The sequence below is a fragment of the Lutjanus erythropterus genome, chromosome 17 (assembly GCF_056507025.1).
Source record: "Lutjanus erythropterus isolate fLutEry1 chromosome 17, fLutEry1.hap2, whole genome shotgun sequence".
NCBI lineage: Eukaryota > Metazoa > Chordata > Actinopteri > Lutjaniformes > Lutjanidae > Lutjanus > Lutjanus erythropterus.
Window position 1 is genome coordinate 21,451,068 of NC_139333.1, and position 103,438 is coordinate 21,554,505.

Sequence of the window (103,438 nt, forward strand, 5' to 3'; positions counted from 1 at the left end):
ATTTCTTTGGTCACATCATTTGACAGAAACGTCCCATAATTCAAACAGATAAACACCAATAATTACCATCTGTTACTGATGAAAGACTGATAAAAAGAAAACTAGCAAAATATTTTTTTTACTCTTTTACTCCTGTTTCAGGGTTAGCTGTTGACTTGAAAGTTGTTATGAATCTTCTCTTTGCATTTACATCATTTCAGAGATAGAGGGCAGCAGAAATCAATGAATCCCCCTGTGCCTCTTCCCACTTTTCTCCACCTCTGCCACCCTTTATTTGAGCTTAATCTTTGGATTTTAAACATCAACTAAATATATTTTGTGCACATTTCTTAGCTTGTTTTTCATTATTTTAGAAAATCAATAGTAAGTAGGCTAATTAAATAACAAAAGACAGATAAAAATGGCTGTATTTTTAAATCCATCCTTTAAAATAACAAGAAGAGCAACCTCATCTCATCTTTTTATTTACATTCACTTGTTTAATGCAAACTTGTTTCAGACACAAAAAATGTTATTTGTTTTTTTGTATAGTTGTTGATGTATTGAAGACTTAAAGATGCAGGTGATATGTGTCATTTCTCTATGAAAAATAGATCAGTTTTTATCATAATTATTTTTTTAATTATTTTTGCACAAAATAAATAGATTTCTAACAATGTTAGTTCAAAATCAGAAAGATATACAGTAAAAGAAAATTGATTTACACACTAATAAATGTAGCAGCAAAAAAAAATTACAATACAATGAAATAACCTCAAGTCAAATCAGATGAAGACACTCAAATGAGACAACTTGTTGTTCGTAGTGTAAAGACATTCAAAACATACAGAAGTATCAGGGTCAGACAAAAGGAAAAAATGAGTGCAGAAGATTTTTTGTTTTGAATTACGATATTAAAGTTGAAATGTCAAGAATAAAGTTGTATGGTCTAAAATGAAGTCAACACATTAAGAATAATGTCAAAACGTTGAGAATAACATTGAAATGCCAAGAAGTGGAATTGTTGAGAACAAGATCAACATTTTAATATTATTCTCATGATACAAAATTTAACAAATGTTCCTCCTCTGATTTATTTTTTCTTCTTTTGCCTGGGACTAATACTGAAAGTTTGACTTTATTCTCGACATTTTTACTTTATTCTCAACATAATTAATTTCTTGAAAAGCATTTTTTTAGTTGCTCAGTGTGGCCCCAATACTCTGTTTTATTAAACATAATATTGTGATATTTTATGTACAAGTGTATAATCTTATTATAATATGTTAAACAAGCTGTAAATCCATATTTTTACTGTACATACATCTGTCATTTCTGTCTGTAATTCTCCATTTAAATTGCTCATCAAGACTTTCTCAATGAGCAATCAGTCACTGAAAACTCACTCACTCTACAGGCCTTTAATACATCATTATCTCCTTCGGTGCGTCCTCGGTCGGTCTCTGCTGTTCCCTCCTTTGTGTGTAGGCTGCGTGGTCGTACAAGTAGATCAAAAGAATGGCGACAAGAGAGAGCACCGTGTACGGGATGACGAGGTAGTATCCGAGCTGCATCTCCGCAGACTTTCCCCTCATGTCCACTGCAATACTGTTGGCGAAGTTCACCACAATGTCCTCCGCCATGTTGGTCACATTGATGTTCACCGCGAATAGGATGAGGACCAGAACAGACAAACATGCTGCAGGAGAAAGAGTGACATGAAGTACTGTCCCAAACAAAATTACATCCCAGCCACTATTTAAAGGTCCACTGTGTAAGATATTGTAGAAACAACATGGCCGCCTCCATGTAAGATATACACTCTGCAAATATAGACATTCTTGATGTAGATATTCTAATGCTGTGTTGCAGTCAAAGTCAGAGGTCAGAATTTCCCAGTTGAAATTTCCAACTTCCGACCTCAAATCGTTCCAGGTGCACAGTGCCAAACATAAATAAAAAAAACATGCCTGACCGTGGCAAACATGTCTTTGGCAGACATATACACATTTGAACTGTCAGCAGCAGCCTGCAAACCACACAGAGGAGGAAAAACGATGCATGAGGCAACAGATGACATTGTATTTTTTATTTTACGGCACATATAAGGAAATTTTGGCGCTTGGCATGTGGATGTCTTGTCCATGATGATGGTAAATGTAGCAAATTGAAGCAATAAATTCCTAAGGGTGAGCTATATTGCCCATGAAAACTGAGCTCTCTTGTGGCAAAATCTGTTCTTCCTGCATTCAGTGATGTCACAATGATGTCACGGGATGCAGGAAGGACTACAGGTTATTTCAGCTTGGATTTCCAGTCTTTCCTTCAGGTTAGCCAGATGAGTATTTTTGTCACTTAACACTCAGCTCTCTCAGTCAATATAGGACTCACTGAGAAATTATTGCTTTAAATCACAACATTTACTATCAACACTGACTGAACATCCACATGAAAAGTGCCAAATTTCCCTTAAATAACACTAATGGCAAATTTGGACATCAATTTACATGCAGAACAGAGTTCACTATATGATAGTATGTTGCATTCCTGTCATATTCAGCCATTCAATCCATATAATTCTTACACACCGGACCTTTAAATGTTTTCCTTTTCATCATTAATTTCACTCCTAGTTGCTTAGTGCTTTAACATATGATTCACTTACTGCTGAGCGAGCTGCAGACATAGATGCCAATAGGACCCATGTAGGTCTCATAAGGGTTACTGACACTGTTGTAGAGGGATATCAGGATGCTGCCAGCAGAACACACCAGAGACAGGACCAACAGGCACAAAGCCAAAGCGTGCAGGATTATTGGGGTACCTCCTGTTTCCACCAACTTAGGAAGGACTACACACACACACACACACACACACACACACACACAGCCACACACAGACAGTACAAGAATATTGTGGTTATGTAATTTAGTACAGCTAACATGCATTACACTCTGCTGTAGTCTGATCTGCGTCTGAGATCTCTCTGTGAAGAGTTTTCTTTTGAACTGCTGACAGTTCCTTGGTTTAACCAGAACTAGCACAGTGCTCATTCAGGGAATGATCCCTCCAACTGGGCCCATTGTTTTGCCCATGGAAGTCCTGCTTGCAGTGTTGTCAAAAACCAATGTAAGGCTGCTTGCAGCGTTCTCGAGAACCAGTCATCTGATCGAATTCACACTCTGAACCAGTTGCAGTGGACGGCTGCTCACCACAGAGTCTAGTTTCGTGTTTTCTGCCTCTTACAAGGAAGTATTTCCTCACCACTGTCACCTTAGTGTTTGCTCTTGGTGGGAACTATTGGGTCTCTGAAAAGTGTCCTGTTATGACTGGGCGCTATATTAATAAAATTGACTTATCTTGACATAGCACTCCCTTGGGTCTTCGGCAGCACACTTGCTAAGTATAAAGTTGCTCAGATGAATATTTCTCAAGATATGCAAAAGACAGACAGAGATTCCTTCCTTCATTGTTATATGATGCTTAGATGATGCCTGTTAGGCAGTTGGCACCGTATTTGTCATGGTCACTCAGACATTATATTTTGTATTATAAGCCCTGCAAGATGCATTTGGGCAATCTTTTGGGGTTACGGCAAAACCGTATGGAGCATCAAAAATCTGATCCAGCCTGATCCAGAGATCGAGATCTGCTGTTCCTTATTTGGTAACTATTGCGGAAAATTTGTAGTAGCTTAAGTGAAAAACAGATCAGTCAGTTTATCTTGACCCACTGAATCCAGGAGCAACTTGAATCCAAGACTTATGGTCCATAAGTTACAGGCCAAAACATGTGAACTTGTTTTACAGCACCATCCTCTGGTCAAATTGACCACCACCACTAAACTCTCTTTGGTCCTCAGCAATACACCCGCCAAGTGTAAAATTGATTGGATGAACAGGTGTCGAGAAAATAGAAGGACAAACATATATGCATGCATACAAACAGAGAGACTCCTTTCTTTATAGTCAGATAACCAAATCAGGGACACTGATTCTGGAAAGACATGACTGAAATTTAGTTTTAAAGTGTTATTGTTTGGAGATATGAATCTCAGAGATGCATATATTAAGACCTGGGAAAATAAAACCAAAACAATAAATTATGACTTGATTCTAGAGGCGTGAAAGTGAGAAAATATCTTAATTTGAGTGAACTGGCCCTTTGAAAGCCTTGGTAAGTTACCGTTAAATGTCACATCTCCTCCAAAGGTGGGGCAAAAGGTTCTTTCCAGAAGACCACCAAAAAGCTCCACAGTGATGGTAGCAGTTCCATTGAAGAAGTCAGTTTCACCTCTTGAGCACTCTAGGGAGATCTTAGCCCACACTGATGACATGCCAAAGCCCAACAGCCCAACAGATATGGCAGTAACCAGCGCACTGGACATGAAATGTAGAGTCTTCTTAGTGGAAGGCATTATCGCTGTATTCCAGTTGTTCCTCTAGTTTAATCTAAATCCCAGTGTCTCTTTTTTAAAGCTGTGATGAAGCCTCAGAAGCAGATTAAGACCCTCTGATCCTCTAAAGATTCAGTGTATGAGTTACCTTCATGGGTGGAGTGAAATGTGGACTGCTGGTTGTAAAACCTCTCGATTATGGCTGTGACCTTTGGTTTGAAGGGAAAACATGGAGCTGGTTGTCATGGTGGAGACACCAGTTTCACCAGCAGTTTAAACATGACAGCTGTGCCGTGTCTGCTCTCAGATATCTGTTGTCTAACTGTGCAGTGAGGGTTGTGAAATATTTTCAGATTTATATTGAGCTCAGCTGAACAAAGCGACTTCAGGGCATCTAAAAACCCTTTTAGAAAGAATCTTTTAATAATTTCAATTGTTCAGTATCTACACACACACACACACTTTGAAGGAAACACCTTCACTATGTGGGATTCAAAGTCCTGTTCTTGAAATTGTAGTGTCATAAAACATAATGCAGTTTAATTATTTACCTGTCTGACTCAAGAAAAGTTACTGGAAGAGGACTATAAACGTCATCAAAGAGGCACTAAAGCCATAATAGGGGCTGGTATCATTTCACGTATGTTTGGTGATACGTTTGGTTCATGATTAGAGATGTTGTCAGTGATTTCCACATAACATTTGATTTTAAATAATAAAATTCACATTCCTCTGATGTTTAACTGTGAATTTACAAGTTACAGTTGGTGTCATTGATTTATAGCACAAAATGATACATAGATTATCCATGGAGCAACAGTGTAAAGCTTCAGGACTTGCTGGTAATGAGGCGATCAAGATGCTTCTGAAAAATGTTTTTCCCAATCCTCTTATCTCTGGGAGTAATTCAATTAGCGACAAGCTCATAATTTCATCAACAGGCTCATATTTAGTTCTGTTATACAGAAAATGTTTAAAGAGTCATTTCACCCACAAAACAAAAATTCAAACTTTCCTTCTTACTCATAGTGCGAGCTATCCATCTAGATCAGTGGTGCCCAACCCTGGTCATCAGGGCCCACTGTCCTGCATGTTTTAGATGTTTCCCTGCTCCAACACACCTGATTCAAATGATCAGCTCATCATCAAGCCTCTGCAGAAGCCTGACAACAACCTGATCATGTGAATCAGGTGTGTTGGAGCAGGGAAACATCTAAAACATGCAGGACAGAGGTCCCTGAGGACCAGAGTTGGGCACCACTGATCTAGATTGTTTCATAGAGATGTCTGCCTTTTCTCTGATATAATGGAACTGGATGGTGCTCAGTTTTTGGTCCTCAAACATGGGGGAAAAAAATGAAAAACTCAACAGCAGTGTCTTTTTCCAGAAATCATGATCTGATTATTCAGGATAATCCACAGACCTTGTTGCGAGCACTTTCATGTTGGGGCTTTTTTCTTTCTGAGTTTTCCAAAAGTATTTCTGAGGGGCTTTGAGCACCACAAGCTGAGTGCCTTCTTGTTCCATTATACTTGAATGTGAAGGAGCAGTATCACAGCATGTAGCATTTATATATATTAGATAAAAGTTTGAGACTGTCCCAGTAAGTGTTGTATCACAGAATTTACACGCTGCTGTGTGTTTTACAGAAGAACTCTTCATGGTTTAGATCTGGCTGATATCTCCTCCCAGACAGCCACAGCTTCTCTTCCTGTCTCGTCCAGTTACTTTCTCGGAGTGAGTGTGAAGGAGGGTTGGGACAGGTGGTGGTTATATACTGTAATAAAAATCTAAAATTAGAAACGAGTGAAGCCGCGTGTGAAGCAGGAAGTTTTACATCCAGTCACAGTAATTGTGTTAACAAATAAATCAGACAGTGTGCACAGGCAATGATATCCCTGCAGTTGTGGTTGACCGGTCTTGAAGTAAAACCCAGAATCCTCTTTGTCTAAGACTGAGAAAAGACACATAAAGACACTGCTGTTTCAAGACAAGACCAACTCCAAACAATAACCAAAATAATTTAGATGGATCTAGATGGATTTTGAAGTGAACTGTCCCCAATAAAAAAGAATTTAACCACTATATTATATAATTTTTCAGTGTCATAACCTACAAACTTTTTATGCCTCTGCACCAGCAATAGCCATGGCCAGACGCTTTATGGTTTGTCCGTCCATCTGTCTCGTTATGGTGAACGCAATAAAAGATCAAGATCAATGTGATCTCATGTCTGGCCCGTGACAGCTCAGGAACACCTTGATCAGTTGCTCCAAATTTGATACAAACATCGATTTGGACTCGAGGATGAACTGAATCAGAAAAGAATTTTGAAGTCATAGGTGAAGGTCACGGTGACCTCACAAAACACACTTTTGGCCACAACTCAGGAAATCATATGCTAATTCTACTTTCTTTCTGCAGTAGAATCTACATAACTACTTTCTTTGTACTAAAAAGAAACTGCTCACAACAAGGTCTGTGGATTATCTTGAGTTACCAGGTCATGATTTGTAGAAGGAGTCATTGGTTTTGATTTTTTCAAATGTAATTTTTTTGTTGCTTTGAACATCACAAGCTGATTGCCATTCAATCCCATTATATTGGACAGAAAGTAGGCATCTGTAAGGCTGATAACTCCAAAACATGGCGACTCACATCAAAAAAAAAAAAAAAAAAAAAAAATCTACATGGATAAATAGCTCTACAAGCCAGAGGAAAAATATGTGTTTTTCATTTGAGGGTGAACTGTCCCTTTAATGCATTTTGTTAAATATATTCAGAGTTGTCACTACAGATATTATGAGTCTGGACAGACGTGGATGTAAGCTGCAACTTGATTGGCTGACGGAGAAATAATTCTATTTTGACATTGTATTATTTTTTATTATTTGGAAGATTTCAGATGGGTTTTTTTTCTTATTTTCTAAGGATTTATGACCAATAACAACCCAAATTTTTATTCCAACTGAGCTCAAATGAAAGAATAATAAAAACAAACATTTACTGAAGGCGCTTGAGGACAAACTGGTCTTATTATCGGGGGGGCGGGGGGCACACATGTTGTAATAAAGCTTGTGGCCAGACTGTGTCTCCCTCTCTTCGCTGAACAGGGACAGGATCCTGTGTGCCCGCTGACAGCAGCTCTGTTATGTTGGAGTAAACACAAACTCCTCCTTCCCGGTGACAGGCGGCAACGCTGAAGCATCGCCTCGCCTTTTCCAACACAATCTGCGCTCAGGACTTAAACGCTGACGCCATCAAGGTGAGTGAAAAGATTACTTTATTTCAGTACGCAGTCCTCTGCGTGTTGACATTTAATTAGCGCGCAGAAAACGTCAAATTTTCAGTCATTTTTCAGTCACAGACGCTACACCGCCGCGTTGTTACCTGTCCGTTACGCACAGCGGAGCGGCGCACGGTGGGTTTTTTTTTTCACGCGAACCGTCCATTTCAGGTGTGCGTTCGGCTTTAACGTGGCAGTGAACACAACCCTCGATGCTTATCGTGTGATTAAAATCAGAGCTCTGTGTTTGTCAACCTGCAGCGACTCCACAGTCAGCCCGGTGCGTCAATGTGGGTTAATGGAACAGGAGGCGCTCGGAGTTTCTGTCCTGATCTCCCCTCTTGGTTTTTGTTTCACCTCGTTTATCTTTTCTGGTTGTCATTTGAATTCATCACACTGAAGATGATGGTTGTTTTTCTTTATATTCGGTAGCTGCCTGCTTGTCTCTGTGGGCTGCAGTTGAGCCAGTTTCAACATGTCGCTGAACAGAGGCTGTACTGGTCTGCTAAGACTTGTTACTGTGTGTAGGGGGACTCTTCTCCAGGATTTTCAGTCATGTCTTGAGATTTTGACTCTTGTTTGATATTAGTTTGAATGCATTTTAATGTCCTATCGCTTTTCTATGCAGTAATCACTGGACATAAAGTAATCTCTATAGGGAAAGTGTCTCTCCAGCGGAGGTCAGAGGTCAGGGTCAGCAACAGATCAGCATCCCTGGAGCAGATTGTCTATAGCAGGGTGCTGCTGGGTGAAGAGAAGGGGAGATAAACTGCTGGACCCTGTCTGACATTTGTTTAATCAGACTGTGGAAATGAAAAGTTAAATGAACCAAGACACCATCAAGACTGTGCTCCACTGACCATTAACAAGAAAATGGACTTTGACAGCCTCCACTGCTGAAAAGACTTTAATTAGACATCATTCTGCAGGGTGTCTCTAAAAAATCTAAAATTAGGCCTTAAAATGTAATAAAATATCTTAAATAGGATTTTGACAAGATATTTATTTTTCTGTCATAGATGAGTAAAGAAACTAGAAAATATTCACATCTTAGACACTGAAATCAGAGAATTTGGACATCATTTCTTGCAAAAGGACTCCTGCACACTGTCTCACGTGCAATATAACATTTATTTGTGGTGTTTCAGTACTGGACCTTCATCAGGCAAAGGTCTACTCATCTAATAGATGTGTGAAGTCTTCCCTTTGTTCTAGGACATTATTTCCTAACAAATGACTCAAAACAATTTCAGAATACTTGGCAATTAGTTTGATAGTTGACAACTAGTCAGTTAATTGTTTCAGCTTTAAAACAAACCAAGACGCCATCAAGATAGTTCTCCACTGACCATTAACAGGAAAATAGACTTTGACAACCGACACTTCTGAAACAGAAAACACATTCATAGTGACGATAGTTTTGCAGACAGTCACAATGTTTTAATCACTTGGTATTTATCAGTGCTGTACCTGTACCACTGAGGTCCTTGATGATTAAACACAACAGTTAACTTTACTTTTTGTTGTTATTTGTTTGTGCAGGGGCAAGTAAAAATTGACTTCAGGCTAGTAGATTTCTTATCCTAATGTTATCCTAACATGGCAGGATAATATTCTTGGTATTTGCCAAGTTTTCTTAGCTCATGAAAAGTTATTGTTTGGGAAACACATGTTTTTTGCAGGAAAGAGACATGTTGAGAAATAAAATGCACAGTGAATAAAACTGTACAGCTAAAGGAATAAATAAAATGTTTTTAATAATCTAAATCATAAGAAAAAAATAGGGACTTAGTTAATGGTTTCTGGTCAGATTTTTCAGGTGATGGTGGACTTGGACTCGGGGCCTCAGTGTTTCTAAAATCCTGGCTACAGCTCTGGTCCTTGTCGGAGCTGTAAGCCAGATTCAGATTGAGCCGTTATTGTATTTTGAGCCATAATGTGGCAACATGGCTGGACTATGAGCTGAGTTAATTAATGTCAAAGAGAGGCTGCTAAATTGCATCTAATAAATCTCCTAATAAGTCTGTCTGACAGGGTCAGGTACTGCAGACTGAGCAGCCACGAGGATCAATATATGAGGGGGGAAAAAAGCCCATTGGGAAAGTTTAACTTCTGAAAATAATAAATTATTCTTTCTTTCATTTCGTATTGAGTGCTGCTGAGAATATCCAGACAGAAACTAAAAACACGGTCTCTGTCTGTACAGTACCATTGATCCATTCTGCTCTTTTCCATTTAAAAAAAGAGACGCCCGACTTCTCTTCAGTTTAACTTAAATACTTTGAACAAGTTGAGCCAAGTGAGGAGAGGTCGCCCTGTGTTTTTCCTGGGTCCAAGTCCGTTCTGTCCAAACAGATGCAGAAGCATTTTCCGGATTTATCACAACACACCTGGCTGCATTAAACCAATCTTTTAGTTTTATATTGTAGCAGCCATGTGACCTTGATGTTGCCTTTACTTTCCCTTTGGTCTCATGCGAACGCAGCCCGTGTCTGTCTGTGATATTTCACTGTGAGTTCCATCTCAATTACACAGCATGGACGCCGGGATGAATGGCAATTGCTGTGGCAGAAGAAGCTAATGAGGATGCAATGAAATAAACAAATAGTCAGTGGTGCTCGCCAAGACAAATGAGACTGTGTAAGGATGCAGGAAGAAATAACATTTGACTGCTGAGTGCTGTCGGCTGATTGATTTGGCTTTCATCGCATTAACTATTCATGCTTGTTTTTGAAAGCTGCACTCAAAAGACACCTGGTTAAAAGTCCAGTGCTTGAGATTTAGGGGGAATTACTGGCAGAATATGGCAGGGATGGAATATTATCTTCATCAGTTTGTTTTCATTAGTGTATAATCACCTGAAAATAATAAATGATGTGTTGTCATTACCTTAGACGGAGGTTGTCATGTTGAATCACCATGTTTGCAGTAGCCCAGAATGGACAAACCAAACACTGGCTCTAGGCAGGGTCTTTTGAGTTTTTCGCGACTTTTGCAGGCAGTGAAGTATCTCCCACACACTTGGAAGAGAAGGGTGAGACAAGTTGTAATCATTTCGCTGCAATCTACAACCTTGAAGCCATAAAATGTCACTACGCACTTGTCCTTTAAATGTTTAAGTTGGTATCTTTTTTTAAATGGACTCTACGTCCCCATGTTTTTGTGTGCAAGTGGCTACTGGGGACAACAATTGTTGAAATCAGTCCAGCGTTGAGTGAAACTGAGCTACAACTTTTTTTTGCCACTGACAGGTTCAGGATGTTGTTCTAAGTGTCTGACAACATTATGAAAAGGATCCCTACAGAGACCGATCCGTTTTTGTTTAACCAGAAACAGCTGTTTAATTGCTATCACCAGACTCCCTTTGCAAAACTGTAATTTTGACATTGTCATTTTTATTATTTTATTTTCTTGGCTTGTCTTTCCAATGTTTCGACAATCGCCGACCCCGGTTTGGTCGAAATGAATCCTCAATTCACAGAGTTGGATGTGAAAATATCAGGAGAGCTTGGACATCAGAGAAGCAGCAGGTAGAAACAGAATATTTTCACATCCACTACAGTGAATTAAAGACTTATTTTGACAACCAGAGTTGGTGATTGTTGGAGCAGTGGAAAGACGAGCCCAGACGGTTTTGGTGAATTTAATTTAGTTTCTGTCAAGAGAATGAAGCGTGTTTTACGATTATAAAAATACAGCTTTGCAAATGGAGCCTGGTGACTTTGGCGAGCGCAGTGAATCAGCTGTTTGTGGTTAAACAAAAATCTTTCTCTTTCAAAAAGGTCTCTCCCTGTAGGCATCATTACCAAAAAGTTGTCACACTTAGAATAACAATCTGAGCCCATCAGTGACAAAAACACGCACTTATAGCAGACTTGCTTTTATAGTACCAGTTGCCTGGAGGGAATTGTGTTGCAGCTCAGTTTTGCTTCAAAACTTGTTGTCCATGTTAGTTACTTAGACACAGAAACAAAGAAAAATAGGGTCCAGGTTGAAAAAAATAATAGTTAGCCTTAAAGTTTAGGTCTCTGGCATGATCAACATGTAAAGAATATCAACTGTACATCATGTGCAATGATAAATTTCTCTGGGAGAAGAGATTATTAAAGGAAAAAAGGTGAGAATGTAGGTTGTGTGTACTCTTGTCTTAAAAATGGTGCAAATACTCAACAGGTTTGTAATTGCAGCAGCTATTTTCAATCTACCTTTAATTGCTGTTTAACACACCGCCAAGTGTGTTAAACAGCAGTTTAGTGTTTTGCTATAGTTAGACCTGTAAAATGGCATTTTGGAAGGCTTGTGAAGTGCATGTTATTGGAGCGTGGGTGTGCTGTGCGTACAACGAACAGATGTGGTGATTAATGAAATCCACAGCGACGTGGAGAGAGGAACGAGCTGTGCATACCTAAAGTTTCTAACAGCTTGCTGGTATAAACCTTAAATTGCTGGCCTGGAGTTAATCCCTGCAGCTCGCCCACCCTCTCTGTCTATCCGCCACCTCTCTTTGGAAACACTCAGAGTCTAACTTTGAGCTGCCACGGCGAGACTGCACGCTGTGCTGCGCTCTCTCTGAGGCTGCAGCCGCATTAACTACACTCTGCTTGAAGGTACGCTTTTTTTCCCCTCAAATAGGCGGAGAAGGAACTAATTGGTATAAAGTCTCGACAATTAGGGATGAGCCCGGCCTGACCCAGAAGTTGTCAGATCTTTGCCGCCAGAAAACGGTTTTAGCCGGCCTGGGAGAACGGCTCATGAATTAGGCAGGGGGAATGTCAGAGTGAGATCTTCCTTTTGATACAAACAGCATTTGTATCCAACCTGTTATTTTTCCTCTTGCTGTAGTGGGAGCTTGCTAAAGCACATTAAGCTGCAGCATGTTGCAACCGTAGGCTTGTTTGTGCTTGCGGCTAGTGCTTCAGAATGCAAGGCCTGCAGTCTGCCTTTGGATTTTGGCATCATGCTTAAATGATTTAGTAATGATAAAACATATTATAAGTCATGCAGGGTGAGGAGATAAAAATGTAACCCTCACTTCGCGGGGAAATTGGATTGAAAGCGAAGTAATGAACAAATAGGATGGGGGGTTGTTTGGGGCTGTTGTGCAGCTTGTATTACATGTGACATTGTGTTTAAAGGTAGAATGTGCAGCTACTGTTTGAATACACACAAAGATTGATGGATCTCATTCCCAGCAGGGTTTGGCCGATGGATGTGATTGTACTTAAACGATTAATTGTTTTTCATCAAAATGTTTTTACCACTTGCCCAGTCAAGCACGCAGGTTGCCAAATTTACTTGCCTGACATGGCATTTCACTTGCCATGGCATGCAGGCAATCCTTATTGTTGAGCTCTTTGTTAGTTGTCCACTCGTAAATTAATTGGTAACTATTTTGATAATTGATTCACCTGTTTTCGGTTGTTGTTTAAGAAAAAAAACCCATCAAAATTCTCTGATTTCAGCTCTTTAAATGTGAATATGACAGTAAACAGAATATCTCTGGTTTGTGGACAAAATAAGACACTTGAGGGCATCACCTTGGGCTTTGGTAAACAGAGACCAACATCACTGTTTTCTTACATTTTATGGACCAAACAACTAATCGAATCACAGAGAAAATAATCAATATATTAATCTGCAATGAAAGTAATTGTTAGTTTCAGCCCTATAAGAAGATACAGATAGAAGTCACACACTTGGAGTGTTTCAAAAGTGGGAGGGATTATTTTTATGAGTCTATACATTGTTTTTTAAGGAAAATCCTACGTAGTGTCCCTTTAAACACAAAGAAAAATGTGATTGTTGAAAGTACCAGAACAGCAACAGTGAGAGCAAAATCAGGGAAAGCAGAAACAGAGCATGTGAGCGGTGTGCTGCTTCCTGCTCAGAGGACTTTGCTTGGATCCGGAAAGCCCCGAAGCTTCTTGGTGACACAGAGAGGGTGTGTCTCCATCAGAGGAGGCTCTATTAAACACAGGGCTGCAGTGAGGACAGGCTACAGCTGTGCAAACTGCTACCTGCAGCCCCTCTGACATCTCTCCTGTGTTACAGCCAGAGCCAGCGCTGCTGCTGCTGCTGCTGCTGCTGCTGCTGGGGCGTGTGATTGATATATGTACAAACTCAAACTGTGCAGATTTGTGTTTGTTTGCCATCAGCTGTGTTTAAGTCTCAGCTTTGCGTTGGAACAGCTGGACAGAGATCAAGGTTCTCCCTTTTCAGATGCGTCACATCTCACCCACCATCTGTTCAAAGGAGGCATTGTGAGTTGCTCCTCTGAGATAACAGTGAGGTCGAGCACATGAGGCACAAGAGAGAGAGATAATCTTTTCAAGAGAAGTTAAAATGAAATCAATGTTATTGCAAAATAGTGCCGCAACCTCTACAAAACATTTTAGCAGCTCTCTGTTCTGATATTTGTTATATTGACTGAGGAGTCAAATAGAGCAAGAGAAGGCCAAACATTAGGTCAAATGTGAGAATCTGTTCATTTTCTTGGTCTTACATTATAGTCGGTGGAATATTTTGGGGTTTGGACTGTTGCCTGGGAAAAAAACTAGACATTTGATGATGCTGTGAGGAGCCTTTTTCATGCAGAATGCAGCAGAACCACTGCTTGATGAGTAAGTTAAGTGTTTAATTAATTTTTCATAATTTTCTTAAGTCAGCATTGTCTCTATATAGTCAGGGGACAGTTAACTTATTTGTAGCTCTGAAGAGCGCCACGTTTTCCTTCCAAACCTCATCCTTTTTGAGGATAACGCTTTAAAAAGGGCACTGCGGATCATATCCGATGTGCCGCTTCTCAGCCTCATTAATTAGTGTCTCGCCTTCCCTGCTGACTGCTTTGTGGAAAGAAAACAGAAACATCAAGGATGTCAGCATCAATTCTGACCAAAGAAAATAGTTTGGCGGTGAAGCAGGTGTGAGGACCCTCGGAAGAATAGGGTGAGAGATTTTTCAAACAAGCCATTGTCATAGGGAGAAACCGAAATAATCCGATGTTAGCATCACCTCTAGTTAGGAAGTGATGTTAAAGTCAAGTATTGCTCATCATCGCAATATTGGAATTGGAGTTGGAAATAGAGTGTAGTCTGTGTGTAAAATTAAATCCAGGCAATGACGAGGAAAGGAAATGCTTGTGACCCCTTAAAAATTAAACAATGTCTACTTGTGACCCCTCATCAGAGGTTATGACCTTAACCTGGCCCTGGATCGTGAGCAGTTCAACCAAAGAGATGTTTTTTGTCTCTGCAACCAGCAATTATTGTCACAGTTAATTGATCTGTCACTTCTTTTTACGATTAACTGATTAGCTGTTCAATGTCAGAAAATGATTTTAAAAAAAAATGCAGATCAAAATTTCCAAAAAGACAAAAATGGCATCCTCAAATTTCTTTTTTTTTTTCAACAGCCCAATAATATTCAGAAGAGCATTTTGACTTTTTACCTCCTACTTAAACTGAATAATTGATTATCAAAATGGTTGAATAGCTGACTAATCGATTAAGCTTTAGTTGAGTGTCTAGTCAAAGCAATTAAACATAACTTTGTGCAACAAAAATATTTCTTTGTGCCTGTAATCATCTTGTGGCCTCTCAAATTTACCTTGGGACCCCCTGGAGGCTCTCAAACCCCAGGCTGGGAACCTCCAGGTTATGCCCTTCTGGTTTGAATAAGAGAATATGGCCCTGGGAAATACTGAAGTACTGCATGATGTCACTCCACAACAGCTGCCCAGTAGTAATATGGGTGTATTCCCTCCTCCAGGCTACACATAGTTTCTCTATTGTATTTCTGTCAGTCTCAACATGAGTGCATTGCAAAGTACACCGCAGAGCTCTTAAAAGACACGCTTTGGGAGATTGAGCTGTGACCTTGCACTTGTTTTATGAGTCTCCAAAGAAGGAAGAAAAACACATTGTTTAAAACTTTGAAGATCTGTGTGTTTTTGTCTGCATTTTAGCAGTAAAAATAGCAAAAAAAAACCCATCAGGCTGCCAAAATGGATTTGTTTTAATCACACAATCCCATACTTAACATCGTCTATTTGCTGGGACTGCAATGTTGACAGATGTGATCTTAACATGATAATATTGAATTCAGCTACTTTTTTTTTTCTTTTTTAGGCTGAAATATGGCAACCTAATTTGGTGACCTGCTCAGGGAGAGCAGGGTGGAGCAGAGGAGATTAACTCCCTGTGCAGTGTGGCCTGATTTAACTGAAGTGAAAGCAAACACCAGCTCTGGCTTTAAACATGTTTCAGTCCACTTTATTTTATCGGAATGAATGACTAGGAAAAGCAAATATTAGGTTTTCTCTGGGAAACAAAAGGGCAGGCCACAGGCTGAGAACGTGGTTAATATCACTGTGACAACCAGGAAGAAGAAAGATCCAGCAGGAGTGGATTTCTTTGAAAGCTGGTCGATTGATCACAGTGTGAATCTGAGATTCGCCCATCTTATATGCGCATAAGATGTCACACCCACACATTCATAGACAGCTTGATCTTTATGATAATGTATGACGTCTTTGAAGTTAATAGATGATGCAAATAGTGTGAAACTGAAGCTGACTACTGCACGTGTTCACGACATTACTGTTTCTTAATCGTTGTCTGCATTTATTTTGTTATTTAAATGGACAGTTTGGATGATTTGAAGTGGGGTTGTATGAGGCAGTCAGTGTATTATGGTGGCTGACATGCCTGCACTTTGGAGAAACAGCAGGAGCAGTGGTGTAGAAAGCTACACAATGTACTGCTGTGGGCATCCAACAACAACAAAAAAACCCCACCACATTTTCACCGCTTTACCTTGGCATCAGACAGCCTTTTCCAATTAGAAAGGGCTGTTATATAAGCGAGATATCACTCTCTCTGGCTCAACCAGACTTCATTGGCAAAATCAGTAAGTAAGTAAATCAATTAGTGTTATTGTGTGAGTTTGGTGTTCTAAAAGCTTAGTTCGGATTCACTGAAGTCACACAATAAGCAAACAAACATGTAGATTGAGGCAGCAGTAGACCAGCAACTCCTCTGTTCTGCAAGGTAAAATGACTGATTTTGACAATGGAGTCTGGTGGCTTTGGAGAGAGTGATATTTAGCTTATATAACGGTGGTTTTTCTGTCAGAAAGGCTGTTTGACACCTAGGTAAAGCTGTGAAAATATTCTAAATACAGTGTACACTTAAACTGATTGTGACTGATTGTTGTTTTTTTAAGTGGCCAAAGTATGTTTTTACTGCTGACCCACAGCAGTTCATTGCTTAGCTCTTCAGACTGGGGACGTGCCGAACACCATCTAACATAGGTAATACAATGACTATCGATAAATACCTCATACAACCCCGCTTCAAATAATCTGAACTCTCCTTTCTAAAATATTTCTGTTGAATTTCAGTGTTCTTGTGCTGACGCAAACATGTAAAACAGCTTTTAATTGATTCCAGAAGCAGCAGGCGGGTGGCTGTGTCTCACATGGCGATGGTGCATATAGAAAGAGTGATTATCTCACCTCATAAAATCTGAAGCCTGGCTGGAGATGCATCAAGGTCTCAGTCGGTCTTGTGACTTATGTTGTCAGTCTCTGCATGTGATGTCAGATTTTTTTTTTGCTCGTGCAGTATATCAGCAGGTGCAATGATTTTTCTCTTGCACCTCATAAAACGCCAGGACGATCGGCCGCAGCTCAGCCTTCCATCTTTACAGAAACCTTAATGTTGGATCATATTCTTTTAACAGTCTGACATCAAATACAGTTGGATTATAAAATGTTTTGTTGGATGTTTCAGAGTTTACAGACGTTTAAGGAGTTGGCTGCTGATCGTGTGCGAGATAAAAGAGAAAGAGAGAAGTAAAGAGTGAAAGAGAGAAAGAGGAAATAATGGTTTGGCTGTGTCACCACTGAGGTTGTTGATATGGAGGAGTACAGTGCTTGATGAATAATGGATGCTTACTAAAGCAGCCCATTTCCTATTCATTCTTTCAAGGCTGCTACACAAGGAGTTGTGTGTGATCATCATGTCAGCCCTACAATATTTTAATTGTGCTTGCAGCAACATGATGCAGTTTGAAAGCACTGGAATAACTCCAATAAACATTTTCACACAAGTACAATGGGCTGATTCAGCAGGGCTGCTTATTTTATTTGATCGTCGTGTCAGATGAATACAGAGCAACAATTTTAACACACCACCACTCATTTGTGTAGAAGAAGTCAATTCTGCTGTTTTATTAATTCAAAGTCTCATCTGCTCCGTTTCCTTTTAACCAGCGTTGAGAGGGTTACTTTAAAAATTTATTCCAATATAGTTAGCAGTCAAAAAATGTAGTGACTGGCCTAATGCAAGTAGCACAGTATAAAAGTAACGTAACGTGATTACTGTCCATTACTTTGGATTACCTCAGTACCAAATATGGACAAATTGTTTAGTTTAATATAATGTTTGTTTGTAGTTTTAATTGCTTGTCCAAATATTCCCTACTTTGTTATGTGTGCATTTTTAGATAAATAGTTATACACATTTAAATGTACTTTGTTAAGTCGTGTTTTGCTGGCACTTCTCTTTTTTACCCTCACACCATCCTGGTCACAAGCATCCCAACATATTTTTCTTTCATTAGTGGAAGTTTCAACATGTTAGCTAGGTAACTGGATTTCTGTGTAGCTAACATTAGCAGTTGTTCTGTGTAGCTAATGTTAGCGGTTGTTCTGCATAGCTAATGTTAGCGGTTGTTCTGTGTAGCTAACATTAGCAGTTGGTCTGCATAGCTAATGTTGCCAGTTGTTCTGTATAGCTAATATTAGCGGTTGTTCTGTGTAGCTAATGTTAGCAGTTGTTCTGTATAGCTAATATTAGCAGTTGTTCTGCGTAGCTAATGTTAGCAGTTGTTCTGCATAGCTAATGTTAGTGGTTGTTCTGTGTAGCTAACATTAGCAGTTGGTCTGCATAGCTAATGTTGCCGGTTGTTCTGTATAGCTAATATTAGCAGTTGTTCTGTGTAGCTAATGTTAGCGATTGTTCTGTTTTGCTAATGTTAGAGGTCGTTCTGTATAGCTAATGTAAGTGATTGGTCTGTGTACTTAATGTTAGTGGTTGATCTGTGTAGCTAATATTAGCGTTGTTCTGTGTGCCTAACATTAGCGCTTGGTCTGTGTACCATAGCGGTTCCCAAACTGGGGGGCAGGCGCCCCTGGCGGTAAAACATATAGAAATACAGAGTGAAACAAAGTCACATTAATATGATAGGGGAATAAAATATTATTAATTATAGGGGAAATCAACAAGAGAACTTTTTTCGGCTTCTGAAGGGCATAATGCACCACAAGTGTTGGAGATATAGTGCTAGCAACATATGGCGATGATAATTGAGCAACATGTGCTTACATCCGCCCATTCGTCCTCTGTTAGCAGTAGTCTGTGTAGGTAATGTCAGTGGTTGATCTGTGTAGCTAATATTCACGGTGATCATGGTGTAGCTATATCAGCAGTTGGTCTTGTGTGTAAATGTTTCTTTAAATTATATGCTGAGTTATTAGATGATGTTTTTTTCACAGCTGAAGGCAGAACTCTCACTTTACTGTTGTTCCTGTTTTCTAATTTAAAAACTATGTTGAAACTTCCACCCAGTGAAGCATTTTTTCATTATGGGCCATGATAATGCATTAACTGTAAGACTAGCTGGTGTCAGTGAGACCAGAGTGGTGTTAAGTATTTTAATGTGTTCTCTGTGCACATGGTCCTATAGCGTTCTTTATTTTAAAATGCATTCAAAAATTGAAATCCTGTTAATAATCCTCATTTTACTAAACGTGTCTGTAATCTTAATGTCTTTTTTTCTTTAACTGAAATACACCTTGGTTATTTTGTATCCTAATTATGTAACCATGTTATAATCCATTACTGCCCTGTCCTGCTTTTAACACCAGAACTCCTGAGACTTGTAATTATGAAAAGTGTGCTGATCACGTCACAAAGGCCTGCAGTGACAGCAACAAGCATTAATTTAGTGTCTGCGTCGTCACTTTTTGTGTTCAGCTAAAAAGGATGTGGCATGGCGACTAGCCAGTTCAGATGTGTTTGATAAAGAAAACCACCTTTTTTTTAACATCTGACTCTTTGGGAAGCTTTATAGTGTTGATGCCTTTTTTTGACTGTGATGAATTCGCGTGTCTAAATGAGCACCGTTAGATGCGGCGGTGAGACCACAGTCAGGGGTTAGCTGACATGCTCTGCATGCTGATGATAGGCATGTGAGGCTCAGACGAGCAGCAGAAAGCGCTAATGTATGGGATGGTAATCAGAGCTGTCCTGGATGATATAAATGAGCAAGGTTAAAGGCAATCTGGATCATGCAGTATGTTGGAAATAAGATGGGGGGTATGAACCTTGAACATGCTTTATCTTATTGGATTCCTGTCAGTGTTTAAGGATGTAATTTCAGCTGCTGGTATGTGATGGTACTGCACAAATATCTGTGTTATTAAAAAAAGAAGAGAGGATATGGTTTCGGGGAAAAAAACACACAGAAAGCAGAAATGTCACGTGTTTATGACTGTTAGTGCACATTGATGCAAGACTTGTAGACTTTTACATACGGCATTTGGCCTTCTCAGATTTCTGATGTTGATTGGAAAGAATTAATAATGATGAAACCCAAAAGTAAAAAAAAAATACAGGATTAAGTAGAGCCCAGTAGATCAGTAGATGATTTTGAGGTATCCTAATAAAGTTGATCACCAATCTCTCGCACCACCACAAGAATGACATTGGAGGTTTTGACTGAAATGTCTCCACAACTATTTGATAAATGGTCATAATATTTGTTAGACATTCATGTTCCACTGGGGATGAATTTTAATAATCAAATGTTCCCTCAACTTGTAAAATAGCACCCTCCTCAGTTCAAATTTAAATTTGTCCAATACTTTGGATTGTGACCAAATACCTGCAAAACACAAGCCTCAGCAGCACTTTGGGTGCGTTCCAATACTCGTACTACCCTTCTATTTAGTGTAATATATCAAATGCCATATGCCAAAAATATCTCGCTGCATATTCTACTGCGCCCGGTAGCATTTTGCAGGATACAAGCCAGCATGATTTTCTGGCTGTTCTGACCCACAATCCTCTGTGCTGTGGGAGATTATGTCACGTTGACTGAGCCGCTGAGAGAACACATACAAATGACAGCACATTAGCTGCGTTCCAAATTGCATACTTTCTTTATACTTCATATTTTGTGCTATGGACTGCAGTGGATGTATGAGCAGAAGGATCAAGGTTAAAGGCACAATGTTATGACTTCCCATGTCCCTATTGTTTGCTGCATGCATAAACAGTACACCTGCTAAACATCAGCATGTTAACATTGTCATTGTGAGCATGTTAGCACACATGGGAGCAGTTAACCTTCAGGGCTGTCTGCCAGAAAGCCATTACTGGCAGGAGTCTTGCTCTTTTAACCCAAAACATGTTTTTTTTTCCTCCTAAACCTAACCAAGGATGGCCTCGCAGAAAGCCTTGAGGGCTAACTTCTCCCACCAACACATGTAGCCAGAAGCACCGCTGTGCCTCAGTACAGTCTCACAGAGCAGCTCGCTTGCTCTATTTTGATCGACAAACTCAAAGGGTCTAGTTTTTGTGTGCACAGGCTGTTTTGGTTCATGTGCAGCAACACAAACTGCAAACCGCATGGGTGTATGTGAATACAGCTCAGATGGTGTGGTGATTAATAAATACACACTCATCTAGCCACATTGCTGGCCTCATCTAACAGAAGCTCAACAACTGAAGAACTGTCCTTTTCCAGAATATCTTATAGTTGTCTGGAAGGTGAGCAGAGGCATGATGTAAGCTCACATCACCACCAGAGCTCAACTGTAAGGACTAAGTAAAATTGCACTTTGCAAAGTATATCTAGCAGCTCACTAAAAAAAGAATTAAACCATTCTGATAATAGATCAATTGCTCTATTGATCAAAGTAATTTTTCATGCAAAAATGGCAGAAATGCTGTTTTCATGGTTTATTATGATATTAAACTGAATATCTTTGGGTTTTTTGGGACAGACAAAACGAGACATTTCAAGACAACACCCTGGACTTTGAAAAACTGGGATGGACATTTTTCACTATTTTTATATTTTATAGAGAGCCCTAGATTAAACATGACCATTAACTTTAGTCTTTGTTGTTATTTGATCACCACTAAATATGTAACAACTAATCTAAACTAAAAAAGAACAAAAAAACAACTTGCACAGGGGAAAGTTAAACTTTGGGCCAGTAGATTTCTGCAAAAAACATTAAACCCTGACCAGAAATCTTCAGCCAGAGCCAGATGTTTTGTTTTTCAACAGTTAATTAGTGCAATGATGATAGAAATAAATAATAAAAAATCATTTGGTGAAGCAGTTTAAGATGAACTCAACTATGTGAAGCTATTTCAGTCAGCCTGCAAAATATTTATGGACTTCACTGCTAGAATGTCTGCCAACATGACTGTATCTGTGATAAGCCAAATTTCAGCGGTCTCCTAACAGAAACTTCTAACTTTGATGTCTTCTCTGAATACCCAAATATTAAATCTTTACCTATGAAGACTTTTCTGTAATTGGCTGCCATTGCTGCTATTTATCCACTTTGCAGAGGGCAGATTTTTACAGCTGCTGTCACGACACTGTTTGATTAACGGGGCGTTCCATTTTCGTAATACCGATCAAACATATTGTTGTGATGTCAACTCTCCATTAAAATCCTCATATCTCATAACTGAAAAGTCCTTGGCATGTGATTAACATTATTATGCTCTTCAAACAAGTCATATGGTCGCTTCTGGCCTGTTTATTGTATCATCACGTAAGATACTTTCCATCAGAAAACCAATCACCTGCAGTCATCAATAATAATATTGAGTAGATAATATAATAGGGCTCCTGGTCCTCTTGGGGAGATTGGATTGATTCATCCATGTAAGAAAATACACGCCACAGCATGACTTTGTCACGCTGACCTTCAGCTCTGGAGATCTGATCTATACTGTAAGTACTGTGAAACATTTTCACTTTGCAGCAGGGTGTTAAGTATGAAACTGCAGGTCTGGACACCACATTCATGCCCTCTTTCTTTCTTTTTTTTTATGTGTGAGCTTTTCAACTAAACCATGCTGTATGTTGCTAATCTTTGCAACATTTGGTCATACAATATGTTTTCCCACTGGGAAAGCACACTGTTGACAATAACACTCTTCTAAACACTGCCAAAGCCTTTTTGTGCTCAGCCACAGACAATGCCAGATCCACACCATTCACTTACTGTGATGGGATATTTGTTTGTCATAATTAGAGTCTGCTTTGATGCCAGCAGAGATTCAACCATGAAGAGCTATTTGGTGTTTCTACAGAAGTGAGAGCTGGTAATTGGATGACAATGCCATATATGTAGGGCTCATTATTTTCAGTTATTATTCCAAAATAATAGTATTCCTAATGCCCAAAGCATCATCTTCAAATGAGGGATATGTGTTTATGTATATTCTGTATGTTCTGTATAAAGAAAATTGTGTGATATAGTCATATTAAATTTTTTACTCTGTAATATCGGTATCTGCGTCGTCCCCAAAAATCCTCTGTAATAGTACATTTTAGTTTAAAAGTAGAACACATTCTCTTTGTTATCTCCGCCAAGGACCTTACATTCTTGGTTTTGTTTGCTTGTTTGTCTGTGTGTCTGCAGAATTATGAAAAAAAAATTAAAGTGAATGGTGTGCTATGACTAAACATAACTGTTTTTTTTTTGGGCTAAGTTATAAAGAAATAAGCAATGTCTAAATCATCTCTGCTGTTTTTTTCAAATGGTAGCGTTTGTGAATTTGCATATCATAGATGACCGGACTCTAATTGCCCTTAAATTTTTTTACTGAGCTTGCTCTTTGTTCTGAGGAAAATCTGTTGACTTGGTGCAACAAGTAAGAGGAAGTAAAAGAAGAGCATCCCGCTGAAATGAGCATCACATCGTTAAAAAAAAGTGGTATCCAGATCCACAAACTTGGATGTAAAAGAAGTGGTTGTGATTTACACTGCTACTGAAAAACTCTTTCATTAATGCACCACAAGTCTTGGAGATATAGTGCTAGCAACATATGGTGATGGTAATTGAGCAACATGTGCTTACATCCGCCCACTCGTCCTCTGGGCCTCCCCGTTTCACAGCACCTCGTACAGTGAAGCCGTTGTGTGTTGGATAAGAAGGAGCAGCGATTACGGCCCGCCGTTGAAAAGACCCTGAGTGTTTTCTCTGCTGCTCCTATAGAACCAAGACATGGAGGCAAATGAGGTTAGAGATCACGGAAATCATAATAATGATGTGTCCCAGGGCTGAATATCACACTGTTTCTCTGTGTAGGCCCGGCCTCGTCAGTGGGTGGCTCTTCACACAAGCGTCTATTTTTCTGCTGCTGAACTACGAATTGTTCGAATCCTCTTCCTCGCCGCTTTCACTCTCTCCGCATCTGGAGCGTCAACAGAAGACAAACATACATTATGGGAGAAGTATTTTTAACGCTGGGAGTGTGCGTCCCCTGTGGGTCTCCTCCATGTGGTGTGCTCTCTCTCTGCACACTGACTAATTTGTTATCCTCGCAGAAATTACACGGCCGCTTTAGAAAACAGCCACACTGGATGGCCTCATTTGTGTATCCGTGTTGTTTTTATTTATAAATCACACCAGTTCCCGCTCAGCTGTCATTTCTTTGTAGGTTAAAGAGATAGTTTGCATTATTTGAAGTGCAGTTGTGTTATTTGTACTCAGTGTATTACCTACAGTTGACGGTGGTTGCCACGCCCCCCAGTTTGTAGAAGGAGAGAGGAGTACCAGCATGGACATTATGCAATGTGCTGCCATACTTTACAACCCTCCCAACTTTACTGGGTGAAAAGCCTAACCAACATGCAGAAATAAACTGAAAAAACATTGGTAAAATATCTATTTTCAGTGTTATTGTACTTAAATTAGACTAGGCGAGGTTAAATGCTGTTCTTCAGCTAATTATTGTCAGTTATAGGTCATCTGCAGGCATCTGTTTGCAAAAACAAAAACATGTTTAGTCATATTTTGTTCTTTTCATCATTTAAAAGTCACCAGAATGCAGGAAACAAAGTCAGTCTTTTTTTTTCCTGTAGAGGACCTTCAGATCCCCTGTTTTGGTTTCAAAATCTTCCCTTTTTTTGAGGTCTCATGGTTGGGGAGTATGGGGTCAGCAGCAAAACATATTTTAGCCACCTAAGAAAAATCTATATAATTTTAAGTGTGTATTTTCACTGCTTTACCTTGCCTTAAGACAGCCTTTTGCAACAGGAAACCACTGCTCTATAAGCCAGATATCCCTCTCTCCAAAGCCACCAGACTCCTTTGACAAAAACAGTATTTTACTTCGCAAAACCTGAGAGTTGCTGGTCTGCCGCTGCCATGATTGTTAGTTAGATGTTTTTCCTGAAGGAGTCCGGTTGATTTGGAGAAAGCGATATTTGGCTCACATAAAGGCAGTTTCCCACCACAAAAGTCTGTCTGACGGCAAGGCAAAAAATATTATAAATATGGCATGCACTTAAACTGATGATTTTCTTTTGTTTTTTATGTTTTGATGCTGATCCTGTCCACAGCAGCACATTGCCTGCACTGCTGCTGCTTCTCCAAACTGAGCTTGTGCAGACCGAACTGAAATGAATAAACCCACAATAGTTAAGTATTTCATCTAACCCTACTTGAAATAATCCAGGCTGTTCCTGTAAATAATGTATTTAAAGAGGTAAAATGCATTTTATTTACCTGGTTATGGTCTACTACTGTATCAGTTATTTGGCGTTGCTGCTCAGACTGAGGTTTCCTAACGTGTTATGTGTGTATATATGGAATTTGCCTGTAATTAGTTCTACATTTCCTTGTTTACCTTTCTGGCTTGTGCAGTCTCTCTGGGCTGCACATATGTAGGCCTTTTATCGAAACTTGTGGGCAGCGGAGTGTGACACATGGCTGACATGAGAGACTGAAAATAAGATACCCCTTCTGTTTGCAGCGGAGAGGGGCTCAACAAGGAGACAGGAAAGGATCTGATCATCAGATCTGTCCTCCCTGGAGAGGGAAAACGCCTTGCTCTCTGAACACACACTGAAGACACTCCCTCATTTGCAGTCTTTTATGACTGCCTGGGATGAACTAGTGTAAGATGAGGAGGCAGACAGTAGATGCAAGCATTGCTGGCTTTGTTTGAAGCGCTGCATGCTGGGATTTTGGCTCCTAACAGGGACCTGTTTGTTGTTTATTTGCTGTGTTGTATTTGATTTGAAACAAATGTTGTGTCTGTTGCGTCCTCGGCTGCTTTTTAAACCAAATCCGACACGTGGACACAGAGCGCTGAGCCATCAGTGATGCCTGTCCGACTTGGCTGGGCTACAACAGGAAATAAATAAAAGGCTCTGGTAGTGCTATCAATTCATTACTGTACTATCACATCCAGCAGCTGGGTCACAGCAGGGGACTAGTTAGCCGCTTAGTTAGCCTGGGAGATGCCTTCAGTCTCAAGGCAAAAACTCATTAGTGCAGACTAGTTGGAGTCCATTTTCATCACGTTCACCTCGAGCTGCACGCTGTGTCTCATGTGTGGCTGCACCAGCGAGCAGTTGGTCCTTCAGCGCTGTGCACTTTTGTCCTGAAAACAGCCCGAACTCCCGCGGCTCCGCTTGATTGTTTTCATTAGTCTGCCGGCGGTAGCTTGATACCACTCTCCGCCACTATGGCTGTCATATTCCATGATCTCCAAAAATATGGGAGGGTGAAACAGAGGGTTGTTTTTATAGTATCCCCACCCATGTTGTTACTGTCATATCAGTGAGGAGGCTGATATAAACCTACATGCTCCAGGCCACACATTTCACTCTGCATTCCTGCGCCTGTAATTGGTTATTGTGGAGATACGTAGAGGGGGGTTGGGTGTAAGCTGCGGAGGGGAAATGAAAAGAAAGACGGAAGAGGGGGAGAAAATAGGGGGTGGATGTATATTTCACTTCAAACTACAACCACAAGCACAACAGGGAGAGATGAGATGCGGTTGCTGGTGCCAAAATACATCCCCCCGTGATGAAGAGGAATTTTTAACACATCTTTCATTTGCATGTGTTCAATTAGGTCTCCTTCAGGTCCCGCTGTGGCGGTGGTGGCAGGGGAGCCTGATTCTGGGATCCCCTCTGTTAAATCACACAGTGTTTGCCAGAGATGACATGGGTGGGCCAGCATGGTTACATCTGGGTTCTGAGCTAATTTGTTTGGGTTTATTTTGTGTATGATGTGATGTAGAGGAGGGGAAATCCAATATAAGCTCCCTGTCCTTATCTCTTGTTTGAAACATTTACCCTTGAGCTGATTAATCATAGTGCAAATTATAGTAATGTTTAAATAATTAGCAGATCGTCATTTATCAAGTAAATATACAAAATGCTGCCTGCTGCTAACAATGTGAGGATTTGCAGCTTGTAATCTCTACTGGTTTGGACTATTAGTCAGACAAAACAAGCAATTTGAAGACATCATGCTGGGCTCTGGGACGTTTATACAAAAAATAAGAATAGAAAGAACTGTACCAAGTATCACAGTGATGTTTAAGTGGAATAGGCCTGAAACACTTCAGGGCTGTTGGTCTGTCACTTTGCATCCTCCTAGCTGTAGTTAAAACGGGTCCATTAAGGAGGCCTCGATGGTAACGGCCGCCATTTTCAGAAATTGGCAACCAATCAGTGACAGAGATTTTTTTTTTTACAGATAAAACATAAGAACAGCAAACAGTGAAATGTGGACCTCAAAATAAATTATATTTAATTAATATTAATGTCATTTGTGATGTTTAAATATTGTTCTCACAATCAGAATTTGAACCAGACATTGCTGCATGTGCATTGTAGCTTCATCACAATATGATATTATATTGATATTTTTGACAACAACACAATATTTCAACAGTATGATATCACAGAGTCTGTCATGATACAATTAGGGGGTAATATCAGAATAAATAATTTATTCAAATAAACAATTTAATCAAATGTTCAAATGTGCGTTTGACCCGTATTTCCTGTCAATCAAGTGCAGTGTAATAATACAATAATCTGTGTTAGTTTACAGCTTAACGCTGTGGTGGGAATTGCATATAATTATTTGTTTCTCTGACTGATACATTACTGGCAAACTGACCACTTCTCCTCCCCGCGAGCACAGAACTTGTGGCGGTGCATTAATTAACAACCGTTTGTTACGTTTGTCAGATAATCAGTAACCCTGTTTCTGGCATCAGAAATGAACTGAGGTAGACGTGATGCATTTGTGTCGCTCCAGACTGGATTCAGAAGTAAGAGATTTTATATTTAATTTCAAGTGGAGGATTTTTGATAAAGTAAACAACCTATTTTAGTGCCATAGCGTTGATAGAGTATCTCTTGAGGCCGTTGTCTATGTTTTATCAATAGAATGAGTATCTGTCTACTTTGTGACACAAATATATTATTAAACAAGACCTTCAAATCATGGTTCTGGAACAGTAGGTGGGTTTATTAGCAGCAGTCTGCTTTTGACCTTTGGACGCTCACCAGATTTGAAATGATTTTCTGTCAACATTTTCCAGTGTATGATGCCACGAGAAGATATGCCTCTCCTGTTTTCAAAACAAAAACAAAAACTGGGAGTTTGTTTGACCATCTTGATTTGAAATTCACTTACACATATTTAAACTTTTAGCACACAACCTTTGGGTTAGGGTTAGAAATGTTACAAGTCTTAAGATTTAATGGCAACATTAAGTTACTGATTTCAGACAGTAAAGTTCAAAATGAAACTAAACTGACTGTTTCCCTGTTTGCTAAGTTATTGTTGTTATGCCTGTTATAGTGATTCATACAAATTCCTTGAAATCCTGGATCCCTGATTTCAGATAGAAGTAAACAATAGCTGGCTTCTCATTTCTAGTCCGTGACCACAAATGTTGTCAGTTGAAATGAGTCACTGCTTGTAGATTTTATCAGGCTGTGGCTATCTGGCTAATTAAGCTCATGTATTTTTTGTTTGTTTGTTTTTATCTTTATTGAGCACATAAGAAATACAAAAAATAAGACACATTTTCATGTCTCCTCCATCAAAGATCTCACACATAAACACAGGGCTTATCTCAAATTAACTTAAACATATCTATTAATGAGAACAACCTAAGAGTTCCCTTATCTGTCTTCACTGTCAAGGGTGACAAGTCAGTCTGCTTGTACTTTAGCCAGCTTTGCAAGTCGCTAATTAAGCTAACATTAGCACGGTGAGTTGTCTTCAGTCAACTTTCATGTTTAAATGCTTTCAGTGTTCTTAATTGTGCCTTTGATGGTTACATACAAACAGTACATTTCAGTTTTAACATCATAAAACGTGTTTGGCAAATATGTCAGGGAGTGTGTTAAAGATAAGATCTACAGTAGCCCACACACATAACTTTGCAAAATAATGTCATCAGCCAATGATACGCCTTCAGAGTAATGGCTTGTTAGCTGGACGGGCTAACGTGTGAAGCTGACGTTAGAACAGATAAACACACTTTTCTCTTGTATTTGAAAAAATCTAAAAAAAATACCACACCCTCCAGACTTTATACATAGAAATCCATTATGGTTGCTAAGCTCAATTGTACAATTGCTGTTCGGGGAAGGGGTCCACTGAGTGGTCAACTGGAATCCTGTTTGATTCCTCATATTTAATTTAGACGAGTGCAGTCCATAGATCCACCATGTTGTCTGCTCTAATGACGAGGAGTGATTCAGCTCAATAAGGCCATGATGAGATTGTTGGCTTTGAAATGGGAGTCAATGATATCGCCTGTAGCTCTGCCGCCGGTAATGGTTTATGCCTTGTCACCAAAGATGCATCTAATTAAGTTGATTAAAGCCCGCCATGTCAACCCCAGTAATTGCTTTTAAATTTGTCCCTCTAAATTGATTCCCTCTAATATGTCCTGAATTGAATTAAACTGAGGTGTCTGGTAGAATCACTTTACATGAAGAAAAAAAGGTTTCTTCAGCGATCAGAGCAGGTTACACTGCAGAATACACGCTAAAGGTGCCGGCTACAACCGTAAAAGGTTCTCTGGCTTGTCCCAATCCATTTTTGGTTCCTGGTAGAACCTTTTATAAAGCATTCACTTTGAACCGGAGAGTCATACCTAGAATCCAGCATGAAGGGTTATACCTAGAACCATCTGTGAAAGGTTTCTTTCAGAGCCCATTATGAGAGGTTCTCAAGAGAACACTTCTATGTTTTAATAGTTCCACCCAGAACCCTCTCTTGGAGTCCTTTCCACCTTCTAAGGGTGCTAACAAGAACCCACCTAGGGGGTTCTAGCGAGAACCCTTTTATATTCCAAGGGTTTTACTTAGAACACACCCAGGTGGGTTCTACTAGGAACCCCTTTATATTCCATGGGTTTTTATGTAGAACCCACCAAGGGGGTTCTACCGACAACTCCGTAATATTCCATGGGTTTTATCTAGAACCCACCTGGGGAGTTTTGCCAAGAAACCAAGCCAGGGGGTTCTACCAAGAATGTTTTTGTATTCAAAGGGTTTTATCTACAACCCACGCACAGGGTTCTACTGAGAACCCTTTTATATTTTAAGGCTTTTACCTTGATCTCACCTGGGGAGTTCTGTCAAGAACCCTTTTTATACTCCAAGGGTGTTACCTAGAACCCACCCATGGGGCTCAAGAACCGAAGATTTCAGTAATGATAAGTGTTCTTGATGTCTTACTGAGATCCCTTGACGAACCCTTAGGGTTCATAAGAAGCAAATGGGTAGGACTTTATCCCTTCGGGAAGAACCATTTTGGAACCCTTTTTTGTTCCAAGAGTGTATAGTCTATGTTTTCTACTGCAACACTGAGTGAGATTTCACTAATCCACGGTGTGATTGCAGCGAGCAGATTTCTCTTTTTGATGGGGTTATGGCGGAGTGTCAGAAAAAAGCTGGAGAGAATTCTAACGGCCTCGCTCTGAGTCACGTCAGCTGATTGGCAGCTACTCTGAAGTCATTTGTTTTTGTGGGGCAAGGACAGGTCACGCTGCCTGATCCCTCTTTCTTTCTCTTTCTCTCTCTCTCTTCTCCCCGCCGCCCCCTCAGTCTTCAGATTTTCCTGTCTTCATGTCTTGTGTATAGCAACTCCCACTGATCCTCTCTCTCTACTTTGTGTCTTTCTTAGGAGTTTCCTCCCTGTTCTTCCTTTGAAATAACAACTACGCCTTTTATTGTGGATGAGAGAATGCTAAGGAAACCCAAGATATTAGAATATCTGTTTCTTTAATCTCGTAAGATGAATTATAACGCCTGAAATACTACAATTCCCTTCTGTTCAGATTCTTTTTGAAGCCGTAAGAAAGCAAAATAGGTACTGCTTATCTCAACACGCTGCAGGTTTTTCCATTTATCACTGTTTAAGACTTTCTTAAAGATTGCAGGAGGCCAGTATGTCATTTACACCCAACAAAAATATAAACACAACACTTGTTTTTGCTCCCATTTTTCATGACTTGGAGTAAAAAAAATTTAAGACTTTCCTCTATGCACACAAAAGTTTATTTCTATCAAATTTTGTTCTCAAATTTGTTCTGCATTAGTGAGAACTGGTCTTTGCCAGGATAATCCGTCCACCAGAGAGGCGTGGCATGTAGAGCTGCGTGATTATTGATTATTGTGTGGCTTGGACTGGTAACAAGAAAAGGCCACTCTAAAATGTACAAATGAAGGAAATTTATTGGGCACCGAATTATGGCATTTTCACATAGTGCTACAAATACTTTTCTTTTTCTCAGGAGGGCAAAGTGATGACCTCCTTACTCTGCTTCTGATTGGCCAGTACTCGTCGCCTTCATTGGTTGAGTTGATCATCATCACTGTTTCCCAAAGCCCAGGATGACATCCTCAAATGTCTTGTTTTTTTACCACAACTCAAACATATTCAATTAACTGTCAGAGGGGACTAAAGAAAAAAAATCACTTTAATTCAGCAGTTGATTAATAATCAATTAATCATTGAACTTCTACTAAAAACCATAACGTCAGGAGAAGAAGAGGAGAAAATAGCGACATCAGATAGAGTAGGGTAGAGCAGGCGGAGCATCAAGGCCATTGTGACGCAGAGCAGATTATTTTTCGAGGGACACAAGGCCAAACTGAGGGGGCACGGCGGCCATGTCTGTCGTGGCCGCTGTGACACTCCTTCCCTGGTGATATCAATACTACACTAATCTGCTTTATATGGTATGTTTTCCAAGGTTTATAAGACTCAGTCTTGGACTTTCTTGTGGGGGGGCTCGTAAATAATACATCAAAAGCACAACGGCAATAATGGGATAGGCTGCATGCAAAGATGTCTAGACAGTCGGGTGCCATTTGTTTATCACAGTAAAAAGCTACTCGTAACTCTGATGTGTCCTGCAAAGATTTATTCTGTTAATGCCGACTGTTTTTTTCTACAGGCCCCTATCATAATTGAATATCTTTTAAAAGTCGTAGCCCAGAGACTTTATTGCTGTTTTAACCCTGTTTTACAACATTTAACTACACTAATAGGCTAATTGGAGTTGGTGAGGTTGTAATCTGACAAATCCAGTCTGATTCTGGGGGATTCTGGGGGATCTCGGGCCTCTCAATGGGCTTCCAGGCCTGCCGCTTGTCTAATCACTCCTGACCCTATTAGAAATGAGTCCTCCTTTGTTACTGTGCGGTACTGTCAGTTCTGGGGGAACAAAAAGTGCCATTGTCTTCCTTTGCTGCGGCTGGGATAGAAGTAATCTGTGGCTGTAGAGCTGCCTCAGGATTGCTATAATCCAGATTCGGTATTAATGACAGTCTAATCCGCACATTTTTGACCCTCAGGAGAGGCTGACATGGCATCTCTGTTTGTGTAATGTCACTGATTCTAAAAATGAAGGGGGGTTGCTTACGGCTTATGTCATGAGGGATGCAATATCCTGTTCAGATTTTGTCTGCCATGTATGCCAAGATGCTGCACTTGTCTGATACGAGCGCAGACAATGCGGGGCTGTCATGTTGCGGGATTTGTCAGATATACCCACGGATTCACACTGAATTCAACCAGCTTACTAACAGCAAATGAGAATTGTTTTTTTTTTTTTTTTTTGTATATTTGTTTTCCCTCCATTCCTGAACAGATTCATTGTTCAACACAAAGTGATGCAGAGGTAGACGAGTAGATGCGTGTGAAATCCATCACACAGCTGCTAGCTTGGCACAGTGATCAGTAACCCCCCTCCTCCTCCACCACCAGAAGAACCCCTCCTACACCTTCTTATCTCCTCTCCTCAGAGCCGTGCACATGGGCCTTTTGTTTACAGCTCTTTCCAATGATCCACACCGGTAATCTCCGTGACAGGTAGCAAGACTCGCTGACAAAACGCCCAACCTTTCATCCCTTCAGTGATGGCCGAGACTGATACGGGCTGGACTTGATCAAGCACCAAGACCGCGCCTACACTAAGCCAACTGTGTGTTCGCGCTATTGTTGAATTCATAAAGATGTCCTTCCACACATAACCATCTAAATGACAGGAGAATGACTAAATCTCTTCTTCTTCCTCTTTCACTCAGCAAACAACAAAACTGTTCATCACTGCCAACATCTGTTAGGGAGTGGAACAGACAGTCTGGTTGCTCTATCGAGTCTCTCTCCTACTCTCCATCGTGTCTTATTGTGTGTTTTAATCTGACATAAATAATGATTTACTTGTTCTCATTTACATGTTTTTGGTTGTCAGAGAACTATGAAGAGGAAGTAGTAATTTGAGGCCAATTCTTACATACTTACTCTGTGCCACAAAAGTTTAATAATGACGAGGTTTCAATTCAATTGGATGTTCTGAAAAATGGAAACCAAACCCATTTTTATAAATCATGCACTCCAATAAACAGATGGCAGGTGTGGTTAACCATCCAAACCACCCAGGGTAATCCAAAAGCAGTCAACAACTCAATAAAGTACAGAGAAAAAGGAACATGGAGAAAAATGGCAATACAAAAGCCATACAGCAAAATATCAAACGTATATCTTAAATATAAACAGCATATCAGATTCATCATCCTATTTGTCAGAGTCTGTATCACCTACCTTCAAAGATAGTGCATGAAATTGGAAGAAAAAGAGAAGAAATTTTAAATTAATGTATAGAAATTGGGTCTTTACACTCCTGTATTTATAAAATTTAATATTTGTTCGGGTCTAGAAAATATACAGATATGTCGCATACCATATAATTAGATCAAACAGGACTAAAGCAGACCAGTTGTTGTATGTCGAACACTTGTCTCTTCCCATGTTTCCTTTCTATATCTCTACTGTTTTTAGCCAAATGCCAAACAGTAACTTTTATAAATTCATAATAAAATGCCTCACAAATAAATAAATGCAACTATTTAACTGCCCTTCATTAAGACGTCAGTCAAATCCCTGTTTTTTCTTTGTGAAGTTGTCTGACCAAACCAATACAAACACTGTTTAATGATGTTATCTATGCTGTGTAAACGGCTTTATTGACAAATCAGTGAGGTACAAAGAAAGTGCTTGTCGGATCATCGAACAGCATCTGTAAACCCCCTCCCAACGCCAGCGCTGGGAACTTCGTGACGTTCCTAAACAGACAGAGAGTCTGGGAGACTTTTAGTTCTCTCTCTCGGTTTCTTTTTTTTAATTCTCCATGCAACTACTTCTCAGTGTTCGTTAAGACAATTTCATTTCCAGTAAACAGCCATACAGCCCGCAACCTAAGTCTGTCTAAGTGGAGTCAGTTTTATTTATTTAATTATATTAATATAGTTTTATCTATATAGTTTCCACCAAGATAAAGCACTAAGGTGACAGTGGAGAGGAGAAACTTCCCTTTAACAGGCAGAAACCTCAAACAGAACCAGACAGTATGGTGGGTGGCCATCCACTGTGGCCAGATGTATGTCATTGTTTCCCACATCTGCTCTGAAAGGTTAGGCTGGCGCTTTTGGGTTTTTTCAGGCTTTCAAAAAAAAAAAATCAGGTTTTAAAAATGAGAAGCTTGAGTTAGGATGTGAAAAGCAACAGCTTAGTGTGGACTGAAGGTCAAAACAGAAAGAAGAAGAAGAAGGAGTGACTTAGTCTAAACTTTCAACAGTAAATAGATAAAAGGTTACAGAATATCACTTGTGATATTTACAGTAGCTCAAGTTTGATTTACAGACAAGGGTGAGAAGAGCGCTGATGTTGCGGATCAATGGAGGCTAACAACAAAATCACAAAGTGCCTCAGTTTATATCATGACGATGAAGTGTGATGTTGTAAATATTGTGAAATGTCATTAAATGACACTGCAGTTCAGTGGATGTACAGTGTTTGACAGTTATATGTTTATTACAACAAGGGCAACATTTAAGTTCCTGCTCAGGAAAACCGGCGTTATATGATGGCTGGCGTTTCTATTTGTCCCTAAAAGCCCAATACTGCAACAGAAATTATAAACTATAAATAATGTACATCATCCAGACAAATAAATCAATTCCCCGGAAATAAATCTCAGCTGTCAATGTCGCCTCAGCTCATTTATCAGTTTCATTGGCTGAATTTATCACCACAGTATCACAGCAAAGCCTTTTAAAATTGTAACATTATCTTGAATCAGCAGTCTTGGGTTGTATATGTAGAAAATCAATGGCGTCGCAGCTCGAGTGTGACTCGCCATCCATCAGTCCGTCGGCTGACTGGAGCAGCTACTGTAGATGATGTGCTGAATGGCCAATTTCCTGTTACCTGTTAAAGATGGAGTACAACATCAGGACTCCTCTCTCATCGTGATTTCCCTCTGGTCGCTGTAACTGCGAGGAAATAGATTAAAATAACACACTGGTATTTGCATCTGCAATCCAAGAAGAAATCCTGTTTTTTATATTGTTTGAAGTGTGGCAGACAGTAATGCTATACTCAGAAGAACGGGGATGAATTCTCCTGGGTCTGCTCGAGAAATGTCTGCAGCAAGAGATGTAATTCCATCATAAGTTTCTGTTTTAGAAATATCGAAAAATTTGCGGTCAGTGCTTTGCAAACCCGATCCTTTTGCCCCCCAGAGCTGCAGCCAGTGGCCTCCAGTATGTTTCACGTTACATGTCACACTATAATTCAGCAGAGTATTTACGCAGCTACTTCCTGGAAGGAGGCTAGGGTGGGGGTGGAAGTTCTCCTCTATCTGATGACTAGATTACAGTATTTACTCACACATGCACAGCCCTGCTTGTATATCAACCGAAGTGATGCCTTTGAAGAAAAACATACAAAGAGGGTTGAGGACCTTATATGAGGCGTGGCCGGTCGCTGCTCCCGAGCGCTGTGGATGTTACCCTGTAAATCATCCATATCCTGTTGATTTAAGTTTACAGGGCGTTCTTCCTATGAGCTCTTACTTCCTGTCGCGGGCAAAACTTTCTCCATGACAGTATAGGGGTGTCCAGCTGTAGCAGTGAGCTCACAGTTCTGTATGACTTCTGTGATGTGATGACTTAGTGTGACATACCTCTCCACTGACCGAGCACAGCAGGACATAACAATCACATGACTGTTCGTAGCCTGTGTGTTGAAGGGTGGTTCATGATGACAAACCCACTGAAAATTTTACGTTCCGTCAGAGCGCGTCCCTTGTTTTCTGGTCCGCAACTCTGCTGTGATTCGAACATGGGAGAATTGGGCCTTCGGGGCTTTCTGTCAGAAACCTTTTTGTCAGAAAGCCCAGAGAGATCGACTTGACTTGAGATTGACTCCTGAATTAAATGAATTGCTGGGTTATTATATTCAGGCCTAGTTGACTAATTATGTTGAGGTTTTACAATTGTTTTCAGTTCTCTGTCACAGTTTTGATCGGTGTATGCAACAAAACTATGTGGTTCAAGAATCTAAAAGAATTAAGCGTTTCCTCAGTTTGTTTCTGCTGAGCAGAAATGGACAAAAATATCTGCTTTTGTAGATTTAAACATTCATTCCCTAGCCCATTTAAAACTGATAATAATAACATCAACATCAAGAAATTAGGAATTAGAATGAATAAATTATAAGGGCAGGTCAGAAGATCTGTCCGTCTGCACAACATTTTAGTCCACAGTGAAATATCTCATCTCTTAATGGGTTGTTGATTCCCTAGATTCACCACTCCAAATTTTCCACATTTTATGACACCGTGCCCCACAGTTTTCTCTCCATATTTCTCATCTAATATTTTGCTCCTGTGTAATAGCAACGGACCTTTTTTTGCCACTGGTTTAAGTAAGCCGTGATTTGTTTTTTGTTTTACAATATTTATTATAGAATGAGTCATTTTAAGCAAACTTCGTCTTGGCATATGGGTGTGAGACCCACCCACGATAAATGTTCTAGGTCATAGCTCACAAATATGCAGTTTTAGTGTGCTGCTTCCTTCTCTAATCTGGCTTAATATGCCACACAACTGAGCCAGCGTTGAGCAAACGATGACATCTGTGTTAGTGCAGCCAGAATTGTCACACTTGACAGGAAGAGAGCTGTTCCACTTATGGCTCCAGCTCTTTCTCTCTCTCCTGCAGCCTTTTGTCTTTCTTTTTTATGTGCTCGGAGGGCTGAGTCTCGGCCTGTCCTTTCGCTCTCTATCTCTTTCTAGTTCTCACAGTCCGGCTAATTTTACACCCCCCTGTGTCTGGCTGTAAACCACGGCTCACACACAGGATATGATCTAAACTGTTTCTCTTCCTGCTTGTGGACAGCGAGTCGTCTGAGTCAGTTTCATACAATCACACAGACGTGAGAGTTCCTCTGACCAGGAGCCAAAGATGTTGCATTCACATGAGGGACAGTGGGGTTATTTTGTATTTTGTTATTCATATAGCCTACAGCAGGAGTAGCAGGTTCGTCCAGAGCCAAACTAAAATGAAAAATGCCGTTTTAGATCACATCCTCAGTCATATTGTAAAAAAAAATCTATTACTTTGTATTGTTATATAAAATCATGGGAAATTACAAAAACCCTTCAAACCTTTTACTGGTGCAGAGCTTAGGCTAAAGTTTATTACTTAGCTAGCTAGCAACAGTATGGTACATCGGTGTTCCAAGATGTTTGCCATATCAAACCTTGTTATGCTTCACCAAAGTACTGTGCCAAAAATTCTGGCCAGCAGTGTGTGTACAAAGTTTTGTTTGTGACAGTAGATTATGTGCAAGGCATTTGATAGTGGACTGCTTCAGCAACAAGCTAATGTTAGCGAGATGTGCATACAATGGGCTGGTGGCCGGGTCTCTCTGATTAATGTTAAGCTGTATAATTTAACATACAACGTAACATGACTTTATTCAGTAATTTGGGTGATACTGGATCATATTTTATGGAGAAAATGCTTTCTGTTTTTCCCTCAGATGCCCTCTGACTGCTCAGCTTCAAATCTGGGTAACAGTTTCTGCTAACTTCGCTACCGTTAGCAGGCAGGTCCTGAAGAAAGCCTCTGAGAGGGACAGGAAATACAGTACTGAGGTCATTTACCAAGTTTCTTGATGCTTTCCTGAGCATCCTCATAGCTTTACTTGTTGCTAAAGTAGCTAACTGCTAACTTCTGCTAGCTTAGTTCGTCACACAGCTATTGCTAGTGTTAGCTGACTGAGCCCTGTGCTGCAAAGAGCCAGTCTCGGCTAGAAAACCACCTCTGTACTGTATTCCCAGTTGTCAAACATCCATCAGTGCTGGAGGCGGTGTTCAGCCCTAGTCTCACCATGTTTACTGGGAGCTCCCAGTCCAGGAAGAGTCTGCCAGGTTACCACGCTGTGTTAACATTCATTCAGCACTACTGGCTACTGAGAAGTCCCTCCCTAACTCCCTGTTTTTATAGGAAGCACGTCAAAGCACGGAAGCAAATACCCAAATAGCACTCTTACTTCAATTTCATGGCTTTAAAATAATTCTCACCACGTATTTTTATTGATGTATGTGTTAATCATCCAATAGAAAGCCTGGCCTTTCTGTCTCGATGATCTGAAATGGATAAATGAACCCATTCCTGAAAAAAGAGCATTGTTGCATATTGCTTAACAGCTACATTTATGTTTTGATTTCTCACTCTGGCTCCTACTTTTGGCAGTTCTCTGTGAAAGAAGTGGAGGCGTTCGTGGCACTCTCTCCAACGTGTGAAACATCTCCGTTCCCAGACAAGGTTGTGCAGACAGACAAGACATGTAGCCTTGGGCTGTAGCCAGATATACACACAGATAGCTTGAGAAATCCACTGGGCTTTTTTTTCCCCTTTTGTGTGGGTGTGCATGTTTCTTACATGGCCATTAATGTCAGTCTATATGTGTGTTTGTGTCTTTTTGTGTGTATTAGAGGATGGTTTGTAACTGTCTGTGTGTGGAGATGTGTTCATTTCTCCCTCGTCGTCGTGGAATCCCACTGTTTCTCGGTCATGAATATTTACCAGGTGGGTTCATGGAGTTTAAGTGTTGCAGGGAATCTTCGGCTGGGGACTTGTTTAATCCTAACCCCGTTCTGTCTGAGTCGATCCCAGGAGCCTGGGAGCAGAAGCTTTGGGAAAGGATGTGAGAGGAGGAAGAGAAGAGAGACACCACCGCTGAGGCGAAGTGTATCGGATTGTGGGATAGAAAGCTGAATAATGTCTGTTTTTACATGCTGCAGTTAAAATGAACTGAGGATTTTCTTTAAGGCCTCTGGCCAACTGTAAGTCATGTCTGGGTCAGAACTGGACTGACGGACTGTTTTTATTGTTGTTCAACCAAAATATTATATAAGCTAATGCAAATCAATAAGGCAGGTGCGTAGGAGAATGGAATATAATGAAAACACGGTGGACTCCCACACACTGTCGGCATGTTATTTGATTAAAGAAACTACATTTCACAGACCTTAATCAGACATTAAACAAGCAAAACAGTAAACAGCATCCTTATACTACAGCCACAAAGTTTAAAATCACCTGAGACTGGACTGGACAGTCAATCAAATGTAAATATGTAGAGATGCACCAAGTTGTTCACCTTGTTGACTGCAGTCGGCCGAAAAAATAACAACAAAAGCAAGATAAACAACCACATTGGCATCAGTGTTCACCAAACTGATATTTTAAACATCGCTATAGGCCCAAAATTTCACAATCGGTGCATGACATAGCTATTTAAGTCAAAATACAGTGAGCAAGGTGCTAATGCCGGCATGCTTAGAATGGGCAGGCTAGTTTACTGATGTTTAGAAGACATAAAGGTAATTATAATCACCATCTTACTTTAGCGTTCTAGCATTCAAACGTTGGTAATTAGCCCCAAACAAATTAGAACCAGTTACCCATTGTGAATGTCATTTAGTTTGTTGGTCATAAACCAGATTATTGGCCTTCAAATGGAACCCTAAAGCTTGTGGTTACAACCTCTGAAGTCATGTACACGATATGCTTGGCGTTCAAGTGGTAAAGTCATGAGAGCACAGCTGTGAGGCAATGGCAACATGGAGGACAAAAATGTCGGCATCTAGAAGCTACAGAGGTTAACACTTAAGCAAACTAGTGAGTAATGTAATGTCAGAAATACAAAGGCATGATGAAAAGATGAGGGCACTGGGAATATCAACATATTACATTTTAAATAATAAAAAAAATATAGACATCTATGGTTTCTGTCATTTCTGAAAACATCAGAAAACATGTCACAGGTCCTGAACTCAACTACGGAGGTCATGAATACCACAAGAGGACGGGACTCGTTACCATGGGAAACACAACCCCAACTTTTAGGCAGTGTTATGACAGTTCATCCTGAGGGGGGCATGCATGTCTGCAACACGTTTCACTGCAATTCATCCAACAGATGTTAAGACTTTTGACTTGAAATCACAAATGCTGGCACTGGAGGAAAAGTCATCAGAGTAATTGGGAATCATTGAATGTGCGAACAAAATTCTGTTCCAATCCATTTTCAGATGTTCCGATAATTTGTCAAGATAAGTAAAAATGTTGACCAGCTGTTGGCCCGTGATCAAAAGTCAGTTGATCACCAAGGTCAGAAAGAATTCATCCTCTGGGGATCACCAATGTCTGCACCAAATTTAATGTCAATCTGTCCCATAGTTGTTGACATTTTTCAGTCTGAACAAAAGCGATGGATCGACTGATGGACTGACTGGTTAAACAGTGAGAAGAAATGTTAGAGGGAAAGGAGAGCGGCGCTGCTTCTGTCTGCTATCATAACAATACACAAGAAAAAAGAGAAGCTCCACTCTAATAATGTTAACATGAAATATGATGCTCATGAGAGCTTTTAAATATATTTTAAAACCACCTGGGAGTCATTGCAGCTGGCCTCAGCAGCGGCTGCTCACTTATATTCTTGATGGGCTTTGGACATTTCCTACATTTCAGAGTCTTATTCTATCACTTTATTGGTTATTGATCTGAGAGAGCCACAGGTGAGTATTAAATCAGGGTTCTCATTTAGCTACCCACTAAATGAATACTACTATTGATGTGGTCCATCACATCCGCAGTCTGTCTGTAAATGATCTAGTCCTGCCAGAGCCCTTTAGGAAATTTCCAGATATTTGATTATAACCGCGATTGCCAAGTTTAGAAGAGCAGCTATATGATATTATCACACTCACATCCTGCTTGCTTTGGCGATGAGCCACTCTGCGGTGCTCAGCAGACCTGGATGCCAGGCTACAACCGCTGTGTTTGAAAGTGAGGCGGACAGGCGAGGGAGTCTCGCTAACGAAATCACACTCCTTGTTGCCGCCTGTCCTCTCGCTCCGGAACATTAAGCTTGCAATGTGTGGACAGCTCATCAGGGACACGGCTCTATTCACATGTGATCATAGGGGCGTAAAGTCCACACACATGCATTTCTCTCCTGCAGTGCCATTTATTATAATTTCTGCTGCGGCAGTTTTCATCTTGAGGCTGATTTTGTCCCTTTCAGGTTCCCCTGTAAACACCATAAATCACAAGAAAGCCTCTCCACTTCTCTCACTTTTACATCTCTCTAACAGTGATGTGTTGAAGCAGGTGCTAGACTGCTGCTGCTCTATTCTAATTAAACCTTCCTCATTAAATATTCAACACCACCTTATTACTGTACATCTTTTTATTTTCCATTATGCAGCATTTGGAAAATAGCCTCATTTTTTTCTGTTGTCTAAAGCCCCTTTTTAACTGGACAAAACATCTAACATCTGGCTTTTGTCTTCAGTGTGAAAGGCCTCAATCAGCATTCAGTCCTGGGTCAAATGACTCTGCAGACCACAGGTATTTATCAGCTCCAGCTTCGATTGGCGGTGATGTAAACATGACACCTGATTGAGCACACTAATTTTCACCCCGTTTTACATCTAAAGATATCTGAGTGAAAATGGGTTCTGTGGGCACCAGAGAGTCTCCCCTTTACAGACATGACCACTTTATATAAATCCCCTGCAGTTGTGTACAAATGCAAGCAGTTTTTGTATGTGTTATTTTTACATATTCTGCATTTCTGCATAGTGGGGTCCCTAAACAGTTTTGGAATTGCATAAATTGGGTCTGACTGGATTCAATGAATCCACTTGCAGTCATATGTGATGATTTTAGTCCCCATAGTAACCATTTCATTGTAGTGAGACTTTTTTTTTTTTTTTGGAAAATGTCCTGTGACCTCTAGGATAATCCCAGCCTTATCAAACTCCACAACAACGAGAGGCCTGAGGCACTCAGAGGATGTATGGCCTTCCTATGTATGTTAACAATAAGGGGGTCTATGAACAAACCCCAGAGCAGAAGTGCTCGCCATCCAATCGCTGGAAAATGCAGTTCTTACTAAATTCTCCAAAAACGTTACAAGATTTTGATATGAACCATAGCATGATTTTTTTTTCTGTGGTGTCCCTCAAGATCTTTTGGAGGGACCAGATTTGGATCATTTTTATGAGTTCTGGAGGGGTAAAAATTGTTAAATTGTGCATTAAATCTGTGTAATAAACATTATCAACACCAAAACTGCTTTAACAAGTTATGAGACACGATAGAACAATATTATTGAAGTACATGATGGCTATTCCCGTGCTCTAAGTCATTGTAAACTTTCAAAATGTGAATAGATGCCTCACTAAAACACAATTTCTGACTAGGAGAACTTGACACACAGTGCTGGGCTGCATCTCAAATAATCTTCAGGTTCCCAGCTTTCAGATGTTGTATACCACTTCCATGTGGCTTTTACTGTTGAACTACTACTACCTCCTCTCTAAGATCTCCTGTTCACTGCCTAAAAATGACAAAAAAATGAGTGTTTGAAACTAATTTTTGTCCGAGTCCCTATCCTGTTCATCATCTCTTGAACCCTGAGATTTATCTTCTGACCCACTGGAGAGGTCCTGATCCGTGTACGGAGGCTTAGTGTTTATGGGAGTGACACTGTAGGAGGTCAAAGCTGACCCCTGTAAACACAGTGTTGTGCTGGACTGATGCTGGAGCCCGATAGCGACTTGGATGGCTCCTCAGTGGGTGAAGTGACATCTCTCTCTCTCTCTTTCTCTCTCTCTGGCTGTGTGTGTGGTGTGTGTGTATGCGTGTGGCTGTGTGTTTCCCTCCAAGCTTATCTCTATAAATGGATTTGTGTCCGTGCACTCGGAGATCTCGGTATGATGCTCTAATCTGATTGACCACAACCCCGGAGAGGTGGGTGAGTCAAAGAGGCCAAGTGTGTGTGTCTCTGTGTGTATGCATATAGGTGTACAAGGTGTCCGTCTGTCTTTGAGCTGGTATTTGTCACCTTGGTTTGATGTGTTTTCAGCTGAGGTTAGGATCTTGTCAGGGGAAATAACAGCCGTGTGAGAGTTTTGGTGAAACTGTGTCTTTGAGTCTGCAGCTGTAAATCTTGGACCTGCAAAAGTCCACATGTTGGACAGCCTATTACAGCCTCAGCTGAAGCACGGAGAGGTTATATACAGAAAATAAAACATTCTTTGAAGTTACTGCGCACACACACACACACACACACACAGAGACTTAACATCTGGCCTTCCAGAGAGCAGAGATCTGAGACAGTGCCAAAGATGATTTGTCATTTCTGGGTGCTGCCTGTTTGTGTTATGTTGCTGTGAAAACTCACAGAATGTGATGTCTCACCTCATGTTGTTCATGCTAATTTGAGTGCAAAAGTGTTTCTGCACTCCCTGTTTATTAGCACAAACATCTAGCAGTCTAATATTAAGCAGTGTTTTCATCCAAAGTACCTGGAACTTTTAGTCCTGAGAGCTACTTCTCAAGAAACAAATGCAAATGAGTCCGCTGACATATGAAAGCAACAGATGTTTTTACATGCAACTACATGACAATGACATTGGTTATTCATCATCTGTCCATCTGTTGTATGCACATACTTACCAGCCTTCACGATTTTACCAGAAGACTCCTGTTTATTTCCCTCTCCCAGTTTCAGGTCACAATTCTCCCGTACTGCTCCTGATTTATGACAAATTTCCAGACCTTGTTTTTTTATATTGTCACAACCTGTTTCTGGTAATCAACAGTGTGTCTAAGCCCTATGACTCTAAAAGTCTCCTGTTTCCACCCAGACAACAATACGGCTGCATGTGACACGGAAGACAGTTTCTTGGGCCCATGTATCCAGTTCTTCGTAACACACTCATGCTACTTTCCAGCTAACAAGTGTCAGTTATGGGTCACCTGCAAAAATGTGTGCTTATTATTTTGATATTCTCAGTCTTTAAAAGTCACCAAAATGCAGGACACAAAGTCTAAAAAACTCTTTCTGTGGGTTAGAACCCCCAGAGCCCCTACTTTGATTTTGAAATCCTCCTTAGTTTTGACATCTCAAGGTTGGTGCGCGCAAACACACTGAAGAAAAAACTAACAGGTTTGCAGCTGCATATTCTTGAAAATGGTGGCTGAAATAAAATGCTGCAGTACTCGGACAACAAGAGGGGACTTTTTGGGGGTAAAATAATATCCCCAGAACTTAATTTAGACCCTGGTCCCTGTGGTGTAAACACGGCTGTAGCAACTGTTATAGCAGCTGTCTTTAAAAATGCCCTGTACTTTCTTTTATCTACCTTTAGTTTTTCCTTCTCTTGACTCTGTACATTCATGGAGTCATGCAATTTTCAGATATTATAGATAAACTCACTTACTAACTCACTCACTTCCTTGTTCGTTAGTGGACAATTCAAATCCAAGATGACTCTTGTATGAGTAACACCCATATTCTTTCAATGTTTATCACATGCACTGAGGTAATCAGTGTATGACTGTGAGTGACACACTAACCACAGAGGGCTGTCACCTGTGGGCTGCCTTGTGACCTCTAAAATAAACATTACACACACACACACACATATATATATATATATATATATATATATATATATATATATATATATATATATATGTATGTATATATATATATATATATATATATATATATATATATATATATATATATATGTATGTATGTATGTATGTATGTATGTATGTATGTATATGTATGTATATAATTGTATATAATTGTATATAATTGTATCTTAGAAAAGATAAGGAACTTAGTTGGATTTCTTTTTTCAAATAAAGATAAGGAAAGGTGTTGCAGTGAGTGTTCTTGTTTCATTTAGTCAGTTCACCTTTAGGGTGCAGCCTGGGGAAGTTGGCAGGTAAAAAACGATTACTCTCGGTTATTTTTCTTTTCTTACCTTTTCCAAGAGTCTAGTACGTGCTGTCTTGGCGGGGCTGTCGCTGCAGCAGCACTGCCCAGTCGATGCTGTTGGAGGGCGCGCATGATGACCCTGTTCAGATGGACTAAAGCTTCCACATCCGCACACAGACAGGGCATAACAAGATTTCAGACACACAGATGGTATTCTGCATTCAGTTGCTTTCACAGGTTGCTGTGTTTTCCTCTGATGTTGTCGAGTCGAGCCTGATGCTCTGCATCCGATTGCATTACAGGGAGGTTCTTCTATTATTCAATAGTTTGCTTGATCTGATTCCACACTGTCGGACCTCATATTATTTATTTATAAACTTTGAGATGATATGTGATTGGAAATACTCCTTTGCAGGGCTTTCCAGGGACTTAGGTGTGAATTTAAAACTATATTACGCAGGATTAATGATACCTTTATTTGATATGGCCTCTATTCCACTCTATCTTGCCTTCTGAGCACAAACTCCTCAGCTGGTGCCATTATTTTGCTGTCATGGAAATCCTCAAGCATGACACCTCATTTTCCAGGATGTCATAGAGCAAATGTTGACTGCCTGTTTTCATTGAGCTGCAGAGGAAGGAGGGGTGGAGGAGATGTGTCCATTCATTTATCGTTACAGCCTAGAAAAAGAGAAACAGGGAGAGAGAGAGAATCCCCCTTCACACCTCCCCTCGGCTCGGCTAGACGAGAACGTTGCCATAGCAACCAATCGGCATGCTCCCCGCTGCTGGCAGGTGAAAACCTTGTATCTCTAAAACGTGAAAGTTGCAGTAGCAGAGAAAAGAACAGTTGTGAGCATGTAGTTTTGTGCAGTTTTGGACATAGTTTCATATTTTCAAGAATGTAATTGGACCATTTAAGTTTTCATCCTTCAGTTGAAGGTAGAAACTGTACTTACGAGGTTTCCACACCAAAACGCTGCCTCCAGATTCTCTGGCTGCTCAGCGTTCCCAGGTAGATAAATTGTGCTCCTTGTCCCTTTTTTTTTTTCCTCACACCCTCCTCCTCTCCTCCCATACCCTCCTTTCAGACCTCCCCTGGGTAATAGAAGGGATTATATATTGGATAGCACCAACCTGCAAACGCTGCTATAGCTTATGCAGAGTATGTACCAGTACGTTCACACACAAACAGGCCGAAAATAGTAAAAATATTCAGTGACATATCTAGGGCTGCGTACTGGTACTCGATAGCTTTAGAGTATCAACTGAATAACTCAATACCAAGTAGTATCGAAACTTCTTTAGTCAATTTGATCCTTTTTGTACCCAGATCTAGAAAGAAAGAACTAATGTATGGTTTCACGTGCAGCCAATGACCACAAGTGTTCTTTGATTTCTTTGGCGTCTACAACCCATACAGTTTATGGTGTGATGATGTTGAGTATGAGGCTGTGAAAGCTATTTATTGTTTTTCTTACCGTGGTGAAAAAGCAACATATTCCAGTAGGATAGCCTAAATAATTATGTTTTATCTGACTTTATTGAGGGATACTGTTACTAGTGTAGTTTTATTAGCACAGTGTGGCTCCTTTAAGGAACAAGTGACAGGGCGAGTAGAGTGACGCTGTAAGTATAGGTTAGCTGTAAGTTGTCACTCTGGCAGTAAATGTACAGTACAGGTTATAGTGTGTCAGTTCATAAACGCTGCTGCTCCACAAAACCAAGAAAAGCCTCGTCTGTTATTTCCCACACTGCTGAAAAAGTGATGGGTCACCCCTGAAGTAAGCTAAGCAGGAAAGGCTAAGAATACAGATAACTTTATAGCTATAACATTGTGATTGTATGCCGTTTGAGAAGGTCTGTAATCCAGCCTTGATCTGCAGTGTCTTTTCTGGAGAAGTGAGTTAATAAATCCATAAAGATAAACCATTTTCTGTGTTAAACTGTTATTTTTGTAGTTAGTATGTTGTAAGCCGTCCACTGACAGTCCCGTGATAACTTGGGTTGAGACTGTAAACCAAGCAGAGGCTTTGTTCCTGACCTCAAATACACTTTGCAATGGAACAACATGAGGTTGACTCTATAAAATAAAATTTGTGGTGATGACTGTCATGAGCTCACCTCCTTGGTAAGCATCACATGACCATTATATTGTCGTAATCATCACAGCCCTCGTCGTATTTGACAGAGATGGCAGTTCAGTGTGTAAGTAACATTCTTAAGTAGGATTATACTACACACTTGTGGCATCTGCTAAAAATAAATGCATATAATATGGAAGGATTATTCCAGGAATTCTTCCATATACATATTGTGTATCGAATGAAGTAGAAAAGAAGTACCTGTATCTCTTAGAGGGTATTGCTATAGTAATTTTTAATACCCAGCTCTAGACATATTTAACTCTCTCTGGGATTATAATAAAAAGATTGGTTACAAAAGAGAAAGAGGCTATATTAAAACTTCAAAATCTGGGCTGATATGCATTTATTTTTTTACCCTTAGTAAATTTAGAAATCAGGGGAATCTAATTTTTTAGTGATTTTTGCCTGGAAACAAAGTGATGCACACTCTCGCTGGATATGGAAGACTAATTTGCATGACAGGCGCTCCCCAAAAAAGGAACCCATTTAACTCTCGTGTCTAATTTATAAGTCTTTTCCTCACCATGGTTACATTCAGTGACCATCTGCATATCACCCTTGGGCACCTTTTTAGACTTTCTGCCATCTTCGCTGTTCCTTTGCTGGTGAGGAAAATGCTCATACTTCTTCGGAACTGCCCTCGAGGCTAAATGTCATTATTATTCACGAAGGGTAACATATAGAGGGTATATATGCTGATTCATAATGCTCTAGGGTTTGCGTGTTACCTCACAGCCTCCTGCTTTGGGGAAGCTGTCTGTTCTTCTTGCTACATACCATTTTTGCTGAAGACAGGAACTGCATCACGGCCTCTCCTCCTCATGTGTGTCTCTCTGTGTTTGCTGTGTAGTTAAGAGTCTAACGTGCTCTCTGTCCTTCTCGCTCTCTGTTAAAATAAAGGTGGTGAGCAGCATCCCTCTGCCCTACAAAAACTCAGGCTGGCTGCTGCTCGCTGAGCTGCTGGAAGCGAAGTGGTGAGACCCGCAACTCGCAGCTGTCACCTGGATCCAAGGATTGTCTCTCCTCCATCTGTCCAACTTTCTCGCTGAAGACGACGGCAACAATGTGACTGCTGGACTCCATCAGAACCATGTGACCTGCTATTATGGACCTGAGAGTCAGCACACATTGAATCAACACTCATCCAGGTACTTTGACACACCGTTGCCTGCATACAAAACACTACATCAGTGTATTTAAGGTTTAATACCGCCTTTCTATGAGTTCACCCTTGAGGTTAGTCTTTGGGGATCTTTTTAAGGATTTGACTTGGACACACAAGTCCCTTTGATTGTTGATTTTCCTCATGTATTAATAGTTTTATAACACTCACTCAATCAGTCACTTCCTCAATCTGGAGATTCATGGCTACAGCGTGTTGTTTGTGTCAGCTGGTAAAAAGGATCAAGAAACAGGAAGTAGAACAGTAGTAAGGACAGAGGACTGTACAGTGTACTGTAGTAAAAACACAGTTAATTTGACTCTACACACTGCACCTTTTATATTGTTTTGAATACAGACTTTCTTTTGGTTTTGAATTTGTACTGGTATTTGAAACCTGATTAGGAGCTTGTTTGGATTAGGTGGGCACATGTATTTTCCTGCTCTAGTTGGCATACAAAAAAAAAGCTTTTAATATTTTTTCACTTGAGACTTCCATGCCTTCGCTATTGCTGACATTATACAGGCAGGTTTTTCCAAGGTTTTTATTCCTAAAAGAATATTGTGACATTTAAGTGGTCAGCGTAATTAAGACTGAAGACTTACAGTATTGGGCATGGTGGGAAAACTAAAGCAGGCAGCAGAGATGGATAGCAGTGAGTAATTTTGACCCTTCCTAAGCCCTGCCCTCCTTAGTTACTGTTGCTATGTCTGTCAAGGTTTCTGTTTACAGTGATAACTGTAGCAAATTTAACATCGAGACTGGTAGTAATTTTTGAAACGCTAGGTCTTTGAATCCACAGAGAAGTAAACAAAAAAGCACCTTCTCATTGTCAGCTAGCTAATGCTAATGCTTAAACTCCTTCAGTCGACTGAGAAGTTAGAAGTTAGCAAGCAAAACAAATAAAGTGCAGAAACGAGCCTTGATATTGACATCCTGGGCAAGCTCACCTTTTGTCGGACAGTTCAGTCGCTAGCAAGGAGCATAACAAATCCCCTGGGTAAAAACCATGACTTTGATAAATGCAGTGGTATCTAGCCAGACATGCTAACGTTTGCAGGTTGCATCAGAGCAGATAAAAACAATCTTTAACGCTTTTGGAACTCTACAAAAAAGACATAGAGTATCGCTCTTCTTAGCGCCGCTTTAACATGTTGAGAAAGGCAAAGCTTGACAGGTCTGTGGTGCCTAGTTACTGTTGTTACGCTGTGACTGGACAGTTGCTGTTCGGCGGCTGTTCCTAGTAAAGGGACAGTTTGTCCCAGATAGATGGTCTGCTTATGTCAAATTACACATGCACACGCTTGGTCTGTATATTTTACTACAGATTCATTTTCCTGTTATTACAACCCATGCATGGTGTGGCTAATAGCAATTTCACTGCACTGATGTCCTGATTAGAGATGTTATAACTGTGAAAGCTGCTACACCCATGCTATTGACTTTTCCTGTATTTAACAATCCCCTTCATTGTTGTGCATTTCAAATATTTTAGTCCCCACCAAGCTATTTAATGACTTGTGTAGGTGTTTGACCATGAAAGAATAAGGACAAAGGGAACATACAGTAGACGGAGGAATGGAAAACAAAGCCTGAAGTCTAAGACGGAAGGAAAGAGAAAGGAGAGGAGACTGTTTGTGTTAAAATGTGTGGCTAAGTCATTGTCTGTCCAGCAGTGTCTGCATGTGTATGTATCTTATCCAGGGTTTTTGTCAGGAGTGTGTGGCAGTCTTGCTCCCATTTCCCCTCTGGAGCAGAGCGGTACAGGAAGGCTGGCTGGTTGGCTGGCTGCACAGGAAAGGAAACGGTCTCTATCAAACAGCAGATGGAGGACAGCATGTGCTTACACCGCAGAAACACACACATGCAGACGCGCATGCACGCAATCCTACACACACTTTGTGCAAATACAGTAGCTTTTATTAAGAACGTGACCCAGATCGCACATCGCAAATGTCAGCCGTGGAGAATCTGAAGTTTTCATAGCGCTCTAGTTGAATGAGGAAGATAAGACAACGCTCTGGCATTCCAAAATGAACTTTTGAAGTGTTTTCATAATAGCAAAGACATTTTTTTCTTGTGTGAAAGGTTGTTTTGCCCTCTCTGCTTTTCTCAACCTTTGTATTTATACTTTACATAATGCTGCAGTCCCCTGTAGCTCTTCAACCTTCAAAATTTCTATTCACCTCTGAAAAACAGACCTGGGTCGAAAAGCGTTTGCACAGGGGCTTTTGTTTTCACTTTCATTGGAGTGTTGACAGGGGTTTTTGTTCACCAAACTGAAAAAAATTTGATTATGTAAGGTGGAAATGACTTTCAAATATTTCAGTAAGCCATATAAGGGCTTAGAATGTCAAGTTCTTGGGACATAAACTAAAGAGTTTCCTACTTGACTAGTAGTTGTCCGTTCAGGTCAATAGCCGGCTAGTCATTGCACATTCATGACATTAAATTTATTTAAATATATATATTTGGGACATGAAGCGAACCACCTGTTAAATACTAACAGCAAAAGAGGTAACGACTCTAAATATGTCGGAACAACCAGCAAGGAAACTGAACATCTTGTTAATTTATTTCAACACAGACAGTATAACCTTGTTGCTACAAACTTGGTCCTCAACTGCTTCACGTCTCCCGTCCCCGCCTGAGTCTCCATCATCCCCAGAGTCACAGTCCTGGTTGGAGCTGCTATAAATCATCTCAGTACTGTATATCTGTTAATCAAACTGGCCTTTGTCAGTCTCAGAGGCTGTGTCCCAGTCAGAGGGCTGCTAACTAAGCTAACTAGCTAATGGCAGCTACATCACAGTTAGCAGCAGTGCAACGATGACTTTGGTGTTACAAGAGAAAAAGTCTATGCTGCGAGAATCCCCTGATACTTTCGTCCCGGGCCTAACGGCAAGGAGCAGTTTCTGTGGTGGAAACACGATTCAAGAGTCTTCTCTCCAGCAGAGCTCAGATTCTGACCCTTGTCTTACCTCTGTGGCCTGCAGCTCAAACACATCTTGAGATTTAGTGATACCCAATATGTCCTCACCTCCTCCTCCTCCTCCTGCCTCCTGCCTGGTGTTTACGTCCGTGATTTCTGATGTCCTGTCATGCCTCCATGCCTTCTGTCAGAACCTGTTAGTGGCGGGCTCAAGTCTCTCCCTGCATGCCGGCTTGCTCACCGAGCTTTTGTCAGCAGTGTGTGAGGCCTGGATGTTGCACTTCCTTTTTCCAAGAGGGCAGCGAGTTCTCAGAGAGGCCTTCGACATGCTGTAGAGCAGTCATTTGCTCTCAATATGGTTTGTGCGTGTGTGTCCTTTCTCATTCGTGTAACAAGCCTGCTTAGTAGGGAGAGGACAATGAGGCTCACTATGGTGCCCAAGGCCGCACTGAATGACTCATATTCCTATAGAATCCAAACAACCGGGTTACACAATCTTAATCAACAAAGTGCAGCTCATAATGTGCTCTGCAGGGGCCGTGATCCTGCAAAAGAGGATTGTGAAAAATGTGTCAGGTTGGGGTTTGGCTTTGGGTAACATAATTACTGTGCTTCCACTTCCAGCTTCTCCTAGAAGGCACTTCGAATCACTGCAGCTCCTCTGTGAATCTGGACTCTGCCGCGAAAATACCAGTTGTTTTTGTTTTTGTACTAGTTTGTCAAACCTGTTGTCGCCGGGTGTGTGATAAGGAAGCGTAAAAGGGCTGTTTTTCTGGAAGAGGAAGCAGCACGACACTGCGGTTTTGCCATGGCAACCGGAGGTGTTTGACAGTAAAACCCTAGCTCTCCGTGCAGACAGTCTGGGGACATGTCAAGAACCAGAAGACTGGGTACGCATATCCCTTTTTAAAGACTCAAAGGAGGGTTTTATAGTCTGCGTCTGCACCGAGCAGACAGGTCTGCTCTATCTCTGCAGAGCAGCAGAGGCAGGCTCCTCATCCTCGCAGCGTGGGCCGTTCACTTTATCCCTTTTGGTCCCACATCTCCTCTCCTCCTCCTCCTCCTCCTCCTTCTCCTTTCCTCCCCTCAGAATCAAGTGGCTTTTTGTTCTCCCGCAGCGGTGCTTATCACTTGTTTCTCCACCGCTGCCCTCCCCATCCTTCTCTCGGGGAATGAAAGGATATTTTGGGGGATAGATCTTGTCTGTCTTGTGGTTATCTCTGTCTCTCTGTGTCTGAAAATGGGGGTACTATGCAAGATTCCCTCTCTCTTTTCCGGGAGTTGGTTTTTCTTTGGGAGCCCTTGCCTCTGCATCAGAGCCGATGTTAAATAAATCTCATGCCAGTAGAAAAGCTTTGTGGATTGTCTTCATTAGAGGCTCTGACACTGCGATTTATTTTAATTCATCACAGTGAAGTACGTTTCTTTGTCCCACAGGATTCCTCAATTGCCTGTTATTTCTACGCTTGAATAACATGACATAAAAATGAGCCATACGTTCTCAGGGGAGGCAGGCTGGTCGGTTGTAATGGTCTCAAATCAGGCTCCAAGACGGCATCTGAGTCAGCTGTTATGATTCTGCACAGAACTACATTTTAATCTGCTTAATCCTTTTTATTGACCATTAAAACTTTCTAAAAAGGACTCTGACAAATTTATGGTCAGTTAAAGAGGTGATTTACCCGTAACGTGACCACCAGTCATCATTTTGTTTATTGTTTCAGATTCATTCAGATTTGTAAACTGGAGTTAGCAAATTCCAGAGGCTTATAATCAGAAAGGATGTGGTTTTTGGATAGCTAACGCTGTGTTTCTGCATTGATTCATTTTAGTAAATGCATGAGAACAACAGAAAAGTCACCACACAGTCTAATCAAAGTCATACCCATGGAAAGACAATGAAATCAGATGTAAAAATGAACACACCACTAGGCTAGCTGTTTCCCCTTTGTGAAGCTAAGATAATCACCTGCTTGCTATGTAACTGTCAGCAAAAACCTCTTTAGAATTAGTGAATTATTTTCCAAAAACTTAAACTTCAAATCCAACTGAAAGTAGACAAAGGCAGAAATCCGTGTGTTACTCATAGCGAACTGCATAGCTGCACATCCACTTCCTGATCAATCTGCTGAATGATTCACCTGCTGGTTTGTTTATGTTACTGCAAGGCTGTGGCTCAGATTTGAGTTCTGTGTGCACCGTAGAGACGTAGTCGTGAATGCAAGACAATGTTTCGTGTCCACAAGTTTCCAAATTTCACACATAAAAAAAAAAGATGAGATACACATAATGCAGTTTTATTGACTGCTTCGATTTAATAAAGGGAGACTCCAGTGGTGGCTAATTGCTCTCAGTTTGCTCGTCTGGTACATGGATTTCTGGGGGACTACTTTCTGTGTTTGTTTGTGTTTTTTGACACACTCAAAGACAAGTAAGTGTGTGAAATGATTTCTTTTCTTTTTTAGTAGGAGGTTTGTGTCCTCCCCCAGATAAAACGTCCAATCTTTATAATTATAATGGACAAAAACAGGAGAATAACGCCCACACAGACAAATACCAGAAATGTCCTTTAACCAGTTGAAGAATGCAGGTCCAGTCTGTACTCAGACCTCTACAAGTGTTCGCCTCATATTCAGCAGCCTAGGAACTCATTGCTTTACCATTGTATGTTACACTTTAGTCCTCGTCTTAATGGCCCTACAAATTCAGCAGTAAATCTCCCATACATCACCATGCTGACAGGCTCCCAGCTTTATACACAATCCCCTCTTCTTCTTCTCTCTATCTTTCCTTCTACATGTCTCTCACACTAATACCTGTTCAGAGCAGAGTGCAAGCAGTAATCACAGAGTGCTGAGTGATAATGAGAAGTGTCACAGCGCCGCTTTCGTCATTTTCTGCCCAGCTGCTGCGCATTACGCCGGCTATCGATGGCTCTGATTCCAGGCCATAATTGCTCTGCCGCTGAATAATTGAAAGAGGGGTGGAGGTAAATCCCAGAGGTGTCATGGTGGGAGAAAGATGGATGCCTCGGTGTTCAGTGCTGTCAGGTCGGGAGGTGTAAGGGGCCTGCGGGATGATGAGACCCTCACACACCCACACACGTGTTGGGGATGATCGACCACTAGTAGAATGGTTTCTGGCACGTGTTTCTCATGGATCCCTGCTGAAGCGTTTGTGGATTTGTGGGGTATGCCTGCACCCCCATGTGTGTGTACTTCACGCCAAGCGGCCAGGCAGTAGCTTTGCATGCCAATTGTGGGCAGATTTGGTGGTGAAACGTATGCATGTAGTGTGTTTGTGCAGGCGTGTAAATCTGTGGATCAGAAGTGATTGAAAGACCGACTGGCGCCTTGGAAACATTAACCATGACTGTGTGCGTCTGTGACGGACTAAGTGACATTCAAACAAGCCGACCAAGCGGAAGCTCAGATGTGGTGTTTGCTTGTGCAGACGAGAGACTGGAGTAAATATTTACTACCAATTACTCTCCTGGTTTCCATGCTTCCCCAGAATGAGACAGTAGCTACTAAATGCTGTAAAGCCGCAGATGTTAAGGGAGGAATATGTAGCAATTGCGCACGCAAAAATAAGCAGTCCGAAAAGTTAGTTGAAGCCATAGATGGTACATTAAATAAGTTGAAATCCTGTTTAATATACTGTCTATGGTTGACTTGTTTCCCCCTGCCTCCTCCTCCCCAGATTCAGGGAAGCTTAAGTTAACACTGCAAGAGTACAAGAGAGGCGCAACATCGTAAACTGACAATAACAAGCAGGAGTCCTCCACTGTAAGTCGATCAGCTGTTTATAACTGTCAGTTGTCTGTCGATGTAAAGTTAAGCCTGTTATCCTGAAAACAAAACCCCACTGCTATGAAATTACACACTCTGGAGTTTGAGTTAAGTGACTGACTGTCTCCATTAGCTCCATTAACGTATTCTCATTATAAACATCTACTCCTTCTACAGGATTTTTATTGATTTCTTACAACTCATAAACAGACACGTGGCATTAATTTGAACTCTAATTAACAAGAGACAGGCAAACAATAACTCTTATTCTGGCCAGGATGCATATTTCAAGAGGGACACTGCAGCTGTAACATTCTCAGCATTCAACGTAGCATATTTACTTCATCACTAATCACATATCAAGGTAATTTTATGATTTATTACAGTAAATATACTACAGATTTCTCCTTTAACTCATACGCTAAAAGAGAGCAGCTCTCAAATGTTACAGTTATGGCTGGAATGTTTTTAAGAGGATTATCAATAATCGCTTCTCATCTAGCACCGTGTTATTCTTAACTAATATGCAGCAGCTAAAAGCTCTCATTTCCACTCGGGACTGCTCTAATTGTGGTGCTTTTAGGGTCACACACAGTAGCTGCCATATCTCAGTCAACAGGATGTTGTGGCCTGAACCTGGCAACCAACTACAGCTTTATTTTCCTAGCACTGGCTTATGTGGCTTTCTCTTTGTTCTTTTATTCATCATCTTTCTCTCCCGTATGCAAACACGGCACCAGCATACATGAGCACATATGCATTTTCTCACACGTTCAGCTGAGATCTCTCAGGGGTGAGATGCTACATTTGTTCCCATAGACGTGGAGGGCTGACGCTGCAAAGCGGAGCCAGCGGGTCTCCAAGGTCATTACCACTGCCACAGCGTCTGGGCGCCCTGGGAAGGAGGCAGGAATTGATTAATGACAATGCTAGGAGCGCAGGAGGGGAGGAACCCAGATTGGCAAGAGAGCAGCGCTGCAGAGGTAGAGTTGTTACTTTACAATAGTGCTATAGATAGTTCTAGTGTGAGATACTGCAGAGCGTGACACGGTAGTACAACTGATAATTGTAATAGTAATATTTATGTGCATAAGTTGGATTTTCCGTAAAGAATTAATTTGATAGGTGGATTTTGAAATTCCAGACATGAACTTTACTCAGTTTGCAGTTACTGACATCATAATCATTCTTTAGAAGGTATATTACTTTACTGCTTATTTACCAGCAAAGGTAATTAGTTGTATTACTCATATTGTTTTTTTTTTTGCTCAGCCCAACTGTGTTGTCACCCTAAAGCTTCCATATCCACATGCAGGAACCACTGTACTTAACACACAAGACAGAGGTTTACTGAGCAACCAGCCTACAATTTTAGGCTATTTACTGACCATCGGCAAGCTTAGGGTTAGCCCTGGTGACGGCACACAGCGGCTGCATGAGCAACGGTTGTGGTCGTCTTTCAGGGCAAGAACACGTTGACTTTTACGTAATCGACATAGTATGCAAAAGATCACAATGTGATTGGTTTTACGCATGGTAGATTTGTATTTCTGTGTCCTGTGACAATCAGTCAATGAATGGGATATTTAAAAATGATGGAAAAGTGAAAGAAAGCTTTGTTTGGGTAAAAATAACACAGGAGACAAACCCGTCTCCCGTTTGAAGTCTCCCCACACATCCACATTACTGTCCTCCTGACTTGTCACTCTTTATACTTTGTTGGTCCTTTGGGGCTGAACACTGACCAAGTGGTTTTGGTGCCTAAACCTCAAACTCTGACCGTTTCACACAGGCACAAACAGTGCACCAGTGAACAAGCTCTATTCTTAGCTAGCTTTAGCTTGTTTTGACTAAAGCTAGCCACCTTCCACTACTTCTATCGCCCGTGCCAAGCCTTATCTTAACCGGAGCAAAGTGTCTCCGACTGGTTCATTCTCAGCTTGATTCCTGTAGGTCCAAAAGCTTTGTTTCTTCCCACAGTTGGCAAGTTTCTCTTTTAATCACCACTTCCTAATTAAAGCTACCATATATAACATTTTTGTATTTAAATGTCACAAAAAAGTTAGATATATGTTATATATTTTGCTGAGTTGTGTACTTAAAGTATCCCAATTGTTTCCAACAATGGTCAAACCCAGAGAAACCCATAATTTATGCAAGTTAATGTTGCGTTTCATCATTAAACTGTCTTTTGTTATTGTTTTAATGTGCGAGAGCTGCTGAACTTACATATTGTTACATTAAAATAACAGAAACTTTAAGTTTAGTTAAATATGTACATAGAAGTATTGTATAAACCTCCAAATTGTTAACATAAATGACATCAACATGAACAATTATCTAAATATCAGTACATGCCTAATTGACTCTTGAAACTAGTGTTTTTTTTCACACTTTCCTCCCCACACTTTTTACCAAACGTCACTGTGCCTCAGGAGCTGTTAACTCAGACAAAAGGCTGGACTGACATCAGGTTCTCAGGTTTTCAGTGTGTGTCTGCATGCTGGGTTTTCTTTTTTTTTCTTTTTTAATAGAGCCAACATGTTCAACATCCCACAGGTGCCACGTTGGTGGCAGTACTGCTGGTCAGGTTACCATGGGAACACATTGTGAGGAACAGCGGCATAGACGTTGAAACAAATCTACATTTTTCACAGTGTACTTTTTAAAATCTTAGAATGGATAATGAATAATGTGCCACAAGTGAAGAAAACTGGTGGCTCCCAAAAAAAATACACATGGATTCCAATGTAACACAATCTGAATTTAGATCATGGATATGGTCTGCAAGACTGATCACTGTGTCCAACTAGGTTACACTGCATGGGAAGCGGTCGCTCATCTGTGTGAGCATATGGACACCAGCTTCATTTCCTCGGTAAAGACCGTGAATGTAGTGCGCTGTCCTTTAAATAGCTAACCCGGCCCAGGTTTACCCACTGCAGTTCCCCACAGGCAGAGAGCACGGAGACAGAGAGACACAGTGACACGAGGACAAAGTACTCAAATAGAAAGCATGAACTTATTAATCCTGCAGTGTCCTGGTCAAAACAGGCTGATTTAAAATGTTGCCCTGCCTTTAAACTAGAGGGTTTATTGATAACCTTCAGATTAGATATCCAAATATAAAATTATAAGCACTGAGTGATTTTGCATTTAAATTTAGTTGGGGGGACACATAGGAGACCCTTTTAAAGATTAATGGTCAAAATTGATGCAGTAACCAGGTGTAACCAGACTTTTTGTCATTAAAATGGGACATCCTGCAAAACTCTTGGATCCTACACTTCCCATAATGCAACTTGATAACACCTTTAAAGTTACCATTGAGTCAAACTTGACATTTAAGTGTCTTTATCACATACATATTGTGTTATATGTCACCTATATGCCAGTATCGTCCAACAATAACAAAAAAATTGCTTTGTAGATATTCTCTGGTATTTTTAATCATATTTCAGAGTTTGTCTTTTTCTGGAAAACAAATCAAAATAGTTGATGACTCATCACACACTCTGCAGCATTAATAAACTTGCATCCAGTGGGAACAGTCCTCACTGTGCAAAAGCACAACTTAAAAACACTGATTTGGGTGAAATTATTCTATTTTATGGAGAAATTATTTTCTGCCTGCCCTCTGGCTGCTCAGCTTTAAGTCTCTGTGACTAATTACAGAGTTCTGTGATTGTTATAGACAGATATGTTCAGCTTTAGCAGCTTACTTGCTGCTGAAGTAGCTAAACATGACTGTTAGCTTCCATTAGCTGGAACCATAACTGAACACAGCTGGTCACCTGGATGAACACAGCCTCTGAGACTGACAAGGAAGACAGTACAGAGGTTGTTTATGGAGTCTGTGGAAGGAAAGCTAGATGTACTTGTTGCAAAAGTAGCTTAGCTAACCGCTAACTCCTGTTAGTTTGGTTAGCTGGTACTCAGAACTATAGCTTATTCCCTGTCGTCAAACTGGCCTCTGTTGGTCTCAGTTTTGGTCCTGGTCTGGCTGCGTTCCCTGTGAGCTCTCAGTCTGAGAAGAATCACCTAATATGGCCACTTACTTCCTACATCCATGGACCACTTTGACCACATGGTGGGAGGTGTAACCCACATTCAGTGCAATGCTCAGTGTCTGTTTCCTTGTCCTGCCTTAGGTGCTTGTTATTATATTTAATGATTCTGGTCATTTTCTACACCTTTCTACCATCAAAACAAAACATTACAGCAAAAATTTTACACCTGTTACCATAGTTGCTGAAACAAACACTTCTTGTCATCCAACCACAGCATGACTCGACATCACACTTAGCCGCTCTCACAGCTTTGCTCTATAAATGAGGCTTCTGTATTTGGCTCACAGGTCTCTCTGTGCAAGCGCCACAATGAGCGAGCTGCTTACAAAGACAAAGTCACTTGATCTATATCAAAGTCCTTTATGAGGACGGGTATATATCGAACCTGAAATAATGGCGAGGAGGGTCCTGCTTTGATGTCACATTCTGGTCAACACTGATGCTATCACCCACAACCACATGTGCATCTCACACAGGAAGTCCATCGTTCTGCACGTGAGAAGCGGTTAATTGGGGTTAAGTTATACTATCATCATTTAAGAGAAAAAGTGTTGCTTTGAAATTTTAAAACTCTCGAAGTCTGCCTTTAACTCTTTAAAGGTGCAGTAAGCGATTCTGGAGAGACAGTAGATTGATGAGTCTCTCCCCTGAAATGTTGACAATTTGGGTTGGTGGCTTGAAGATAGAAGATAGACAACTACTGTATATTACTCACCTGTGATTGGCCAAAGTCTCCTGTCACAGACTAGATTTTCTAAGGCCTGAAAACAGCCAAAAGCAGGAGCAGGATTCTAGTTTTCTTTCAGACCACTTGAATCACAACATCCCGAAGGGTTATTATAGAATTTGTGCCCAGTGATACCAAAAATAAACTGTCTACCCCAGTTTTAAGGGTAAATATTGATATTTGGAACACCATAAAATTTTCATGAGGATCCCATAATATATTAATTAAGAACTGTGACAAAGATATATGGTGAGTGGGACATTTTATAGTCGAAAAAAAATGAATTTGAATTATCATTTGCCACCTGAATTGTGTTTTTTTCACTAGACATTTCTATTATAAATTGATACAGAAAAAGCAGAAATGGGGGCATAAAAAAATCACCTGGGGATGACTGTTGGTGCTTTGACAGAACAACAGCACAACTAGATTAATAATCTAAAAAGGAGGCAAATAATAGAACAGCTAGAACAGACTGGTTAGTTCAGAAAATTATATCACTTCACTGTAATGCAACCTTTAAACCAGGAAAGACGACATTTATGCCACATAACAATATGGAAAATCACAAAATCTAATCTCATATCATGATGTCATGTCAGTGTGACATCAGGTACAACATTTCTCCCAACATTTCTGTCAAATTCTTGTAAGAAGGCTGTGACGTTTGTTTTTGTCATCCCCCCATAGCTTGCACCACTGCAGCCTAAAGGCACCACTCATAACGCCTGATTTGGTGTGAATACAGCCTAGAGGTGCTGGTAGGCTGATTGCTTTATGAGTGGACAAAGCCAGCTTAGCTCTTTCACTTTCCAGCCTCCATGCTAAGATAAGATAACTGTCGCCTGGCTATAGCTTCACATTTACCATGCAGACGTCATCTAATTCTCTGCAAGACAGCGACTGGTATTGCAAAAAGGTTGCTTACATGTTTTGAACACCGCAATGAGAAAATGTACAGAAGGCTTTGGGTTGTTTTGCTCTAATAAGCCATCTTGCAGGTTTCGGTTATAAAAAATGTTGTAGCCTGGAGGGTAAACAATCTGGCAGCTTTTTGCTCAGAGGACACAATGTACCTAGTGGCCACTCGCCCTGTCACATCGCCCCTACACCCACCACCCATTTTCCGAATTCCCCAGCTGATGTATTTGAAGAGACAGAGCGACTCTGTGCCCTGAGAAACCACATTCAGTGGAACTGACAGCGCTCTGTCTACGGGAAGACGCGATGCCAGGGAACACCACGTTTCCTGTCAGAGGCAAAGACAGACAATTTCTCTGTCTTATCTTCTAATTGTAACAAGCTTGTCCTTTCTGATGCTGGGGTTTCTGGGGCTAATTAGTGAGACAATAGCGGAGAGCTGCGGGGGTATCATTATGTCACTTCAGGGCTGGGTTTTTTTTAAACCCAGACTGAGAGAATGACAGAGCAGGAAGCACACCGCAAGGAAAACACAAGTCCACAGAGAGGAATAGCTCATCCTCCAAAACAAAACGCTGTCAGGGAAAAAACATTTATCAGCTCTTTGGTCTGAGACTATAAAGATTCACCATGAGTCAGAATTCCCACACTGCCTTCTTCATGTTTGGAGCAGAGATAAAGATGCAAAGAGAGGTCTTGTGGTGGCCTGTTTGTATTCTCTGTTGCCTGGATGTCGTCTAATCTGACCTGATGATATCTGTGTCCACGATTCTGTTTACGTGCTGTGAGGTATGCAGGTATTCGGAGGTGGCAGGTTGTAATCAGTGGAGACGGAGCTGTGAGTCACATACCAGATGCTGGAGGTCTCCATGAACACATAACAGTGGCTGAGATATTGGCACATACAGGACGTACGCAGAAAATGGTCTGGGTGATCTGTCTTCTTGTGTGATGTTGTTTTATGCAAATACAGTTTTAACTAAACCATTTGATTGGCTCTATGAAAACAAGCTCTCTGTCTAAGTAGCACTAACACACAGTGTGCAATCATAAAACCAAACATTTAAAATATACATTTCGTTCCATTATGTGCTGACCTTTTTTCAAAAGAAAGCACAGGACATGCGATTTACCAATCAGATATATATCTTTAGCAGAAAAAACTTTAACGCAGTTTCCAGTACTTTTTGTCCTCATCCTCGCTTTATTCTACAATATTTACTTGTTTTTTCTGAGCAAGTTGGCAGTAGTAATGCACAACTGACACATTTAAGTTCTTTTAGTTGCTTTAATTTTACAAGGTAATCAGTTTCCTATTTTTTTAAAAGTGAATTTAACTTGTTAGAATTTAGAGTGTAGGTAATTATTTGTTTTTCACAAGAACACAGAAGAGCAACAATCTTGATATGAATCCCTTAGATTTAAGGATGTAATGATACAAAACACTCAAGGTACGATTATAACGCGCCAAAAAGTCCATGATATGATATTTATTTTATTTAAAAAGCAAAGAAGCATGATAACTTTTGGTAAAAATGGCATTTTTCTTCATATAAAATTAATTTTTCTTTCTAACTTAAAGTGCTTCTGCCGTCTTTCTTTAATAAAATAACATACAAATGAGATCTAAATGTTAAAAAAAAAAAGGCATGAATTGTGTTTGGCAATGAATGTTAAAATTATGTACATTTGAAAAACAAATCCATTGCAGCAGTCAGTAGCAGTCTGGTATGATAGTGAGATTGTTTTTCCCCACTATTCCATATGTTGTTACATCCCTGCTTCGATTCAGAGGTGTTTTTTTTTTTTTTTTTGCAATTCAATCAAGATGCAATCAAGATAAACAACAAGCGTGACATTTTACAGTTAAAAAAAAATCAACTCTGCCAGACGAATTACGTAATGGCGAGATTATCTCTAAATTACCTCAAACCTAATTTGACATTCCTGTTTTGCAATTTCTTTTTACTTATCAGCCGACAATTACAATTACTGTCACATATCCGGTTATGCAGAATACAGCGTACAGTGGGTAGGAGCAGTGACCAACTAAAGTTCTTCTTCAGTGCCTTGGTCAGGGTACTGACTGGAGAACTGACACAGAATGTTTTGAATGGTTGGGGAAATCCATGAAATCATTGGGATAACATACAAACTCCACACAGACATGCAGTGTCTGAACTGGACTTTCTTGGCTGTTTCTATAGTTATTCTCAATGTCTTCCACTGGGTCAGATTCTCCATTAAATCAGATGAAACCAGCCTGTGTTTACATTTTCCCAGATAAAGTTACAGTGAGTAGTATGTGAGCCCATTAAAAAGAAGCAGGAGGAGCTTTTTATTTAGTTAATTTTATTTGTGAGGTTATATTTTGTGGTTATTGTGTTGGAAACACTACACCGCTTTTGTCCACAGGGGCCTTGAAAATCAACACAATACAGAATTTTCTTGTAGCGAGCATAAAAATAGTTTTTGATGGGGCACCGCGGCCGACCACGGGCCACAACATGTCCAGTTCACGTCCAACTGGGGACCTCGATTGCATGTCATCCCACATCCCTCTCTTCCCTCATTTCCTGTCATCCCTCTGTTTTCGACTGTCACTGCGATCATTCCTCCTGTTCATACAGGTCATGAAGAGATCCCTTCCTCACGCAACTCCAGTATAAAAGACGGAGAACAAAATCCTCAGTTGGTACAAAAGTACATTCTTCAGCTGAAACTCATAAAAGGCTCTTAATAATCTGAGTTAGCCAAATAAAGTGGATATCATGTACAGACGTTTAGATTTTTTTTTTTTTTGCATCTCTCTGCTGCAGCTCAGCAAGGAGACACAAGGGAATTTTGTACTAAAAAGAATAAATTGGGAAGATACCCATTTGAATTTTCCAACTCAGATTGCTGAAGCCTCAAATTGGATGTCTTACATTGGAATCATATTAAGAAGGGATTGCTTCTTGGCCAGTACAGAGAGGAAGAATGAATACACTGACCAATGACATAACATACATATGGCATGTGAGTATTGTATTAAAACTGACTTGCAAAATATTTTGCAGAATAACCTTTTTCACTGAGTCTGCAGTGGTTTTAGCTGGAAATAATTCTAATTCTCTGCCTTCATCGTATTAAATTGGTGTTGGAGCTGCAGCTGGGGCCTCCCATTTTGCAGCCTAGGATGACACTGACCCATCGTGAGACAGTGCGAACTCTATGCCTGGGTAACTCGGGACACGCATACCACTGAAATAACTGGCTGACTAGCTAGCCAGGACAATACCCTTCCCCAAGGCTGCTTGCAAAATGTGTCCTATCGGAAAATAAGGACGCCTTAGAACTTCCCCCGAGCTGACATCTCCCATGACCTATTTTCATTATGGCTGATGGTTGGTGACGAGCTGCGGAGTGCTAAATGGAGAAAGGACAATACACAGATGAGAGCACAGACAATGCGATGATAGCTGTTTGGCCAGCGTCTGACCCGAGCTAAATGATGACGAACACTAATAGTCTAATTTGAGACTTGTGGTGTCGGCTGGTTTATGCTGAGTGGGGAGAAATAAAGAAAACGAGATTAGATACGCGGAGGAATAGGAAGCAGTGTTATTTATAGTTATGTGAGGGACATTTCCCCACAAAGTCAGGGGAAAGGAAGTTGTCCTCAGAGATGCTGGAGAGGTCAGGCCAGAGACCACTGCAGTGACAAGATGGGAAAAGCTGGAGAGCAGCGGGGTGAACAGCCTGTGGTCCCGCAGGAGCAGCTGAGCCACGCAGCACTGTAAAAATAAGTTAATGTATGGGCTGCCTTAAAACTTTAAGTTTTGTGAAAACAAGCGACCATAACTATATAATCACACAGCAAGTTTTCATCATAAACATTTTGTTCAAACTGTTAAAAGAAGGGCCTTGGGGGAAATTTAACTCTCAAACAATGCATTCTGGGAAGTCTGCTGGCCAAAAATGTGTTCGGTGAGGTCACCAAGCTTTGACCTTTGATCACCAAAATCTAATAAGTTCATCCCTGAGTTCAAATGGTTTGAGGAAATTAGCTCCGAGCGTCCCTGAGATACTGCGTTCACAAGAATGGGATGATCTGAAAACATAATGCCTGTGGCTGCTGCTGTTGCCTGTTTTTCAAGGTTTTTCTAAAATTCTGAATCCCAGAAGTCCTTCAGCATACAGCCATGAATGTGCACAGAAAAATTAGGCTGATAATTCTAGTAGTATTCAAGATTAGCTTCAGACAAGATGCAGGTCTGTTGATCACTCACACACACACACACACACACACACACACACAAACTCATGCATGCACACATGAAAGCCTTGTATATTAACATTTATCACAAAAGATTAGTTGATTCCTCTTAAGTTCTGTATGTTTTTTTTACAGTGAGGGTTTGGAGGCAATAACGTGACAGCGTGACATCTCCAGAAGTGCTGGAGAGGGAGCCAGGGACCAGGGGAGGCTTACGAGAAGCAGCAACACTTAACCACAAGACACAGCCTTAGGGCTAGCTATGAGCACTCTGCTGGGTGTCCCTGTTGAGCCACCGTCCACACAAACAAACAAACAGACACAGCATACATAAAATTCAATACAGCCTGTGTAGTGGAAAGTCCCAGACGGCGCCACGAGTGAACTTCCACACCACAAAAACCTCAAGCCGTACACACAGAGTCCTACCCTCCGGATTCATACACGCTGTACTTGCTCAGCTCACTATCCTCCCCCTCATCCAAGCTTGTGACATTTGCAGAAGAGAGGGGGGATAAAGAGGGAGGAGAGCTGGGGAGAAGGGGGGGTAGCAGCGCTCTCCTCCTCTCCTCTCTTCTTCTCTCATTAGAATTCTCTCATCAGTCTTCCCCACGGAGCTAGAGGGGGGGTAACATGTCAGGGTTTATTAATCGCTCCAGGAAATATTATTGACCTGGACCTTCTGCTCCCCCTCTCCTCTGCTGCAGTCAGTGTCTCTGCTCTGCTGCCTCCACATTCCTCCAGTGTCCTGCCTGGACACATTACAGGACACTGCGGCACAGCGTGGAGGCTTCAACACAGTGTCTTCATTGACTATGCACTTGGCCCGGGCTTTTCTTTTCACCGCAGCTGCAAAGCACACACACACACACACACACACATACACACACACACCTGCAGTGGGGTGTGGGGTGGGGGGGGCAAAGCACACTCTGCTTTGCTTCATTACCATGGTTATAGCAGCTCTGGGCTGGTCCGTTTTGCTTAGACTCCAACTAAGCTCTCCCAGTTTGGAGAAGCAGAGAGATGTACCAGCTAAGCAAGGTACTGCTGTTGACAGGGTCAGCAGCAAAACATATTTTAACCACCTAATAAAATCAATATGTGTTTAAGTGTATGCTATATTTAGACTCTTTTCGCCACTTAACCTTGTCATCAGACAGACTTTTCCAGCGGGAAACTGCTATTAAATAAGACAAATATTGCCCCTTCCAATGTAACCAGTCTCCACTGTCAAAATCAGTCATTTTACCCCACAGATCAAAGGGATTGCTGGTCTACTTCTCTCTCGATTTGTGTTATTGTGTGGCTTTGTTGAATCTGAACTGACCTTTTAAAACACAAAAGTCACACAATAACACAAACTAACAAACCTAATGAGGCAGCGGTTGTCTGGTAACTCCTATAATCCCAGAGGTAAAGTTAATGATTTTCCCAATGGAGTTTGGTTACGTGAGAGAGTGTAATATTTACCAATACCAGTATTTACCATGAGCTTTTCAAATAATGGTAATCAAACAGTTATTACACTAATTTAAATCTGATGATAATTTTGTCAGGAATTTTATCACGTTTTATCATAAAACCAATTGTTGTTTCTTCTCTAGTTGACCATCATACACAGACTATGGATAAGCACCTCATACAACCTCACTTCACATAATCTGGATTATCCCTTTTAAAAAAACACCTTTAAAACAGCAAACACCTCAAAGCTTATTGTTTTTCAAATGTTACCAACAGCTAACAAAATAAAGGAGGTGCATCTAAATCAATGTGACGTGAAACACATTCTGAATGCTCAAACAACAATCGATCAGAGATCCTCCTGTATCCTCCCTCCTCTGCAGGAGAAAATGATCGTTCAGATGAGACTCCTGGATGTCACTGACTGTGTGTAGGGGGGAGTCTGGACAGAGCTCGCGGTGCTGTGGGTGTTTGAGTGCATGGGTACGTCTTTGTGTGCATGTGAACGGGTGTTTGTGTTGGAGTGATGTTATCTAAAGAGCGGGGCATGAGGGGTGTAGGTGTTAAGCTCCTCGCTGCCCGACTTCTCATGATCTGATACATCCAGTTTAGCTCGGCTTAACCAGCGTCAGCTGACATCCAGCCCTCTTGTTGGCATGCATGTTACATCTGTTAGTGTTGTGATTTCTAATATAGAGCACGCTAAGACCCTACACATGCTATATCCTGGAAGTGGCACGTTTCAGCATGGCACTGCCACGGAAAGAGCAGGAAAACAGCTGTTATCATCAGCTCAGAGTGGCTTTTACTACTGCTCAATCTGATAACGCTCTGATTATACCATGAACATATGCCTTATTAGAGTGGGAAGGAGCAGTACATTGAGTTGAGATGTTTGTAGAGCTGCACAACTGATCAAAATATGCAAAATCACAGAAGCTGCAATTTTTTGATAAAGGAAAATAAGTGACAAAACAGCATTATAATGAAGTACTGTAGTGCTGCAGAGTGCTCTGACCTACAAATCCTATTCTCCAGATGTAAGAAATCATGTTTGTTTTAGGAATGTTAGTGTAGAACTGATTAAAAATGTATTAATAGAAAATTAATAAATAGTCTAGAAATGGCAGGGTTTTCGCCTCTTGAGATTGTGGAGGCATTTGAATAAGGGAACTTGAAATTAGGGGGGAAAAAATTAAAACGAGAAAAACGTGTGGTTTTATGTTATTAATTATCAATCAATTGTTAAGATTTTCAACCATCAGTTTGGGAAAATGGACAGAATTTGCAACCTTAGCTTGTTTGGTATGGACCCCAGCAAATGTCACGTTATCATGATTTTAATCTCTTTTTTTTTTTTTTGTGAAAATTATAATTGTAATTATTATTACCTCTAATTGTTGAATCATATCACCATTGTGCAGCACTTGATCGTTGCAATAAAGGTATTTTGTGGACAATAATGTCACCATAACCTTAATCCACATACAAAACTTTTTTTCTTTTGATACACCCATAAATTAGACATCTAGAAATGTATGTTTCCCTTGAGCAGGATGTCATTTTTTTTCTCAATGGGTTGGTGAGAAACCATGTTATTGTGGCCAGTCTTATGCTTTAAATATTGCAGTATTGTGCCCCCATGTGGACATATTAGGCATTACATGGTGAGCGTTATGACAGCACTTATGAATGACCAGGATATGAGTGTGTTGTTCCATTGTGCCTCAGTGAACTTTGCACCGATGAGCACATTCCTGAAAGCAACAGTCACCAATAAAGAAATATGCTTCAGATCTGTCAATAGCTTTTGTTTGCTCCCTAAATGGTGATATTATCCAGCGGCCATGTTCTCATGAATCTGGACTTTGCGGACATGTCTGGCACTAAATTTAATATCCGTCTTCATTTTGTTTTTCTGCAGTCACAATGGTCCCACTTCTGTTTTTGGTGGCAACCACAACAACATCCAATTCCACTGGCAATGGCAACAATACACAAGGTAAGAACAATAACAAGAGCGATGCACCTCGACATGTGAGACTGAGCAACACTGAGTGATGTGAGATAGCAACAAAATCCCATTGCGTTCCACTGCAGTCATCACTTTCCCCTAAGATATGATTATTATGCATCCTCCTCAGCTCATGCATCTGCTTGATAATAGCCTTTTCTACAGCCTTGTTATTAACGGATCACAATGAACTTCAGCAGCCCCGGACAGTAATTTACGGCTTATTGTGCGTCTGTATAAACTCAGCTAATAGCTGGCTGTGGCCGTGACTCTTGGCTGCGTCTCCATTCTTAAAGCCTCTGATTTTCTGTGAGACGTACCGACAGGCCGAAATGAGCTGATGCTTATCTCTGCAGACAAAATACTGCTGAAGTCAGTTATTAAATCAGGCCTGTGGCCAGAAGAGAACATGGGAGGTGTGTTGTTGTGCCAAGTTTTGATATTACACATGGCTCAAACACATTAAAGGGGTAGTTTGGATATTTGTTGTGTGACTGCATTAGGTGTTTGTAGGTAGTCATTGTATTATTTACGGTAGAGGGTGGCCGGCGTGCTCCCAGTTTGGAGAAGTTGAGAGCAGCAGTAGCATGAAAGCTAAATAATGTTCTGCTGTGGACAGGGTCTGCAACAAAAAAATATTTAAGCCACCTAAAAAGAGCTACATCTAAAAAAAATCAATACCAGTCTAAGTATATATACTTAGAATATTTTCAGTGTTATTTTGCTGTCAGACAGCCTTTTATGACAGCAAACCACTATTATATATACTAAATATCAATCTCTCCAAATCAACCAAACTCCATTGGCAAAATCAGTCATTTCACCTTGCAGACCACATAAGTTACCTGTCTTCTGCTTCCTCAATCTGGTAGTTTGTTTGTGTTATTGTGTGGCTTCAGTGTGTTAAAAGGAGAATTCAGGTTCACAGAAATCAAATGATAACACAAACACACTAACCAACTCAGGCACTTGTAGACCAACAAGTCCCTTGTTCTGCAAAGTTAAAGTTACTGATTTCACCTATGGAGTTTGGTTGATTCAGAGATAGTGATGTTTGGCTTATATAACAGTGGCTTCCTGTCTCAAAAGGCTCTCTCAGGGCAAAATAGTGGAAATAATCTATATTTAGTGTACCCTTAAAATGATATTGATTCCTTTAGTGTGGACCTTTTATAGGTGGCTAAAATACATTCTGTCCACAGCAGTTCATTGCTTAGCTTCTGTGCTGGTGCCCTTCATCGCTTCCCCTACCAGCATCTACTGCCGCTAATACATTGACTATCAGTCAGTACCCCACATCAAATGATCTGAACTATCCCTTTAATGCAGCACAGACAAACATATGCACATATATCGTCGTCCTTGCCCCCTTTCTTCCTGCTTCTTTTGTTGACGGTGCTCCCTGACCCCCGGCTCTGCCTCTCCTTCTTCCTCAGAAAATGCTGCATCCTCCAACTCACACATCCTCCCCACTGTGCTGGTCCTGTCCCTGCTGCTGCTCATCATCGCGCTGCTAGCCTGGTACTTCCTCAGGTAAACTCTCCCACCCCTGCAAAGGACTCTCCACCACCTCATCGACCTCGCCCCCTTCCCGGGGCCTCCCTGACTGGCCGTGAGCCAGGCTTGGGGGCAGAGCTGAGGGTGACAAACACTTCCTCCTTTAGTCACTGAGGCGGAGCCCGGTCAGGAAGTGCTGCGAGCTGACTCCACTCTCATGCTTAGTGAGAAGAGAACAGGCAGTGGACCCAGACAGGCAACAGGAGAGAACGAAGAACAAATTCTGTACCACATTTGGACTAGATCTCCGTCTTTCTAAGACATCAGCTAATGAGAAAGAATAGCTTCTCAAGTTTCAGATGGTAGGATGGATAGGCTTTTGTTCATGGTTACCTACGTTTTAAATATTGTTTAGCTCTGATGTAATGATAAAATTGAACTTATTTTACCATGACATGACTGAATTGTTCTCATTTTATTGCATTTTTTGCCCTGGCAGGTTAAAAAACCAGAGAAAAGCAGTCGTCACAACAGTCGACAAGAAGATACCAAATGGCATCCTGGAGGAACAAGGTAACATTGTTATAAAAACACTGGACACTGTGAGAAAAAGTTTGACAGACTGTTGATTGTGAGAGCGATATAGCTGCTTGTCAAAAGAAGCCTAGTGAGAATGTAGAGGAGAAATATGAGCTAAAGAAAAGGAAAGATGTCGAGACAGATAGTGGGAGGTGTAAAGTGTCAGAGTTTGTTTGTGACTGTATGTGCAGATTGTCCCACCACTGCATCGTGGTTGTGTTGTACTTCCTGTGGTTAACGTGAAGAGCAAAACTATATCTTATCATCACCTTCTTTTATAGCTTTTTTTATGCTGCATTCAAATTAGTATACACTGTTACTGGTGCACAGATCAGAGCAAATGCCACTGAGCTTCTAGCATTTTAAATGAAATCTGGGGCCTCATTTATAAAAATGTTCTTAGATTTGAACTTAGTCTTAAGATCATTTTCAGAAGTGTGCTTAAGTTCAATTCATAACAGATACCGAGCATAAAAAACCTTGCTTATGTACTTCTTTTCACAGAAGAAAATCTGTGACGTAAGCACCTGTGATCTTAAATTAACTTAGAATTGACGGCATCTGCCTTACAGTCAGTGATTTCCCCTTTATGTAATGCAAGCAGAAACGAAGGTTTTGTCAGGAATAGACACGGACCAAAAGAGAAAAGCAATTTTTTGGAGACAAGCACAGTAATGTTAGAGGAGATTGAAGACCAACAACATGTATTATTCGGTGGACTAAATCAGTGGTTCTGGCCTGATGGTATCATGCAACTTTTGCAATTTGTAACATGAAATGAGGGCTGTATTTTAGACTGGAGGATATTTTTTTTTTACTAGAGCTGCAACTAATGATTTATTCATTTCATTTTTATTATGGATTAATCTGTAGATTATTTTCTCGATTAACGAGTTAGTTGTTTGGTCCATAGGGTAAGGTAACATCCTCAAATATCTTGTTTTGTCCCCAACCCAAACATATGCGGTTTACTGTCATAGAGGAGTAAAGAACCCAGAAAATGCATCAGTAACGTCAACCTGATTATTCTGGTGGGTCGTGACTTAAAAAGGTTGAGAACTAATGGAGTAAAAAGTGGGTTGACAAACAACGCCCAACATGTGGCGTGGGAGTGTGCCGCTACTAATACCTCACACCTTTAACTGATAATTTCTTTCACGCTGTTGATAAAGCCGATGCAAAGTTCAGCCCAGGCTGGAGTGTGTATGCATCTCAAACTGCAATACCTCTACAATAACCTACAGAAAAAACCACGCAAGTCAAGTCTATACGTTGATTAGAGATGAGAACATTTCCAAGTCAAAGGAAAGCTTTATTACTAACTACTTATACATGGTTTTCTGCTGAAGTCGTACTAAAGCTCAAATTAGATCTCAAGTCCTTCAAGTCCCCTGATTTGTGTGAAGTAGGCTAACAGTTATTGGACTTTACAGGAAACAACACATCTTGATAAACCTGTTAGTGTTCTTTAGGAAGTGTTTTTTTATCTGGCATTAACAATAGCTTGTGCAGAGCAGGTTATATTCTAGCAGATAGGAATGTAAGTAGGATACATGGCTGTAAAACACACAACACAGCCAAAGGTAACAATAACAAACACTGAGCTGTTAATTACTGTGATTGTGGTCTACTTTTTCTTAAAAGAGTGGTGTGATATTTAATTTTCACTTTAACGCTGGGAAAGCATTACAGTATATATACAGAGTTCATTTTGAGTTATTGTCATAAGGCAGTTTTTGTTCACTTTTTAATCAGTAAAACTGAAGCAGAAGTGTGGGCACTGTGTTCTGTCCGATGAACATGATGTCAGAATGAATCAAATGCTATTTTTAATGAGTGTTGTACCTTTATGACTGTACATGCTGTGTGTCATTTGATGTGTGTTGTGTTTTAGAGTTTGGATACAGTACTGAGTCGTTATACACAACTATACCACCAGGTCAGGTATACGGGGTGGCGGTATAAGGGAACCTCATGTTACTAACACTCTCTCAGTACTTCTTCAACCTACATTTTCAAAATTTTGTGAGCGCTAACCGAATGTCTACAGTAGTCGGAAGGGGGTTTCTACTCAAAATATGCCTACGGGGTGCAGTAAGTGGCTTCTACTTAGGGTTCTTTGGTTTTCTAACACCTGTTGATGTTTGGTGATCACTGAATACTTACACTTTTTTTAACTTATCAAAGTGTTGGAAAACAAACACTGACATGTCATGAGATTTTAAATCAATTTGACATTTATTTTGGTCTTTGATGAGCTGTTTGTTAAATTCTTGTAGCATGGCTTTGTGTCAAAGTCAGTGATTCCCAACCAGGGGTACTTCTGCTGTTGCAGGAAAGTAAATGAAAACTAAACTGAAGAAGCCGAAATTATGATATTGATTTGAAATATAGTATATAAATTAAATCACACCTGAACACTGTGTGTTGTGATTGACAGGGCATGAAAACTACTTACTAAGTGAGCAGATAGATTACAGTTATCTAAAAGTAATGGCTAAACATTTGAAACAGTTAGTGAAATGTAAATGGTTAAATAGTTATAATAGCTGCATTTGCTAAAAGTAATGGCTAAATGTTTTTTTTAATTTAATATCCAGCTTGAAATCAACTTAAAATGGACATGTTTGGAACAGGACAGGTTGTGTTGTGAGGGGGTATGTGGGTAAGTGTTGGGAACCACTGGTCTAATTAAACCCAATCCTGTTTTATAATAATTAATTTCTCTGAGTTGTTAATTCAATAATGACTCAATAATGAATCAGTTTATTGTTTAACACAACAAATAATTCACCACCGTAACATTAAACTCTATTAGTCCAGCAGGGACGATAAACCCACTAACTGTTCTCCCCACAGAGCAACAGACGGTGGTCCTTCTGCCCAGATCCCCTTCAGCCTCTAAGACCTACTTCCCCATCCCGGTGGACCACCTCGAGGAGGAGTACAGGCTCCGCTCAGCAGACGATGGCAAGCTTTTCAGGGAGGAGTACAATGTAAGTGTCCTCTCTTCTCCGCCTGGAGGTTAGAGTAACAGGTGGTCGCAAGGCAGAGTCTTCTGTATTCTGTACGAGTGCTGGAAGTAGTGTTTACATCAGGCATCTGGGGTTAAGGTACTGAGTCACTGTGGTGCATTCAAACTCCATGATTTGTAGGATTTTGGTTGAGTTCTGTTCAGCAGTTTATTTATTTATTTTTTTGTTTTATGAAATGTGGTTTAGGACTGTTGATTTAGACTGTGACCACATCTGTATTGTACTTTTTAAAGCTCTATTTAACCTTGCAAGTTAGCTTAAATAATAAAGCAGTAAAATTATTATGCAACTTGTGCAGCTTTTGACATATAGAACACAAAGGGGTGTTTTGTGCTTTTAGCTGTGGCAACACCTACACTGTGAAGAAAAAAAAAGTGTTTCAAGGTAACTGCCTTCACTACATTTTTGAGTTTTGAATCAAACTCAAATTCTTCAGTTTTGAAATAAACTAAACAAAGTTTTGCTGGCCTATAATATTTTGTTGAGATAATCTACTTTTGTTCTTTAGATAAACTTGAAAAAATTATATTTCAAAACAATACAAAACAGCTATTTCATGGTGAGCTGGGAATTTGATTTTGAAATTATTACACATTATTCACTTTCAGTTCAGTGAGTTTATTCAACGATTTCTGAAGTACATTTCTGGGGGTTTCTAAAACTCAAAGATTCAAGTTTATCTGAAGAAGAAATGTAAATTATTTCAACAAAACATTAGTTGATAAACCTTTTTCAAAACTTAAAAGGGATCAAAACCTATTGAAATTTAGAGTTTTTTGTCTTTTCTTGTCATTTTTACAGTGTATAAAATACTTCAAATTTGAGTTAAAGTTCATCTGAAAGCAGAAGATTCAGACTTGTGTATTTTTTTATGCCGGAAAACTACTGGAGATGTGTGTCACATTGTACGTGACACATAGTGTACACATACACACCCACATGTATGAAAAATACCCTCTTGACTATTTCTGACTATGATTGAGGATCTAAGCAAAATAATGTGTGACTCATGGTCCATTTAACACATACAAGTATGATTTTATTCAGACAGTTTGTCAGCACAGACAGAGGAAGTTGAAGTTCTTTGCCTTTAATGGAGGACTGTTTATTGTCGGTAGCAGAGGAAGTGCCGCACAAAGCCTCACATACGGCAGAACACAATGCACATGAGCAGTTAAAAGTCACCCTGCCTGACCGTTTTACAGTACGGGGGGTGTAGAATCTACCTGTAATTTTGTTTTATAGTCCTTGCCAGGGGGTAATGCCCATGGGACGTACGAGGAGGCCAACAAGGACGACAACAAGGAGAAGAACAGATACCCAAACATCCTTCCCTGTGAGTGTGCTTTCTGTTCTGCAGGAACTAGGTTTTCACTTTACTCACACCCAGAGCTCTCAGTTTCCTGTATGTGTGCACGTGTCTTTCTGTCTTTATGAGAGTTTTTCCTTTTTACAGTTCAGCTTATGTATTCATTCACAATGTTCCTCACCCCGCTTCCTTTTTACAATTGCAGCTCCTATCACAGATCACTGTCTTAGTAATAATTCACTGTATATTTTCTTTACCCATGCATTCTGATCTTTAAAGAGATTATGTGGGTATCCAACCAGTGTTGATGGTTACTGGGCCAGGGTTCCTGCTAGATGAGTACCTTAGTCACCTAATGCTATGTTTTGACAAAGAAAGTAATAGCTGTAGGCAAGGCTGGTGATACACAGCAACGTGGGTGTCAGAAGCTTGCACACAAAGCATCCTGGTACATGTAGGCACTGCCAGCACAGCTCTGCGAACAGGAGAACTCCGCTTTCTCGGTCAATATAGCACGCACTTAGGAATTTATTGCTTTAATTGACTACATTTAGCATCAACACTGATTGGACATCCACGTAAAAAGTGGTGGAGTTGTTGGACACTTTGAGAAATGTGCTTACTTACTGACTTTCCTGCCAAGGGTTAGGTGAAAAGATTGATGCCACTCTTCCATCCGTCTAGTAAATATGTGGTTGGTATCTACAGCTGGTTAGCTCATAATGAAAGTGAAGTGGGGGGAAACTGGTAGCTCGGTTCTAACTGTAAAAAAAAAAAAGAAAAAAAAAAATCTGCCTACCAGCACCTCTAAAGGCCAGTAGTTAACAAGTTAAACTTTGTTTAATTTGCACAACAAATGGCGACTTGCTGTTTTACAGAAGGTTATCAGATGGTCTTACATAGCCAGAACAGTAAGATCTGGTTCCACACATTATAATCCTGCTGTAGGGGACATAATGCTCTGACTTGGTGCTTTTTTGGAGGGGGCCTTTATGCCTTTAATTGATAAGATAGTTGAAGTTAGACAGGAGAAGGGGTGGGGGGACAACACACAGCAAGGGTCGCAAGCTGGAATTGAACCCACAGCCACTGCAGAGAACTCAGTGCATGGGGCGCAGGTTCAACCAACAGGGTGCCACTTGTCTGTATTTCTTAAATAACCAATCATAATCTTAATCGCTCAAGTTGCAGTGATGGTACCTTGCAAAATAGTGTTGGGGAGGAACTTGTTTTGGTGGAACACTTAAATCCCTACAAAAGAAGATGTAAAAGCTGCTAGCTTGTTTACGTTCAGACCATATAGTGAGTCTGACTTCGTGATGGACAACTTCTCTGCTGGAGGCAGTTGCCAGGCATCCATGAGAGACAATAGGACGTTACTGCTTCTAGATTTTGTTAGCTTTGGGTGCCATTTTATGTTTATATTTTATATTTATTTTTATGCAATATTAAGCTAACCAGCTGCTGAATGTAGCTTCATATTCAATGTACAGATGAGAGGGTGAATATAAATCTTCTTGTCTAATGCCCAGCAAAAAACCACACAGGTGTATTTCAGTCAAACTATTCCTTAAATGCTCTTTATGATAACTGCCTGGTGTCTAATGGGAGCAGGGTGACAGACTGTGTGCATTGTTTTTCCACTGTCACCCTCTAAATTTTCCAATGATATTTTCATCAACAGATGATCATTCCAGAGTGGTGTTGACTCAGCTGGATGGAAATCCCTGTTCAGACTATGTGAATGCTTCTTACATTGATGTAAGTTACACGTTTTAGGGGCCTTTCGTCACTCTTTGAACACTAACTGTACCAAAATAGCAATTATGTTCTGCTCCACAGATTTATAAATCAATGTAATATTGGTTTGTTGTTTGGTAACAATTTCCCTGTGACGTCCATTTGTAGCTATTCTGTGGCTTCCAGTGGTGTCACACAATAGCTCTCAGCAGTTTGCACATCTGTTGTGCAATTACAGATGTTGACATTTCCATTAAATTCTTTTCTTTGCTGAAAATGTTGAGATTTAAAGTTCTTTAAATTCTTGACCTTGGCAGCAGCTGAAGAGAGAATTTCACCACTAGGTCCATTCGAAGCTGTTTGAGCATTTTATTAATATTCTTAATTAACTTTTTTTTTAAACAGGGTTTTACAGAAAAGAACAAATTCATTGCAGCACAAGGTGAGATATAGTGCACTTAAAGGTGACATACATAATTATGTTGATACCTTGTCTTAATAAATCTTATTTGATTATAATTGAACATTTTTTGTCTCACAGGTCCAAAAGAAGACACCACAGCAGATTTCTGGAGGATGATATGGGAGCAGAAAGTAGCGACTGTTGTCATGCTGACAAATCTGAAAGAAAGGAAAGAAGTGAGTGATTTTTTTAGTCTTGTTTATTTCTTGATGTGTCTCAGGGGAGCTGTTCTCCTCACGGAGCTGAAGTGTCATAGACAAAATAACACATTCCCACAAGTTCCAGCCAAGTCTCTGTTCTGACACTTTGTGAAGATTAATGGAGCATCACAAAGAGATTTGAGAAGAAATGTGCTTCAAATCGATTTCATTGGTTATGGTCCAAGGTGAAATGATGGAGTTTAATTTAACCGATTCATTTCATACCTGTGATCTCCCCTCTGACATCTCTTTTTCTCTGCTATAATTGCACAGTCTTTATTGTGTGAACCGTTGAGTGAACCAGAGCTCATTCGCTGAACAATGAGAAGGGCGAGAGGCTACGAAGATCAATAAGAAGGGAATTGGCGAAGATTCAAATCAGCATGTGACGGATTGAAATCAATGGCTACATAATGTGTTATTAAGTCCTCTAAGTCAGTATCATAATCACCCAGCAGCGTCTCATATTGAGTGCTTTCACCTCTCTGATTTACTCTAATCTGGACTGACTGGCTGTGAAATTGAAGCATGTGCGCTTTTGCATTTGAACCATTTTGTCTCACAAAAGGCAAGTCCTTGAATACGATACAGAAGAACAACTCCCCTTTTAGGTTATTTGATTTATTGAATAATGGTTGGCATTATCTCCCCTCAGGACAAGTGTTACCAGTACTGGCCAGATCAGGGCTGTTGGACCTACGGGAATGTGAGGGTGGCAGTAGAAGACTTCACTGTCCTCGTGGACTACACTATACGCAAGTTCTGCATACAATATGTAAGTAGACACTGTAACAATAGCTGTGTATTTAACGTATTTTGTTGATGGAAATGGTAAAAATCTGGGGGAAAAAACCTTCATTATCACTTTATTTGATGGGGTGTAAAGAAGACTGCCATTACACTGTCATAGCCATGTCACAACACCTGCCACAACCAAGAAGGAGTCTTTATAATTGTTTATGACTGTTGTCATTAAGTGTAATTTGTTCAGTTGTGTCATTTTTTTAATGCAAAAGTGGTTTTCTTGCTGGGTTTGGCTCCTGAGACAGCTAATTAGGTGGCTAACTCCATGGCTAACTTAGCTAATTAGCCAGCGCCAGCTACAGGTAACAGCAGATAGTGGTTAGCCTACTTTAGCAATAAATAAATGAGCTAACCACTATCTGTCCAACAGCTCTGTAAACTAAGTCACCTTGGTACTGTACTCTGTTGTGGCCCTGTAACATTTAATGACCAATGTCCAAACGGTGCCATTTTTACAATTATTCATGATACTGTTATAAAAGCATTTGACACATAATAAAACTTAATGACATCTTTATGAAAAGTCTAAAATGTGCCACTTTACTTGACATCCAGGAAAATATTCACACTTATAATGTTCTCATGACAGCCAGTGTCAAAACCAACTACATATGACAGTATAATGTCACGTTAAAGCACAAAGCTAAACAGTTTCTTTAATTCTGATAATGTCATGAAGTTGTCATAAGAAAGGCACTGACGGGTTATGTTGTCTTGGTTAATGTCAAGAGGTCATAACAAAGACATCCTACATGATGTCAAAAATTACCCAACTGACAGAATTACACTTTTGACAACAGCAATAAACATTCATGAAGACTCCTACATGTTCATGACAGGTGTCATGACTCAGTTATGGGTTAATGGGAGATTAAAAAACAATTACAAAACATTTAACTCGCATGACTGATCAGCTGTTTCAGTCTCCTCATCGCTCTGTGACTATAATATACCCATGATCGCTCCACACAGATCTGATTGAACCCCCCTCACATTAACACATGAAACAAACAGAAATGGCATATTTCCGTTGTGTTTTCAATGTTATTTTTCACTGTTTGAGGTTCAACTTGTGGTCTTTTAATTACATCATCTTGTTGCACACTCTGCTTCTGCAATGGTTTTCCAACTGGAGAATTGGTACCACCTACTGCCCATCTCAAAGAAGCAGCTCCTAATTATCATAGAACAGTAAAGCATTCACTCACATTTTCTTTTGCTAGTTAACACAAAATGCAGTTAAAATTTGAGGCAAGATTTGGCTGGAAACATGGGTAATAATCATTGATCTCAAAGAAGGCATGAGAGCTGAAACATCATCTGAATAAAAGAAATGCATATGGAGCCAGAGTGTGCAACACTTTTTTCCTACTTTCAAGTCCATTCCTAGTGATCAGCACGCCACCACAACCCCTGGTGTGTTTATAACACAGCTTATGTTAACATGAGCACGGGAGTTGTTGTGAAACATTACTGTATGTTGTAACATGTGTGGTTCAGTTCCCTTTTCATAGTAAGCCAACTAGACCTGAAATAATGTGTAATTTCTGATAAAAATGGTCTTCTAGAGTACGTATAGAGATTCCTGTTTAAACTATCATTCACCAAGAGTTTGCCCTGGGGCCACACTGGGTCTTCAGACTTTCTATACAGGTGTCATTACCACTGTTAACTGTGTTTCGTCTGTGTTTGTGTGCCTGTTTATGCAGCAAGCCAGTGATGCCGCCAAGACTCCTAGGCTGGTCACCCAGCTCCACTTCACCAGCTGGCCTGACTTTGGAGTTCCTTTCTCGCCCATCGGCATGCTCAAGTTCCTCAAAAAGGTCAAGGTGGTCAATCCACCCTTCTCTGGGCCTATCGTGGTCCACTGCAGGTACCACAACACTGAGCTCATGGGTCGTTGTTTACTTGGATCTACGTGCTTTTGACAGAACATTACTTAATGGTTTTAATTATCCAATTTGTTTCTATGGAGATAAATATATTTACGGTTAAATATCCGCTTTGTGTGTCAGCTGGAAAACAAACTGTCAGCTGTGGCTGGAAACATTTTGAGTGACTATAGCGATACATGTGTTTCCAAGCACAGATGTCCCTTTGTTTCACTGCTGTTGTTTATTACCAAGCGAGTGTCAGCTGAGGATTGTGGTTCATTCAGTCTGTGGTTTGTTTTGTGTCCCTGCAGCGCCGGTGTTGGGAGAACGGGAACCTTCATCGTAATAGATGCCATGATCGACATGATGCACGCAGAGCAGAAAGTTGATGTGTTTGGGTTTGTCTCTAAGATACGAGAGCAGCGCTCACAGCTCATTCAGACAGATGTGAGTTGGAGCTATGACATGTTCCCTCTTGTCTGTAATGTCAGCCACATGACACAACACTTAAAACTCGACTTAATGAGTGAATTGTCAGTGTGAATTATCCCACCCTCAATCATCTGTTAATGTCCAAATGTGCTCATGCATAGTGTGTGTGTGTGTGTGTGTGTGTGTGTGTGTGTGTGTGTGTGTGTGTATTCTCACCTCAGATGCAGTACTCATTCATCTACCAGGCCCTGCTTGAATACTACCTCTACGGAGACACGGAGCTGGACGTGTCGTCTCTGGAAGGACATCTGCACAAACTGCACAACACCTTTGCAAACGGTGATCGGGTTGGCCTAGAGGAAGAGTTTAAGGTAAAGACCTTTCATGTCACAGTGTGGCCCATTAAAAACAAACAAATCAAATATCACCAAACTGAGAGATTCAACCTGTTTTTAATTTAACATTAATGTTTCCATATAATTGTTGAGCAAATTTGAGTCAATTGTTTTGAAATATCGCAAAATACATAAGAAAATAGCTGGTTCATCAGCTGGTTATGAGCAAATAAACAAGGCTACACAAAGCATAGATTCATCAGAAGTTGTTGGTATAAGCTACAATAATAAACAGAGTAGACGCAGAGGCTTTGAACCAGAGACAAAACCAGTTGTTTGCCAATAAACCATGAAGAGGAAACAAACCCAGTCACCTTGGCCATCTATCTATGAGAGAAAAATGGAGAGAAAAGGGTCTTCAGCATGTTGTTTTCAGTTGGGCAAATTGTAATTATTCTTTAACGGGGCAGTCGACACCATCAGTTTCTTCTTGTGTTTGCTATGTCAAAACTTGTGCTTAAAAGGTGTTTCCATCTCTCGTTTTCAAAACAGGTAAAATCCACCTCAAGTAAAACTAAAAACTTTTTGTGAAATTTAGGAAGTTTGCCATTTCCATCTTTCTAAAGTGATACTTCAAAACATACATAAAAATATGTAGTAGGAAACAGCTAATGATGTTAAAAGCACGATATGAATGTCAAGATATAACACTTACATAAAAAACACAACCGTGAACAGGAAATTCCCACAAGCTATAGAAGTGAGAATTTGTAACAGATTTAGCTACTTCCCATCTGTAGTCTCTGCGTAGTTAGACATAAAAACAAAACAATACATAATAATAATAATAATAATAATAATAATAAAATGATTCAATAGATTTGAATTGCTTCTCCAGAGCCATATCAGCACATACAGATAAAGACCTGACCAATTAACATGTGTGGTTACCTACAAAATACCTTGTTGAAAGATGTTACACATATAAACTTACTGATACTTACAACAACAAAAAAATCTTACTAATACAATAAATTAGTTGTGGGCCTTTTTACTTTTTACTTAAATCAGATCCTTCTCATTCTGCCACTTATGCACAGTACAGTGTGTGACTTGGAATCAACAGTGTTTTGTTGTTTTATTCACCTTTTTAAATTCATGTACAAAAGGATACTGAACATTTGCAGGTTTGTAACAGTTTGACTTTGCTTGTTTGATTTCAACCCAGAAACTGACCAACATGCGAATAATGAAGGAGAACATGAGAACGGGGAACCTTCCTGCCAACATGAAGAAGAACAGAGTTCTGCAAATTATTCCGTGTAAGGAAGAAGCAAAAAAAAAAAACATAAAACCACCAAAAATAGATTGGATGTCTGTTGCATATATCAACACATGCCAGATTCTGACCTCCAGATTATATTGTGTGTCACTATGTTTTGAATTTGAACATATTTTTCTAACCCTGTGCTCTGCAGCATTCATTGACTGTTATTGTTCAGGCTGCTTTGTATACCTGATACTCTGTGAACATGTTTATATGCTGCTCTATTCCCATTTCAGATGACTTCAACAGAGTCATTCTCTCCATGAGACGAGGCCAGGAGTTCACAGATTACATCAACGCATCTTTCATAGATGTAAGCAACAGGTTTTATTACCCAATTCCTTCCTTCTTGTATTTATATCTGCAACAGTTCATAGGTATTGCTATTAATACACATTACTGGACCAGTAAAGCTGAGGATGCATGTTTTGCTGTGACTCAGGGCTACAGACAGAAGGACTACTTCATTGCCACCCAGGGCCCTCTCCCACACACAGTGGAGGATTTCTGGAGAATGGTGTGGGAGTGGAAATGTCACTCCATTGTCATGCTCACAGAGCTCCAGGAGAGGGAGCAGGTAAGCTGCTTTAGCTAGTAGCTGCAGGCAGGCTTTGACTGATGGCCTCAATAACTACTACAGCAGAGCTACATAAACCATCTATGTTCTGACTTCCTGTCTCTGTCATAAAACCATAGTTTTATACTAGTTCATGTTTGTACCAGACTTATTATAGTTCTGTATTTTTCATTAGTTTCATTTCATTTTTATTGTCGATTCAGTTTCATTTTAGTTTCCGGAGTGGGCCTGCTCATTTCAGTTTAGTTTCCCCAGTTTCAGGAAACTGATGCATCAAAGCTTCCTCAGACTAGTTGCGTTGACCAATTTAACTAAATTGACAAAGACTGAAACTACAGACATTTCCTTTATAATCTCATTTTATCTTATCTTAATTTTGTTAATACATAATATTGTTTCAGTTCTTTTTTTATTTCAGATAACTAAAATGTTTTTTTCACACCAAGTTTTAGTTTTTAGTTAAGTTTTCTTTAACTAATAACCTTGTTTTGCACAGTGTTTCAGTTCGAGCTGTATCTACTATGGAATATTTACAATACATTTCATATATGAAGCTGTACTTTCTGCAACAAACACTCTGTTTTTGTCTGTTTCTGCAGGACAAATGTTGTCAGTACTGGCCCACAGAGGACTCAGTCACCTACGGCGATTACACAGTAGAGTTGAAGGGAGATACTTTGTGTGACACCTTCAGTCTACGAGACTTGGTACTCACCTTTGTCCCGGTAAGCAAATTAACCTCACACTGTCACACAGTCGTTCATTAGATAGTAATGCCACATTACATTTATCTGTCAGGATGCAAAAAATGTATTGGCTGTCTTGATGCTCCTCCATTGAGTGCTGAATTTCTTTCCCAAGGGAGGTGAAATAATTATTTTCCAATGTGTAATTATTCACAAAACAAAACATTTTAGGATCAGTTCTACTTTAAATCATAACGGTGTTACTACTTGAACAACTTTTAATTTTTCTCACAATTAATTTTAAATCTCAAGTAAAAGTACAAATGTATTATTTAAAATTAATTTAAGCATTAACATTCTGCAGAAACATTGTCCCTGTGAGTGATATAATATATATTAAATTATTAGGAATTATCAGTCATTATCACCATTTTACTGCTATAGTTTGTTGTTGTGCAGCAGGTTTTAAATACTTAATATAAATTAGGTATTTTAGTCCAATGTTGTCCAACCAGGGCTTTAGACCCCTTCTAAAGGGTCACAAGATGAAGATAAGAAATATTTTGTTCATGTTTCTATAGTTAGAAATCTTTTGGATCAATGTTTTGTGTATTTATTTAGTAATATGCAATGAAAAAACATGCCCAATTTTTGTACTGCTTTTATTTTGAGACAGTTTTCAATATTTTAGCTTAGGTTATACAAATTTGAGGGATATGAGAAATTTGAAGATAATCCAAGAGGTGACCTCACTATCAGCAATAATGCCAGTGTTGGCGCTGGTGAACCATTTCCACTGCAGAGATCCTTAAACCGTATAAAAAGTCTAAAAGGGAAATGTCTCTGGTGGAGCTTTAACAGTATAGACAGATCACATAGAGACTATTGTTACATTAATGTGCACATATTTGAAAATTAAAACATAATTCTTGAACATAGTAAAATGCAAAAATTAGATTATACTAATTTTAACAGCACTTTTGTATCTGACTTTGTAAAGCTACACAGGCTCTAGCCTGACATAATTGTCTTACAGAGAATAAGAACCCAAGTGAGTACGTAAACCTCTTTAGGCAGCCAGAGGAAATGTGGTGGGCAGGATGTGTTTAAAATTATCAGGTGGGAGCCTCCCATCTCATATATTTCATTAAATTCGACCCACATCACCTCTCAGAGGCTCAGGAGTACATTCCTGCCTCCCTCAGACCACCACTCATCTGCTGCTCACTTAACCTACACTGACATTGCACCTGCCATTACGCTTTCATATGCTGCTAATAAATCACATTTGAAAGGTATTATGATCTCTCGTCTGCCTGTGCATTTCCTCTCAAAGGAGAAGCAGACGAGGGTGATCAGGCACTTCCACTTCCACGGCTGGCCTGAGGTCGGCATCCCGGCCGAGGGGAAAGGCATGATCGACATCATCGCCTCGGTGCAGAGACAGCAGCAGCAGTCTGGGAACCATCCCATCGTCGTACACTGCAGGTATGCAGGCACACATTTGAGCCTCTCAGACTGGCATATTTGTGTTTTCTGCTGCAGCGATTTGCATATGACAGCTTAAAACTGTTTGTATTTGCAAGCTGCTGTTCATGCTTGATTTAGGTTTTAAGAGCTTTTATTGTGTTTTTGTGTGCTGCAGTGCTGGTGCAGGGCGAACAGGTACGTTCATTGCACTGAGCAATATCTTGGAGCGGGTCAAGGCAGAGGGCCTGCTGGACGTGTTCCAAACTGTGAAGAGTTTACGCATGCAGAGGCCTCATATGGTCCAAACTGTGGTAAGTATCAGGATAAGCGGGGCTCAACAATAAAGATTGCTCAATTGCCTGAAGCAAATAAAATCCCACATCGAGCTAGTAAATCTAGCAATTTTTCTTTCCTTTTTTTTTTTTTTTTGGAGCGGAGGACGGAAATACCTAAAGAGTGAGCCATCTTGCTACTTTCTAATCTCTGTTGAGAGTTGCACATGACAGACTGGGAACTCATGAGAAAGAGGCGTTAGAGGATGTGAACAAAATTCCAAATACATATTGTGCAGTTTGTTGCAAGTTTAAAAGAAAGTAGGGTAAAACAAGGTCAGCAGTTCAAAATTCAGAAAAACATTTGGTAAGACTCAACAGCATACTGCTTGCGTGGCAGCTAAGAGGACTGCGTTCAACTACGGCTGAGCAAGTACTTGGCTGAAACGAGTATCTAGTACCAAAAATGGACTTTTAACGAGCATCATCCGAATAAAATGTGTAAATATCCAAACTCAGAGTGGCCAGTGTGTAAACCAGAAGTGGGCAGGGCTAACCAGTATTTGTTAACTTAAGCATGAAACTGATTTGGGTTGATCAGAAGTTGCTATATTGATTAGAAAACTATTTACAGAACAGCCTGAGAACTGAACTTCGGATAATTGTTCATATATCATGCCATCATATCATCATACCACTATCATACCAGATACTTGTTTCAGCTGCACACTCAAGTCTTACCATAGTCTCTTACTTTTCAAAAACATTTATCTGAATCTCAATTCTGAGTCGGTTATGTATTTTTCTAGTAAACAACAAATACAGTAATTTTAAGGAGTTTAAGCCCCACCCATTCCAAGCACAGATACAGATAATTGAGTAGGTTAAACAGAGACAGATACAGAGACCCTACAGACAACTCCCTGTCCGGGGCTTTACCGATTTTTGTATGAAACATGAGCTTCAAAAAACATACAGCAGTACGTAGTCCAGTCCAATCACTTAATTAAGATTAAGTGGATCTTAATCTAAATGCTAAAAAAAAGTGCCTGTGTCTTGCTTTATTTTGCTACCAGCTAATCCATCTTTCTATTTTCTCTTTCTTCCACAGGAACAGTATGACTTCTGCTACAGGGTGGTACAAGACTTTGTCGACATTTTCTCAGACTATGCCAATTTTAAATGACGAGATTTGCCTTAAACATGGTTTTTAATGTTGTTTTCTAAAGCTGGTTTGTCAGTTTTATGTGTTTCTTTAACTTGGTCAAATGATCTATTTTGCTATGCACTTGTCCTACCATTAACTGAAACTCCATCCTCGCTGTAATATATTGTATGTCAGTGGATGAAAATTGTAAATGAAAAAAGTTAGATTAATTAATAATGTATATTTCACATCATGTATGATAATTATTTTGTCATGAAGTGTTGTTTCAGACTTGGTCTTTTATTTCAGTTTTGTTGTATAATACTGTACTTTAAATGTTTATCTAAGTGTTATTTTGGATTGACCACGTAATATTTTTAAAAGTTGTAGTTATTGTAAATGTATTTATGTATTGACGAAAACATTCCATTCTTGAGTTTGGAGAACATGATGGGAATGTTAAGGTTTTTTTTTTTTTATGTAAACATACAGTACATTCTTTCATTTATTGATGACTTCTATCTGAGATTAGATTTTAACTATTTTTCTTTGTCCTCAAGCTACATGCCCATCACGAATGTGATACTCTTTCCAATGGAAATATTGTCAGAAAAAGAATGAATCACTTCAGCCATAATGCAGAGAACGTAAAGTTATGCAACAGAGGCTGAGGTGATGATACCGAAGTTGATTTCCATTATGTAACTGGGCAGAAGTTTCACAGTTAGACGTATCAAAGAGTTGTGAAAAAGACCATTAAACTGGTTTTGTACCTCAAAAAAAGTGGTATGCAACTGCATTTAACATGGATGTAACATTACTACAGTCTGCCTTTTGTCTGTAGAGAGCAAAAAGTATTTTGCTAAAATGACTGCACATTAAAAAGCACATATAACTAAGCCTTTTGCCAAGAACCTGCAATATTCAAGAGTACGTTTATTGCTTTATTTATATCATAGATTAGAGATTTTTCACAAATCAGTGCCATATGTAAATTTTTAAGACATGGAAAAGTAGAACAACCCTAAGTTGAAGGCTGAGCATTGAAAGGTAATCCTTAAGAAAGTTTGGTCGCTAAATGCAGTAGAGTTAGTACGATTTCATGACAACCTGTGTCAGGTACACAGTTGAAAGGACAGTTCGGATTATTTGAAGTGGGGTCGTATGACGTACTTTTCAATAGTCAATGTATTACTTACAGGTGATGCTGGTCGACATGCCCCCAGTTTGGACAAGCACAGAGACCAAACCTGTTGACAAAATCAGTAATTGTACCTTGCAGGACACTGGAGTTGCAGTTCTACAGAAGACTTGCTGTGGTAGTAGGTGTTACCGGTGTTTAGACTAATACCAGTTACATTAGTTGCCCAGCACCCCAACCATGTTATCAGTGTTTAGTTGGATGACAGATGCTAAATTATAAAGTAGCACAGACTAGCAGGAGTAAGATTTCAAGCACTGTAGAATGTGTTGAAGTTAGTTTTCAATTAATATTCAACAACCATTCATTCAGGTAGAAGGAGTCAAATATCAAACTTAACATTTACTTTACTGCAGTACATCGTTGGCTATTTACAGAGGTTGTGTATCAACATGTGATCATGGTTGTTCAGACTGAAATCTGCTGGAAGGGTAATTGCATTGAGCCCCAGCATCATGAAGCAGTCGTAGGATGTGGGCAGAGATAAAATTGGGTATTCTGTTGTTCCATACATTACCATGAAGGCATTAGCTGGTGCTAAAGTGTCAAAACTAAGGCTAACTTGGCTAAACCAAGCTAGTCCTGACAAAGAGCTTATGCTTAATATTAGTTACTTTACAACTCGTGTGGACGTCAGCTACAGTGGTTGGGGTCAGTGTCTGGGATGTTTAATAAAACTGCAACTCGAAACTTAATAATGAACCAACCTTATAAGCATCCGGTTTGTTCAAAGAAAGGGGAAGAGCTAAAGAGCTAATATTCAAGATCAAAGTCAGCACTCTGGACCATAAAAGATGTGAGTGATGATACTCAGAGTAATCAGTTGCACCGGTGTTGTCACAAGTTTAGTAGTCTACCACTGCCAGTTTGTTTGAGTCACACAGTAGACTCAAAATCCCGTGTTCTCAAGATCAAATGACTGATTTCACCAACAGAGTCTGGTCGAGTGAATGAGAGTGATATCTGGCTTTTATATCAGCAGTTTCTCTTTGGAAAATACTGTCTGACTGCATGCTAACTTTCTAAATATAGCGTACAGATAAACTGATATTGACTTTTTTGGGGGAACCTTTTTTAAAGAGGCTAAAATACATTTTGCTACCAAACCTATCCACTGCAGTGCATTGCTTAGCTTCTGTGATGGTGCTCTTCTCTGCTTCTACAAACACACCGTCATCTACTGTGAGTAATACACTGACTATCGATAAGTACCTCATACAACCCCACGTGAAATAATCCAAACTATCCCTTTAGCACACAGGACCGTGTTCAAAGTGTAAAATTAGATGAGTCCAGGAATGGCAAAAACCACAATACAAAAATGTGGAGCTTCAGTGCCTGCTTACTGCCAGAGCAACAAAAAACCACATACTACCATCAATGTTCAGTTACTTTATGTTTAAGAATATGTGGTTCTGTTTTCTAGAGGTAGTTTAATTCATAGCAAAGTATCTGAATGTGAAACGGCATTTCTTCTGAGACAGTAACCCCCCCGTCAATCTGGTACTCCGACATTAAACCAAACATTTGGAACAATATGATCTGGCTCTGCTTTCATCCTCAATGACGTGTAATTTTGTTGATGCTGTATGTAAATACTACATGACAAAGCGCTAACATTGCGAAAGTGGCTGAGCAGCGAGGAACTGTTAAGTGATTGGTCATATTTTGTGTGTGCTATCTGTGGGAGATGTGAGGTGCAGCACAAGCAGAGGAGACTTAACAAAAGAACCCCGAGTCTATTTTGTCATGGCTTCATTTCTGTCTATTCTGTCCTTTTAAGAATATTGAGGAGGGTCTGTTTAGACTGCAGCTCTTTGCCTTTGCTCTCTCTTTCTCTGTGGGTGGTCTATCCCTTTTTGGATTCTCAATGTCTTTGAAATGCAAGTTGCAATATTAAATTCATCTGAAAATGCTGTGGGGGTCAGTGAAAGTTTTCTTCAGATGTCTTTCATAGTGTTTAGAAAATTTATTGACGCAATCATGCAGCAGCTTATACTGGTGTTTCATTTCAACTTTGGAGGAGATATACAGTACTGAGGATTGCTCAAGCCACTTAAACAATAGATATAATTCATGTGAATATTATACTCAACGGAACCATTAAGCACTTAGTGGAACAATTGAATAATGGTTCTCAATCAATGTGTTCATCATTCAGTCCATAAAATGTCAGAAAATAGTGAAAAATGTCCATTACAATTTACCAGTGCCCAAGTTAACGTTTTCAAATGTCCTGTTTTGCCTGACCAGTAGTCCAAAAACTACAAATATTCCACTCAATTATAATTATCATAGAAGACTAAGAAAGCCAACTTATCAATTCTTAAAATACTTAAAATTCTACTGTAAATAAAATAAGACAGGACACTGTATAATTTTAAGAAAGTACAAGGTGCTCAGTTAGAAAACCTACATGTAACACATTTGCATCTTGCTATTGTGACCTACTACAATGTGTCTTGCACTGTACAAAGATATTCAGATCCCATACGACACAGAACCGCAGCAGTTACACACAACCGAGAATGCAGCATAATGTTTTGCCTTTTTGGTTGAAAATCAAAACCATAGCTCTTCTGTCAACTGAATAACTGATTGATCACTAATCAATTAATCTCTGCATTATCATTTGTCAGGATACTGCCATCAAAGGATTGGTTCACAATTCTGTCTACAGCAGAAGTCAGGTGCCCATATAAACATACAAACATACTGATTATTAATAGATCCTTTCCTAATTTACTTTTAATATACTGTAAGAGATGGGGACAAAATACAATACTCCTTCTGTGCAGTATGCAAGCATACCAAGTTGATATCAGGCTGTAGCAATCTCAGTTAATTAAATTAAGTCAATACGTTACAGTTATTTTGGTACAAAATTCCTTTTATGTGTTTCCCCTGAACAGTGTTTCCCTGCAGTAGAAAGAAAAGTTAATAAAAAAGGATGTGACTTTGGAACATATGCACTTAATTTGTTGAACCCAGGTGACTGAGGGCTTGTGTAGCTTCAGATAAACTTTGCAATACATTTTTGCACAGAACAAAGACTGTATTTGTCCCTCATGACTTATTAACAGCATGCAAAAATGTTTAAATGTTCATATGGGCGTATGACTATTGTTACAAGACAACACAATCATAAACCATCTTTATGTTCAACTTCAAACTTTGGTATTTTGTTTCAGACTTCCAGTGAAAATTTCTGTGGTACACAGTTTTGTGCTACTTTTTAAAATGTCTCTTGTTGTATGCATTAATCACAGACATAGTGAGTAAGTATCCCAACAAGCAAGAAGAACACCAAGCAAGAATACAAGAACAAGGGATTAAATACCAGCAGGACCAGAGACAAAGGACAATAAGGTGGATGCAAAACAACTAAAGGCAATTTGGATAAAAAACCACAACCCCTGATACAAAAAACCCAGAAAAACCTCAAACTAATTCAAACCATGCAGGGTAACAAAGAGGTTCAGTTCTTCCTGTCCCTGACACTTGAGTTTGCGTGTTTCCATTCTGTTCAATGAAAAAAAAAAAACAAGGTCACCAGTGAAGGTACATTTAGTATCATCTTCTTGAAGACTATCAGAAACATAGATATCAACTCTGATTTCTTGAACTTTGTAAGTACTAGCTGAATCCAACAGGGGGCAGTGCACCTCAATCTATATGTAGATGAGAAAACTATTAATTTAAGGGAAAATTCAACTGATAATACACTGTCAATTCCTGTAATATTTGGTCATTTCAGTCTATCCATAAACTGACTATTAAACTGCTCTACTGATAGTGAATAATGCAATAACTGCAACTGCAAGCAACCCTATATGTCAGCATGATTTTAATCAGATTATAGATACCAAACCATAAAAGCCAAATAGAAAATTTCAGAACTTCATAAACTGGCTCACTAGATCTTCTCACTGTCTTAAAATGGTTCACATCAATGATTACTAGTTTTGAAGCAAGCAGAGGGACTTATTGATGGAGCTGGGCTGATATGGCATAAAAGTATCTCCATATTTTCAAGCTATTCCACAATATACAATATATATCTTGATATATACATGATCTCTCAAATAGTGCAAACATATAATGACTGTAGAATATGATGCATTGCTGGAGATTAACCTACCCAACAGTCTATAAAGTAAAGTAATGAGTAATGCTACATTTACTTTTGACAATTAAAGTAAATTTTTGCCATAATACTTACATACTCACACATCCACTGCACTTGTGAGTAACCTGTGTGACGGAGCACTACAGGGATTTGTTGTGAAAGTGAATTGGCTAGTTAGCTGCTATGAGGGTAGAATAGCAAACATGATCAGATGATCAATTGTGTTTTTTCATGTAATTTTTTTTCTACACCACATCAAAAAAACAACCAAACAAACACACAATTACTCGTAGCTGGCAATTAGCTATTAATTAGCTTTTCATGGACCAGCTCTGCTGTGAAGAGTACAGGAGGACGCTGTGGTAAGTTCCAAAAACAGAGACTTTTATTTTGTTTCTGCAGCAGCAAACACAACACAGCCTTTCGGTAACTATTATACTGCGATTTAAGCTTAACTACATACTTTATGGCTGATTGAAGTAAAGAAGAAACAGCAAAAACAACATATGTCTTGTTTGCTGCTTGAAAAAAACAGCTATTCTTGATGTTGAATCGAAAACAAGTTTCACATCCGCGTAAATCCAAGGGATCTCTTTTGTACAAGTGACTGCTTTCCAGTAAATTTGCCCTCGCTACAGAAACTGACGAAGCAGATACTTCATCATTACAAGACAGCCAATAAAATTCATCTCTGTCTTATGTCCAAGATACATGGACAAAAAAAAAGAAGAAAGAAATCTCCTACTTCCAAATATAGGTGGTTACATAGAGATTTCATCCATGTTATTGCCACCAGTCAATAACAGGGAGGAGTAAATTTGAGCTATTTTTGTCAAACAATCATGTTTCTTATCTTGCACAAAAACCCAACTGACAAAAAGCCTCTTTGTTGACAATTTCCATTTCCTCTGGGACCCGCCGCCATGGTAACACTCCTCAATGGGAGGGGCTGTAGCCCAAAATAAGGTCAGCGTGAGTGAAGAGGTCATATGAATTATGTATTAACCCTTACTGACTGTGTTATTTTGATTGACCCCTCACTAATTATATTTGGTCTTTCACAAGGCTTCCCTTTTTCTTTCTAATATAATATGGAACATGAGCCATTTATTGGCTGCGTGGCCTCCGCTGTGACCTCTCTGCTCAAAGGCTTTCATGTGTGGCTTTGGAAACTGATTTCTGATTACACTGTGTTTGTCAAGCAAAGTCTTTTCACTTGTTCTGTCACTTTTTCCCAAACATGCTCACATTCCTTTCACAGTCTCCTGAATGGAATACAAATTGAAAACCACACATGCATAAAAATTTAGTATTTGGCACTACACACGTGTTGTATTATCACATGGAATCCATTTTCTTAAAGTACTGAGGAATTCTGAAAAAAATATTTGAAGAATGCTGTATAGACCAAAACGCCAGCTGTAAGCAAAGTAGCGCACTAGTCTTTTACACTTTCATTCATATTTGTTAAAAGATGGATCCACAGACTTTCCCCATGTAAAAACACTCCTTCACTAAGACATGAGAACAAGGAATTATTTCACTTCAAACCCAACGTGCTTTTCAAGTAGATTGTTGGTGGCTCTTGCTACACAAGACATAAACAAGACTATGAGTCTAAAGTCATGCTGGCTCTGCAAGACTGTACTTCAGCACAATGGCACTTCAAGCTAATGCGAGCATCAGCATGTTCGTCAGTATTAGCAAAGCAGCGCACAGTCCAGCACAACTATCATTGCTAGTTTCCGACCAATGCAATTGACATTATCACGCCCAGCGCCCGCATTCTTGAACCCATCTGTGCACCCTTGGGCATGTTGATCTGAAAGTGAGGTGTGGTCAGGCGCATGGTTGCTAATAGCAACAATGCAGGTATAGCAGGTTAATAGTATTATACCTGCTATTTTGAGGACATGATTCAGATTTGCCTACATTGACAATGGGTTCACAACGCGTATACACACACGGGGACACACAGTGGCACATATCGGTGCATTTGCTCATAGTCAGTCAAATGGGGCTGTTGATGGGACAGTGGATTGGTGGACAGCAGAAGTAGAGGGTCCACTAGCCAAGGACCATATACCTGTCCTTTGGCAAAGACGAATGACGGTGTAAACTTCACTTATCCCACCAGGGGACTAATGCCAGCTGTTCATATGCACACCCCATCACGCCCCCATCACTACTGCCCTGCATTTATTTGCAAGTGGGTCATCCCAGCATCCACATGATCCGTTTCCTCAGCAGAAAACCACTGTCTTCTCCAACTTGCTGAATCAGCCATTTAAATAACAATGTGCCAGGTGCAGGTGCACTGGCCTGTAAAGGGAATGGGAGACGACACTCTGATTATTTTAATTCATGTTACACCGAAACATACTGAAAAAGTAGAGTTGAACTAAGTGCACTTAGGCCATGCACTTTAGACCACTGGTTCCCAACCTGGGGACCATCTGCCCTGAAGAGGGATGAGGAAAAAAGACAGGGTGCCCAAAGTGAAAAGGATGGGAACCACTGCTTTAGACCAAGGACTATAGATTGTTCAAATAGGGTCCATATTATTCTTCATGTTCCATCTGTTCTGTATGTTAGCACGCTATGCTAATTGACATGATAACATATGCAAATTAGCACTAAACACAAAGTTTACCTAAGGCTGATGTGAATGTCACTAGTTTCTCAGGTGTTTGGTCAAAAATAAAAGTATGGGGAAAAAATTACATTTTGACTTGATGAAAAGACAGGGGATTACCAGCATCAGTAGGATTCATCCTTTAGTATTGATGAGTGTTTGTACCAAATTTCATGGCAATCCACCCAATAGCTTTTGAGATATTTCAGTCTGAACCAATATGGTGGACAAACCCACTGACAGACCTCACCATCCACAGAAGTATGCTGCAAGGTTCCCTAAATTGGCAAAGAGTAAAGAAAAGATAGACGAGTCTGAATTTTTAAAAATTTTGTATGCTACAAAAGTGTGGTTTCTAAGATCTCAACCTGACCATGTTAACACACTCTTCTCCTGCCTCAGTGTGGTTGTGGCTGATGAAAGGAGACAGGCACAGGGTAGAACATGGAGACTGTGTCATTAATATCCTATGAATGAACCGGAGATCCTGTCCGTCTTTCCATCTGTTGTCGACTTCACATCTGTGAGTCACGGGCTTGATAATGACTTGTGGTTATTTTTTTTTCTCCTTACCCTCTCTTCCTTTCCCTGTCTCTCTTTCACAGCACAATGTCTTGCTACACTAAAAACATCCTCAACAGACGCTTTAAGGCTTATCATAATTCAATCAGACAGCTCTTACTGGGATGTTAATGTGACACAATGCCCCCAAAAATGCATTACAAGTGTTATTCTATTCCTCCCTTGTTCCATCAGCCTAATATACTTTTCAGGCTTCTTTTTCAGGAAATACAGCAGGAGCTCAAATGACTAACTGCTTGGTTTGGATCCAAAATATATCAAAACAAAATATAGATGGTAAGGGAACAATTAAAAGCAAATATGATAAAATCATAGCTGCTTACTCAGTTTTATGTTGCTTTAGGGATAAGCCTGTAATATTATTGTTAGGGTCAACAAATTTCATGGTAAGACCAAAACTAAGAATGCATTAGTCCATATCTTTAAAAGCTTTTCAAATTCCCTAGCCTATTTGCAGCTCTAAGCCACAAACAAAAATATTTAAAATAAAATTGGGCAGCTTTCACATCAGCCCAAATGAACTGTTCTAACCCAGCAAACAGACCTGAGTTTGTTTTAACTGAACCAAATAATTAATAGCATTAATTTGTGAGTACGTGCTTAACAGAGCTGGGTAATATATCAATATTTTATCATATCATTATATGAGACTAGATATTGTGATCGATTTTGGATATTATTATGTCATGATACAGCACAAGTATTGTCTTTTTCTGGTTTTAAAGGCTGCATTACAGTAAAGTGATATTTTTTTCTGAACTTACCAGACTGTTCTAGCTGTTCTATTGTCTACCTTTACTCATTTAGTCATCATATCCACATTACTGATAATTATTTTCTTTTTTTTTTTTGTAATGAACAGTTTATTATTTTCAAACAAATACAAAACAAAACACAAACCACCACACTGACACCGCTCAACAGTCAATTACACATAAAGTGCAAATCACTGACATAATCACACCAGCAAGTTAACCATCAGTTCACAGTCAGCCAGTCCATAAAGGGGTTCCATGTAAACATATAGTGATCCAATCTATCTAATAGAGAATATGTCACCCTCTCATAAGCGGCAAGCTGTGCCATTGTTGTAGTCCATTCTTCATAAGGGGGTGGATGTTTTTTCCTCCAGTGTCTTAGTAGTATCCGTTTAGCTGTTGTAAGAGCCAAAATAATCCACCTTGACTCAAAATATGAAAAATCATTGTCCTGAAGCTCCATGGTCGATCCCAAGATAGACAGTTTTGCAGAGATTTGAAACTTTTTGTGTAGGACCTCAAATATAATCTGATGAATGTTGTTCCACCAGTCTTTAAGTGCTGGACATGTCCAAAGTATATGTAGTATAGAGGCACCATTTCCTCCACATCTCCAACAAGAGTCTACTGGTATTAAGTTCCATTTATAAAGTTGTTCTGGTGTCCGATGCCATCTATGTATTATTTTCAGTTGAATGAACCTATTACCCATTTCTTTGCACATTGTATTGATGTTCTTTAAACATGATTCCCAATCCTCAGGAGATATCTCTACCTCCATATCCCGTGCCCAATGTTTCTTAACCCTGAGTAAAGGGTCACATAGTTGTTCCTGTAATAAACCATTAATCTTAAGGGTAATGCCTCTACCTGAGCTTGATCTAATCAGCAGATCTTCAATTGGGCTGCCCGTAGGGCAGGTAAGCGGGCCTCCTAACCATTTAGACAGAGCACTTTGTATTTGGACATACCTCCAGTATTGATTATGTGGTAATTTGTATCTATCCATTATTTGGTTAAAGCTTAAAAAGTGCTTGGTATTGCCGTCAAATAAATGAAAAATATATATTATCCCTGCTTTTTGCCAAACAGTCCAGTTAACTGTTTTTTCCCCAATTAAAATTCGCTTATTATTCCATAGAGGTGCATGAGGGGATTTGAAAAAGTCCCAACGGCCCGCTCTATGAAGTTTATGCCACATTAATTTAGTGTTAGCAATAATAGGGTTATCATGATAATTATTTTCTTTTAAATCTAATTGGGTTGATATTTTGTGAAATCACCAATAGTTATCCCTACAATCCCAACAATATTGTCGCAATATCGATATTGAGGTATTTTGTCTATATCCCCTAGTGATAACACAACAAACTCATTTTATTGCTTTATTTATTTCCACCCCTTAGAACACATACTATGTTGTCAGTCACAACTAACATGATCATGAATTATCAATATTTACAGATATAATACTTCACTATCATAACAGGTTTTTCGGCTATATCACCCATGCATAGCACAATCTTTGCTCCAAATGGATACAGGATACTCGAGGCAGCAATGATACGTAGGGATGAGTAGGGGTGCATAGGGATGCGTACGCAAACACGTAGTTAAAAGTCTATCTTCAGCCTAAGAGTCTACAACCAAGCTAGCAGCCTTGTGCTTTGAGCTAAATCCTATCTTCAACATGGTAACATAATCACAATGAGGATGTTTAGCAGGTATAACATTCACTATGTTCCAAGATCTTAGTTTAGGATGTTAGCATGCTATTTGCTAATTAGCTTTAAACACAAAGTATAACTGAGACTGATGAGAATGTCATATATTTCTCCATAAACCAAAGTACTGGAAAAAGTAACATTTTGACCTGATGATGGTGCTAAATGAAAAGTTATTGCAATTCATACAGAGGATATGAATGTCACAAAATTTAATGGCAATCAATCCAATAAGTGTGACATTTATATTCATGGTGGCACTAGAGAGAAAGTCAGGGGATCACCAAACATTTTGGGATTCACCCTCTAGGCACTGAGTATCTGTAGCAAATTTCAAGTAAATCCATGGCAGCCATCATCATCATGTTGCTATCCCCAGAATGGCTAAAATGTTTATGATTATTCGTGTCGGTAGAAACATTCTAGGAAAAAGTGATAACTTCCATTTGTCCAAAACAATTACGCTTAATACCTTTTATTAAGGTATTAATATTATCATCAATCACTTGTTAGCAGGGCTCACAAGATCACTTGATGACAACGCAAAGGTGTAAGATGAGTCTGTATAACTACAAAGTATTCAAGTTAAATTGTAGGGCCCTAAAACTGACCCTTGTGGGACACCACACTTATTTTCCTGGTTTTAAGTTACCAAGGGAGAAAGATTTAAATTACAGATAAACCAAGTTGGCCACAGTTACATCTTATCAACTGTAAACCACAGCAGAAACCGTCTGCTATTGTTTGCATTAAAACCTGACTGGAAAACATCCAATTACAACAACTGAATAGTTGCTTGAGGACAGTATCTTACCAGGAAAAAGGAAGTTGGTTATAGGCCTATAATTACTAATTACAGTTTATTACAATATTTTATTGCCTTGTTAACATTGTTGCTGAGAAATAGCTTTAATGAAGCTCAATAAAAGCCAACAATAAGACAATCCGATTATGAAAATCTGAGAAGACAGAATCAACACACATAAAAAAATAATTAACAACAGGGCTCCAGGCTATGTGCATCACAAATTATTTCTCACATCACACTGCTGCATTACAACATATAGCACTGCTGATCTTAGTCTGATTAGATCTCACACAATGACTGGAGAGTTAGATACCTAAGAGAGTGTTTGCCTGTTGTTAAGTCCACTTCCAATCCAGTTTGTTTCAGTATGAATAACAACTTTTGATTTTTTTTAATCTACTGTTATTTTGTTCTCTTCTTTAGGTTGCTACCGTTTTTTGTTGACATAATTGTATGTACTGTCTTTGTTAAGATTCTGTCACTTGAATAGTATTCATGTTTTATTCTTGTTGTTTATATATCGAGGACCACAATGGAAATGGAGCCCAAACTTACTTGTGTTATCTGTGGCTGAGTTGTAAATCTTGCTTTTTATTGACAGAAAAACTAAACAAAAATAAAGTAAACCATGCTGAGTGGATTTCCCCACAGGGCGAACTCCAGTAGTAACACATGATGACAGTGCTTACTGGCTTTCCTAGAGAGTGCTTTGTGCATCTGGTTTAAACAGCCAAACATCATCAGGATAAAGACTGTGAGAGGTCTGACACCGCAGAGTCAGAGGTCTCCAGCCAGAAAGGAGGCATTTAAAAAAAATGAGTCAGCACATGTCTTTGATGCATGTGTCATAAAGGGATGAAAATAAAGGCACAGTCACAGCTTCATGAACAACCCCGTTAAGCTGTCTCCTCACTCGAGCAGTACAACTGTCATTCCTAAATAATTCTCCAAATCCACAATTTGGTTTATACCCCGATTTTTGAGCCGCGGTTCTGTTCATACCTTGTTTTTTTGTTTGTTTGTTTGTTTTTCAATAAGAAAAAAAAAACAGAGAAGACATTGCTGGGTTGTATTAAATCAACTACAATTCGGAATATTAAATTAACAGTATTGGAAGACCGAATACGGCCTTGGTTTGACCATCGCTACACCATTATTCCTGTCTTACTTTTGAAGCGGCATATATGGTAAAAGTGAATCAATACTTCCTCAGTCACAATCCTTTCTAAACCTTTTAAACCACCACTGTTCAGGTTTGCCTCCCATTTGTAAGTGAGAGAAATGGTGGTATCAAGAAACCACAGTCCCCACTAACTGGTCTCTAATAAACAGTGGGGGTCCATCATTTTTCAGTTTATAAAAACTTGATTTGCGTTGACTCTCTTCTGCAGCCTCCCTCTGGCCAGTCTCTTCTATTTGTGTGTATGGATTTATGACATGCCCAGTGTTGTTTTTTTATGTGATTGCTGATGTGGATAATATATTCTCATATTGTGGGCTGTGTATATCTTCTGCTTGCTCTGATATTGTTTTTATTGCCATTACCACCTTTAAATTTGCAGAGGCGCCTTTAAAATAGGTCACATTGCATTTCCCCTTTACTTCTTGATCACTGCATTGCATTTTGACAGTGCGAAGCTGATGCTCCAGTCACATGATATTGAAGTTGCTCAGACTAAGCCTTGGGTAAGTAATTGTAAGGGGTGCCTCTGAATTTGTCTCATGTCTGAAAAAGGGCTTGTGCTCGAAATGTCACATGATGGTAGTAATATGTTGTAAAATGTTCCTGGGAGCATTAACTAGTGTGCAGACTCTATTTTTCCTTTTTTGGCATCTACTTCTGTTTAGCACCTAGTTTTTATCACATTTGGATGCAGATGCATTTTTAAACTTTTTGCAGCTCATAAAAAATTCCTACTGTTTTGTTTGGTTTTACATGAAATACAAATTTACTTGATGTACACAATTTGACCAACCCTAGTAAAGTTGAGTAACTGCATTTCCGTTGTTGCTACATTTGCAACAGACAGCTTTATAACATGCTCCCTTTTCAGTCTAAAACATCTACACAACCTCAGTCAGTAAATAAAATAAACCAGGAAATAGAACATCCCCTGGCCATACAGCTTGTTGACATCTGTTATTAGAACGTCAATATATATGAACTGAATCAAGTAAAGGGTTTCTTTTAAAGAGGTCAGCATAGATGAATAAAAGACATTAAACATGAAATATTGTCGTTATGGTTGCATTCCATTAACCAACTGCTCTCTAACTAAAAGCCTTCTGGGCGCCAGTCAGAGTGAGAGGCCATAGAATTAAGATTTATTGATTGTCAGTGATTGCTGATTGAATATGTGGTCCAGCAAACGTCATGAGCCCAGACTGGTGACCCTCTTAGTTCCTTTCTCCTCTTTTGTATGTCTGTCATTTTGTGTTCTTTTTGTTTGGAGGAACTGTTAAGATGTTGCACCAGTAAGGGACTTGTAAAATGAGGAAACAATGAAAATTGTGAAAGGCTAGGCATTCTAGTTGCAATGGTTTCAGCAGGTTGATGTTACATCAGATCAGACTCTTTATTTTCTGTTCTGTTTTATGAATGTGCAAGAAATAGTCAATTCTGTCCCAAACAAAAATCAATAATGCATTACACATTGTTAGTACTCCTGAGAACTACTTTGTTGTAGCTCAGTTTATTTAAGTCTGTTAAACGCCCTGTAAATCTCTGGTATTTGCATTTGACAAACAAATAGGGCGAGACCTGAAAGGTAAATATCTCAGGAACCACCAGTGATGTTTCATCGTCAGCTTCTGACGAAGCAGGGCGGCCAAACTTATACATAATCAAGGCCTACAAGGATTCAATATGTTGGACATTGATCAAATATTAGTTGGATATCTTTTTGCTTGTTTAAGGAGGGAACACATGTGGTTTTCTGAAGAGAACACAAATAAGTAAGTATAAACACTTTTTCCTTAAAGTGATGAAAACACATGAGTTGATCAATTTGTGTGTGAAGTGTTAAGTAGGAGGTAAATGTCAAGTGATTTGGATTGATCAGTGATGAATTTACTTTGCTTTTCCATGTGAGTTGTGACAAGATGTTTAACATGTGAGAGTAATGCTTTATTTTGAGTGATCAAAGCATCAAAACTACAATAGCTTTTAGCACCACATGTGTTCTCTATGAATAAGGCATTAGGCTTCTGTTCGATTTGTCGCAACACACAGTAGAGAATGTGTATTATATTGCTGATTGTACATATGTGATGTCAGAGCATAAACAATGACACAATGGTTTGAATGTCATTATTTTGTCTTGAAAATGCAGAAAGAGCAGAGATAGCCTATTAGTGCACACCACTACACTGAAGGGACAATGGCAAAAAAAAGAGGCATCTTTTGTCCCTATGATCACAACAGAGGGACACTTGAGCTACCCAGAGAGTTTTGGATGACAAAGGGATAATCTAGCACTAGAATGTCACTTAGAAGGAATAGTTTGATATTTTGAGAAATATCTTCATTAGCTGCTCTCATGTCTGTACAGTGAAATATGATGCTACAGCTATTTGCAGCTTATCTTAGCTTAGCAACAGCTAGCCTAGTTCTGTCATTGGTTAAATATTTGTGAAACCCACAGAGACCAAAAACAGTGATGTATGAAAAAAACACAGAAAAAAAAAATGGATAAACAAGGTTTCTGCTCTACAGTGAAAATCGAAAATGTGAAAACGATAAGTTGCTGTTTTACAGGCATCCAAAAAGTAATGAGGTACATAACTGACCATAAAATGCAACTTGACATTTTCACACTTATACATATGAAATATACTGTGTTCATCTGTCTGAACACAGCTAACTACCTGCTGGCTGTAACCTTCATATTTACTTTTCAGTAGTGATGCATGGATGAGCTCTGACTTCATGGAAATCCACATGTAGGCATAAATCATCCACCCACCACCCACCCAAACATAATATTTTCTCAGAGTTAGATACTCGCACCTGCACCTCTACCTATCCCTGTAGGCCATATTCCCTTCTAAAATATGTCGAGCAGAGCAAGTTTTTCCAGCAGAATTTTTCATTTTAACACATCGTACGTTGGAACATAGTTGCTGAAAACATGTTAAAAAACTGAGAACTACGTAGAACTGAATTGTAGAGTCACACAGGTAAAATGTTGATCAGGATTTTTTGGGTGGACCTCAAACATGGCTCAGTGATGTGCCGGAGCCGTGGTCCCCCAACACTATGTAAGCCTGAAACACAAACAGCACCTCTTACCCACTCCCCTCACCCTCCTAATGATCAGTTACCTCAGAAAGTCTCTCAGTCCAAATCAACCAGCAATTCACTTCAGCTCACTTCAGTTCCAAAAACTGAACAGCGTCTTCTGGCTCTAGTGGCTCAAACATGTCTGGACATGTTCAATAAATGCTGCCAGATGGAGCGCCCACGTTTGTAGTCATTTTCAGGTTGTTAATCAGAATTTATATGACACCAAACCAATTGACGGATTACTACTGCATAAATATGAGAGCGGAATTGCTCTTCTCATCTAACTTTCAGCAATAAAAAAACAATCATGTATATTTGGCAAAATGTTGAAGAACTCCTTTAAGTGACCTGATGGGCACTTAGGAGCAACTTGAACAGATGAAAGAGCCTTTTAATGGACTAGAGGTGCAATTGTTCAGACCAGCAGAGTCAGAGGAGCATTTTGACCCACCACATCAGCACTTAGGAGACACTCCGACTAACTAGCAGTGGGACAGAACCAGACGGGTATGGAGAGTTACTTTACTTGGGCGCTCAGAACATAAGTAGCAAAGGCAGTAACTCCCTCCCCTGCCCTCTCACTGTGCTCACCACTGGATAGATAGATATTTACCACGACTAATGAGGATTTTCATATTTAGTGACAGACTGATGGAGCGTTT

The 103,438-nt window shown here is 39.8% G+C and overlaps 2 protein-coding genes across 3 annotated transcripts; one reads left to right on the plus strand and one right to left on the minus strand.

The window, feature by feature from the left end:
- Positions 1–385: 385 nt before the first annotated feature.
- clrn3 (clarin 3) lies at positions 386–4,549 on the minus strand. The gene is made up of 3 exons (XM_084740900.1): positions 4,165–4,549; positions 2,645–2,830; positions 386–1,678 (listed from the first exon to the last, which is right to left on the minus strand). Exons 1-3 carry the CDS (start codon positions 4,394–4,396, stop codon positions 1,401–1,403), a joined length of 696 nt encoding a protein of 231 aa, XP_084597026.1. The 5' UTR covers positions 4,397–4,549; the 3' UTR covers positions 386–1,400.
- A 2,948-nt stretch (positions 4,550–7,497) lies between these two features.
- Positions 7,498–87,568, plus strand: ptprea (protein tyrosine phosphatase receptor type Ea). 2 transcript variants are annotated; one of them, XM_084740216.1, is made up of 21 exons: positions 7,498–7,641; positions 48,466–48,713; positions 68,818–68,895; positions 70,344–70,440; positions 70,904–70,977; positions 73,843–73,979; positions 75,264–75,354; positions 77,012–77,088; positions 77,473–77,509; positions 77,609–77,706; positions 78,386–78,505; positions 80,244–80,407; positions 80,720–80,855; positions 81,062–81,211; positions 82,404–82,497; positions 82,739–82,815; positions 82,945–83,079; positions 83,679–83,804; positions 85,102–85,253; positions 85,411–85,546; positions 86,619–87,568. In XM_084740216.1, exons 3-21 carry the CDS (start codon positions 68,823–68,825, stop codon positions 86,691–86,693), a joined length of 2,049 nt encoding a protein of 682 aa, XP_084596342.1. In that variant the 5' UTR covers positions 7,498–7,641; positions 48,466–48,713; positions 68,818–68,822; the 3' UTR covers positions 86,694–87,568. The 2 variants fall into 2 exon arrangements, with proteins under 2 accessions (XP_084596342.1, XP_084596343.1); XM_084740217.1 differs by lacking the exons at positions 7,498–7,641; positions 48,466–48,713; positions 68,818–68,895; positions 70,344–70,440 and adding an exon at positions 70,610–70,766.
- Positions 87,569–103,438: the final 15,870 nt, after the last annotated feature.

What these genes read in the sequence shown, in the direction of transcription:
- clrn3 (XM_084740900.1), bottom strand. Translation starts at nt 4,396, where the DNA reads ATGCCTTCCACTAAGAAGACTCTACATTTCATGTCCAGTGCGCTGGTT. An exon ending in AGGAGATGTGACATTTAACG is followed by an intron (nt 2,831 to 4,164) that starts GTAACTTACCAA and finishes GTGTGTGTGTAG; the next exon opens with TCCTTCCTAAGTTGGTGGAA. An exon ending in TGTCTGCAGCTCGCTCAGCA is followed by an intron (nt 1,679 to 2,644) that starts GTAAGTGAATCA and finishes TTTCTCCTGCAG; the next exon opens with CATGTTTGTCTGTTCTGGTC.
- ptprea (XM_084740216.1), top strand. Translation starts at nt 68,823, where the DNA reads ATGGTCCCACTTCTGTTTTTGGTGGCAACCACAACAACATCCAATTCC. An exon ending in GCCTAGAGGAAGAGTTTAAG is followed by an intron (nt 81,212 to 82,403) that starts GTAAAGACCTTT and finishes ATTTCAACCCAG; the next exon opens with AAACTGACCAACATGCGAAT. An exon ending in CTCATATGGTCCAAACTGTG is followed by an intron (nt 85,547 to 86,618) that starts GTAAGTATCAGG and finishes TTTCTTCCACAG; the next exon opens with GAACAGTATGACTTCTGCTA.